General features: G+C 35.8%; 3 protein-coding genes and 1 non-coding gene across 6 annotated transcripts in view; 1 reads left to right on the forward strand and 3 right to left on the reverse strand.

The window, feature by feature from the left end:
• Positions 1-6,020: 6,020 nt before the first annotated feature.
• On the reverse strand, positions 6,021-19,540 carry LOC131168574 (uncharacterized). Of its 3 annotated transcripts, none has more exons than XM_058128106.1 (12): positions 19,293-19,540; positions 18,971-19,185; positions 18,324-18,614; positions 18,178-18,242; positions 17,327-17,470; positions 17,027-17,137; positions 15,543-15,747; positions 15,327-15,385; positions 7,538-7,590; positions 7,220-7,442; positions 6,538-6,646; positions 6,021-6,421 (listed from the first exon to the last, which is right to left on the reverse strand). In XM_058128106.1, exons 3-12 carry the CDS (start codon positions 18,532-18,534, stop codon positions 6,159-6,161), a joined length of 1,443 nt encoding a protein of 480 aa, XP_057984089.1. In that variant the 5' UTR covers positions 18,535-18,614; positions 18,971-19,185; positions 19,293-19,540; the 3' UTR covers positions 6,021-6,158. The 3 variants fall into 3 exon arrangements, with proteins under 3 accessions (XP_057984089.1, XP_057984087.1, XP_057984088.1); XM_058128104.1 differs by having other exon boundaries at positions 18,971-19,182; positions 19,293-19,516; XM_058128105.1 differs by having other exon boundaries at positions 18,971-19,540.
• Positions 19,541-22,956: 3,416 nt separating this feature from the next.
• On the reverse strand, positions 22,957-52,077 carry LOC131168575 (probable RNA 3'-terminal phosphate cyclase-like protein). The gene is made up of 6 exons (XM_058128107.1): positions 51,712-52,077; positions 51,348-51,497; positions 24,253-24,434; positions 24,001-24,176; positions 23,656-23,872; positions 22,957-23,404 (listed from the first exon to the last, which is right to left on the reverse strand). The coding sequence occupies exons 1-6, from the start codon at positions 51,914-51,916 to the stop codon at positions 23,195-23,197; spliced, it is 1,140 nt and encodes a 379-aa protein (XP_057984090.1). The 5' UTR covers positions 51,917-52,077; the 3' UTR covers positions 22,957-23,194.
• A 40,046-nt stretch (positions 52,078-92,123) lies between these two features.
• Positions 92,124-92,229, reverse strand: LOC131143564 (small nucleolar RNA R71). The gene has a single exon (XR_009133549.1). It is a non-coding gene; the product is annotated as a small nucleolar RNA R71 (small nucleolar RNA).
• Positions 92,230-130,032: 37,803 nt separating this feature from the next.
• The window catches only part of LOC131167577 (probable polygalacturonase At1g80170), a 16,941-nt gene continuing 2,794 nt past the window's right edge, over positions 130,033-144,179 (forward strand). Inside the window, exons 1-4 of the mRNA XM_058126376.1 lie at positions 130,033-130,137; positions 142,250-142,450; positions 142,608-142,745; positions 143,603-143,773. Coding sequence (XP_057982359.1) covers positions 130,033-130,137; positions 142,250-142,450; positions 142,608-142,745; positions 143,603-143,773 — 615 coding nt within the window. The remainder of the gene's footprint in view (positions 130,138-142,249; positions 142,451-142,607; positions 142,746-143,602; positions 143,774-144,179) is intronic.

Below are 144,179 nucleotides of genomic sequence, written 5' to 3' on the forward strand. Positions count from 1 at the left end.
TCCCTGCACTGAACACACACACACACACACATGCATGCGATTTCATTTTATTTTGTTTTATTTTTATTTATTTATCTTCTGAGTTTGGTCATTACATATCTAATATTTGGTTTTTTGTTTTGTTTTTGTTTTTTTTTTTTAGGCAGGTATGTGCAATATTTAATGACTTTTTTTTTTTTTTTCTGTACAGTTTTCATGTTTAGGCTGTTATTACATATATGTATATAAATATTAATATTATTGTTGGATTATTATATTTACTGTTAATAACTTATTACATGTCCATATTTATTATTGTATATTTGTTTAAAGTGCTTATATTATCGTTGTATTTTTTTTTAATCATTGTAATATACTTATTTTTATTGTTACATATTATTTAGGGTGTTTGTTTTATTGCGTAGACATTATTTAGGCTTTTTGATGTATTTAGGATATTTATCATATTTATTGTTTATTTGATATTTAGGGATTTTGTGTATTATTGTTTAGGATTGTAACATTTACGCATGTTCATGATTCTTGATTATTTACATTATTTTCATGATATTATCTTTTAAGGTTTTGGTTATTGTTTTAGTTTAGGGTTTTGAATAGTGTTTTATTTAATCTGTCTCCATATTGTTATTGTGTACTAATTTTAGGGATTCCATACCATTGAATATTGATCTTAAGGGTTTCCATAAAATATATATTACTTCTTTGGCTTTTCTACGGCTTGGAAGAATTTGATTATTTTCCATATTTATGTACAACATTTCCATATTAAGGTATATTAATATTTTAGAGTTTGTGTATATTTTATAATAGATCCATGATGTGAATTATTGTCCATAATCTCATTCTATCTCCTTACATGTTTATAAAAAGTACATAATTTTTAAGGTTTGATTATTTCCATTCTAGAATATATCATTAGGGTTTGATTATTAATATTTGAGGTTTTATCATTGAAAATTTGACTATTATGATATATAATATTTACGTGTTATGATTTATATTTTAAGTAGTACATTATTTTTTGTTATTAGCTATTTGAAATTTTTGTAAAATACAGAAAATAATAAAAAATAGAAAATTAGGAGAAAATTCTAAAAAATATTTTGACTTGACTTTCACTATTTTCTTTAATTGTTTTTTGGTTATTTCAAAATTTAGAAAAATGTGGAAAAATATAAAATATCATAAAAATAGAAAAAATTAAGAAAAATATTTTGAGACATGTAAATCATTTTTTGACACAATTTGTGTTCCAAAAACCTCCCATACTAGTATTTCCTTATAAAAATTTTATATACAATTTCAAAATTTGGGAGTGTATTTTCTTAAATAATTTCTTGATTTTTTATCCCTATGATTTTATTGCGGGGGTATGAACCTTTGGGCATCACGTACCCTAAGCTCTGAGGGAATACATGTATATATTTATTTATTTATTTATTTTCCCTATGTATTTATAAACTCATAAAAAGGAGTAATTTAAAGACTTATTAGATTAACTTAGGGATAATTTCAAATTAATTAGGTACCGTTCGTAAGAACGGGCGCGTAGGGGGTGCTCGTACCTTCCCCTCGCGTAACCGAACTCCCGAGCCTAACTCTGGTAATGTAGACCTATTATACCCCTAACGGGGTAGTTATCATGTGTTCTAACCACACTAAAGGTTAGTGGCGACTCCGACCTTTTCCATGATTTTTCCATGAAAATTTTAAAAAGATTTTAATTTCGCCGCCCGGGGTACACGCGCTCCTAGGACGTCGCGATATGTAGAATTCCTCATTGTTTATAATGATGAGAGGATAAATGTTGCTTATTATAAGACTAGCTGGGTGGTTGACAGTGGTGCCTCCATTTATGCTACATCTCGAAAGGATTTCTTTACATCCTATAGATCTGGTGACTTTCGAATAGTAAAGATGGGAAATGATGGCTTGGTTAAAGTCATTGGAATTGGGAATGTGTATCTAAAGATAAATAATGGCACAAGTTTAGTTCTTAAAGATGTGAAGCATATTCCTAACATTCGTTTGAATTTGATTTCTACAGGTAAACTTGATGACGAAGGGTACTGCAGTACTTTCGGTGATGGCCACTAGAAGCTCACAAAGGGTGCTATGGTTGTGGCTGGAGGCATTAAGCACTCTGCATTGTACGTTCTACAAGCAAAGATCTGCAATGACATAGTTAATGCAATGGAGGATAATGGTACAAAAAAGTTGTGGCAGAAGAAACTGGCTCACGTGAGTGAGAAAGGATTAGCTCTATTAGGGAAGAAAAGTCTACTATGTGGACTAAAAAGTACACTTTTTGAAAAGATCTACTCATTGTTTGTCAGGGAAGCAAAGCAAAGTTTCCTTCAAGAATTATCCTCATTCGAGAAAGTCAGAGATACTAGATTTGGTACATTCGGATGCGTGTGGCCCTATGAAGATGAGAACACTTGGTGGGTCCAAATATTTTGTGACCTTCATAGATGATCATTCAAGGAAGTTGCGGGTATATACCTTGAAGTCAAAAGATCAAGTGTTGGCTGAGTTCAAGAAATTTCAAGCCCTAGTAGAGAGACAGACTAGGAAGAAACTAAGGTGCATTTAGACTGATAACGGTGGAGAGTATTCTGGTCCATTTGATGATTATTGCAGACAGCAGGGTATTCGACATCAAAAGACTCCTCCGAAAACTCTTCAATTGAATGGCATAGTAGAAAGGATGAACGGAACACTGGTTGAGAGAGTGAGATGTTTTCTTTCACAAGCTCGGTTGCCAAAATCCTTTTAGGGGGAGGCTTTGAGCATTGTTGTTCATGTGTTAAATCTTACACCCTTTGTTCCTCTACAGTTTGATGTGCCAAACCGAGTTTGGATAGGTAAGGATGTTTCCTATAATCACCTGTGTGTTTTTGGGTGCAAAGCATTTGTGCATATTCCAAAAGATGAAAGGTCCAAACTTGATAAGAAAATGCGATAGTGTATATTCCTTGGCTACGGTCAAGATGAGTTTGGATACAAGCTTTATGATCCAGTTGAGAAGAAAATTGTGAGAAGCAGAGATGCCGTATTTGTAAAAGATCAGACGATTCAAGTTATTGAGAAGACAGAGAAATCTATGTCTTAGCAGGGTGACAGTTTGACTGATGTCGATCCAGTTCCTCTGAAGAATTTTTCATTTTAGGTTGAGAATGATATTTAGGATGACCACCAGGGTAGAGGTGATGTGGATGTTCCTTTACAGGCTCCAGGAGATGTTGAAACTAATGAGTAGTTGACAGTGCCAGAAGGTCAGCCAGAGACCGACATCCTTCCACTCGGTATTTAGCAGAACAGTATGTGTTATTGACTGACGGGGGAAAGCCCCGATGTTTTGCAGAAGCCATGGAAGATGAACACAAGATAGAGTGGGTTGAGGCTATGCAAGATGAGATGCAGTCATTGCATGATAACCACACCTTTGAGTTAGCGAAGCTACCTAAAGGAAAAAGAGCTTTGGAAAACAAGTGGATTTACAAGAAGAAGTCAAATGAGTTCTCTTCATAGCCACGATACAAAGCTAGATTGGTTGTAAAAGGATTCGGTCAGAAAAAAGGTATTGACTTTGATGAGATTTTCTCTCCAATTGTAAAGATATCATCGATTCGTACAGTACTCGGCTTAGCAACTAGTCTTGACTTGGAAGTTGAGCAGATGGATGTGAAAACTGTCTTCCTTCATGGTGATTTGGAGGAAGAGATTTATATAAAGCAACCAGAGGGTTTCAGAGTAAAGGGGAAAAAGGATTATGTGTGCAAGCTGAAGAAATGCCTATATGGTTTGAAACAAGCATCAAGATAGTGGTATAAGAAGTTTAAGTCTATTATGAGGGAGCAAGGTTACAAGAACACAACTTTTGATCACTGTGTATTTGTTGAGAAATTCTCTGATGATGATTTTATTTTCTTACAGCTTTATATGGATAACATGCTGATTGTTGGCAGGAATACTTCAAGGATTGACCAGTTGAAGAAGCAATTGAGTAAGTCATTTTCTATGAAAGATTTGGGGCCAACAAAGAAAATTCTTGGCATAAGAATCAATCGTGACAAGAGTGCCAAGAAGTTATATTTTTCACAGGAGGAGTACATTAAGAAAGTGATTTAGAGGTTCAATATGGACAAACTAAAGTGGTTAGCTCTCCTTTTGCTACCCACTTCAGACTAGCACAAAGAAATTTCCTTCTATAGATAAGGAAAATAAAGACATGGAAAGAGTTCTTTACGCCTCAGCAGTAGAAAGTTTGATGCATGCAATGGTTTGTCTAAAACCAGATATAGCCTATATAGTTGGTGTAGTTAGCTAATTCTGGTCAAATCCAGGAAGAGAGCACTGGAATGCAGTGAAGTGGATCATGAGCTATCTTCGAGGCACTTCCAATTTGAGACTTAGTTTGGGAAACGAATAACCATTGTTAGTTGGCTACACAGATGCAGATATGGTTGGGAATGTGAATACTCATAAGTCTACTTTGGGCTATTTGATAACTTTTGCAGATGGGGCTATAAATTGGCAATCGAGACTTCAGAAGTGTATTACTCTTTCTATGACAGAGGCAGAGTTCATTGCAGCAACGGAAGTGACTAAAGAGTTGCTTTGGGCAAAGAAGATCTTGAGAGAATTTGGTTTCAAACAGCAGAGGTATGTGTTGTTTTATGATAGACAAAGTTCTATTCATCTTGTTAAGAATTTCAGTTTCCATGCAAGATCAAAGCACATTGATGTACGATACCATTGAATCAAAGATGCGTTGAACAGTAAGTTACTAGAATTTGAGAAGGTTCACATTGATGATAATTGTTCTGATATGTTGACAAAGACACTACCAAGGGAGAAGTTTGAAATTTGTTGTTCGATCGCTAGGATGGTTATTCCCTTAACACAGTCAGAAAGGGGGAGATTTGTTAGGTTATTTCCTTCCATGTTGAGAAAAGCCCAAGTGGGCTTTATTAAAAGCCTAAAGTCCAACCTTTTAGTGTGAAAACCTTAAAAAAAGTTATAAGAAAGAGAGTGAAGAAGGGAGGAGCGATCACTTCTAAAAAGAAAGAGAGAAAAACGTGATTTTTCTCATGCTACCCAAATTTCTTCAAGACTCCGATCTCACTTCATCTGTGATCCGATCGAGCTGAAATTTGAAGGAGAGGTTCATGACTCCAGGAGCTACAATTTAAACGGTGGAGATTAGATTTTGAGCTTGAGAATTGGGATTTTTGCCCGTGAACAATAATCGCGAATTTGGTATATTCTCTCAAATTCTCTTTATATTTGACAAGATTGTTGATACCTTGATGAAATATATTTATAGTTTCTAATTGAGATTAAAGAAGATTTGGTGTACCAATTATTTGATTGACAATGGAGGTTTCAACTGGATTAGGTCCCATAGTTTTTCTTCCTCACACTGGGAAAGTTTTTCATGTTAAAAAATTGTTTGTGTTCTTGTCGTTTGGTATGATTGATTATTTTTCTTACTATTTTCAGCACGCATAAAAGTAGAGACACACTATATTTGCTTGCATATAGGGAGAAGAATAATTTTGCTGTGGTTGTTTGTTGATATCTTTCCTAACAAGGAATGCTCTTTAAAAACAAAGGAATTTGCAATTAACCTCGTTGATCCTTTTGAGATGTCCTTAAACCACCTCCAGGTCTAAAGGTGGTTGCCTTGCGAGATTGCTCAGAAAAATCAACCATTACAGTGAGAATGCAATGGCATGCGCACAAATTGAAGAATCCTAAAGTGTTTTAAGGAAAGAACTCAGTGAAATTTATAATAAAGAAGAAGAAGAAGAAGAAGAAGAAGAAAAAGAGGAAGAAAAGGACATTGATGAGAAGAGGACACTGAACTGCGTACAAGCATCGGTGCTGTGCAGCATACCATGATAGGGTGGGTTCCTGCCATCATAGTCCTTCTGTACACATTAAAACAGGTATTATCCTCATCCTCTCTCTCTTCCAACAGTGGTTACAATCGGTGTTGGACCATATCAAACTAAAATGAGAAGCCAAACATATTTATAAACAATTGATGAAGCAAAACATAAACTTGGGAGATGATATACTGGTAGTGCATAAATGATAAGTAATGTGCCCATGCCTAAAATATTTGGACTGAGAAACCCTCCTATAACTTATTCAAATGGAACTGGAACACCTTGCGCCTTGTTCACAATGGCCATTGCCAAATAACGCGTACCCATACCAATTGGCACCTGCTCATCAGGTCCCTCCCAAAATGGAGCTTCGCCTTCACCCACTAAGCGCCAATAGCCCATCTTGAGAGCCTCAGCTTGTTCATCTGTGCAGTTGCGTAATAATGCTTCAACCCTGAAATTTATCCCAAGGGAACCCAGAAACTGGGACTGTGTGATTGGGCCATGAACAGATACAATTTCTGTAAAAAAGTTAAGATACTGGGGATTAATCTTCAATTTACAACCATTTGTGTGTGCATGCGTGAGAGAGAGAGAGATTCTTCAAAATACACAAGCAATATAAGGATGTGTGTACCTGAAGCTTCCTCCGCAGAGTGCCTGATGGCAGCAAAATCAACATATGCACTTAAATCAGCTGAGCCAGGATTATCAAGTATGTTGACAAATTTATGTTTCCGAATTGCCTGGATAAATGCAACTTGCTTATTAAAATTTAAAAAGAAACATTTATCAAATTAATAGCTTCAGAGGGGTACATGATGACTAGTTTTTTGGACGCAAATTTAAGAATCTCATTCCATATTTCAGACAATCAAATCTGCTTAGGATACATGAGCAGTACAACAAGATGTGCTGCAAAAATCTTTGCAATGGAGATTTTGAAGTTGCGAAATTTAGAGAAAGGGTAGACGTCTCTTTTATTTATGGCAAAGAACTTCCTTGGCTAGAGGTGGCTAAACTAGGACGCTTGCCAAGCTAGACATGCATGATGCTAAATAAAGATATGGGAAATATGCATGTACCTGCTGTTGCAGGGAGGGGACTAGAGAGAGAAACAGTCTGGCTTACAAATGAAAAGTATATTACTCCAAAAACTTTATATTAGAAAAAAAAATACTTTTCTCATGCATGTAAAGTGAATTTCCAAATATTGTGTATGCACATTATTTTAATACATGGAATTTGTCCTAATCAATAAGCGTCAATGCATGATTAGGTTCTCAAATAGAACAGATTAACAAAGGTAACGCACAAACCTGCAGACTATCTGAAACTATTCCATTCTGGCCATAATCGATTATAAGAGCTCCACCTCCATCAGAACTTATTCTTCTAGCAATTGAATGAGTTAAATCTACTGCTTTGGGGCAAATCTCGACCTGATCAAATTGAGCAGTTTCTTCATTTGTGGCCCACTTGCAGCGGTTCACCAGATAAAGAGTTGCAGGTGTAGGATGTGGAGATAAAACAAAATGAAACCTAAAAAATTAGTTTGAAGAATAATTTTAAAAAAATTATTTTAAAATACATTCTTCAAAGAGAAAAATAATGTTAAGGGACTACTGAACCCTTACGATGAATCTTCAGCAACATCAACCATTTTTTCACACCATCCACGAGAAGTCCTCTGCATAACAAAAGGATAAGTGGAAATGAATAATGTATAGACCATAAATATGCATGTGCAAAAAATGATTACAAATAAATTGAGACAAAACTAGGAAAACATATGTATTGAGAAACAAATGGGGAGATTGATGACAATGTTGCTAACATCTCGATTAGGATCTAAAAATCTTACAATCATACAATTCAAATTTCATGAAACAATCTAATACCAGTAAAAATATTTTAATGGTTGGATGAATGGGATTGGGTTTCAAGTCATAATCATAGGATCTTTGTGATCATACAAACCTCCACATAGTAGAATCTTAGATCTAACTTAAATAAATTTCATGAAATTTTATTTAGGCGAATGTGATCAAACAAATCAATTAAGTGTGAGTGCATCTTATTTATTAAAAAAAATAAAATAAAAATAAAAAGGGCAGCCCAGTGCACAAAGCTCCCACGTATGCGGAGTCCGGAAAGGGGTGGACCACAATGGGTCTATAATTCAAAGCTCCAATTCAAGCCTCCCTTTATTTTATAGATTCACATCCTATTTCTCCTAATCTTAGTTTTTCTGCTAATCACCTAAATCTTAATTTTCTTCCTAATATAGTCCTCTTAGATTTCATGTTAAAATATTTTCCCTCCTAGTTGTTAAACATCACCAAGAGTAATTTTACATGATCATTTATTGAATCTAACTTCTACAACAACGATAATAAAGTCTTAATCCCACTATATGAAGTTAGCTGTTAGCCATATGACAATATGAATCCCCTTTCAGCTTTCTATTCAAGATATATTTTGGCCCAAGAAAATTTAGTAAAATTAAATAAAATCATAGAAGTAAATATATTTTCTTAGCCTTATTTCACCTCAGGATTTTTGCTCATTCCTCCAAATGTTAGATTGATGTCCTTTTTCTTTTTTTCTTTTTTCTTTTTTTGTAAGATTTCAATTTGTCTGGTTGGTAGAATTTTGATTTTCTATGAACTGATCCTGAAAACCTCCCAGACATTCAGTGTAACATCTTGATCTTTGACTTAACAACATTGGTTCAAAGAAAATTTTATAACTAAAAGATTCTAGTGTTATACGATGAGAATTCTATTTCATGCCTACCACTGCTCATATTCCCATATAATAAAACAACTTCCTGCATCAAAAACTTTTACCTCATCTAGGATGCGACAATGTGTACCTTTAATGAAATCTATTGAAAAAATCATTAGTGCAAATCTCTTGAACAGATTAGGTTTAGTTATTCATTTTTCTTTTTTGGGTATGTAAGAAAATATAAGGAGTGCCTAAAGTGGTGTAACATCTGTGCAAGAGATGAATAGAAAGCATTGAGCAACAAAGAAGGCCAAATACAAAAAGAACAAAAATTATAGTTTACAAATTTGTGCATCAAGGAAATCAATCAGTAACCCACACGAAGAGAATAGAGGGTGAATCAGCATCTAGCAAAGAAAAGTTCACCTGGAACTTCTATCCGCTCTCTATAACGAATTCTCCTTGTCACAAAATTACATTGGAGCCAAAGGATTTGCATTGATGCTTTAAAAGGTTAAGGAGCAAGGCAAGATGTTTTTCCCTTAACAAGACGAGTAAGCCTTAAAGAATTTAGGTAAGCTTTTTGAATTATTTTAAAAAGTATATATATAAATAAAAGCTACATATATTTTTCAAAAAAAAATTAAAGATTTGTACACTGACAATATGGTTGGGAAAAAAAATTAAAAATAAATATAATTTATAAACCATTTGCCTGCCATTCTAAGCTTTATTAAGCTTAAACAAAAGACCACGCCAAACGATAATTGTTTTCATGCATCAAACTATCAAAGAGCATATGTATAAGGGATTTGGCTTAAGGCCTTCTTGTGGAAAGGTGCTAATGCTAATTCTGTCAACTGCAATATATGCTGGAATAAGGTTTGCAAACCACACTCTGAGGGTGGCTTAGGCCTTAAAAGCTATGTGAGATGAGGGAGGCTTTTGTACTAAAGATCCATTGGTTTTCTCCTTTCTTACGGATTCAATGGCTAAAGGCCTATAAGATCAAAGACGAGCACCTGGGCTATCAAGCCTCCTCCAAATGACACTTGTACTAGGAAGAGGGTGTTAGGAATTTGAAGCAAACTTTCTCATGCCTTCAAATATAAAATTGGAGATGGCTGCAACACACCATCCTTATATTATAAATGGCATCTTGTTGGGTCCCTAGCTGTGGATTGAATATTCATAAGACCTTTTCCTCCCTTTAGAGGCACAGATCTCCAACATTTTAAAGAATGGAAAGTGGTACTGCTGACTGGCCTAGAGGAACTTTGGCTAATGTTGTTGCAATTAAGGAGGCTCTAAAATTTGACCCAAACCCATCAAAGCATGATTTCTGGTTTTGGTGGCAAATTCTTCCAATATGCTAAATTTCAATTCTGCTTGAGATCTTAGCAGGGAGATAGGGCTACTTCCTTGGTTGAAAGTTATTAAGTTGAGCTCACAGACATGCTATTATTCTGTGGCTTGCTACCTGGAATGGGCTAAAGACTTTGAATTGTTGTCAAAATGGAACAACCTTCAAGCAGTGTTTGGTTAGCAATATCTTTTAAAATTCTTGGGAAAGTGATGCCCATGCCAAGGGCATCTCATTCCTATGTTTGGGCACCAAAACCCTAGGTGGTAGGCATCTTAACATTTCTGGGAATGAAAGATTCCACAAAACATGAGTATCCCATTCCAGCCTCCTCCAAGAGTAAGTTTCAAAGAAATCCTACTTTTGAGACCAAATTGCGCTTGTTATTTGGGCAATTGCCCTTATAATATAGTATTATTTCACGCTATTATTAAATTTAAAATACTAAATTGCTGGTAAAATGAAAGTAATATTATTATCATGTTATAATAATAAAATATAATGCTTAATATTTAGAGAACATACTGGCTTTAGTTATTTCGATTAACTGGATTACTTAAGTGTTGAAATTTTAAATTTATGATTGTTGAAAATTTTAGGGCATGGATTTAATTATGTAATCTTGGTAGGTTTGTGTTGAAATCATATATTATTTATACACATGTCAAAGTATAATGATCAAGCATGATCCCCAGGTTGAACCAAACATTAACATAGGAATCCTGTGTAAATTCTAGAAATCTGACAACGTGAACCAAACAAAAATATTCTCATGAGGCAGGCATCCCATTCAATGAGATTCCTAGAAATGTGATTCCATGGGACTATTTTTTTCTGTCATGAACCAAGACTCCCTCAGTCTCTAGATTGCTTGTTCTGTCATAATGAGTCAAGAAATCACTTGTTTCTCTCTTGCTGGCATACAAATTTGATTTACAAAAAACAGCTGCTGCTGCTGCTGCTTAGAAAAATTCGAAGTCCAGCTCTTTCTTGGGAGGAAGAGATGGAAAGATTGACCAACCTAGACTATGGCTCTTCAGGTGATATTTGTAGACTCACCCCAGTTCTGCTTATCACATTTGAAGGGTTAAGAACAAAAATGGTATTTCAAAACTTGATTTTCAAAACTGATGAGGTTGTCCTTGGTATAGTGAAGGAAATTCAATGCTACATCGCTATTGTTTAGAGATTTAGCAAATTCTTTGTTTTTTGTTTTTTCCAATATCTTCTTCATTTTGTATCCCCTTTAAGCTAATATTTTTTTTTATCTTCTTCTTTTAAAAAATAAAAATTAAAGAACATCACTAAAATAATTTTTAAAAAAGTCCGAAATTTTTATTTAAAAAAAGGGCATGTACATATAACCTAAGCCTAAATAAAAAATAAAAAATAAAAAAAGATTAAAAATATGATATCTTATGATTTAAATGATTTTACTGCTAAGTTGAAAAAAACCATATAATGTTAGAATACCTCTGTATAATTTGATAAAAAGATAATATAATGTTAGAGCTTAGGATAAATAGTTCAAGAATAAGGGCTTTGTAAGGTGTATGCCACATAGGCATATGTTGCATACATGTTTGGGCTGTACATCTTTGAAAGAAAGTATATGCTTTACTTATATAGGTGTTGAAACTCTCAAGAATTAGATATTTCTAACTCAGCCTCAATGTAAAGAGGAGCCTAGGCGCAATGGTAAGGTTGTTGCTGTGTGACCTGGAGGTCACAAGCTCAAGGTGTGGAAACAACATCTTGCAAAAATGCAAGTTAAGGCTGCATACAATAGACCCATCGTGGTCCGTCCCTTCTCCGGACAATGCATATGCAGGAGCTTTGTGCACCCGGCTGCCCTTAACTCAGCCTCAATGTGTTTTGGGTATGTGTTGCCTTGAGCCAAAACTTGGTTGTGCATTTGAAAGCATAGGTCCACATCAAGTAACAAGGAACAACATGCCAAGCCATCTTCTTTCCCTTCTAAATTTCCCATGCTAATAACACATAAGACCCAACAAGTCTTTGGCATAACCCAATGTGGACCAAGCAGACAAAATACAAACTTCCACAACTCTAGCAATAGAATAGTGAAGACAATAATGGATCCACTGTCTCAACTACCTTCTTGCAACAAGAAGCACTAACTACCAATAATTCGACCTCCTTTTTGCAGATTATCTGCTGTCAAATTACACTTAAGTTGTCCAAGCCACACAGAAAAAAAGGCAACCTTCGCAGAACTTTCACATGTTAATGTTCTTCCAAGTAACAACTACCGAGTCCAAATTACATAAGCCAACTAAGATTGTAATAGCAGACCACCATTATTAGGCTTCCAACACATTGCATCTCCCCCTTCCCAATTCCCAACCATCATCTAAGATACAGAAAATAGCACCGAGACTCCAACTCCCAGTCTAGTGAAGAAAGTAAGTATAATAATACAAGATTATTAAAATTAGGGTCCTACATAGGATAGCTAGGATGGTTTGTGAGTGTGCAGGATCAAATTGTTGAATCTGATCAAGGATCATAAGATTCTACTAAATACATAAATAAATATGAAAAATGCATTTGTATGTTGTTTTTTCACAAACTTATAAACCAATAAAATTAGCTAGTAAGCATTGAAGACTCAAAATATTACAAGTATCCACGGTAGGGCACGTATTAAAAAAGAAGAAAAGATGATGTTGATTTTTTGAGTCTGATCCCTATTTTGATTATGACAAACCACAGCATCTCATTTGTGTGTTTAGTCTTTGAACAAATTTATGATGCAAAAGGCGCAACTGAGGGATGCAAAATGGAAGCCAAGGAGTACCTAATCGAGCACAAATTATGGCGTATTCCATGGAGTATTAAGGAGCAGAAGTATGAAGATTTTATTTATTCTTTAAGTTGTAATAGTAATTAGGTTTCAATTTGTGCATGCATAATCATATGATTTGGATTGAAGCTCTCACAAAATGACCAAGACCTTATATTGACCTCAAGGGCATAAACTTTTCATGAAAACATTTTTTCCAAAACAAGTTTTTTTTTTTCAAAAAGCCCCTTCATGTTTCTTCCGTCGCATTGATGAGCACATTTCTCTATCAATAACTCTTTATCTTAAAAAGTGTCCAACATAAAAGTTGTGGGATTTTCCCTTAATTTTCTGTTGATACCAAGTAAGTTCAATTTGGAGTTATATAATAAAATTTATGTGCAAAATACTGAAGGGTGTCCACAGAAGAAAATTTTCCTTCATGTTTCTTCCGTCTCATTGATGAGCGATTTTATCAATCAAAAAACTCCTTATCTTAAAAAGTATTCAACATGAAAGTTATGGGATTTTCTCTTAGCTTTCTGTTGATACCAAGAACGTCCAATTTGGAATTGTATATAAAAAGTTATGCCTAAAAAACTAAAGGGTGTCTGCGCAGAAAATGCCCCAATGGCCAAAAAATGGGCTAGTTTTCAAATTTATTCATATTTTAATACCCCAACGGCCATAAAATGGCTATATTTTCAATTTGCCTATAAATACCAAGTCTATACACTTGGAGAAGACAAGAGAGACACTTGGAAAGCCTTGTTGAAAATTATTTCATTCTTATTCATCTTTATACTCTCTTTGAATATCAAATCAATTTTCTCCTACTCTTTTCTTTTTGAAAATCTTTTCGGCCAAATTCTTTTAGGTTATACAAGCAAGGCTTGAGCAAATATTCTCTTCCATATATTTTGCTTGAGAGTCTTCTTACTATTTTCATTTAAAGGTCAATCTTGAAGAAATATTCTTCTCCTACTCTTCATTTTGAAAAATCCTTTGGAGAAAATATTTTGAGTTTTACAAGGTAGCTTTGAGCAAATCATTCCACTCTCTCATTTTTACTTGAAAAATATTTTTGAGAGGAATATCCTTACTCTACCAAGCTTTAAATTTTATAAATCATTTGAGAGTGCATTAAGGTTTTTACATTGTACAACTCAGCTTATTGAGAAGCATTTCATTATATGAAAAATTCATTCCTTATATCATTTTTATTTACGGTTTGGATTGTGAACTGTGGTGAGGTAGTTATGCCTCGTGTGGAAGCAGCGGATTGTAAAGAAGTAGCTACGCCTTGTGTAAGCAGCAGATTGTAAAGAGGTAGCTATGCCTCGTGTAAGCAGCGGATTGTAAAGGGAAGTTTCGCCTTGGTAAGAAACGGATTGTAACGGGAAGTTCCGTCCCAGTTTTAAAGAGCAGATAGTGGAATCCTTGCGTGGTTTGCCCAAGGCGAGGACGTAAGCGGGAGTTGCCGAACTTCGTTAAAAACTTTGTGTTTGCGCTCCCTCTTCCCTACTCTATTTAATTTCCGTACTTTACTTTCCGTACTTGTATGCTTATGTTCAATTTGCGCTGCATGTTATAATTATTTTAAATATTTGCATACATTATTATTTGTGGGATTCATGTTTGTTTAGAAAAACCCTTGGTTGTGTTATACTGATTGTAGAATTAAAATAAGGATAAATTGACATAGAAAGAATTTTTTAAATACCCAATTCACCCCCCCCCCCTTGGGAATGCACCATAACTCTCAAATAAAGTGTTTAAATTGTTGCATTCCTAACTTAATCAAATCGGCTTACAAATAAAATGAAATAATTACTTATATTTAAAAAAAAAAAATCAAGGAAATCATTAAAATCATCAATATCATTATCATTATTATCATTAGATGCATCAATGTGGTATTTATATATCTTCATTCTTAATGTTTAAAGTTTGCACCACTTAATAATTGCCAATGAACCAAAAGTAAATTTTTGAGTCAAAATGTTGTTAATATAAAATAAACAAAATCATTTTCTAAGTTGTCATTTCATGCATAAGTTATACATGACAAAAATCATGCCTGTATGATAAGTATTTTAGTAAAGATTTTAAAAATATGAAAGAATGTAGGATCTTGTAAGCCTACAGATCCCACCAATCCTACCAGGATCAAGATCGTTTTAGTAAAATACAATCATAGAATCGTAGAATCCTATGATCCAGATCGCAATTTTAACAAACATGTAATTATATAATATCAACCTAAGTTTAATAAGAAAAAAATATAAAGCCAAGGACATCCAAGTAGCAGCCCAAACACTTCTACACAGTGAATTCAAAAAACTAATATTAGAATAGTTAAACTAGCAAGCAGCGACATGAAGAATGGAAATTTTAAGAAAAACCTTGTATGCGTATGACCTCAGGCGAAGGAGGATTCTAGTAAATAAACAACCCATATAGTTATAACAAAACAAGAAGCAAAACATTTAATGATATATCTGCAGTTGGAAAACGGACAAACCTGAAATTGATGAACGGGTAAAGCATCATAAAACTCGTGAGCAATGATGATTGTTGGAACTAGAAGAAAAGTAATAATATCCCATCAGCCAAGGTAATCGTAGGTCATAATATAATCATTAAGAGTCTGAGACTTCACCCACATTTTAAAAGGATAAAAGCATAGAGATAAAAATGAATACATAAATTCAACTTAAAGCTGAACAAAATCTCATACCTCCGGATGGAACTTGCTCCAGTGTAGCATGCCATGATACTGGGATTCCTGCCAATGAACTTATAGTCCTTTTGTCTGCATTTAGACCTGTATTATCCTCACCCTCACACTTCAAGCAGTCATTCTGAAGTGTACGTAGTGTGGGACTACATTCAACCAAATGTATGTGCAAAGATTCTGTAAATTTTTTGAATTTTGATGCACCCTGCATGTATGAGCTAGACCATGTTATAAAATTTTGATTACTGTAGCACAAAAATTGTAATAATAATATTCAAGTAATAGTGGGACTTTTTTTCCCTTGACATCAATAAGGGAACCTATAAGGCCTGTGAATAATTGAGAAGTAGCTCTGGATAATGTGACACATTAGGATCGGTTATGGAAGAGAATGGGAAAGGAGTATTGCCAAGATAGTAGGAATGGCCAAAGGATATAACAGATTTTTATAAGGAATTCTATATTAAAGTCACGGAATTGATATATGAATAGTTTTGAAAGGATGTTGAGTGTAGAGATGAGAGTTTGATGGAGGAATTCCTTGATTATAAACAGTTCTAGAAGGAGAATTGGCATGCAGATAATAGTCTTAATAAGGAATTCCCTATCTTTATAAGATTGTGGTTGATAAAGATGCACATGTGGCGATTTGTTTTTAGGTTGGTAGTGTGATGTGTAGGGATGTGACATCTCTTAGGAATTTTCAAGATTAAAAGTTAGAAACTGTAATATCATTATTAACTTGGTAGAGACTTCCAAGAAGGAAGAAGACATGGAGACATGGATTAGAGGTGAAAATGATTCTTCTCAAATCATATCATACATAAAGAACTTAGAAAAATGGAACCATGAGATTTAGTGCTTAACAAGTGTGAAATTATGTAGTTCCTTCTAAAATCAGTTTCTTTGATGGACCACTACATTAGTAAGACATGGGAAATTCTTGATACATTTATTATGTGTAAGGAGGCAGCAAACAAATCCCCCTTTTTTCAGTTCCTTATAAGATTGATTTCTTTGATGGTAGGCCACTTGAAAGGTAAAAGATGACCCCTAACACATGTATTTTAAGTAAGTAAAACGAGTTTGTGTTCCTTCAATGTTGTCAGTTCCCTACAAACTTGCTCATGGACCAAAAGACAACATGAGGAGATAATGACAATTTTAAAAAAGGCAAATCTAGAGTCTCCATTCAGTTATACAAGAAAACAGTAGGAAACAAAAAAAATCACTATTATTCATTAGAATAAGGTTCTTCAAATAAAACTTCATCTATAGAAGGAGCTGGATGATGGAGTTGGCTCATCTTATATTTATTTTATTGACTTTTTAAAATCAAACACATTTTGTTGTTGTTCTCTCTCTTGTTGTTAGCTCCTACAAAGATGGACATGTTCTCCTCTTCCTTTTATTAACAAAAATTTGATATTCATGAGAAAAATACAACCAAATCTACTTAGATTATGAAAATTTAGCTCTAGTACCCGAAGAAGATCGGCCATAAGAGTTCCTCGCCCAGGACCCAGCTCAACAAGGTTCACTCTATTGGGTTGCCCCATTTGCTCCCACAAACACATGACCCAAACACCAACCATCTGAAATAATAGCAGCAAGACAAGAGAGGTCACTCTTTTCACATTAGCAAATTGAACTAATAAGTATCAAAACAACAGAAATTAAAATTAATGCTCTTTGGTGCAATTATATTTTCCCCTTATTTCTGAAACAATAGAAATAATTCCTAAGAGATGCGAGCAGCAGAAAGTTAAACAGAATCTAATTACCTCCCCAAACATCTGGCTTACTTCAGGAGAGGTGATAAAATCACCTCCTGCTCCAAACACATCGCGATTAATATAAAAGCCAGATTTAGGGTTTGTCAACACTTCTTCCATGTACTCAGCAACTGTGATCGGCCCTCCACGAAACTGGAAAACCAGCAGTAGTAAAACTATAGTAATATCAATTTTGCAATAAAGAAATTGCTTCCATAGTGTTTTACTGCTGAAGAGGCCCCATTCTTTGCAAAATAATTGGAAAAACCAATGACATGCCCCAAAAACCAAACATTTATTTCACAATATTGCAACTTTTCCCAGCATATAGTTTGCTTTAGAATTCAATCATGTTTTTACATCTTATCATTTGGTTCCATATCATTTTAAAATTCTTGGGATTGAGATATAATTTTATTTTTTGGAATTTCGTCTTCTGGACACTAATAAAACAAGCTAACAAAGTACATCGTAAACAGATATACTTTATTTTGCATAGAACATGAACCAAATTCATTTTCACTTTTCACAGCACATTAATGAGCCCTATGTACTTTTCATAAGATCAGTCTTAAAATATGTGAACTTTAGTTTTCAAGAGACCATCTCATGTCTACATTATTAAACCAGATGTTATAACAATTCCAAGTCACCCAAGGACCTCTGATCTGTGAAAGCTAACCCTAGCTCGATGAACCAATTTAATTTCAATAAATACTCATACACCAAAACCATTTAATGCTATGCAGCATTGTGTAGACATACACAAAGACATTTTCACGGCATGTCTACACTCTAGAAGCAACAGTTAAAGCAAAATGAAGTCAAAGAAAACAGAAAACGAAAAAACTGTAATCAACCTTGATGATGCTTTTTAGATGCTTAACCATCTCCGAGTCTGAAGATGGTTGTCCATGAGAATGCTCTGAAAAATCCAAAACCATAGTCAGGAATAACAAGCACGTGCAAACCTACAAACACGCAGAGAGAGAGAGAGAGAGAGGACCAGGAATGTTGTATAAGCCGGAGCGATCGATAGAGAGTTGAGCAGCTGGTTGAGCAGTGGCTGGGATTGATGGGTCCTCCAATTGTTCGACGAAAGAACTGGTCGGTATTTCTGAAGAAGAAGAAGACAAAAAACGTCGACGCAGAGAGCGAACGGAGGCATCGTAGAAACGACGCCGATACGAAACTGGCACAACTAATCTTCTCAGCATTTCGAGTTCTCCACAGAGCAACAAAGGCTGGTCGACAAGAAGCTAGGCCTGAATCTTCTAAGCAAGCACCTGGCCGTAGTCTGCGTGTGTTTATACATAAGTTTGCGAGAAATCACCAAGGAAATTTGGTATTTGTTCACTACAAATTCACTAAACCAAATTACCGAAATCGTGGCTCAGTTACATTTGTGCATACACTTTCTCATTTATTTCTACAACAAAACTCACCTTCAATCTGTAATGAAATATACCTCACATAAATATTTTTTTTCTTTGGGCCATTTTACCAAACAACCTCTAGGCATTGAATAAACACACTACTTTTCCTCAAAATATAACAAAATTCAAACTCAAATTCAGGAATTGACCTGTAACAAAGATTCTGAGCAGAGAGAGAGAGAGAGAGAGAGAGAGAGAGAGAGAGAGAGAGAGAGACCTGTTATGGGGTTGAAGCTTGCTTCGCTGGTGAAGAGCTGAAGAGGAGAATTTGAACGGCTCCCCTCTCCGCTGCTCTGCCAGTTTCCAATTTCAGCTGAATTGTGATTAATGGGTTTTGAGCAATTTGAAACTAGGAATTGAGATGGCGCCTTCTTTCAATCCTACTCCCTCTGTTGAAGCAGTAAAACCAGCTCCACTGTATAGTTTTACCTGCTGCAGTATTCAATACGTTAAATTCCCGCATAACCTATTGATATGTCTGTAGTCTGCTGCAATATGGATTTTGAGCTGATACAATTAATTCCTGTAATCCCACGTACGTGGGTTATCTGCAGTAGAACATGGAGGATCTGGTGGATCAGGCAGGTGGCGGGAGTGGCTACTCGCCTTAGCCAGTTAGCCGGCGGTGGTTGCAGACCTGCAGGAACCTGAAGGAGCCAGCAGCCGGCGAACTACTGAGTAATCGAGATTCGAGTCTGGAGTTGGAATGTAAGATGAAGGGAGGGGGAAGGGGAAAGTAGCCAACGGAAATACAAAATTTAGACTAATTAATTTTATAATAGCTTGTATGACGGCAAAATAAGTGCTTTGGAATTAAAGATGAGAAAATTTAGCCACTAACCCTTCGGACCCCTTGGTACGGCACCAAATTTACGGATCAGTATCCTCCACCCCCAGATCTTGCTAATTAGTATAAAATCCAGATGCCAACACATCTTCATTATCATTCATGGTCTTCACTGGCTCACATAGCGAACTCTCACCATTCACAGTATTGCTGGCTCTATAAGTGTATCTAATTAGAATTGAACCTCTAATACTCCTTCTTACCTGTCAATGTCTTTCCACCGCGCAATGCCCGTGGGGGAAAAGTTTTTAGTTTTTATACTTAATAAAGAATGAATATAATTTTTGTATATATTTGTTGGAGATGTTTCAAATTTTGAGTGTTCTTTTATTTATTTTCTAGTTAGTTGCAGTAGTTTTTCTAAGTGTTATTTCAATAGTTTTTATTTTTCAATTTCCTATAAAAGTTAGATGTTAATAAGTGGTGGTATTTGAACAATTAAATACCATTATTCTACTGCAATAATTAGAGCTTAAAATTACTCCTTATGCGGTCTATAAATAGACTACCTTCAACTCTTTCCAAAACACAATTAGCACACATCTATCTTATTTTCTTACATCCTCATTCTCTCTATCATCTAATAGTAGTCTGTGTCCTCTAGTAGTTAACTTAATATTTTTTCAACACTTGCTTTTTAATCTTCCTTCTTCTACTTTGGGTGACTTAATACTATAACTCCTAAAGTTTTAAGGTTTGTGACTACTTACAAACCCAAGTCTTGCTCAGTAATCTTGGAGATTGAATGCATTATGGCCATTTGCACCAAAAGACTTTCTCCGTAGACACGAAATTAATTTTAAGGACAATGGTTCTACCACGCCTCAACTTCTCTACAATAATATTTTTACTATTTTAATTTAATTATTATCTCATTACATCTTAATTTTTTACAATCTTAAAACCGAGATGGCAGTCTTAATCCTACACCAGAGAAACTAGTAGTTGATCTTATTTATATAGAATTTTTTTTTTTGTGGAACCAATTACAAGCATTGGAAAGCAAAAAAATTATTTTTTTTTCCTTAAAAACGTTGACAATGGTCTATGTTTTAGACTCCCCGACCTCAACCAGAAGAAAATAATAACTACGACACATTAAAGTAGGAGGAAGATAAGGAGAGATGCAAAAACTACGTTCTCAATACTCTCTTGAATGAATTTTGTAATGTTTATTATATGCATGACACTACCAAGGAAATATGAAAAAAATTCAACAAGAACTACATAACAGAAGATGTTGGAACTAAGAAATTCATCTATAGCAAATTCTTGCGTTATGAGATGTTAGATGAAAAATAGTAGATATCCAAATTTGGAAATTTCAAAAATTGTCGCATGATATGTTGGCAGAGAGAATAGAAATGAATGATGTGTTCTCAATAGCTTCCATGATTAATAAATTGCCACCATCTTGGAATGAGACTAGGAGAACTTTGATGCACACAAGAAGAATGATATGAATTTAGTACAACTTATCGTCTACCTGAGGATATAAGAAGCTAATAGAAAAATGGGGGTTCAAAATAGAAGTAACGGGAAAGGCAAAATTGTTAGAAGATGATCATATGAGATCTAAGGGAAACTTCAAAACTATGAAACAAGCTAGGGGAACTACAATAATAAAAGGTTCAATGCCAAAGGATACAACCAAACCAATACAACCAAATCAACAACTAGTGAGATGATCAAATTAGCAACTATTTTGACAATTTAGTGAGGTACAACTCCTCCGACATAAAGAAGACACGAGATAATTGTCATGTTTATGGTAAACAAAGACATCGTGCACCTCAGTGTAGGTTTTCGCCAAAGGGATGGTAATAGTAGTAGTAATAATAACAATTATGCCCGTTAAAGATGAATTTTTTTGTTTAAAAGAACTTTTAGGTATGAACTTCTATTTTCTTTTTGTTGCCTAGCTAGACCATTAAAGATGAATTCTCTTTCTGCTTTGTCTACCAGCAAGAAATTCCACTTCTGTGCTGGTATTGTTATGGTAATGCATGTTATTTGGATGGAGGATGTAAGTTTTTTATGCACAACATTTTTGTTTTGTTGATTGAAAATGATTATTGCTTAAATGGATTCTTCATTTGGTTGTCTCTATTATTATGTGCTTGAAATGCACTCAATCAAGTAGTACTTGAAATACTCTAGGGCTGTGTTTGGGAATATGGATTTCAAATTTTAGATTTGAATTTGAATTGATGTGGATAAACTTCAATATAATTTTATATTACATCTTTTTTTAAATCTAATTCAACTTAAAATCCAAAATCTCTCCAAACATAGGGTACATCCATTTAATCATAACGTAAGAATCATCTACCATTATGTCATGTGTGCACAAACATATTTATATTTGATTGTCTATATCTAAGTAGATACAGACCAACGAGGGCATGTCAAAAATTAATTCTCAACCATACCCTTCAATTTGTAAGTGGAACCAAAGTTTCAATTTGCTAAAAAATGGGAATTGAAACTAAATGATTTACAACAGTTAGCCAGCTTTTAAAACCGATATCCAATGGTTAGCTATACCAAACCATTAAATACAATTTAAAATTTAAACTTATTACAAATAATATTTTTTATTTCATAATAATTGACATGTAAATTTAAAACATTCATCATTAAAATTTAAGCATCAATATTACTGTAATACAACTTTTTTTAATTTAAATTCTTAAAATATTATATAATATTATATGTATTATATATATGTATATATACATATATATAATATGTATTTTTTTTATAAATTTTTAACATATTGGTTCAGTTTGGTTAATTAGGATTATTGAATGGGCTAAATGGAATTTGAACCAGTTATAAAAAAAAAAAAAAAAAACATCTAAACCAAACCAAACCAAAATAAAATGGTTAATTGATTTCTCGGTTCGATCTTGTGTTTTGATTTGAATTTTTTAATTTTTCTTGTCCACCCCTAACTATTAATACTTTAGACATGCTAGAGCACAACATGTGCGACAAACGACAAATGAACAAAAGAAAAATGTAATACAAAACTATATTATGTTTTGTTCAAATTTACACAAATTTAAATTCAAGATCGAAATATTATATAACTTTAATAAAAACTAATGTTGGACAAACCTTACTATGTTTAATTAATAAGCAAAAGCTGAACGGAGGCCTATTAGCATACAACTTGTTTTGGATCATTATTCTTTTATGTTTTCTAATTTGTTTTTTCTCCATAATAAAAAATATGCTTATTTATATTGTCAATTTTTAGCTTTTGTTGTCGATTTTCTGATGTTCGCGAAAATCATATTCTATGGCTGTCAATTGTTTTAGTAACATCATTCATTTTATACACTTCTAAATTAAAATGAAAATAAAGTGATTATATGAACTTAATATAGTTAAAATATAAATAAATTTTTGAAAAATAATAAAAATTAAAATAGAACCCTTCTTGGGGATCTTGATCCTCCTAGCTCACTAGCTGAAAGCAAAACTCTCATATTAACAGGAAGAAAATGCAGAAAAAGCTAAGAGGCATCCACATTTTCCTTGATGCATCATGCATGTCGAGCATCTCGCCAATTATATTGGTGGTGATCATGAAACTTTTCTGGAGAGATTCGTCAATCCGCATCCAACGCATTTGAGTATGACAGTCTCCGTAGCCGGTTCAGGCTTGATAACAAATTTAACGTCCAGAAAATCTCTGATGTGTCTTAGCGTTTCTATACCATATGGAGACAGCTTTCCAACTCGAACCTTTGAAACATCTGGTGGGCATAGAGCACAAAGAAGAAACAACAAACCCTACAAAAGAAAGCGATGCCTTCATCAGGAGAACCCATTTGCAGAAGGACCCATTTTGAGTCGGGAAAATGATGCCTTCATCAGGAGAACCCATTTGCAGAAGGACCCATTTTGAGTCGGGAAAATTATGCCAAACTAATAGACCACCCTAATGCTAGGCGCTCAGAGTTGAGCTGTCTGTAGGAACATAGATTATCTTCAACATGATCTGTAAATCCTTGAAAACATAGAATGGGGAATCAGGCATGTACCTGGTGTGTTGAATCCACCACTCCCCCTTGCTCTATCTCCCCAAGTAGAACCGATGCAACTTGCTCACCAATATCCTCGGGCAGCGACAGCTCTTTATTCCCTTCATCTTCCATGTCCTCTGCTTCTTCCCCTCGTGCGTAACAAACTGCAGTATCAGCTGAGATGAAACAACCAGATGTAGTCTCAGCAACCAGTGATATGCCATAACCAGGGGATCTGCCATCAAATGATTGACATTAATCAAAATTATATATATAACTTCATTAATGAAATAACTTCGTGCATGCATCTCTAGGGAGCAGCTACTTTTCTTGTTGAAATCTAATTGAAAACAACTAGCATACTTTCCAGCTTGAGGGCCACTTTTATGGTCCGTAAATATATGAACATCTGGAAGCAAGCGATTAAAGATTCCACGAGCAGCATGTAACATGATATTTTCAAACTGCACAGACACTTTAGTAGAAAAACTGACTCCTCTAATTCTTTTAACCATTCCTTCATCAATCCAAGTGACTGCCTGCGCCAGGAAAAGTACAACCATGTAAGAGCAAGAAAGCTGATAGATAAAGAAAACCATAGGAGATGGAGCTTACTGTCAAACTCTTCTGAACAATTGGAACTGTCAGAATAACTTCACCGCCACCATGAGGGGGAGCTCCCCGACTTTCAATTTTCAGCTCCAACCCTTCTGAAGGAACTCCAAAACGCTTTAACATGGGTAATGTAGTTGATCGGAAAGTATCAACACATGGATCCTTGGAGTCATTAGTTATTCCTGAGAAGTAAAACGATTCACTCATAGCGACCACAATTTTTTTTTCAGAATTCCAAACATACATTAACACCCACAATCCCACACTAGTACAAATTAATCCTCAAACATAAAACCCTCTAAAAATCAGGCAAGTTAATTATCAAGTGAAAAAAAGTATCACTATCATCAGACCAAAAATGATGGTATAATAAGCAACAATAAATGAGAAATAGAGAAAATATGGACACTAAATCCTCATCTGCCCCTGCACCAATCATCATACTCAAAGCATCAGCATGGACACAAAAATAAAATATGAGATGCAATTACACGGAACACAGATAAAAGGACAACAAATCTTAAAATAAAAGAACATGACCCCCCCCCCCCCCCCCCGCGGGAGGGAGGGATGCAGTAATTAATAAGAATATAATATCAAGCGTAAACATATTATATATGATAACACAATGCAATGAAAAAAATCCAACATAAATGCATACACATCCTTTTAAATGCACATACATGCACGCATGAGGTACATGCATAGCAGTGGACCTTCAAGTGTTCTCCCTTAGGAAATCTTTAGGAATCCAACTTCACGGGATAAAAGTTGCTCTTAAACAAAATTGTCCATTCTCGCTCACTAATAATAATAATAATAATAATAATAGTTTTCAATATTCTTATTATTATTTTGCCAATGTTTTAAAAGGCAAAGGCATAAGGCTAGCCATTTTAACCCTTAAGAGGTGAGACGTAAGCCTTAAGTCGTTAGGGCATAAGCTCTTAGAGAATTTTATTTAGATAAAAATATGTAAATAAATCGCATATTTTAAAAATAAGAAAAAATTAAGTAAATCATAAATATAGTGTAAAAAAAAAATCCAATATAATCTGCAAACTACTTGTTGAGCATTCAAAAATTGACTTACATCCACAACATAAATCCTGGCAAGAGATACAAATAACATTACAAATTTAAAATTATTTTCAAGATCTAAGATACAATCCTCAATTATTTTGGAAAGATTGAGTTCCAAGAGTTTTGACATCAACTCATAATATGACATTCCTTTTATATAAACATGGAGTTAAACTTTTCTAGCAAATCTAACATGAGAATCACACACCCAAAATGCATAAGCCTCAACTGAAAAGAAGAAAAGGTGTGCCTTTTTGGGGTTTGGTATTTTATATTAAGCCTCAAGGCCTTTTAGGCATATGTCATGCTCTGAGGCAAGCCTTGATTGAGCCTTTTAAAACATTGTTACTACTATAATTGTTATTATCATAAAAGTACAATTAAAAATTTTTATTACTATTGTTATTGTTATCATTTATTTATTTTTATTAAGAAAATTATTACTTAGGTATCCTCCAAGAAATAGGTAATTAAATAGAGCTGCCCTCCAAATCCTTTATATATCCGACACTAGTCTGTTCTATTGACTGTGTACTGTAGGCACATAATTTAACTTGGTTGCCTCCCTTTCATTTTTTATATTTTAATCATTTTTGTTTATACTTTTAATTTACTTTTTCTTCTTATTTTAGTAGTTCAAGTTTTAAAGAAATCTTGCATATTAAAAACGAAAATTTAATTATAAAACAAAATAAAGTTCAATTTTTTGTTGTTTTTGATGATATATTCTCTTAAAATAGTCTTAAAAACCAAAAGTCAGTTTTTATTAATATTTTCTTGATTCATTCTCATATTTTTTTTAAAGAATGCATACACATGAATATATATTGCTATAAATATATTACATCAGCAATCAACAATTCAACAATTAATAGAATATTATGATGGACTATTGAATTTTGTGATATTTTATGGTATTCAATTATTCATTATACTATTACAGAGAATATAGTCATCATAAATTTTTAATATAGTATTATATTATACTTCTTTAGTTGTTTCTTACTCTTTTGAATATGTTAGTCATTGTCTTTTTCCAGGAAATTGAAATTTGAATTGGAGAGTTTTTGCTTATTTGAGTGTTGGAGTGTGGGAAGATGGTTGCTAGTTAAAGTGCTAAACCTAGAAAAAAGAGTTCCAACACAAAGAGTGAAGATCCAGCATGAGATCATTGTTCCTAAATCAATGATAATAAGATGCACTTGAAGTGCAATTATTGTGGGCTTGAAAGATGGGGAGGCATAATGAGAATGAAGCATTATTTTGCAGGAGATCACGATAATGTTGCTCCTTGTAAGAAGTGTTCGGAAGAGGTGAGGGGAAAATTTGTGAATCTTTTGGAAGGAATAAAACAAACGAATGTTGACACTAGAAAAGAAATTTTTCAAGAAAAGATTGGAGAAGAGGTTCAACCGATAGGAGGACAAAGAAGAGGCACCATGAATGCTTTTGTAACCAAGGGCAAAGGAGTTAAGGGAAAAAGGTTTAAACAACAAACCTTGAATGTATTGGTGAAAAATAGGGAGCAGGTGGTTCAAAGCATTTTCCGGTTTTTATATGGACATGCTTTACCATTCAACTTGGTGGAGAGTCCATTATTTGCATCATGATGAAGATGATTGGGGAATAAGGAAAGGTATTGAAGCTTCCAAGTTATCACGAGGCTAGAGTGACCCTTACAAAGAAAAAAGTTTATAGTGTCAACAAAATTATGGAAAAATATAAGAATAGGTTAAGACCAGATGTGGACTGAACTGGCAATGCGGTATATATATGAAGTAAAGGGTAAAGCAAAAGAACAAATTTCCCAAAACTTTAATCATCAAAAGACCAAGTACGATTGTATTTGGAGCATCATTGCTATGAGATGGGATTTGCAACTCCATAGGCCACTTCATGCGACTGGAAAATTCCTTAGTCCTAGCGTAAGTTGCATTGTCCAAAAACTAAATAAATTTGGTAACATGTTATGTGAGCAGTGAGCCTACTAAATATTTATTTATCATTATCACTTCTTTTATTTGTAGGTTCCAATATAGTGATGGCTTTAATGCGGTCATGGAAATCAAAATTGATCTATATAACACTATAGAAAAAATGTATTCGAATGTTAAACAAGGATCAAGATTGATCAACAATTAGAGAAGTTCAAAAAGGTTGAAGGAATGTTTGGTTTAAGCATGGCTACTCTAACAAAAGACAAGAAACAACCTAGTATTATATCAATTCAATAGTTTCCTGCTTGCTTTTATGATAACTTTTCAATTTTTAGTGTTTCCTTTTTGGCTCATAACCATAAATATGATATGATGTTTATTCATTTGTTTTGATCATATATACATAGTTTTATGATAGGAGAGTTATGGAGAGGAGTGCAAGGAGCTTCAAAGATTTGGAATATGAGTCTTTAGCCTCACAAGTAGGGCCACAGAATGTGAGAGAAATTGGAGCACATTTGATCATGTCTACTCCAAAAAAATAATAATAATAATAATAATAATTGTTGGAACAAGAAAGACTAATGCCTTTGTTAAGTACAACATTCAACTGGAGCTAAGGCAAGTGAGGAAGCAACAAAGCAGTGAGACATATGATCCAATTTGTTTATCTAACATGGAATCAGATGATGAATGGATTACTGAAAAGGAAGGCCCTTGTCTACCAGAACAAATTTCATGGATGAATGTCAATGAGTGCTTTTAAGTTAATGGAGGAGTTGGACATAGCATGAAAAGGAAGAAATGTATGAATTGTATGACTTTATATTTGCTGCACTCTAAGTAATTAATTTATGAATGAAGGATAGAGCTTTAAAAATAAATGTCAATGACTCATATTTTAATAATTTTAAAATGTCATATGATAATGTAAGACCAAAAACCTTTGATGGTAGAAGAAAAGGGATAAATGTTGAAGATGACATTAAGATGATTGATGATGAGGAAGGAGATGAAGAAAAGGAACAAGATGAGATAATTGTGGTAGACAATGAAGATGATCAAATGACCTTCTATTAGGGGAATGGAATGATGAATGATGATGCACCATATTGCACATTAGTAGTCTATATTCTATAAATGTTTTAGAGTTTAGTTTATTTTGTTTTATGAATATGAGATGTGGGCTTATTGATATCTTTTTTGTATTTGAAGATAACATCTCATGGGCTTATAGTTTTGTGGCAAACTACAGTAATTTGATAGAGGTGGGATGGATAGATCATAGCATATTTTTTTGTATATGGCTAGTTTTTCCTTTATATAAATATATGAAAAGTTAAATAGATCATAGAAGTATTCAAACCTACAAAACTTGCTTCAAAGGCAAGCGTCATTCCAATTAACAACATGATTGGTCCATATTTTTAGAAATTTCAATGTGTTTTGTTGTTTTCTTTTGTTGTAAGATAAGTGCATGTCATTTGAAATCAATTTTTCAAAATTCGTATTGAATCTTATGATACAATTTCATTCTCAATTCATGATTCACTAAATTGGAATTTCGATTCGCAATTCAACTCCCAGTCTAACAACTATGGTCTAATTGAACTTGTGGCACAACATACATGTAGTTGCATTGATCCTTATAGGCCTCCTTGCGTGTAAGTAGTAACAAGTCATTCATATTAATCCTATAAGAGATACAGTCCAAGTAAAACCTCAAACCTTAAAAGAAATCCCTAGACCTATAAGGAACTTTAGCCTTCCAGATGACATGATACAAAGGAAAGGACAAGGGCTTGAAGTTCGCAAAAGATGAGAAAATAAAGATTTAGAAGAAAAGGAACCAAATGAATCCGCTAACCTCACACCTTGTGAAAGGCCATGCGGCACAAGTTATAGCACTTTTGCTTAACCAATCAGCCAAAAGTATACTACTATTTAACCACAAAATACATTCATAACCACCAAATGCAAAGTAAGTTGAAGCAATGAGCAATATGTAAGCAAATGAGAATCATGCGACAAATTCGTAGGCAACATCTGTTTAGCGATGGAAGCCAATGAACTAAACAAATTTACAAAAGCTAAAGAGGTTTACCCTGCCCTAGAGAACTTTCTATGCTATTCTAGCTTTGGCACTAGGAAATATAAAATGACAAAGGAGTCATGCTCCCATTTTGCACAAAGGCATTGACACAATGAATAAAACCTTCATTTCAATTTACATGATGGTTACCCATCCCATATACACAAAACAAGTAGTCACAAGCAAGCATAATGCCTTGAATGAGCTCAGCTCATGACATTCTCCCTCACTTGTGCGGTCGACACCCTCATAGGCTTTAACGCTAAGTACTCTTCAACTTTGTCCACAAATGGCTCCACGTCTTCAGCTAACATCTAGCTGATTTCTTCATCTCCAAGGCCTTTCCACTTCACTAAGAACTTGTGTCACTTCTTCTTTGATGATGTTAACTCTTTATCTACAAGGATGACTGCAACTTCTCCTCAGTCAAGCTGCACTATCTTCATTGGTGCTCTGGTTGACTAACTTTTGCTTGGATCTTCAGTATCGACAATGAATGGCTTGAGACAGCTAATGTGAAACACGGGTTGCACCCTCATCCAAGCCGAAGTATCAACCTTGTAAGAGATTTTCCCAACTTTAGCCAAGATGGAGATTGGTCTTTCGTATTTGCGAAGTAATCTCCTATCTTAACCTTGTTGTGGCTTGATTTGTTCTAGATGGAGCTTAACAAACACCAAGTCACCCAAATTGAAGTGTAACAGTCTTCTCCCTTGATTTGTCCACTTCTTAGTCTGCTTGGAAGCATTCTCCAACTAAGCTTGGGCTAATCCTTGGTTGTAAGGTTTCCATTTGTCTTTTGAGAGAAAACCAGGCTTGAGAAAACTACATGCTGCTCCTGTGTCAAAGAATGCAACGACTTTGATAGGCTTCAAGTATCACTTGAGTGTTCTCATATCCAACCCATCAGCAATGAGTGCCACTCAAACTCTCAAAGTCTCTACTCTTGATCTCAAAGCCAATTAGTTGAACAGTGGGATGGAAGTTTGGATTTGGAGTAGGGATGAGCACAACAAATTGCGCACTATGAAGTGCGAAACCTGGTCCTAGAGGGCCGGAGGTTGGCTGGTTGGCGTGGTCGCTGACTCACTGGAGGGCGGAGGCTGGCAAGTCAACGACCGGCATGGTTGTTGACTCGCTCGCTAGAATTGGATGGCTGGACACTGGAGGGTGGAGGCTCAAAGTCTCGAACTGGTTCTAGATTGTGGAAACTAGAAACCTCGAGTGGGAACCCTAATTCCTAAAATCCCAAAGGCAAAGAGTGAAAGAGATATCGGGTAACCAGGTAAGTTAACCGGGTTAACAATTTAACACTACATAGATTTTATATGCAATTATTAATTATTATATAATTCAGTTAAATTGGTTAACCAAAATTTAATTTACCCAAAACCAAACCAAAAACCCAAAAACCAATTTTACCCAAAAATTAAAACTAAACCGAACCAACCAAATTGGGTCAATTAATTCTGGTAATTCAGTTTTCACCAAATTGTGCTCACCCCTACTTGCATAGATTAGCAGTCTCCATTATTCATAAATGGACATATGTAAACAAGAACACATATCCTAGCAGGCAATCATAGTTCAAGAAATAATCCTAATTCCTTGTTAAAGAATCCAATAAACAAGGAGTTTTTGTTAGTCAAATGTGAATATATGCAAACAAATGATTAGGTACTCATAATTTGACTAAATGCTAGAAACAAATCCTTACTAGAGAACATGGTACATAGGAAGCACCTTCAAACTCCGCTTCTTTTTGTTGGAACTTGGAAGACCAAATATAGTATAATAACAACCACCACCACTACCATTGAATCAATTTGTGTTAATCCCAAACAATATGCCATGGACTCGAGTGGATCAAAAAGCATTTTCCCCACAATTTATCTCTCCATCTCCTTTTCTGCAATTTTTTTGTGTTTTTTTTTTTTACCTTTATTGTAGTTTGACGTGGTTAAAACAAGGTCTAGTGCACTCCAAGGCTCATTGCTCAAAAAATAGAAATATCCCAGTTTCATTGGGGTTTTTATTGTCAAATTTTTTTAGTGTCAGGATTTGTCTCGAATTTCAGCTACTTTCATATGCATAGGTAAATGTTTTTTTAAAAAAATTATTATTATTATTATTGTTACAAAAAATACAAAGCAAAAAATAAAAAAAGAGAAAAAGGTCTTCTTTTTAGGGTTTTCAAGAACAAAAGCCTATAAATAGGCTACACCCACACACAAGGGAGACGGGTGTAGATACCAAAAACCAAAAAGAAAAAACAAAAAAACATCTCACGCAGCCTCTCGTTTCTCTTCTCTCCATCTCCACGACCCTAAGCAGCACACCCCACCGGCTGCTCCATTCTCGCATCTCTCTCTCACACAACTCACCACACGGCCACCCCTGCTTGCACTCCTCACAGCCAGCTGCAGCACTGCTCTCACCCTCCATCTTCTCTCTCAGCAAACCATATTGCTGCCCATCACCTCACAGCACGCACCACGACAGCAGCGGCAGCCTCACGCACATAGCTCCCCGACCCCATCATCGGCGACCTCATTCTCCCCCCATCCTGACACCGTCGCCGCCACACCAATCTCCGGCCAGACCCACCACAGCCTTCACCATTCTCCCTCACAACCAGAATCTCCCAGCCCAGTCTCCCTCACATCTTCGGCAACTCACCGTCCACGCACCCACAGCAACCTGCAACTCACAGCAGCTGAAGCCCCAGCTCTCCGGTCATCTTCTCCAGCTCCGACGACGCCCACGGTAGCCTCCTGCAGGTAAACACACAGCATGCACACACTCCCTTACACCACCTAATACACATCCTAAACACACACCTATAACACACACTAACTCACGCACACAGCACACACTAACTCACACACTGAAACACACACCAGCACATATATGTAAAGATTTCTTTTTTTATTTGTTTATTTATTCATTTATTTATTTAGTTTTATATTATTATTATCTTGTTTCATTTTTTTTTTTGTAAATATTAACCGGTTTGCTCTCATTATTGTAGGATGTTTTCTGCGGAGGATTTTTGATGTCATAATATTCATGCATGTTAAAATTTTTTTTTTTTTTAAGCATATTAAATAATAAATATTATTATTTTCAATGTTATAATATTTGTTCTTATAGTTAATATTCATGTTCATATCTTTTATGTAGGATTTTCATTGTTGATGTATATCCAATTTTAATTACTTAAGGTTTTCTTTATTGTTGGTGTTATGTTTAATGTATGAATACTCATTAATATTTTAAGATATTTAGTTTTAGTATTCTAATATTTTATCATGTTTATATATAAAGGTATTAATCATTATAGCAAGTTTAGCATTTTGGTATATATTTAGTATTTTGCTATTATATTTAGTATGATAGTATATAGAATATTACAGTATTATTATTATGCTTATATTTAGTTTTACTTATTAAGGTATTTTTTTAATATATATGGTATTACTTTTCATAGTATTTTAGAATTTTAATATATATTATATCATGGTATTTTATTACTTATTTTGATATTTGTAATATTTTAGTAGATATGTGTTATTATTATTATTATTATTATTATGATTATTGTGGTAGTTTAATATCTTAACTTATTATCCTATTAACATATATTGAAACCTCCCAGAAATTTTGAAAATATCTTAAAATTATTAAGAAAATCCTACAAAATTTTGAAACAAATCTGGGAGTTATTTTCCTAAAATATTTTCTTGATTTTTATCCCTATGATTTCAAAAAAGGGTATAAGCTTTCGGACTTCACGTACCCCAGTTCTGAGGGAATATATATTATATATATTTTTGTGAGATTTATTTCTTTAAATGTGTAATTTTAAAGATCTATTAAATTAAATTTGGGATAATTCTTTATTAACTAAGTACCAATCGTAAAAACGGGCACATAAGGGGTGCTCGTACCTTCCCCTCGCGTAACTGAACTCCCGATCCCGGTTTTGGTAATGCAGACCAATTTTACCTTTAATTGGATAGTAATTAAGTATTCTAACCACACTAAAAGGTTAGTTGCGATTCCATTCCTACTTTTCCCAAAAATATTAAACTTACAATTTTTATTTCGCCGACCCCGGAGCACACGCGCTCCGGGACGTCGCGACAGCTTGGCAACTCCGCTGGGGATGCTGTAGAGAGTCAAGCCAGTAATTAATTAGAAATTATCTGCAGTTCAAATTTAATAAATCTTTTAGTTGCTCCTTATATTGTGAACATTAATTGTAAATATTTTATTTCCAATTTTTTTAAATAAGCATAGTAATTGCGAATATTTTTTTCCTAAATTTTTTGAATAAGCAAATTAATTTCAAATATTTTCTTTCCAAATTTTTTAGATAAACATTGTAATTGCAAATATTTTATTTCCAATTTTTTTTTTTAATTGCAAATATTTTCTTTCCAAATTTGTTTAGATAAGAATATTAATTGTAAATATTTTATTTCCAAATTTTTTTAAATAAGCATAGTAATTGGAAATATTTTATTTCCAAATTTTTTAGATAAGCATATTAATTGCAAATATTTTTTTTCCAAATTTTTTAGATAAGTTTAGTAATTGCAAATATTTTATTTCTAAATTTTTTTAGATAAGCATAGTAATTGTAAATATTTTATTCCCAAATATTTTAGATAAACAAATTTTAATTGCAAATATTTCATTTCCAAATTTTTTAAATAAAGCATTTTATTTGTACATATTTTGTTTCCAAATGTTAACTGCAAATATTTTGTTTCCAAATCTTTTTTATAAATTGTAAATACTTTGTTTCCAAATTTTTAGAATAAGCGTGTTAATTGTAAATATCTTGTTTCCACATTTTGAATAAGCATGTAATTGATGGTAAACACTATATTTCCTTTGTTGTTTGAATAAACATGCCATTAATTATGAATATTTTGTTTCCTTTGTTATTGAATAAGTATGTGATTACTAGTGAATATCTTGTTTAAATAAGCATGTAATAAAGATGGGGGTAGAGGGAATAGGCTAAAATGGATGAATTCACACACCTGCGCACGCCCTATACCCGAGTTTTCCTGATAAGAATAGATAGGGGTGTAATAGCATTTGTCCCTTCGTAGCTTAAGCTTGATGGGACCAGCGAACCACCCCACTCAGTGCGAGTTTTGTCCGAACCCCTATGGGGAATGATGGAATTTCAAACTAGGGACCTGTATTTATGAGGGTTAGAGTCTACCCACACATACTCGTCTATAGTTTTCCTTAACCACAGTAGAGCCATGAAGAAATCCTGTAAAATAGGTGTATCTACCTTGGGTTGGGATAAGATCCTCATCCTTCTCCATGTGACTTAATCCATGTCTTTTGTATATATGTTTTGTGTTGTGTTATGCATCTTGCATCCATTTTAGACATTCATACTACTTAACCATTATTGTGGAAAAGTCCAATAATGAGACCATGGCCCATCCTTTCAAAAAATAAAACACTTGGCCTAAGCATTTTAAAAGATGGGTCGGTCCAATCCTTTTCAGATAACTCAAATCTAACTCTTTTTAAAAACAAATCTAAGTCCGATCTTTTTCTAAACAAAAAAACCCGGCCCCGACATAATTTTCAAAAAGGGCCAAACCCATATTTCAAAAGGAGGCTTCGACCCCATTACTTAAAATTCAGGCCAACATTTTTAAAGCAATTCAAGCCCAAGTCTCTTTAAACTCGAGCTTCGACCCATCAGGAAATAGCTTGAAGCCCATATTTTGAAACACCCGAGGTCCAAGTGCACATCAAAGTCCACAAGCTTGCGTTGAACCAACCAAATGGGTTGACTCGCCCAAGTTAACCCCAAACCCAAATCATAACCCGATCCTTCGTAGGATTTAAGGTACATGGACCATCATCAAGGAAAGGAATGGTCGAGGAAAGAATTGAATTGAATCAGTGGTCCATCAATGGTCGACTTAATCATGAAACCTTTCATTAGTCGATAGGGATTTTTCCAAAATTCTGTAAAAATAGTTATTTAGGTTACATCGCATTCATGCATAATTTCACGCATAGTCATGCACGATGGGCTGCATGCATGTTCATATCTCTATTTGTATGCATGTTTGCACTAATTACATCCATGCATAAACACCCATTGCATCCCATGGCTATGCATTAAACACTCACGCATTCATGCATTACACAATCATGCATTCGTGGTTCTAAAAAAGGAAGTTTTGATTTGCAGCTCTCTTAAGGAAAGAAGCCGCCTGAGTAATCAAAAGTAATATTGAAACCACTACGCACCCGTACAATACCAGCCAAAAGGCAAGAGAAATGAGTAAACAACTGGAAAATAGAGTTACGGGTATGAAACAGGGACAAAAGGAAATAAACAATAAAATAAGTAAGGTACTGGAGTTGTTGATGAACAAAGCAAAAGCTGTACAGAATGATCCTGAGTCAGATATGAACCCCACTCATCTTCTGGGTTTCATCTCGGTTCATGGACAAACATCAGCTCCACCACCTGTCGCCATGAGGGGTCCAATGCCAAATATATCTCCATTCATCCGTCTACTGTGCCAGCACAAGGGGTCCCAATGGCAGGAACTCCCCCCTTAGTAGCTTCGGATATAGGGATAAATAGATCTGAGGCCGAGCATCGCTATGATGTACTGGAGGAGCGCTTGAAAGCAATTGAAGGGTCTAATACTTTCGACTCCGTTGATCCTAATGACCTTTGCCTGGTGCCAAAACTCACTCTGTCGCCAAAATTAAAAATCCTGGACTTTGAAAAATTCGACAGAACCCGGTGTTCTCGAACCCACTTAGTGATGTACTGTCGAGCGATGGAAGCTTACTTAGATGACAAAAAGCTAATGATGCACTGCTTTCAAAGCAGTTTGACCGGATCTATTATCCGTTGATACAATCAGCAAGATAAAGTTTAGGTCCGCACTTGGAAAGAGTTGGCCAACGCCTTTGTCACTCACTACCGCCATGTGACGGAGATAGCACCTGAACGAATGACTTTGCAAGAAATGGAGAAGAAATTCACTGAAACGTTTAGAGAGTATGCTTGTAGGTGGAGGGATATGTCAATCCAGGTGGACCCCCCGGTAAGTGACTGAGAGGCCATTTCTTTGTTCGTGAGCACACTAAAAGACCCCTACCGCACACATATTCGGGGAGCAACTCCCCACGATTTCATGGATATTTTGGCTGCAGGAGGGAGAATTGATGTCGACATCAAAGGCGGGTCTAGTTAGGGATGGTGGCATAGAAATCGGTCTGGGCAAAAAGTGGACCAATAGGAAGAGGCACAAATGATACAAGGGCAGTTTAATTGGAAGAATCAGTACACAAGAGGTGGGAACCAATGGCCAAAGAGAAACTTTGTTTTTGAACTTGCGGTAAATCAAACGATGCATACGGGCATGAGGCCCCAGTTCATGGCTCCTAGGCTTATGCCAACCCCTCAGAATCAGCAAGCACGAGACAAGAGCGTACCCAGAAACTTCCAAATGATGGACCCCATTCCCATGACACATGCTGAATTATTTCCTCAGCTGCGGGAAAGAGGAATGGTATCTGCAAGCCCTGGAATGCCCGTTAGGAACCCTCCTCCGCAATGGTATGATTCCGAGGCCCATTGTGAGTACCATGCTAACTCTCTCGGCCATACTATTGACCGATGATGGGCCTTTAAGCATGAAGTACAATTATTAAGAAATGCGGTATGGTTAGCTTTTGACGACAAACAACCAGAAGTCCAAGGGAATCCTATACCCAATCAGAGGGAAGGAAGTGATTAACATATCTGGAAGATTCCTGAATTAATGATTTTACTCGTCGACCGCAGAGGCTAAAATACTGGATTAGCAAGCTTTTGATTATCCAATCCTTTTCATATGATGTTCTTTTGTTTTCCTTATTGTTATTTTCCTTTTGTAATCCGTTGACGCCTTTGTCTCAGAAGATTTTCTTTCATCAATAAAATGAATTATGCATTTCATTATATCACTTGCATCATGAGTTCAGTTGTCAAATTTTGTTTACTTATGTTTCATACGGGAATTGGGAAAGTAATATTGTCAGTATTCACGAGCCGGAAAGAGATACTAATTTTGAAAATTTAATCCAAAAGGTGGAAGTAGAGAAGGATGAAACAATCGTCATCACCCTATTGAATTCAGATGTTATGAAGAAGTATTTTACTCTCCAAGGAATTCAACGAAGTGGCTGTGCTGTTCCGACAATTTCATGTCAGTTCATCACTCATGTTTTGATCAAATGATAGATGGTCATCTTTGCTCAACCAGTTATCCCTAAAAAAAATCAAATATTGATTTACTGTTTATTAACACATTTGAACCTTCTTACTCTTCAAAGCGTTAAAAGATGATGGATAGTCAAACGATTTCAAAATCACCGGTAGTTTCTATAAAGAAGATCCCTGTGGAATGGTCAGGACTTTCATTTGGGTCGTAACAAATGGTAAATCAATATTTGGTTCTTTTTAGAGATAACTAGTTGACCAAAGATGGTCATATATCATTTGATCAAAACATGAGTGATGAACTAACATGAAATTGTCAAAACAGCACAGCCACTTCATTGAATTCCTTGGAGAGTAAAATACTTCTTCATAACATTTCAATTCAATAGGATGAGGATGATTGTTTCATCCATCTCTACTTCCGCCTCTTGGATTAAATTTTCAAAATTAACATCTTTTTCTGGCTCGTGAATACTGGCAATGTTACTTTCCCAATTCCCGCATGAAACATAATCAAACAAAATTTAGCAACTGAACTCATGATGCAAGTGATATAATGAAATGCATAATTCATTTTATTGATGAAAGAAAATCTTCTGAGACAAAGGCGTCAATGGATTACAAAAGAAAAATAACAATAAGGAAAACAAAAAAACATCATATGAAAAGAATTGGATAATCAAAAGTTTGTTAATCCAGTATTTTAGCCTCTGCGGTCGATGAGTAAAATCATTGATTTAGGAATCTTCCAGATATCTTAACCACTTCCTTCCCCGTGATTGGGTAGAGGATTCCCTTGGACTTCTGGTTGTTTGTCGTCAAAAGCCAATCATCCCGCATCTCTTAATGATTGCACTTTATGCTTAAAGGTCCATCATCGGTCAATAGTATGGCCGGGAGAGTTAGCATAGTACTCACAATGGGCCTCGAGATCATACCACTACGGAGGAGGGTTCGTAACGGGCATTCTAAGGATTGCAAATACCATTCCTCTTTCCCGCAGCTGAGGAAATAACTCGACATATGTCATGGGAATGGGGTCCACCCTTCGGAAGTTTCTAGGTACGTTCTTGTCTCGTGCTTGCTGATTCTGAAAGGTTGGCATGAGTCTAGGAGCCATGAACTGGAGCCTCATGCCCGTATGCACCGTTTGATTTACCGTAGGTTCAAAAACAAAGTTTCTCTTTAGCCATTGGTTCCCACCTCTTGTGTACTGATACTTCCAATTAAACTATCCCTGTATCATTTGTGTCTCTTTCTCCTTCTTCCTATTGGTCCACTTTTTGCCTAGACCGATTTCTGTGCCACCATCCCTGACTAGACCCGCCTTGATGTTGACATCAATTCTCCCTTCTGTAGCCAAAATATCCATGAAATCGTGGGGAGTTGCTCCCCGAAGATGCGTGCGGTAGGGGTCTTTTAGTGTGCTCACGAATAAAGAAATGACCTCTCCGTCACTTACCGGGGGGTCTACCTGGATCGACATATCCCTCCACCTATAAGCATGCTCTCTGAACGTTTCAGTGGATTTCTTCTCCATTTCTTGCAAAGTCATTCGGTCAGGTGACATCTCCATCACATGGTAGTAGTGAGTGACAAAGGCATTGGCCAAGTCCTTCCAAGTGCGGACCCGGGCCTTATCTTGCTGAATGTACCAACAGATAGCAGACCCGGTCAAACTGCAATGAAAGCAGTGCATCATTAGCTTTTCGTTATCTGAGTAAGCTTCCATCGCTTGACAGTACATCACTAAGTGGGTTCGAGGACACCGGGTTTCATTGAACTTTTCAAAGTCCAGAATTTTTAATTTTGGCGGCAGAGTGACCTTTAGCACCAGGCAAAGGTCATTAGGATCGACAGAGTCGAAAGCATTAGACCCTTTAATTGCTTATAAGCGCTCCTCCAATACGTCACAGTGACGCTCGGCCTTAGATCTGTTTATCCCTATATCCGAAGCTACTAACGGGGGAGTTCTTGACACTAGGAACCCCTATACTGGCACAGTAAGGATGAATGGAGATATATTTGGCATTGGACCCCCCATGGCGACAGGCGGTGGAGCTGATATTTGTTCATGAACCGAAGTGAAACCTGGAGGATGAGTGGGGTTCGTATCTGACTCAGGATCATTTTGTACCGCTTTTACTTTGTTCATCAACAACTCCAGTACCTTATTTTATCATTTATTTCCTCTTGTCCCTGTTCTAGACCTGTAACTCTGTTTTCCAATTGTTCACTCATTTCTCTTGCCTTTCGCCTGGTGTTGTACGAGTGCGTAGTGGTCTCAATATTGCTTTTGATTACTCAGGCGGCTTCTTTCTTTAAGAGAGCTACGGATCAAAACTTCCTTTTTTAGAACAACGAATGCATAATTATATAATGCATGAATGCGTGAGTATTTAATGCATGACCATGGGATGCAATGTGTGTTTATGCATGGATGTAACTAGTGCAAACATACATACAAACAGAGATATGAACATGCATGCAGCCTATCGTGCATGGCTATGCGTGAAATTATGCATGAAATGCATGAATGCGATGTAACCTAAATAACTATTCTGCCAGAATTCTGGAAAAATCCTATCGACTAATGAAAGGTTTCATGATTAAGCCGATCATCGATGGACCACTAATTCAATTCAATTCCTCCCTCGACCATTCCTTTCCTTGATGATGGTCCATGTATCATAAATCCTACGATGGATCAGGTTATGATACGGGTTTGGGATTAACTCGAGCGAATCAACCCATTGGGTTGGTTTAACGCAGACTTGTGGACTTTAATGTGTACTTGGACCTCGGTTGTTTCAAAATATGGGCTTCAAGCTATTTTCTGATGGGTCGAGGCCCGAGTTTAAAGAGAGTTAGGCTTCGATTGCTTTAAAAATGTTGGCATGAATTTTAAGTAATGGGGTCGAAGCCCCCTTTTGAAATATGGGTTTGGCCCTTTTTTAAAATTAGGCCTAAGTCGGGTTTTATTGTTTAGAAAAAAGTCGGGCCTAGATTTGTTTTTAAAAAGAGTTGGGTCTGAGTTATTTGAAAATGATTGGACCGCCCCATCTTTTAAAATGCTTAGGCCAAGTGTTTTATTGGGCTTTTTCAGAATAATGGCTAAGTAGTGTGAATGTCTAAAATGGATGCAAGATACATAACACAACACAAAACATATATACAAAAGACACGGACTAAGTCACATGGAGAAGGATGAGAATTTTATCTCAACCCAAGGTAGATACACCTATTTTACAGGGTTTCTTCATGACACTATCCTAATTAGGGAAAACTATAGACAAGTATGTGTGGGTAGGCTCTAACCCTTATAAATACAGGTCCCCAGTTTGAAATTTCATCCTCCCCCATAGGGTTCCGGACAAAACTTGCACTGAGCGGGGTGGTTCGCTGGTCCCATCAAGCTTAAGCTACGAAGGGACAAACACTATTACACCCCTATCTATTCTTATCAGGAAAACTCGAGTATAAGGCGTGCGCAGGTGTGTGAATTCATCCATTTTAGCGTATACCCTCTACCCCCATCTTTATTACATGCTTATTCAAACAAAATATTCACAAGTAATCACATGCTTATTCAATAACAAAGGAAACAAAATATTCACAATTAATCACATGTTTATTCAAACAACAAAGGAAATAAAGTGTTTACCATTAATTACATGCTTATTCAAAATGTGGAAACAAGATATTTACAATTAACACGCTTCTTCTAAAAATTTGGAAACAAAATATTTACAATTTATAAAAAAGATTTGGAAACAAAATATTTGCAGTTAAAATTTGGAAACAAAATATGTACAAATAAAATGTTTTATTTAAAAAATTTGGAAACAAAATATTTGCAATTAATAAAATTTGGAAACAAAATATTTGCAATTAAAATTTGCTTATCTAAAAAATTTGGGAATAAAATATTTACAATTACTATGCTTATCTAAAAAAATTTGGAAAGAAAATATTAGCAAATTACTAAGCTCATCTAAAAAATTTGGAAAAAAAAATATTTGCAATTAATATGTTTATATAAAAAATTTGGAAATAAAATATTTACAATTACTATGCTTATTTAAAAATTTTGGAAATTTACAATTAATATTCTTATCTAAAAAAAATTGGAAAGAAAATATTTGCAATTAAAATAAAAATTGGAAATAAAATATTTGCAATTACTATGCTTATTTAAAAAAAAATTGAAAATAAAATATTTGCAATTACTATGCTTATCTAAAAAATTTGGAAAGAAAATATATGCAATTAATATGCTTATCTAAAAAAATTGGAAATAAAATATTTGCAATTACTACGCTTATTTAAAAAATTTGGAAATAAAGAACAAAAATAAAAGAGGGAGGGCCAAATGATGCCCGTCTTCTTCCTCCTGTTTCCAGCAAATACCCTCAAATCCCCATCATCCCCCACTGTCCCCTACAAACCATTTAAGGCCTTGTCACTCCCTCCCTTTTGGGCAATAAAAAGCTATGGCAGTATCCCTGCCCCATGAGCTCTCTCACAGAACCCTCACGGCCAGCTCACCTCTACTTTTGGGCAATGAAAAGCTACGGCAGTATCTCTAATCTCTATATCTCTCTATTCCATTCTCCCTCTCTCTAGCATCTCCCCTATTGTCCCTTCACACTATACCCTCACGACCTCCTCCCTCCTCTGCCCTCAGCTCTCCTATCTGTCTGTGCGCGTGTGAGAGAGAGAGGGTACGTGTTTGAGTGTGGTGTGTGCAAGGTGCAGCACACGCACACACGGTGGGGGGGGTGAGGGGAGCTTGAAGGCAAGAATCAGTGCCCTCCCCCTATTATTACCATGTTATTATTGATATCATCATCATTATTATTATGGTTATTATTATTAGTATTGCATAATCATCATCATTATTATTACATTGTCGTTACTATCATTGTTGTTATTAAAATTAATATTATTATTCCTAAAAATCCCAAAAAATATATATAGTTTCTCTTTTATAATCATTATTATCCCTTAAAAACACACAAAATAAAATTATACTACGTCATTATTCTTTTATTATCTTCACAAATTAAAAAAAAGGGTTTCATTTATGATTATTATTGTCATCATTAACCCCATTGGGTTTGCAAAATAGAATTTTTGCAAGTAATCAAGACAGAGGACTGGAGTCAAGGTAGAAATGGAATAAAAATTGGAATGTGATTATTGCAGTTAGTCACACAAAATGATTGTAAGAATGGCATTTTGAATTTCATTCCCGTGTTTGGTATTCTTGAATGGTAATTGGAATGGAACGGAAAACAAGTCAATTTCAGAAAATACTCCTGCAGACTTAATTATTACAATTACATGACTAAAGTTAACTTTAATTTAAAATCTTGCAATAAAATAAATGGTGGCCACAATGAAATTTTAAAATTTGATATGTCACCCATAACTTACACATTACATAATTTTTTTACATTAATTCAGAAATTATTTTTTGTTCAATAATTTTTTAATGTTAATTCTCTCCCTTTTCTGTTGTATGGGAACCATCAATGCTGGTTCATCAAAATGTAAACAAAACTAATGGACCAAAATGAAGTCCTATGTTAAAAGGACAGATGGAAGCTGAGTAAAAAAAAAAAAACAGAAAGAAATATAATCAGACCTGATCACTCAACACGGTAGAAATTCCAATCTCGTCCGTGAAACGGGTAAATCCTTCTCACCGTCTAATTCTCAAATTGTCAACACTTTATATGTAAGTCCATGTACCAACAATCTCTTTTATGTTTCTCAAAGGAACACTCTTGTTGCTGACCCATGAACTTGGATTCAACGAGACCTGAGGCCAAACTACTCCTAAACACAAACACAGCCATATGATTCAATTCTTTTGAATCCTTATGCATCCGAGTGAACCTTCTGCAAACACTGGGCTGGGCTGAATGAATCAGACCTGGCAAAGACATCAGATCTGGCAGGGCTGCCACAAGGGCGAGAAAGCTCATAAGATGGACAGCACACGGAGCTGATGAGAGAGATGAGAGGGAGAGAGAGCTCACTGGAGAAGGTGTCGCAGCAGTGGCCGAGAGGTTCTCCAAACTGAGATGAGTCTTTCAGCCTTTGATGAATCTATGATTTGTTCATTTGATTGGTGGATATTTTTTGTATTAAAATATTTATTTACGGTTATAATGGTCCTTTAAAATATAATTACAAGAATGGAACAGTAATTCCCATGGGATAGAAGCGGAATTACCATTACCTCAAATGGCATAATTAGAGAATACAATTTCACCCTGATTCAGCAAACCAAATGCAGTAGTTAGAATCAAAGTTTCAAATTTGATTCCAGTCTAGGTTGGATTTCACAAACCAAACCAGAGTTATAGTATGTTTATTATTAGTTATTTATGTACTTTGTTATCGATATCATTACTATTATATTTATTATTGGTTACTTTTGTACTTTGTTATCATTACCATTACTATTACTATCTGTGATAATTTTTTGTGTGCTTTCTTTATTATTATTAGTATTTAAAAATATAGAAAAATCATAGAAAATCAGAAAAAATCCTCCAAAATGCACAAAAATCATAAAAATTCAATAAAATGCTAAGGAATCTGAAAATTGGCATAAAGTTCTAGGAAAATTTGGGTAGCCTTTTGATAAGGTCTTGTGGTTTTTTTTTCTTTGATAACAAAAGAAAATATATTAAGAAAAAGAATATACAATCATAACAAGGATACTAAATCCTCAAAAAAAAAAGATAAAAAACAAACAAAAACTCAGAAAAAGAAAAAATAAAAGCAAAAATAAAAGCAAAACAAAAGAAACTGCTATTATCAGCCCAAGAATCCCCTTTTTAATCCCTTCCCATCATAGTTCACCTTCAAATTAGCTAGTTCCCTTTGACCCCCATCAAACCTAACTTCATTTTCTCCTTGATCAAACAATTTAAAGTCCAATCCATCCAACAAACGCCAAGTTTCATTGTCTTTCCCAAAGATTTCTTGGACTCGAGTAGGCAGAATTTCCTTATTAACCTTATGCTCAACTTTAGTAACCTCATCATCAAACATAGTAGCTCCATCTAAGCCTTCTAAAGGAGGAGCCTACACAAAAGAGAAATCCCCAAGGCAGTCAGTGGAAGAATCAAAGGAATATACATACTAATCCTAAATATGATCCAAAAGTAATCCTTTTTCGCATTCAAAGTCACTACTCCCCACACCATCCTTATCCATAACATCTCCCCATCTCTTACTATTACTGCATCATTTGGCCCTCTCACCAATTGGCTACTCCACTATACTTAGAACACCTTTGGAATCTCTCTTAATAATTTTATGTGTTTTTTCACCTAACAATCTCGCATATCTCCATTAAGTTTCCTCCCTTCAACACTAGTTTGCACTTCCTTACAACGAGCGTACACCTTTCCACTTCTCAAATTATCTGAATCCCAAACTGACTCCCTTACCATCAAGATTTCCAACACACACAAATATGAAGTCCCGATTTTCAAACTCCCAAGAATTAAGATTCTTAGAACCAGAATCCTCCCTTTCATCCCTAAAACTTCCCCTATTGTCATTCTCACCTTAATTTCCCACTTCCATCGCCTACTCTTTGTTGTTATCGAAACATCCCTCCAGATGCCCGCAAGTATAATGTTCAAAGAGGAGCACAACTTAGGATCTTTCTTATCATCATGTGCCTCGTTCGAATATGGATGCTGATCATCTTGCTTCTTCTCTAAAAAAACTCTAAACTCCGGTAGCCTCCCCAAATTTGGTTTGAAGGACTTCCTTTTGGCTTGGGACCTATGAGGGCTTATGGGCATGCTCATATAATAGACATATCTGCATTTTATCACTACCCAAGCCCAGTGTAAACCATAAGATTGCTCTTGGACCTCCTTAATCAATGAGCCCAGCAAAGAGTTTAAAAGAGATTTATTATTTTCTATTAGCTGGAAACCCTAACCGCCTCTAATCTCGATTGCTCAGCCAGAAGCGATGCCCTTGCCACTGTTGATTGGTCATGCAAAGCTGGCAAAATGAACTTGTCATGCAATCTTCCCCCACAACAAATGCAAACCCCCCTCCTGCACACTCTTAGGGATCAAATGACCTCCATCATCATTTGCGCTGCTTCAAACAATCTAACTTCATGAATGATTATCATTCTTCTTGTTATCTAGAACATTAGATCTTGATCGACAAGAACTCTCCAAAGCAACAAAAGCATCCCCAAATCAAGACAATCCCTCCCCTTTTAGCCTTTTGAGAACAAAAATGGAATACCTTTTACCCCTCCATCCATGCTCTATTTCCATGTACTTCCCTGCCCTAGTGACATGAATCCTCATTCAATAATCGACATATCCCACTCAGAATCTTCGAAAACCCTTGCATAGCCTACCTACGTGAGACGAGAATCCCTAAGAAAACCATGAAGTCGTAGTTGAAGAGAGACGTACCTACCAATTGCACTTATGGTTCTTCTTAAGGACAAACAGAACTCTAACCTTCCCTATATTATCCAATCTCAGATTGAAGGGCTTCTCTTCGATCCGTATTGAACAAACCCCCACCATTAGTTTGTACTAGCAACATGATTTCAAGCAACAGAGAGATGTGAGAACAGAGGGTTTTTCGCAAGAGGGCAAAACCATCACAAGAACTTGACTACAAGTTCGTACCCACTAAAATTATTAACCATCTTCAACCTATCCTACACCAAGTTCTTGTGGGTTTTTTCTTGGCTTATGAACTTTTTGCGTGATCAACATATTTTGTATTGTGTATTTTTGTACTGCACCTATCCTAGACAAAGATTTAGCTTAGAGAACAACAAACTAGGTGTAATTAGGTGATCTAACTGCACCTAGGTAAACAACGGATTAGTAATGACTCTGTTAATTTTATTTGTACTGAGCCATTATGATGCAGGGGCAGCATCAAGGTCCTGCTGCCATGGAGGAATCCAATGAGAAGAAGGGGAAGGGAGGAGAGAGGAGATACCAAGGAGGAAACAACGTTCAATTCAATTCAAATTCATCAACAACTGCCTACAACGTGGCTTTCATACACTATTTATAAGAAAGCCTCTATACACGAAATTACACATAAAGCCCTAAAACTACATGAATTACAAACAAACCCATACTTTTATATAAATTTTACAAACAACCCTCAAATACACACAATCCTATAAATACTAAACACGCATAATAAACTAGTAACTTAACCCCACAATTCCTTAATCCAACTCTTCTTAATTATTTTCCAGCAAGGATCTTCCTTAGGTCTTACTTATTGTCCTAAATCAACTCTTCCTCAGTTAGAAAAAATTCAGCCTCGAATTTTGAAATGTTGGAGAATCAAAAGGGAGAAGCAAACTTGGATTCTTTGAAAGCTAGCGCTTGAGTGATACAAGAAACCACAATCCTTTGGCAACATCATAGACTTAAATTGAGAGGTGGCATCAATAAACACGTTGAGAATGACAAACTCAACAATTGGAATGTCTGAAGGACTTTGGATGTCTTCAAACACATTCATTTCCTTCCTTGTATTGTCTTCAAGCTGAGTAATTATTATTGATTCTTTGTCTTGGTTCATTTGTAAAGCAAGCTTCAAAATGATTTTCTTCCCATTATAGTGAAAGACATGTGTTCTCATGTTCTTGAGTCACACCTAAATCATCCAACCAAAGAACCAAGTACATGGCCAATCTTCACAGGTAGGATATCACACCAAACATTAGCCAAATATTCACCCATTTGGATGGGAACCAAACATCTTCCATAAACATGAACAATAGAGTTATCAACTCAAGATATCACACAAGGCTTTGGGCGAGGTTCCGGATGAAGCTGCATACGAATGACTCCATTTATGGAAACCACATTCATTGGACATCTTCCATCAACGATGATTTTGCAAATCTTTTCTCTGCATTTGAGAGAGGTGTTGAAAAGCTTGAAATTGCGCCCAAAGTTTGGCAAATGACATTCTTTTTTCCTACAATTTGTCACCATGTTGCTGAATTATGCATATACATATGCTGCAGCTATATATCACAACTCTTAAACAAAATTTCCCACAAGCTTTACTCCCAATTTCTCAAAAAAAAAAAAAAAAAAACTATCTTTAGTTCACCTTGATATTGATTGTCCTGCTGAAATGAAACAAATCATGAAGACAACTCACAAATTAGAGCAACAAAACCTGATTTTTTATGCTGGCAGTGACAATTTCTAGGGTTTCGTGCCAAATTATCGCACTTTCTTACAATATATTTTGTCCGTGATCAAAATATCGAGCTGCAGATCAAATTATCATGGAGAAACTCAAAATATCGTGGCTGCAGGCAATTTCTCACGAGACAGGAAATTGCAGAAGACTCTAGGTGACTTTCTCACTCCCTTTGCCGGCGCATGGGGCGCATGTCACCAGCGGCAAGATTTCCAGTGATGAAACTTCAGGCGACTGCAGATCAGTGGATGGGGAGCACAGTGGTGGTCGTGTTGTGATGAGAAAAAGACAAGACACTAGTGATTCTTGAAGGCCGACGGCTGGACTATGTTTGGCCGGCACGTGGGGGTTCCTCCGGTGGTCGGACAGCAATGAAATTTTGAGGGGAAGGGTTTCAGGGCATTCTATTTTTGGTTGTGTGGGTGGTGTTGCAAGATAATCGCTGGAAAGTGGTGTCTGGGATTTGAGGACATGACTGGAATTTCTGGAAAGTTCAGAAACTACAGAACTGCTTCTCAATTTTTTTTTTTAAACTCAAATGCTGAAATATATATACATATATATATATATATTGAGAGAGAGAGAGAGAGAGAGAATTGAAAAAATTGAAGGAGAGAAAAGAAGAAGGTGGAAGGTTTAGAGGAGTTGCCGGACAGAAACTGCCAAGAGACAGCCACAAAATTCAAAAATGAGAGGGAGTTGAGAGTTATGGGAGAGAATTAGATAAAAGAGGAAGATGAGAAGGAGAAGAGAAACAAAAAAGAAGCAAGGGGGCAAAAGGCTGCTGGGCAACAAAGGATTAGGGGCAAAGCAGGAGATCAGAACAAAAAACCGGAGAACAAAAAGAGAAGAAAAAAGAAGTAGTAGCAGAGAGGGAGCAGAAGTTACAGAACAAAGGAGAGATGGAAAGAAGAAGAAGAGGAGGAGGAGAAGCAACAGCAGGGAGGGAGGGAGAAGTTATAGAACAAAGGTGGAGAAAGAAAGAAGAAATTGTAGCCGAGGGAAATAGAAGTTGCAGAAGAGGAGAAGCAACAGCAGGGAGGGAGGGAGAAGTTATAGAACATAGGTGGAGAAAGAAAGAAGAAATTGTAGCTGAGGGAAATAGAAGTTGCAGAAGAGGAGAAGTAACAGCAGGGAGGGAGGGAGAAGTTATAGAACAAAGGTGGAGAAAGAAAGAAGAAATTGTAGCTGAGGGAAATAGAAGTTGCAGAACAGTGGGGGAAGGAAGAAGAGAACAAGAGGGGGGAAGAAGAAGATTGAAAAGAAAAGATGGGGAAATTGAAATGGAAGAAAGAGATCGTGGTTGAGCTCTAATACCAAAAGATGCAGGGGCAGCATCAAGGTCCTGCAACCATTGAGGAATTAGAAGAGGAGGAGAAGAGAAAGGGAAGAGAAAGGAGATACCAAGGGGGAAAACTCAAGTTCAATTCAATTTAAATTGATCAACTGCCTACAACATGGTTTTCATACACTATTTATAAGAAAGCCTCTTTACATGAATTTACACATAAACCCCTAAAACTACATGAATTACAAACAAACCCATACTTTTATATATATATTACAAACAACCCCCAAATACACATAATCCTATACTCATTAATACAAAACACACATAATAAACGACTAACTTAACCCCACAATTCCTTAACCCAACTCTTCTTAATTATTTTCCAGCAAGGATCGTCCTTAGGTCTTATTTCTTGTCCTACATCACATGAGCTCATCCCTTACTTGCACCATCACCACCCGAGTTGAGCAACAACAACAACAAGAATAATAATAATATTTTTAAAATAAAGCCGAGTTTTTAAATCTTTTTAATAAATTAGTCTGTCCTTAAGGGGTCAGTTTGTGGGGACCTTCTTGAGTTATTCCGTGGTGGTGCTTGATATAATAAATGATATGTTAGCAAAGGGTGGGGGTTTATGCTAAAGCATAAAGCTGAAGGTCTCAAACATTTAATGCAGAAGGGCAAAGGCTAAGATTGAGAACAAGATCAAGTGACTTATAAGCTAGAAATGATAATGATTTGGAATTTTGCTCTTTGTAGTTAAATTCTTTAGCAAAAATGAGGGTGTTGTCTAACAATGAAAGGCTAGAAGCATGACACAACAAAATGGAGTGGCAATGAAAAAGGCCAAGCCTATGGGTGCTCCAATAGCAACACATTTTAGACATTTACCATTTCAATGCTCTTAGTTAGTCAAAGAAAAAGACTATATGTACTATGTCACATGGGCCATTACTCCTATAGTCCTATGTATTTAGCAAAATTATGCATGTCATGGTTTGCTATTGCCCCAACATTTAAATGCAACAAGTGTAGGGAGTTGATATATGGCCAATCAAGGGAAGGAACACTGAGAGGAGATGAAATGGATTCTCTATATTTGCAAGGCGTTTCATATGTTTCTCTACAATTTGGGAGGAATATTGGTAGTGTTTTTGTTGACTTGGATTTTGTAGATCTTGCTAAAAGTGCAACAAAAATTATATATTTATAGTTAGTAGTTCAAACGTTAGTTGAAAAGCATCTTTGAAGCCTATGGTTGCATTGTTTACTATTGAGGCAAAGTAAATGGCAGTGCAGTGACAAACACAATGAATGAAGCTTTTTGGTTGATAGGCACATTCAAGTATATTGTTTAAATCATAGGGTGATGTCCATTGACTCATATGTAGAATGTTATTCATCTAACTAAGGATCAAATATTCCATGAGAGGATGAAGTGCATGGATGTCCGATGCCATTTTGTTGACGGTGACGGTGTTGCTTTTGGGAGATCATTGAGAAAGAAGATTGGTATTGAAGACAATCTAGCTAGCGTGTTAACATATCCCTCACTTGGATCAAGTTCAAGCATTGCTTGAATTTGAGTGTTCTTTGCAGTTTTGCAGTTTTGGCTGATGGCTCTTAGCGGCGTTGGAGTCACAACATTGCTTTAGTCCTATTTTATGAAGAGTTGAGCAGCAAATCACTACAGTAGAGATTAGTTAAGAGGTGACTCAATTCTACCTCAAATTGTCTTCGAATTCTAGTCCTTCTAATTTGGCCCATAATTGGGAAACTTAAGCAAAGTTTACAAAAAAATCAGATAGCATTGATCGCATCTTTTAGCAAAAGCACTTATTTTAAGTGATAAGTGTCATAAGCACTTTTTTTTAAGTGCTGCCAAATGGTGTCTAAGTCAATTAGGATGAGAAGGCTCTCCTCATAGTGATGAGCATAATGTATACAATATTAATGACTTAAAATTTTTGTGCATTCCTACATACTTGACGGTTCCAGAATTTCAGAAAAACTATTCAAGCAGAACATTTAATGATTATTTCAATCCAACAAGACATTAACAAACAAAATATAATCAATAACTGGAAATGAATGACCATAGCAAAATACTTAGTTAAATATGATAATCAATAACTAACAAAAAGCAAATGAATGGTGTACCTTTGAGCCTTATTGAAAGAGGTTTCTTCGCAAACAAAGCAAGCACAATTAATGGCTCCAGAAAATATCCCATGGATCGACTAACTCCACAATCATGCACGAGATGTTTTCCACCCATAACAATTCCCGGTTTGTACTTCAATTTTGTGCCTATCGCGTACAACCCAAATAGAAATAAACAATAACAAAAAAAAATAATGAAAGAAAAACCAAAAAATCAAATCTGTTTGCTGCCAAGAAACCGTGCAAAAGGAAACTAAAAACAAAAAGACTGTTTTTCCTCTTTTCTTTCCCTCTGTTTTCTCCGCAGCCAAACAACAAAACACATTTTTTTGATTCCTATAACTCTGGGTTTCGAGGATACCCGTTTCGTTGATTTCGACAACGCAATCGTCACAAATTTTCTCGATCAAGCGAAGAAGGGAGACTTCGTGCGGACGGAGGCCCGGCCAGATATCGTCGGGTCGAATGTTCTCGATGATAATCGGTGTTGAAGAGAGGGTCGAGAGCATCAAAGGGAGCCTTAGGCTCTGGCTTCCTTGCAGCCTCATGTAGGTTGTCTTCCCCATTGTTCTGCAACTCCAAACTTGCGACTTCCTTCTCCAGTCTCCTGTGAAACGATGTTGTGAAAGCTTATATTAAGATAGGGTTTTTCTTGGGTTTTGAACGTCATATGAGAATGAAATAGGCAGTCCATAGTTATGTGCACAACTGCAGCATTTAGAAGGTTGATTTGTGAAATATTTACTCTTACAAATAAATTAGTTATAATAAATTAATTATATAAAAAAACTATATTAATATTATAAAATAAAAAGTAACGTAAAATAATTTCTACATTTATAATAAATAATAAACACTGAGTAATTATTCTCAGAGAATCGTTATAAACATATTTATTTTTTATTTCTGAAAAAAAATAACTATTACTTATTTCAAATTTTTTATTATATTTTTATTATTTTAAAAATAATTATTTTACAAACTAAATACCTTTAAATTTTGAAGGAAATATATTTTTAGGTAAAATTTAACAATAAGGGTCGTCTGGTATTACCATAAAAAATTATTTTAAAAAATTAAAAATCAAAATCAAAAACAAAATATAAACTTAAAATAAAAACAAGCAACAAAAATTAATACTTATAAAATTAAAACAAACTAAAAACTTAATTAAAAACATATTCATTTTCATCTTAAATAAAATAATATTACAAAAATATGATTAAAATAATAAAATTACAAAATAATACGCATTAAAAATACAATAATAATTACAAAAAGAATATGTTTTTTTTAGTATAATACTCCACCTCTTGAGTTTCTGAAAATTACTAAAAAAACAAAACTTAAGATTTAATTTTAATGACAAAAAGAATCGTTCACTATCAATAAATATTCGATAGTTAAAAGTTTTTATCAAAAAATAAAAAAATTATAGGTTAATAAAAATGATAATTTTATCCTTTTTTATTTTAATGAGATTTACTTTCAATTCAAATATTTAATCACCATAGTTTAAAAAATATAAACTAAAATTCTAATGTTTATTCATTTGCTATGTAAATATGATATTCAACTGGTTTGAAAGAGCGAAGTTAACTAACAATTTAACTAACTGGTTTTTCAAGCCAATTTTAAAACTATATTCTTATTTTTTTAGAAGATATATTTAATGCATAAAAATTGTATATAACACATATTTTGGAACATCAAAAATTTTCTGAGTCTTTTTTTGAATTATTAGTATTACTATTTTTACAATTTTAAAATTTTAACGAAATAATTTGATTAATAGTCGTCCATACTTATAAATCCTTTGACTTAACCTAGTCGGATCAGTTATAATAATAGTCACTCGCTACTTGGTTCTAATTTTTCCTTATAAGTTTCGAATTTCACAAAAGATAATGTTACTAATTTACTTAAAAATGTTCATTTTACTTAAATTATTTTATCATGAATTAAATAAAAGATAAAATTATCCTTTTATTAACCAGCAAATAATTTTTTTTTTTTTTCCCAGATAAAACTTAACTATCAATCATCGTTGACTAATGAAAATTTTCTTTTTCACATAAACTTAACGCTTATGGGTTGTTTCTTTGCAATTTTGAGAACTCAATAAGTGAAATATTGTCTAAAAAAAAGCCACAAGGCCTATCCGGTATTTTTGTGATTAATTTTTTTTTTTGTTTTCTATTTTGCATGATGATAAATTATATTAAAAAAGATTATTTATCATGTTGTCATTTTTATTTGTATCAGCGATTTTTTAATTGTTTGTAAAAAATTGAAAATCACATTTTTAAGTTTTTTAGTTATTTTGGCACCGATTTTCAAAATTTTAATATCCAAAAATATTCTTTGGGATTAAATCAACCATGTTATACACTTTAAATAAAATAAAAATAAAATAATCATATGAATTTACATTAGTTAAAATAAAATGCAAACTAATTTATTTTTAAAAGCCAATAATAGAAGTCAACTACAAAGAATTAGTCACTCATAATCAAGATAAAGAAAACCAGTGTTTGAAGTGGGAAGGTTGGCTACAGAAAATTAGGCAATACTCACAGAGAAATCCAAAACAAAGTCGAACCCATTAAACCGATTTAGTAGAAATGTGGTTCTGAAATCTCAATGCATTTTGGGAAAGGTAAAACATATTATCAGTTTACCTTATGAAAATGGGTTTTTTTTAGAAAGAATATTCGAACGAAGACTAGACCATCAAATTCTATAAGGGAATCTTAGATTGCTTGTAAAAAATATTTAGCATCTAGTTGAATCAAAAACCTAATAAGGATCAAAATTTCTATGGAATTTGTTTCTTCTTTTATGTCCAAAAGGCGTCAGAACATTAAAGAGAGCTCCTAGGTTAGCAAACAATTACAAACCCCTAAACAAAGCGTTAAGATGGATAAGAATCAGTAAAACTGGTTTGTAATGTCAAAGTATTCTCCATCTCCCAATTTAAAATGAATAAATTTCGGCAAATCCAATTGTCCAAGAGAACAATATAAACTACTTTACAGTTCCCTTTGGACAATATATGAATTTTACGCCTTTCTGTCCCTAAATGCCCAGTGAGTTTTCCAAAATACCTGAATGACATATTTTTTATATATTTATGCAACTTCATAATTGTCTCATGTTTAATGTCTTAATCTTACGCAAATTTAACAAACATTTTAAACATTTAAATATCTCTTAAAAAATTTTCAACAACAAATGGTGTAGTAGTCGCAGATTATCATTATTTTTTAGTTTATTTTGTGTCATAATAATTTAAGTTGTACTCTAAAACTTACGATTTTTTTGTGTTTTAACTTTTCTAGTAACTCTATCAACCGTTTCTACTAATAAACAACTCATAATTTCTGTAAGTAAAAAAATATAAGCAATTAAATATAATAAATTAGCCTCATTGAATTCACATTGACCTGAGACAACTTTTGTTTTTTCTAATACTCCATATGTAATAACTAAAAAATAGAGAAATGAGAAATCAATGCAACATTGTTACTAACCAACAATGAAACAAATAAATTAATAATGAACAAATAAGATTAGAATTATTCTAATTGTCTAACCATGTTATGAATTGAAAATTGAAACTTTATTTAAATACTTAAACAATTCTAGCTACAATTTTAAACAAGGGCCCAATTTAATTGTAACCTAAAATTAATATATATTTTTTTATGCAACAACAAAAATCTTTTTGCTTCAATATTTATTTCAATACAAATTTTTTTTCTAATATCAATCAAATTTAGTACTCCTTTAAAAAAATACGTATTGTTAAACACATAAGCAATCCCCAAATCTTGTTTTCTTCTTTCCATAAGATTTAAGAAGGGTTATGAACTTGCATAGATTTCTTTTAAAAAATCTGGAAAGGGAGGCAATGGGGTGGTTTCAATTCCCAACCAAACATGAATTCTAGTGTAGTAAACCTGAATCGGGAAAATAGGAAATAAATAAGAAAAAAATAAAGGAACATTTAAAAGGGTAACCAGCAGTGTTCGTCAACGAATACCCTACTTTCAGCGATGAATGTACTTCTGCAGTTTGGGGTGGCGTCAACAACATTCAGGCAACTCGTCGACGAAGAGATACCGAGAGGAATTTCAAGCATACATTTGGTCGACAAAACCCCTTCCTTTCGTCAACGAACATCCTTCCTAACAGTTCGTCGACTAGTCCCATTCAAACAGCGTCGTCGACGAGAGATACCGAGAGAATTTTCCGCATACATTGGTCAAAACGAAACCCCTTCTTTCGTCAACGAACGTCCTTCCCGTCCGTTGACTAAGGTCCCATGTTCGTCAACGATTGTGGGCCGAGTAAGGAGTTTATAAATAGAATTTTGTTTGCTTCTTATTAGAAACATCATTTCTCTCTCGCTCCCTCCTCCTCGTCTCTCCCTCTCACGTCTCCCTCCGTCCCTCCTCTCCATCCTCCGCGTCTGTCTCGTCTCTTCCGATCTCTTCTCTCTCTCGTCCCTCTCCCCTCCCTCAAATGTAACTTAATACCCTATCATCTCCAACACCTCTACCGCGCTCTCTCCCTTCACTCCTGTGATCGCGTGCCACTCCATCATCACCATCTCACATCCACCGAGGGACGTCAAACCTCAACTCCAGCCACGTCAATCAAAGACTCATCACAATCTCTCTCCAAGCACTCCCTCCTTCAAACCACTCCCTCTCCTAGCTACCGCACAACCCCTCGCGTCGCCGCGTCTCTCTCTCTCTCCCTCATCACGGATCCTCCTCTACGCGCTCCGCAAACATCCACTCTACACCCCCTCACCAGGACTCAGGGTCAGTCCGCCGAACGCCTCAACAGGGATCAAAAAACCCTAATCCAACCCCAACAACCTCAGTACATGCGTCAGCGTAGCCGCGACACATCAAAGATCTCAGCGTATCACATCCCCCATCTCTCCGAGCTGACACTCCGATCGTTAAACAGAAATCAGACCTGCACTCCAAAGTCGATCTTTCGAGTGTTCAAGAGCAACAGAGAGAACCCCACATCCTCCCGCCTCCAATCACGAACAAACTCTCCTACCCATCCCTACAAAAGAGAAAAAGAATAGGAAAGGAAGAAAAAAAAATAGAATCTCACTGAGCAAATATTCTCTCTCAAATTCTTCCAAAGAAGGCACCGAGCTACAAAACACGGGACTACTACGATCTCGAAACAATCAAAAATACCCAAGGGAGAGGAAAAATCACCAAAGGAGAGAATACGAAACACTGACAGAAACCCAGGAGCAATGAAAACTCTCTCTAATCTCTCATCGCTCTCTCTCTCTCTCAATCGAAAACCCGCCCCTCACACTTCTTCTCTCGTTGATTTCTTGTGCCGTTCGTCGCCCGAATCGACAATCGGAAGCCGCCACGAGGATCTGGGAGCGATTCTCTACAATCTGTGGAGTGGATTTTTGATCGGGGCTTTCAGACACCACCTCCAAATTAGGGTAAGTAGGGTATTTTAAGATTTTATTGTTGTTTGGAGTATATGAGGCGTAGGAAATTGCTTAATAAGAAATATGTTTGAGTTGAGTTGCATCAGTTGCACTATTCACCACCGAGGATTGACATTTTTGGAAGCACTTGATGAGGTAATGGAACAATTGAGCTAATCATTAAAAAATTTGAAACTGAAATCAATTAAAATCGAAATGTAATTTCGTGTTGGGAATGACCAACCTATCTATACAAGTTTTCCGTAATCGACTCTTTCCATAAAGGTTTTGTCCATGGCCCCCCCCTTTTAAATCTCACACGATGCAGGGCCGGGGGCCGCATCAAGGTCTGCGCAACCCTGTGACGGACTTAGCAGAGGAGGCAAGCGAGCCCGGCAAGGGGGAGGACTTAAAGAGCAAGGCGGTTATATCCCAGGGGGCCCCCTCACGGTTTCCCTTTCCCTTCCCTTGATCCACTGCCCCCCCCTGGTGTTCCTCCCTATTTATGAAGCCCGCCCATCTTTCCATGAATTACCACACATACCCCCCTGAAACTCCCATGAATTCCCCCACACCCCCTAGATTATACTTTTAATATATATATCAACCCACCCCCAGAAGCCCCCATCTTACCCTATACACTATTAATACAACCACACCTCTAATAAACGACTAACTTAACCCACAAATTCCTGACACTCCAACCTCTTCTTCTTATTTTCCGCACGGATCGTCCTTAGGTCTTATTTCGTGTCCGCACACATTCCCATGCGCAGTCATCCCTTACTTGCACCCTCACACCCGAGTTGAGCCACAACAACAACAAGACTAGATATAAAATAAATTTTCAACTCCCGCCGCGTTTTTAGTTTTCATATCTTTTTCCTCCTTAGTCTGTCCTTCAGGGGGTCAGTTTTGTGGGGCACCTTCTTGCGTTATTCCGTGGTGTGCTTGCTCGTCAGAACTGCTATGTTAGCCCAGGGTGGGGGTTTCTGCTACGCATCCAGCTTATGCAGGTCTCCCCCTTTAAGCCGCCGGCACCGGCTAGCTTGTGTGAACCAACTCACGTGCCTTATCCGCTAGCACCTGATCTAGCTTGGCATTTTGCATGTCTTTGTCGTTTACTTCTTTACTGCCCCCCGCTGGGTTATGTTGTCTTAACAATGAAAGTGGCTAGTACGCAATGACCCAAACACACAATGGTTAGTGGCCACTGAAAAAAGGCCCGCCTATGGTGCTCCCCTCTGCAAGAACACCTTTAGCGCCTTTACACATTACCTGCTCTTAGTTAGTACACCGAGAAAACGACTATATGTACTATGTCACATGGGCCATATACTTCCTAAGTCCTAGGTATTTAGCCACCTTATGCATGTCATGGTAGTTTGCTATTGCCCCCAACCATTACCGCCACAAGTGTCGGGAGTTGATATATGGCCAATACGGGCAGGAAACACTGAACAGAGGAGATGCCATGGATTCTCTATATTTGCACGAGCGTTTCCATAGTGTCTACAATTTGGGAAGGACCTATTGGTAGTCGTGTTTTTGTTGACTGGGATTTGTAGATCTTCTAAAGTGCAACACACAAATTTATTATATTTTATAGTTAGTAGTTCAAACGTTAGTGAAAGGAGCATGTTTGTGCAAGCCTATGTTGCACAATTGGTTTACTATTGAGGCAAAAGTAAATGGCATGATGCGAGTGACAACACAATGAATGAAGCTTGTTGGGTGTAGGCACATTCAAGGATATTGTAAATATAGGGTGATTCCATTGATCATATTTAGACTGTTTTCATCGAAATAAGGATCAAATATGCCATGAGAGGAGGAAAGTGCATGGATGTCGAGTGCATTTTGTTGACGGTGGACGGTGTGCTTTTGGGCGATCATTGAGACGAGATTGGTTATGAGACAATCTAGCTAGGTGATTAGCACATCACTCAATTGGAACAAGTTCAAGCATTGCAGGGAATTGGGTGTCTTTGCAGTTTTGCGGATTTTGGCTGAAGGCGCTTGAGCGGCGTTCTGTTGGACGCAGTCACAAAACCTGCTTATAGAAACAAAAATCCTTTGTATGAAGAGTTGAAGCAGCAAGCACTGACTTACAGTACGAGATTAGTAAGAGGTGACTCAATTCTACCTCACAAAATGGTGCAGCACGAATTCTAGTCCTCTCTAATTTGGCCCAATAATTGGGAAACTTAAGCAAAGTTTACAAAAAAATCAGATAGCATGATCGCATCTTTTAGCAAAAGCACTTATTTTAAGTGATAAGTGTCATAAGGCACTTTTTTTTAAGTGCTGCCAAATGGTGTCTAAGTCAATTAGGATGAGAAGGCTCTCCTCATAGTGATGAGCATAATGTATACAATATTAATGACTTAAAATTTTTGTGCATTCCTACATACTTGACGGTTCCAGAATTTCAGAAAAACTATTCAAGCAGAACATTTAATGATTATTTCAATCCAACAAGACATTAACAAACAAAATATAATCAATACTGGAAATGAATGACCATAGCAAAATACTTAGTTAAATATGATAATCAATAACTAACAAAAAGCAAATGAATGGTGTACCTTGAGCCTTATTGAAAGAGGGTTCTTCGCAAACAAAGCAAGCACAATTAATGGCTCCAGAAAATATCCCATGGATCGACTAACTCCACAATCATGCACGAGATGTTTTCCACCCATAACAATTCCCGGTTTGTACTTCAATTTTGTGCTTATCGCGTACAACCCAAATAGAAATAAACAATAACAAAAAAAATAATGAAAGAAAAACCAAAAAATCAAATCTGTTTGCTGCCAAGAAACCGTTGCAAAAGGAAACTAAAAAACAAAAAGACTGTTTTTCCTCTTTTCTTTCCCTCTGTTTTCTCCGCAGCCAAACAACAAAACACATTTTTTTGATTCCTATAACTCTGGGTTTCGAGGATACCCGTTTCGTTGATTTCGGACAACGCAATCGTCACAAATTTTCTCGATCAAGCGAGAGGGAGACTTCGTGCGGACGGAGGCCCGGCCAGATATCGTCGGGTCGAATGTTCTCGATGATAATCGGTGTTGAAGAGAGGGTCGAGAGCATCAAAGGGAGCCTTAGGCTCTGGCTTCCTTGCAGCCTCATGTAGGTTGTCTTCCCCATTGTTCTGCAACTCCAAACTTGCGACTTCCTTCTCCAGTCTCCTGTGAAACGATGTTGTGAAAGCTTATATTAAGATAGGGTTTTTCTTGGGTTTGAACGTCATATGAGAATGAAATAGGCAGTCCATAGTTATGTGCACAACTGCAGCATTTAGAAGGTTGATTTGTGAAATATTTACTCTTACAAATAAATTAGTTATAATAAATTAATTATATAAAAAAACTATATTAATATTATAAAATAAAAAGTAACGTAAAATAATTTCTACATTTATAATAAATAATAAACACTGAGTAATTATTCTCAGAGAATCGTTATAAACATATTTATTTTTTATTTCTGAAAAAAAATAACTATTACTTATTTCAAATTTTTTATTATATTTTTATTATTTTAAAAATAATTATTTTACAAACTAAATACCTTTAAATTTTGAAGGAAATATATTTTTAGGTAAAATTTAACAATAAGGGTCGTCTGGTATTACCATAAAAAATTATTTTAAAAAATTAAAAATCAAAATCAAAAACAAAAATATAAACTTAAAATAAAAACAAGCAACAAAATTAATACTTATAAAATTAAAACAAACTAAAAACTTAATTAAAAACATATTCATTTTCATCTTTAAATAAAATAATATTACAAAAATATGATTAAAATAATAAAATTACAAAATAATACGCATTAAAAAATACAATAATAATTACAAAAAGAATATGTTTTTTTAGTATAATACTCCACCTCTTGAGTTTCTGAAAATTACTAAAAAAACAAAAACTTAAGATTTAATTTTATGGACAAAAAGAATCGTTCACTAGTCAATAAATATTCGATAGTTAAGTTTTTATCAGAAAAATAAAAAATTATTGTTAATAAAATGATAATTTTATCCTTTTTATTTAATAGATTTACTTTCAAATTCAAATAATTTATCAACCATAGTATTAAAAAAATATAAACTAAAATTCTAATTTTATCCATTTGCTATGTAAATATGATATTCAACTAGGTTTGAAAAGCGAACTACAATTTAACTAACTGGTTGTTTCAAGCCAATTTATAAAACTATATTCTATTTTTGAAGATATATTTAATGAATATAAATTGTATATAACAAATATTTTGGAACATCAAAATTTTCTGAGTATTTTTTGAATTATTAGTATTATCTATTTTTACATATTTTTAAAATTTTAACGAAATAATTTGATTATATCGTCATACTTATATCAATTTGACTTAAACTAGTCGGATCAGTTAGAATATAGTCAACTCGATAATTGGGTGTCTAATTCACTTATAAGTTCAATTTTCACAGCATATGTTACTAATTTATTAAAAATGTCATTTTATAAATTTATTTTATCATGATTAAATAAAAAGATAAAATTATCATTTTACCAGCAATAATTTTTTTATTTTTCCCATATAAACTTAACTATCAAATCATCGTTGACTAATGAAAATTCTTTTTTTCCATAAAATTAAACCTTAAGGGTTTTTTCTTTGCAATTTTGAGAAACTCAAGAAGTGAAATATTGTACTAAAAAAGCCACAAGGCCTATCCGGTATTGTTGTTATTATTTTTTTTTTGTTTCTATTTTTGCATGATGATAAAATATATTATAAAAAATTATTTATCATGTTGTCAGTTTTTTATTTTTATCATCGATTTTTAATTGTTTGTAAAAAAATTGAAAATCACATTTTATGTTTTTTAGTTATTTTGGCACCTATTGTCAAAAATTTTAATATCCAAAAATAATTCTTTGGGATTAAATCATCCATTTTATACACCTTTAAATTAAAATAAAAATAAAATTATCATATGAATTTAAATATAGTTAAAATAAAAGCAAACATAATTTATTTTTAAAAGACAATAATAAAGTCAACTACAAAAGAATTAGTCATCATAATCAAAGATAAAGAAAACCAAGTGTTGAAGGGGGAAGTTGGCTACAAGAAAATTAGGCAAATACTCACAGAGAAATCCAAAACAAAGTCGAACCCATTAAGACCGAATTTAGTAAGGAAATGTGTTCTGAAATCTCAAATGCATTTTGGGAAAGGTAAAAACATATTATAAGTTTACCTTATGAAAATGGTTTTTTAGAAAGAATATTCGAACGAAGACTAGACCAATTCAAATGTCTAAGGGAATCTTAGATTGCTGTAAAAAAATATTTAGCATCTAGTTGACAAAAAACTCTAATAAGATCAAAATTTCTATGGAATTGTTCTGCCTTTTATGTCCAAAAGGCGTCAGAACATGAAAGAGGAGCTCCTAGGTTAGCAAACAATTACAAACCCCTAAACAAAGCGTTAAGATGGATAAGATATCAGTAAAACGGGTTTTGTAATGTCAAAGTATTCTCCAAATTTAAAATGAAATTAAATTTCTGGCAAATCCAAATTGTCAAAGAGAACAAATATAAAACTACTTTTACAGTTCCCTTTGGACAATATAAATGAAATGTTACGCCTTTCTGTCTAAAAAATGCACCAAGTGAGTTCCAAAATATCATGAATGACATATTTTATATTTATGCAAACTTCATAATTGTCTATGTTGATGATGTCTTAATCTTCACGAAAAATTTAGACAAACATTTTAAACATTTAAATATCTACTTAAAAATTTTCAAAACAAATGGTCTAGTAGTCTCAGATTATCATTATTTTTTTAGTTTATTTTGTGTCATAATAATTTAAGTTGTATACGAAAACTTACGATTTGTTTGTGTATTAACTTTTCTAGTAACTCTATCAACCGTTTCTACTAATAAACAACTCATAATTCATGTAAGTAAAAATATAAGCATTAAAATATAAGAAATTAGCCTCAATTGAATTCACAATTGACTGAGACATTTTTTTTTTTCTAATCCATGTAATGAACTAAAAAAATAGAGAAATGAGAAATCAAATGCAACCATTGTTACTAACCAAACAATGAAACAAATAAAGTAAGAATGAACAAATAAGATTAGAAGTATTCTAAGTTAGTATAACCATGTTATGAATTGAAAATTTGAACTTTATTTAAAATAATTAAACAATGCTAGCTACAATTTTAAACACCAATTTTAATTGTACCTAAAATTAATATATATTTTTTTATGCAACAAAAAAAATCTTTTTGCTTCAATATTTATTCAATACAAGATTTTTTTTTATTAATATCAATCAAATTTAGTACTCCTTTAAAATAAATACTTATTGTTAAACAACATAAGCAATCCCCAAATCTTGTTCTTGCATAAGATTTAAGAAGGTTATGACTTGCATAGAATTTCTTTTAAAAAATCTGGAAAGGGAGGCAATGGGGGTGTTTTCAAATTCCCAACCAAACATGAGATTCTAGTTGTAGAAACCTGAATCGGGAAAATAAGGAAATAAATAAAGAAAAAGAAGAAAGGAAAATTTAAAAAGGGTAACCAGCAGGGTTCGTCAACGAATACCCTACTTTCATCGATGAATGTACTTCTGCAGTTCGTCAACAAAATTCAGGCATCGTCGACGAAGAGATACCGAGAGGAATTTCAAGCATACAGTTGGTCGACAAACCCCTTCTTTCGTCAACGAACGTCCTTCTACAGTTCGTCGACTAAGGTCCCATTCAAGCGTCGTCGACGAAGAGATACCGAGAGGAATTTCAAGCATACAGTTGGTCAACGAACCCCTTCTTTCGTCAACGAACGTCCTTCCACAGTTCGTTGACTAAGGTCCCATTTCGTCAACGAATTGTGCCGAGTCAAAGGAGTTATAAATAGAATTTTGTTTGCTTCTTTATTAAGAAAACATCATTTCTCTCTCTCTCTCTCTCTCTCTCTCTCTCTCTCTCTCTCTCTCTCTCTCTCTCTCTCTCTCTCTCTCTCTCAATCGAACCCGCCCCCACACTTCTTCTCTCTTTGATTTCTTGCCGTTCGTCGCCCGAATCGACAATCGGAAGCCGCCACGAGGATCTGGGAGCGATTCTCTACAAGTCTAGTGGAGTGGATTTTTGATCGGGGCTTTCCAGACACCACTCCAAAATTAGGGTAAGTAGGGTATTTTAGAGTTTTATTGTTGATTTGGAGTATATGAGGCTTAGGAAATGCTAAATAAGAAATATGTTGTGAGTTGAGTTGATCAGTTTGCACTATTCACCAACCGAGGATTGACATTTTTGAAGCACTTGATGAGGTAATGGAACAATTTTGAGCTATCATTAAGTAAAATTTGAAACTGAAATTCAAATTTAAAATCGAAATGTAATTTCGTGTTGGGAATGACCAACCTGAGCTATACAAGTTTTCCTGTAATCGACTCTTTCATAAAGAGTTTTGGTCCAATGGCCCTTTTAAATATTTTTTATTGTAGTTGATTCTACTAAAAACTGGCGGGCTCATTATCTATTATGGACCTTTGGGTCAACATTCACACAAGGTCATTGAATATTTTGAGGTTCGCAGCTGCTTTTATCACTTCATTCTCTACTAGATGTATTACTCGCAGTGTAATTTGCATTCATTGGATTCATCCATATACATCTACCATTTCTTCTATTTGGCATCTCTGGGATCCCGAAGATCATAAATAACTACAATCAAACAACATAGATGATGTTAGAAGTCACTTCTACATCTGCAGAAGCTGAACTTGGCGTTGATTTTTCCCAAATTTATAGAAATTCTGCTTTACACCAGTGAGTTCTACTGCTTGTATATAAAAGTGAATGAAGTGTTGGTATACCTTTAGTGCAACTGTAGTGAAGAGGAATCTTCATCATGGATTGACTTCAACAAAATCAGCATTATTGGAAGACCATCTCACTTTCTCCCTTGGGAAAAAGAAGTGGTGAAATTGGGATTTTGTGTTGCATTATAATGCGCTGATGATTTTATACTGCTAATGACATGCATCTTTTAAAAATAAAAACTGTGGGTTCCTTATAGAATATATGTTGGTATATAACATCTGATCTTGGCATCTATATAATTTAATTTTTTTTGAACTGATTCTTGCTATCATACTCTGTTTGTAGGAACAACGGAGAACTGGTAAAGCACTTAATACCCCACCACCAGGTTCAACAGATTTACATTTTCAGACCCGCTTTTCACAAAATAGTTGGGAACAATTCAAATCATGCTTGTGAAAGCTGAATTTTTCTTATTGGAGAAGCCCTCCATACAACTTGATGAGCATCATGCACACATTTATCTCATCTTTGATATTTGGGATATTATTTTGGAAGCAAGGGAAGAAAATGTAAGTTACTGAACCAAACTAGATAGATGGACTTCCTTACAGGAGAATTGCTTGATATTAATTAACTGTTTCAAATTTCAATTAGATCTGAAAGGCAAACTCTGCATCTATTGTTTCCTACTTTTATTACTTCATATTTTAATTATTTTGGTAGAGAAATAAATTTATTAAAGAGCGAAAAGGAATATACATAGAAGATGTAGAGACCCGGAAATTTATAGCCATTAAATAATAAAGAGAGAGAAAATAGGTGGGAGGAAAAGAAATTCAAAAAGGGGGACAAAGTAGGGTTCGTCGACAAACCCTCTGGTCTCGTCGACAAACTCCTTCACTGGTTCGTCGTATGCCACGTGTCTCATCGGTGAAAATGTACCGAGAGTGGTGAAGTCGGGCCTGAAATTCATTGCCGAAAGTTATGAGCTTGTCCACGAACTCCCTTCCTAGCCTCGTCAACGAGGTGACGTGTCTCATCGATGAATCCAGGTGTATAAATATGCCAAACTTGGGATTTCAGTAGGGAATTTTGAATGGAAACCCTCTCTCTCTAGAAGTTCGTCCCCTCTACCTTCTCTCTTCGATTCAGACTTCGTTCTTCGCCAGTTCGACGATCGGAAACCGTCACCTTACTCCTAGGAAGATTATCTTCAAGTTTTCCGGAGTAGATCGTTGGTTAGGCTAACTTGGGTACCATCCCAAAATCTGGGTAAGTTTGTTATTTTGAGCTTTAGAAGGTATTTGGTATTTCTGAACTGAGGAAAATGCTTTAGATAGAATAATATTGAAGTTTTGTTGGGAAAAATATAATTTCAGGGTGTTGAGCTGGGGAAGACACACGTGTAGGTTTAGTTTAAATTGTGGGCTTCTCAGTAAGTCAGGTAAGGGGATAAATTATGTCAGCCATTTTCATGAAATTATTTATTATTATACAACATTTATTTTCAGGAAAATATGTATGATATAGAACTATGTTTTGGAATATTGTTGTTGAATAGGAAAATGATTTTAACACATTTTATATGGAAATATGATTTCAGCATAAATTATGAGTTTATAAGGCTATGTATATTTCTGTGGCATGAGTATAACATTTCCATGAAAATTATGTTATATTGAAATATTATGACTTTTCCAAGATAAGCATGTTATAGCAGTTTTCAAAGAAACCATAAAAACAGCACAAGAACTATGATTTTAAGAATATTATATAAACAAGTGCAAGATTTTCATGTACAAGTACGTCATGTTATTTCGGTGCTGGTGTCATGATTTTTACGTTATGATATGACGGCATAAAATGTCGTAATTATGCATGTTATGTCAAGAATTAAGAAAATATTACCATGTCATGTTTTACTCTGAAATATGAAACTATTATGTTCAGTATCATGAAATGTATTATATGTTATTATAACTTGGATAGCTTAGTTTAGTTTCACGAAGCAAGGTACCATAACTGTATGTTTACATTTACGTTTATGTTAGTGCTACCACACATCTTATGTAGAGTGTGGGAGGTGACAGTCGATGTGGCTTTATGGGAGTGTCGTAATTCCTCTGGTAGTCCGGCACAGGTGGAACAGACCCATCGTACTTACATTGTAACCAATATTTGACTTAGCATGGTCGGCCAGACATTGCTAGGTCCCGCCTTTGGGCCACACAACCCTATCATGTGGGGGATAGGACATGACGATAGCTAACTATCTGTCTATCTTAGGTAATAATTCAAGTATGATATGTTTATATAAGATGATTTTTCAGTACAGGAATTTAGTATGTTAAACTATGTTATGTTAAATCATGTTTTATTCAAATATGATACAACTGTTTATACCTACTATGAATTATGTATTGTTTATATGTATATCACAAAAAATACTCATGTTGCCATACACTGATATTAATTTGTCTTCCTTACTAAGAGGTGTCTCACTCCAGCATACAAATATTTTAGGAAATCCAGGTAGGAGGGCGGATAGAGCCCCACAGTAGTAGAAGAGGACTAAGCTACCCTGTCAGTAGGGTATGTGGGTGAGCTAGGGTCAGATGGATTTTTGGGTTATAACCCTAGGATACTTTTTGGTCTTTTTGTGGATAAATGTGTGTGTATATATATATATATGACAGATTCAGTAGAACTCTAGTATGGTTTTTGGTGTTTTGTGGCATGTATGTGATTTTATGTTTTCCGCTGCTTAGGTATCAAAGTTTTATGATAGATATATTCCTGGTACCCATGGGTCCAGGTTGATCATGACTATGACAACTTAGGAGAGTTATTATGTATGTTATTATGTGGAATAGGCAGGTAATTACAGTTTGGTATTAGAGCCTAGGTTGCTAGGTTCTATAGACTCTAGAGTGCAGCGAAAACAATACTAGAGTATGGGAGAAAGGATTTGAGATTTTGTTCTACAATTTGGAGGCAGGACTTCTGTGGTGGTTTTTGTATCTTTCCTGGGGTGACGATTTCAGGAAAGCCATAGTAAACTATTGCCGGATTGTATTTCTAAAGTGTAAGACTAAATCTTGAATTAAGATAGGGATGTTAAGGTAGAGGGATATTAAGAGTTTTGGTTAGATACGCAAATTATAGGGATAGGGTCTTTAAGTCATATTTATTATCCTTTCAAGATGGACCCTGGAGGTGGCTATGCTCTTGTGAGTGGTAGTGAGGGTGCAGGGCCCTCGGGTGCAGGTGGGGCTAATTTAGATGTAGTACTATGCAGTGTAGCTCAGCAGATCATGGCTAAGATCACACGGAGCACCAGGGAGTAGGGAGGTCCGTCTGCAGGCCATGGGTGTACGATAGAGAAATTCACCAACATGAATCCTCTGACATTTTCAGGAGGAGCTGATCCTATACTTGTTGAAAATTGGATGCAGGAAATAGAGAAAGTATTGGCGGTACTGTAGTGCACTGAAATGCAGAGGGTCTTATTTTCCAGCTATAAATTGACAAGAGAGGCTGAAAGATGGTGGACTGCGATAACATTATTGGAGGAACAGAGAGCGGTGCCTATAGCTATGACTTGGTGCCGATTTAAAGATTTATTCTTTGACAGACACTTTCCAGCCACTACTAAAGAGGCCAAAGTTGAGGAGTTTCTTAATTTGAAGCAGGGACAGTAAACAGTCCAACGGTACGCAGCGAGGTTCATAGAGTTGTCCCGCTTCGCCCCTTATATTGTTCCCAATGAAGTAAAGAAAGCAAGACAGTTTGAAAGGGGCTTGAGGCAAGAAATTCATAAGCAAGTAGCAGTGTTGAAAGTGCAGGACTTTGCTGAATTGGTAGATAGAGTAGCTGTGGTAAAGGCTAGTGAGCGTATGGGTGTTGAGAAGCAAGGACAGAAGAAGAGGTCCACGCCATTAGGTTTTCAACAGGGATCTAGTCGAGGCCAGTGGAGGAGAGGTAATTATGATAGGGGATAAAGGCAAGAGACAAGAGGTTGTGAGACTCAGGGTATGCAGATCTACCTAGTTTGTCAGATATATGGGAAGAGACGCTTGGGAGAGTGTCGAGCAGGGAAAGGCATCTACTATTGCTGTGGTGTACTAGGACATTTAGTACGAGATTGCCCTACACCACCGGGTACCGCACCTACTCCCAAACCACACCGAGGAGACTATCAGGTGCCTCGTGGAGGCCAATAGAGGAATGTAGCCCTGGCGAGGGTTTATGCTTTGACGCCAGGAGACGCGGAGGCCGCAAATGGCATCATGACAGGTACCTTTATTGCTTTATCATATCAAACTATTGTTTTATTTGATACAGGTGCCACCCACTCTTTGGTGTCTGCGGGGTATGTTAAATTGGAAGGTGTTGAGACACAGTTACTAGATGTTAAGTTGTCAGTAGTAACACCGGAAGGGTCAGTGGTGAGATGTTGTAGGGTGTTCAGGGGCTATCTAGTAGAAATTCAGAAGAGAGTATTACCAGCTGACCTAATTGTGCTAAATTTGCATGGATTCGATGTAATACTAGGCATGGACTGGCTGGCTACTAACAATGCTAGTATCAATTGTCATATGAAAGAGGTGATTTTCATACCACCAAGAAAGCCAGAATTTAGATTTGTGGGGTCACAGGTGCATTCCCCATCTCAGTTAGTGTCAGCCATGCAGGCGAGAAGACTACTTCTGGACAGATGTTAGGGGTTTATGGCTTATGTAAAGGAGGTGACAGAAAATGAATTGAAGCTTGTCAGTATACTAGTGGTTAAGGAGTTTCTAGACGTTTTTCCAGAAGAACTCCCTGGATTGCCTATGGACCGTGAGATAGATTTTGCTATTGACTTACTTCCAGGGACAGCGCCGATTTCTAAAGCTCCTTACTGAATGGTTCCAGCAGAATTGGGAAAATTAAAGGATCAGTTGCAGGATTTATTGAATAAAGGGTTGGTCAAACCTAGTGTATAGCTCTGGGGAGCTCCAATGTTATTTGTGAAAAAGAATGACAGGTCTATGGAGATGTGCATAGACTATAGGGAAATAAACAAGGTAACAATTAAGAACATGTATCCTTTACCCCGTATAGATGACTTATTTGATCAGTTTCAGGGTACACATGTCTATTCCAAGATTGACCTTAAGTCAAGTTATCACCAGGTGAAAGTTAAAACTGAGGACATCTTAAAGATAACTTTCAGGACCAGGTATAGGCATTATGAATTTCTAGTTATACCATTTGGTCTGAAAAATGCTCATGCTATATTTATGGATTTGATGAATTGAATCTTTCACTAGTATTTAAACCAGTTTGTTGTGGTTTTCATTGATGACATATTGGTTTACTCGAGGAGTTTTGAGGAGCATGAGATGCACCTAAGGCTAGTTGTAGTGTCCTGGAGGAATTATGGTATTTAAATAATAAAAGAGGGAGGAAAATGGAAATTGGCTATTTCACAGCTCTGAATTTCGTCGACAAGGAACAAGTGTTCGTCGATGAACTTCCTTTGTGATCTCGTCGACGAAGGCCAGTGTATAAATAGCCCTAAACTCGATTTTCAACATATTTTCACCCAAAATACCCTCCTCTCTCTCTCTCTCTCTCTCTCTCTCTCTCTCTCTCTCTCTCTCTCTCTCTCTCCTTTCAATTTTCCCTCCTTCTCTCTAGGATTTCGAGCCGATCTTTTGCCGATTCGACAATCTGAGGCCACCACGACACTCCTGGGAAAGTTCTCTTCAACTCTACTGGAGTGGATCGTTGGTGGGGCTAAGTTGATTTCCATCTCAAATTCAAGGTAAGACTTTTTATTCAGTATTTAACTTTCCTGCAGTTATAGGAATTGTAGTAGTCAAGAAAATACTGAAGTTTTGTTCTGGGGGATATCATTTTCAGGGTGTTGAACAGGGAACCTTGCGGGTGCAAGACTGTTTATCTTAGGGGCTTTTCAGGAATCAGGTAAGGGGATAAATTAAGTTAGTTGTTTTTATAAAAATGTATGTATAATCTTATAGCATTTAATTTTCGGAGAATAAATAAATAAATATATATATACATTATGTTGGGAAAATACTGTTGTAAATGATGATATGTTTTAAATATGCATAATACCCATTTTGTGTGGTATGGGTAAAATTTATTATGAATTACTTTTTTCTGGGAAAATGTTAAATGATACAAAGTTTTAAATGATATATCAGCGTACGGACCAAGATTTTTATAATGATATACCGGCGTATGGGCTGACAGTTTTTAAATAATATACTGGCGTATGGGCCGAGAGTTTTATGTGATTTACCGGCATATAGGCCGAGAGTTTTTATATGATATACCAATGTAGAGGCTGAGGATGTTCTCACATGATATGCCGGCAAACGGGTCGAGCCTTTTATATGATATATCGGTATACGGGCCAAGCCTCTTATTTGATATGTGATACGGTGTACGGGCTGTGATTGATAAAATACAAAATGTCGGTATAAGTGCCGATGATTTTCATGTAATGTATGAAATGTGATATGATGATATTGATTTGACAATTATTATTATGGAATAGCAATGTATCACAATTTGAAAATATGTTATATGCTATCAGAACCTGTTTGGCTTGGTTTAGGCTTACACGAGCACGGTACCGTAGCTATGTGATCATGATCATTATGATGTTAGTGTTATCGCTATCGTACAGGGCAGTGTGAGGATGGATAGTCGATGTGGTTTATGGTAGTGTTGGTGCCCTTGGTGTATGGATCACGTCTGCCAGACCCATCGTACTTACAGACATTTGCTTTGGCTTGGCAATGGTCAGCCAGCCATTATCAGGTCCCGCTTTCGGGCCACACGACCCAGTCATATGGGGGTAAGACATGACACCAGTCAGCTAACCTTCCAAGGTTGTTTTTGTATTATTATTATATAAGATGAATTATGCTAATGGAAATCCAGTATGTTCTGTCATGCTATGATTATATATGTTTTCCTAAATATGATACAGACAATTTCATTGAATATGTTTATGTATGGTTATATGTATAACATGGAAATACTCATGTTGCCACACACTAGTATTAGTTTATTTCCCTTACTGAGAGGTGTCTCGTCCCAAATTATATGAACATTTCAGGAGCCCTAGATAGGAGAGCGGATAAAGCTCCGCAGCATTAGAGTTTAGTTGTTTAGCCTATTTGAAGGGTAAGTCTTTCGCTAGGATCAGATGGCTTTTTGGGTGATGACCCTAGGGCTAGTTTTTATTGTTTTGGGATATATATATTGAATATAGTAAACTCTGTTATTGTGTTGAATGGTACTATGAGATGTATATGATTTTATGTTTCCTACTACTTAGGCTTCCGTATTGTATATCAGATGTATCCCTGGTACCCACGGGTTCAGGTTGATTATGATCTACTAGGTTTACTATAACGGTTTTTATTATCATGGAAAAAATGGTAAAATAAGCAGGTCGTTACACTAGTACTTCAAATGCTCAAGGAAAAGAAATTGTATGCCAAGATTAGCAAATGTGAATTCTGGTTAGAGAAAGTTGAGTTTATGGGGCATGTTATATCAGAGGATGAAATTTCAGCAGATCCCGGTAAGATAGAGGCAGTAATGAATTGGGCCAGGCCAAGGAATGTACAGGAAGTCAGGTGTTTCTTGGGATTGACGGGATATTATCGTTGGTTTGTAGAGGGATTCTCAGCATTATTAGGGCTTCTGACATGACTAACCAGAAAAAAATGTCAGGTTTGTATGGGACGACAGTTGTGAGTAGAGCTTCGAAGAATTGAAATAAAGGCTCGTCACAGCACCAATAATGATTATTCCATCAGGAGGTGATGGTTACGTGATCTACTGTGATGCGTATTTGAAGGGGCTCGGATGTGTATGGATGTAGTAGGGCATAGTAGTAGCATATGCCTTTAGACAATTAAAAGAATATGAAAAGAATTATCCCACTCATGATCTAGAATTGGATGCAGTGGTTTATGCACCGAAGATTTGGAGGCATTGTTTATACGACGAAAGATGTGAATTATTTTCAGACCATAAAAGTCTAAAGTACTTCTTCACGCAGAAGGAGTTGAATATGCGGCAAAGAAGATGGTTAGAGCTTATCAAGGATTATGAGTGCATCATCAGTTACCATCTAGGTAAAGCAAATGTGGTGGCTGATGCGCTGAGCTGAAAGTCCATGATAGCAGTATTGTCAGCAGCAAAAATTCAACACCCTATCTAGATGGACTTAAAGAGGCTTGGCGTGGAGTTAGTGGAAAGTGCTCCCCAAGCATTAATTGCCAACCTGTTGGTGCATCCTACGCTATATGAAAAGATTAAGGCAGCCTAGAAAAATGACGTAGAGTTGATGATAGAGAAGGTACAAGGCGGACAGATGGAGGAGTTTAGTATTTTAGATGACGGAGCTCTGCAGTTTCGTATCAGATTGTGCGTACCTGCAGATAAGGATATTAGAAAGGCGATCCTTGAGGAGGCTCATAGGTCTCTATACACGGTACATCCCGGTAGCACTAAAATGTATAGGGATCTGGGAGAGTATTTCTGGTGGAGCGGCATGAAGAGAGAAATTACTAAGTTTGTACTGCAATGCTTGACATGCAAGCAGGTTAAGGCCGAATACTAGAGATCAGTGGGATAGTTGCAGCCACTTTACATCCCAGTGTGGAAGTGAGATCACATTTCTATGGATTGCGTGACGAGTTTACTACCGGCGCAGCAGGGATAGAATGCTATTTGGGTGGTCGTAGATCGACTGATGAAACCGCTCACTGTATTCCTATTAAAATCAACTACTCCATGGATAGACTGGCAGAAATATATATTCAAGAGATAGTACGATCGCATGGTGTATCAGTATCTATAATATTAGACCGAGACCCACGTTTCACGTCACGGTTTTGGAGGAGTCTATAAAAGGCTCTGGGGTCTCAGTTGTCATTTGGCATGGCATTTCATCCTCAGACGAACGGGTAGTTAAAGAGGACTATTCAGATATTAGAGGATATGTTATGGGCATATGTGTTGGATTTTGGGGGTAGTTGGACCCAGTATATACCGCTGGCAGAGTTTGCATACAATAATAGCTACCAAGCCAGTATCGACATGGCACCTTACGAGGCACTGTAAGGTAGGAGATGTTGTTCTCCTCTATACTGGGATAAGATAGGTGAGATGTAAGTTTTGGGACTAGAAATAGTACAATAGGCGTCCCATAAAGTCCGACTTATTAGAGATAGAATCAGTACAGCTCAGAGTCGACAAAAAAGCTACACTGATAATCACCGCTGGAAGTTGGAATTTGAAGTGGGAGACCATGTATTTCTAAAAATAGCACCATTGAAAGGTACCATGAGGTTTGGGAGGAAGGGTACGCTGATCCCTAGGTTTATTGGCCCTTTCGAGATACTTGAAAGGGTGGGGTCGGTTTCCTATCGGCTAACTTTACCACTAGTTTTATCCAGAATACATGATGTATTTCATATTTCTATGATGAAAAAATACGTCCCACATCCCTACCATGTGGTCAGTTATGCAGGGATAGAACTCAGAGAATCACTGGCTTATGAGGAGATACTAGTGCAGATCTTAGACAGGAAGGAACAGGAACTACGTAATAAGAGAATTCAATTAGTAAAAGTCATGTGGAGGAATCATGTAGTGGAAGAAGTTTCATGGGAACTTGAGGAAGAAATACATTAGAAGTACCCACATCTGTTCAGTGGGGACCAATAGTAGATAGTGGGAAAAAACAGTAATAATCCAAGTAAAGTAGATAAGATTTGAGTTATTTTATGCTAAGCAGGATAATGTATGTATAAATGTTATTGTAGGTTATAGGATAGGTAGTGTTTTGGTTTTGGGAGAATTATTCTTTTATATATTTGTAATCTCCTAGAACCCTAATATAACCACAGTATTTCTCTGCCACAAGTGAAGGTAAGTAGTAAAATAAGTAACCCATTTACCTTAAATGATGGTGTTCAATACAGATAGTAAATTTCAAGGACGAAATTTAATGTAGAGACTCATAAATTTATAGCCATTAAATAATAAAGAGAGAGAAAATAGGTGGGAGGAAAAGAAATTCAAAAAGGGGGACAAAGCAGGGTTCGTCGACGAACCTTTTGGTCTCGTCGACGAACTCCTTCACTGGTTCGTTGTACACCACGTGTCTCGTCGACAAAAATTTACCGAGAGTGGTGAAGTCGGGCCTGAAGTTCATCGCCGAAGGTTATGAGCTTGTTGACGAACTCCTTTCTCTCTTCGATTTCGGCTTCGTTCTTTGCCAGTTCGACGATCGGAAACCGCCACCTTACTCTTGGGAAGATTCTCTTCAAGTTTGCTGGAGTAGATCTTTGGTTAGGCCAACTTAGGCACCATCCCAAAATCTGCGTAAGTTGGTTATTTTGAATTTTATAAGGTATTTGGTGTTTCTGAACTGAGGAAAATGCTTTAGATAGAATAATACTGAAGTTTTGTTGGGAAAAATGTAATTTCAGGGTGTTGAGCTGGGGAACACACAGGTGTAGGTTTGGTTTAAATTGTGGGCTTCTCAGTAAGCCAGGTAAGGGGATAAATTAAGTTAGCTATTTTCATGAAATTATTTATTATTATACAAAATTTATTTTTAGGAAAATATGTATGATATAGAACTATGTTTGGGAATACTGTTGTTGAATAGGAAAATGATTTTAACACATTTTATATGGAAATATGATTTCAACATAAATTATGAGTTTATAAGGCTATGTATATTTCTGTGGCATGAGTATAACATTTCCATGAAAATTATGTTATATTGAAATATTATGATTTTTCCAAGATAAGCTTGTTATAGCAGTTTTCAGGGAAACTATAAAAACAACACAAGAACTATGATTTTAAGAATATTGTATTAACAAGTGCAAAATTTTCATGTACAAGTACGTCATGTTATTTCGGTGCTGGTGTCATGATTTTTACGTTATGATATGACGGCTTGAAATGCCGTAATTATGCATGTTATGTCAAGAATCAAGAAAATATTACCATGCCATGTTTTACTCTGAAATATGAAACTATTATGTTCAATATTATGAAATGTATTATATATTATCATAACCCGGATAGCTTAGTTTAGTTTCACGAAGCAAGGTACCATAACTATATGTTTACATTTACGTTTATGTTAGTGCTACCACACATCTTATATAGAGTATGGGAGGTGACAATCGATGTGGCTTTATGGGAGTGTCATAATTCCTCTGGTAGTCCGGCACAGGTGGAACAGACCCATCGTACTTACATTGTAACCAATATTTGACTTAGCATGGTCAGCCAGACATTGCTAGGTCCCGCCTTTGGGCCACACAACCCTATCATGTGGGGGGTAAGACATGACGATAGCTAACTATCTATCTATCTTGGGTAATAATTCAAGTATGATATGTTTATATAAGATGATTTTTCAGTACATGAATTTAGTATGTTAAACTATGTTATGTTAAATCATGTTTTATTCAAATATGATATAACTGTTTATACCTGATATGAATTATGTACTGTTTATATGTATATCACGAAAAATACTCATGTTGCCACACACTGATATTAATTTGTCTCCCTTACTGAGAGGTGTCTCACCTCAGCATACAAACATTTCAGGAAATCTAGGTAGGAGGGCGGATAGAGCCCCGCAACAGTAGAAGAGGACTAAGCTACCCTGTCTGTAGGGTTAGTGGGTGTACTAGGGTCAGATGGATTTTTGGGTTATGACCTTAGGATACTTTTTGGTCTTTTTGTGGATAACTGTATATATATATATATATATATATGATAGATTCAGTAGAACTTTGGTATGGTTTTTGGTGTTTTGTGGCATGTTTGTGATTTATGTTTTCTGCTGCTTAGGTATCAGGTTGATCATGACTATGACAACTTAGCAGGGTTATTATGTATATTATTATGTAGAATATATATGGTAAAATAGGCAGGTCGTTATAGAAGAGGATAAGAAATTGAGAAGAAATAAAATACAGTAACAATAAAGCCTTCCAATCCCACTTAAAATCCTCAAAACATGTAAACCTTAAAACATCATGCACTAAAAGCCCAAAGGGATGTACAAGATAAAAAAAATTTAGTTACAAAACAATAGTATTTAAATAATAAGCCTAAAATTATGAAAAGTTAAAAATCATTATCGTAGCTTACTAGTTTTTGTTTTAATATATTTTAGTTACTAATATCTGTTAATAACTATAATATACTGATTGTTGTTGGTAGAAATATATATTTAAACACAAAATAGTAAGCTATTATAAACCTATGGAATCTAGCTAGTGTTATGGCCAATCAGCTTTAGGTTACAGCTATGACAGTGGAGAATAAGATTTGGACTTGGAGGGGCATTTGTTCAAACATGGGAGAAGAAAAGAAAATGTCATGACCCTGATCCCTTTCACAATTCTGGTTTGATGGATGGTATTATGTTATATGAATTGTAGATTGAACTACTAGAATACATGCTTGTGTTGAACGCCAACTGCATGGCTGATGCAGTATATTGTGAATTGCATGCTGGTAGTGGATTTAAGTTGTTGCATGGTTGAAATTATTTATTTGTTGAAAACAACTAGGTTTCAAGTACAAGTTTTATGGAAAAATGTCCAATTTACAGAGGCATTCTGCCAAAATTTTGTTAAAATTTTTCCAAAATAAAACCATGTACAAAGATAATTATGATAAAATGAATATTAAAATATTTTTGAAAGGATGAGTGAAAGTTAAATAAATATTAAATTTCATCCTTTATTGAACAGCATTGCAGATTACTATCCATAATGCACCAAATGACTAAATCTTTTTTATGGATGGTATTATATTATATGAATTGTAGATTGAACTACTAGAATACATGCTTGTATTGAACGCCAACTGTTTATTTCCAACTTATCTCCTCCTTCATTAGTAAAGCCTCAAAATCATTCTTAAAATAAAATCCACCACTAAATAAATCCTTTGAGATGTTTACCCAAGTCTTTTGCATGATTATCATGACATCCTGGACCCACCAATCACATTGGCATGGGTGCGGCTGCGAACTAGGAAAAATGGGGTGTGAATTTTGAAAAGAAAATTTTCGTGAAAAACATGGTGTGATGGAGTCACCACTAACCTTTTGAAGTGTGGTTAGAACACTTGATTAATACCTAATTAAGGGTAGAATCGGTCTGTGTCACCAGAGTCGGGTTCGAGAGTATGGTTATGTAAGGGGAAGGTGTAAGCACCCCCTACACCCCCGTTCTTAAGAACGGTACCAGATTAATTGAAAACTATTCCAAAATAAATTTAATAAGCCTTTAAGATTACTCCTTTCCAAAAATCGAAAAAATTAAGATACTATATAGGTATTCCCTCAAAACCCGGGCATATCGTACTCCAAAGAATTCATGCCTCCCTTTGAAATCATCGGAGTGGAAAATCGAGAAAATAGTTTACCATAATACATTCTCGGGATTTTGAAATCTTTATAAAATTTTCTAAGTGAAAAGTAATATTTCGAAAGGTTTTCAGACTCCTTCGGGACGACACATACCTCAAAAATATTTTTTGTGGTTTTTCTAAGACTTTTTTAGATTTTAGTGATTTTTTCAAGTGCAAAGAAATTTTTGAAAATTTATGATTTTTTGTGATTTTTCAATATTTTTCCAGAAGTAATTAAATAATAAAAAGAGAATTAAGGAAAAATTCACGAAAATTGAAAAAAAGATGGGAAATAAAATGGAAGGCTAAACTGGTTTCATACCAGTTTAGAAGACCCTAACCGGTTCGAGAAAGATCCAGTCCAAGAAGGGTTGACCAGTTTTAGGCCCAGTCAAGGCCATTGTCAACACGTGGTACCTTCCACATGGGGGGTGAGTGTATGGAATGCGTGAGTTCGTGTGTGTTAGTGTGTATTTTGTGCTTGCATGAGTGCGTGTTTTGGTGTGTATTATGTACGTGTGTGAGTGAGTGTGTGTACATGTGCATGGGTTGTGTACGTGCGTGAGTGTGTGTGCACGTGCATGGGTGGGTATGTGCATGGGTGAGTTGGTGTGTGTGTTGTGTGCATGGGTGTATACAAGTGTGAGTAGGTGTTTTAATGTTTTAGTGGTGTGCAGGTGGGTGTGTGGGTTAAAGTGAACTTTATTGTGTGTAATAGTGTGTGTGCAGCTGGGTGTGTGGGTTAAAGTGAACTTTATTGTGTGTAATAGTGTGTGCGCAGGTGGGTGTATCAGTGCGTGTACCAGTGTGTATACATATGTGTATGGCAGTAGGTGTTAGGGTGCGTGTTGTGTAAATAGTGTGTTAATATGTTTGTGGCTATGAGTGTGTGTGAGTGGTGAGGGAGGAGAGATAAGGTAGGAGAGCTTGAGAGAAGGAGGTTGAGAGAGCGGAGCGAGAGATCTGCAGAGTGTCAGAGAGACCAGAGAGAGAGAGAGAATCTGAGGGTGATGTGAGAAGAAGGAGAGGGGGAGCCTGGGAAGATGACCAAAAAGTGAATGGTGAAGAATCCCCCCCTCTACATGGAACAGGTGAGGGCGTGTTCTTATAGGGAGCTGAGGTGGAGAGATTTGGCGTGCAAAAGCACGCAGGAAGCAGAGAAATCCCAACAAAAAAAATATTCTCTCCCCCTGCTGCGCGTGAACAGTGTGCCCACAACCCTTGAGTGATTTTTTTTTTTTCTCTTTTTGCATGTACCCCTAGGTTGTATTGGGTGACCCATTGTTTGTACTATGACACTTTCCTTTTAAATACTTATATATACCTAACCTATATACATTGGTACTCTTATTTTTTGTATATATATATATATATATATTATGTATTTTTCTATGCTTTTTGTTGTCCAATTTTTGTCTTGCAAAAGGAAAGACTCGGATTTGAAAACTCGATCCTCGGAAGATGGAGAACCCGAACTTGACTACTTTTAAAACAACATGGGACTCAATTAAAATTCAACGGGTCTTAATTAAAATACCGAGACTCAATTTAAAATACCATGACTCAATTAAAAATGTCGGGACTCGATTTAAAATACCGGGACTCAATTTAAAACACTAGGACTCAACTTAAGACATCGAGACTCAATTAAAAATACCAAGACTCAAAAAAAAATATTGGGACTCGATTAAAGACATCGGGACTCAATTTAAAACACTGAAACTCAATTTAAAACACTTGGACTTAGTTAAAAACATTGGGACTCAATTTAAAATACCAGGACTCAATTTAAATTACCGAGACTTGGTTAAAAACATCGGGCTTTTCAAATAGGGTCCTCTAATTTTTGGGATTTGAAGTCAACTTTTATTACACTGGGTCTCGTCAGGGTAGCCTGGTTAAAATTGGGGTATTGACAATAATCAATATCATCAAGTCTCCCTTAGAGTATTAAACTTTCAAATGTACACATCACCAAAGGAATCCCTATTCCATCTTTTCAAGGCCAACTTTAAAGATGCCAACCTCTTCATAAACCTAAAGCTCTCCCACCCCTCACACAAACAATTATTCCAAGATCTGTATATAAAGGACAAAAAAAGAAAGACAAGAAACACAAAAATCATAGAAGAATCCAAAATAAGAGGACAATTATCAGAGACTAGCCTAACATAGAAATTTTGTCATAAACTAAGAAAAACAATTATCCCTATTCTCCTACCCTTCTCAACCGTATAATTAATGGATGAATTCATCTTTGGCAAGCCCTTTCAATTTTCTTTTTTCCTCTTTTTTGTCATCATACCTAGAATAGACCTTCACACTATCCACTTGACCAAACACATAACTAATTTTTCCCCTCATCTTTCCTTCGTTGGCTCTCAAATTTGGTTTTCTGTTTGGTTAATTGAGAGTTGTTAAGGAACACTCTTCCTCTCAGTTAGGCTATGCAGCATCCTTAGTTGTATGTTATGTGTGTTTTTCATTATCTGCTAATATGAACCTCTTATGCCCTCATAAATTTCATTATTGTTTGGATTATTGTAAACTGTTTATTGTAAACAACCAAGTTTAGAGCATATATCTATGGAAAGTGTCCTATTTGCGGACGAAATACTGCCAAAATTTTTCTAAACTTCTATAATTTTGGAAAACGTAATCCTATGGACTTCCATGCATATCATTGTCTTTATTTTTGAGTCCTAAGGTTGTCATAAGCACATTGAGCTTCTATATGATGCAAAAATCTTGTGAATTGCATGCTTTTGTGGCTTGCAGAGTTGGGAAATGTTCTACTTACAGACGGCATGCTGCCGAAAATTTGTTAATTTTTTTCCAAAATAATCAAAGCCATATACTATGTTTGTGAGAATGATTATAGTGTGCTGAATGTTAAAACATTTTTGAAAGGATGAGTGAAGTTCAAATGAATTTTGAACTTCATCTCTAAATTTACTTTTGCATATGCTAAGTGAAAATTTTATCAATCATGGTCTCATTTGCATTATTTGATTATTATAGTTGTTTTGAGTTCTAAGTAAGCCATGTAAATCATGAACATCACATTCTATTTTTTTATAGAACTATATTCTGATATAGATTGTTTGTGGGATGCATGAACACATTACATTATTTAATGCTTATTATATGAAACTCTTGTGTACTCATAAAATTCATTGCTAGTTGGATTATTGTGAACTGTTTATTGTAAACATTTAGGTTCAAAGCATATCTTTATGGAAAATGTCCTATTTATAGACGAAATGCTGCCAAAATTTTTCTAAACTAAGAAAACTTAGCTATTTAAAATTGTATTATTTTTTTAACTATGTTCGAATGTCTGATTATTTTACTATCAAATCATTGATACTTATAGTACGTATACATATATGTTAAAAAATCGTATACTAATTTTTTTTGTTATAATTCTTAATTTGTAAGGTTTGCAGTTGTTACAACATCAGCATGATGCCATGCACTACGGTCGGATGCAACTTTTGATTATTTTTTTTGTTATCTAAACAAATGGAATTTATGTATTTTAATTTGAATTTGTATAATGTATTTGCATTTGAATTTGAATTTGAATTTGAATTTTGAATTTTTTTGTATTTTTTTTGTTATCTGAACGGTTGGAATTTTTGTATTTTATTGAATTTGTATAATGTATAATGTATTTGTATTTGAATTAGAATTAGAATTTTGAATAATTTATGAATTTTTAAGTAATTATGGTTTAATGTTATGTATGCGAAAATGTAATTACAGATTTTTACTGGAATTAATGATTAAAAAAATTATTAATTTTAAATTATTAGTGATAATTTTAAAATCGTTACTAATAATTGTCCATTTTTTAAGTATCAGTGAAGGTTTCAAAACCATCACTAATAGTAGAGTATTAATGACGAATTTTAAAATCGTCACTAAAGCTCAAGTATTAGTGACAATTTTAAATTTGTCACTAATAGTATATTATTAGTGACTATTTTGAAATTTGTCTCTAATACTCTACTATTAGTGATGATTTTGAAATTCGTCACTAATACTTTACTATTAGTGACAATTTTGAAATTCATCACTACTACTCTACTATTAGTCATGATTTTGAGCCGAGCCAATGTATAATTTACAGTGATGGGATTAAGATTTTAGTGACGGTTATAATCTGTCACTAATACTCTATTATTAGTGATACTTTTAAAATTCTTCACTAATAATTATTAGTAATCGCAGTTATGATGACTAATTCAAAACCGTCATTCATACTTATTAAACCGTCACTAATACTATTAGTGACGATTTTGTGATTATTAGTGACGGTTTTTATCCTTCACTAATAACCTTATTTTTTTGTAGTGAACCCAAGAGGTTTGGTCGACCAGGGGCTTCGCCAGTTGGTTGGACTTAAGCCAAAATTCAAAATTTTGGAGAGGTCTGATTGACTGAGGAAGAGATAGGTTGCTTGGCCTTTAGTGAATTTCCAAACCATGAGAAACAACATGTCGACCTAAAGAATTGATCGGCTTGGTGAACAGTATTGGTCGGCTGGGGCTTCAAAATTGGCCAAAATGAATAGGCCGGTTAGCTGAGGCTTTTATGTTTCAAATTGGGCTGGTCGGCTGAGCTTTGAAAATCAGGCCAAAATCTTAAGGTTGGTCAGTTGGGGCTTTGAAGCTTTAAATATGGCCGGTCGACTGAGGCTTTATAAAATAGGCCAAAACATGGTCGGTCAGCTGAGGGGTTTAAAACAAAAAAGGGCTGGTCGACTAAGGTCAATAAAAATTTAAGTTTTAGCCCCGTTTTTAACCTCAAATTCATTTTAAAACCTTTGTAAGATTTTATCATTTTAGAAAATGATTTTTCATGAAAGTGGTGGTCCCTAAGGTTAGTCTATGGTCCTGTTTGAGCATTTATCCACATCATGCAAGATATGCATTATTATAGACAAATCTAAATGCAATTACAAATAAAACAAATGTCTTCTTCTTCTTTTGCTTTTCGATCTTCTATGGAATATGCCAGCTTGTATGAGCTTTAAGTCCTTTCTGGCTTTCATTTCTCCTTTACCTTGTGTGTGATCTGAATTATAAACCTGTTCACATGCTAAGTACACACATAAGATACTTGTGCTTTGTCAGCATCAAAGCAGGAATCAGACTAAAAAAGTCAACAATTTAATTTTAGAGTATGGAATGAAACCCGAAAAAATTATTCCATAGGCAAAAAGGAAATATTGGTAATAGTCTTATGCATCACAAAATTCCAAGATGACCTATTGAACAAAGAATTCTTGTTAAGAGTAGATTGCAAATAAGCTAAATATGTCTTGACGAACGATGTTAAAAATTTAGCATAAAAACAAATACTTGTTAGGTGGCAAGCGTTGTTATCCATATTTGAATTTGATATAGAAAACATAAAAAGAGAGAAAAATTATTTGCCTAATTTCCTAACTCACAAATTTTTGTAAGGGAAGAAATGATGAAAAGACCAAAGTCAAAGGCAAATTGTAAGGACAAATATGCTATGACAACTCCCCAAGGCGCACAAATATTGTGACAAATTATTCTCGACCAATTTAGCCCTAGGGCTGACTCCCTATACTAACCTTCTCTCTCCTTTCTTCTGCCTCTCCCTTAAGACCAACTATCCCTCTAACAAAAAAATTCTCGGCCCTAGAAAAGTCAAGACCAATATTTACCTCTTCTCTAGTTTAAAATAAGTTTATGTAAAGATAAAGCCCCTGAAGCACTGACAAAAGGCATTGCAACGTCATCCACCTCCCTAGTTATATCCTCTAATTGTGACCATTCTCTTAATTTCACAAAACTATATTTTGACAAATTCTTCACCATTGAACTCGAGTTTCTCACCTCTGAATTCCTTGAAAATCCTATGAAAATTTTAGAAAAAATTATTAATAAGGAATTCCATCGAATTCTTGAAGGTATTGAAAAGGAACAAAATTTTTATGAATTTATCTTGGTTGATAAAAAATCAATCGAGATCTTTGAAGTCTCGACAAACATTATCTGACAAAATTAGTCTTTATTAAAACAAAAATTAATCATATTTTATGTAACGACCCGAAGAATAATGATATTTAAATAATAAAGAGGGAGGGAAATGGAAATAGAAATAGAAGGAGGCAGCCGACTTCATCGACGAATGCTTCGCGTTCATCGACGATGTTGCACTTTGCATGTAATAACCCAAGAATTTTCCTAGGGCCTCGTCGACAAACACATGGGATTCGTTGACGAGGGTACATGAGGACCTCATTGACGAGGAAGCATTTCGTTGACGAGAAAGTACTGAGCGGCTGTTTTTGAATTCTGAATTTCGTCGACGAGGAGGTGGTATTCGTCGATGAGGAGGTGGTATTCGTCGAAGAACCTCCTTTTGGACCTCGTCAACGAGATGACGTGGCTCGTCGACGAAGGTCACAGTATAAATAGTGTAAAATGCAGTTTTTACGCAGAAAACTCACTAGGAACTCTCTCTCTCTCTCTCTCTCTTCTACGGTATCTTCTCCATATCTCTTCGATTTCGGCCCCGCCAGTTGCCGGATCGATGATCTGAGGCCACCACGACGCTCCTAGCGAAGTTCTCTTCAAGTTTACCGGGGCGGATCGTTGGTGGGATCTAGTTGAATTTCTTCCCAGAATCAGGGTAAGACCTTTTATTCAGTTTTTGGCATTCTGACAGTTGTAGGAAATGATGGAGACTAAGAAATAATGATATTCTATTATGGTGAATGTATTTTTTAAAGTGTTGAGTAGGAAGCCCTGCTGGTGTTGGGCTAGTATACCATAGGGGCTTTCCAGTAGTCAGGTAAGGGAAACATGCTATGCTAGGATACTTCATTATGATCTCAGTACAAAATATAGGTTGTTATCAAGTTATTATTCAAATTATACATACGGTTTTCAGAGCCTGATTATAATAATATTTATTAGTGTGACTTGAGTTGATTAGAGTACAGTACCATATTTATACAAACCATGAATACCATGTTTACAGTTTATGAACTGAAATACCATGATATTTACATGCTTGTAAAATAAAGGACTTTCAGTATACAATATACTCAGAAAAATGTATTTCCAGTAATTTCAGAATAATCAGTTATACAGAAATCAGATTTTCAGTCAATTAATTTAGAATTTCAGATAAATTCTATGGGGTTATGGTTATTTCAAAAATCATGGTAAAAACAGTATGTTAAAGATATCAGCTACCTATATAGTATTAAACCCTGATGGATCAGACAGCAAAGCATGATACCGTAGCTACAGACATTCAGTTCAGAGTGCAACCACTTTACTCAGATAATAAGTGGGATGAGGTCGATCGTGCCCACGTCGAGACAGACTCTCCATTAGATATGGATTGAGAGAGCCGATCAGACTGTCGGAGTTCAGTTGACTTACCCTGGTCGGCCAGCTAGGATAGGTCCCACCTTTGGGCCTCGCAACCCTGTCATGAGGGGTTAAATCATGACATACAACCATCCAGGGAAAGTTTCTCAGATATTATAAGTATAAGTAGATTTCTAGAAATAGTAGTAGTATTATGAAAAGTAAATTTATATAGTTTTAATATATGTTCCTTATACCAGCATTTATAGTTCAAATTATCCATGATATTATTTTTAAATCAGATTATTTATATAGAAATGTAACTTAGTAGCCACACACTAGTAATAGCATGTTTCGTCTTACTGAACATTGGCTCATCCCAGTGTTGAATTTTTTTTCAGGTGAACCAGTTAGGTGAGCAGAGCAGGCTCGCAGGTAGAGGGGCTGTAGTATTGTCTTTTTTTTTTAGAGTGAGTATTTTTGGGTGGCATGTTTTTGTAAACCCTTGGTATCAGTAAGGGTAGTTTCGAGAGAACAGTGATGATTGTATATCATGGGTCGATTTGACACTCTGGTATTGTATTATGTATAGTTTTCTTTTATATGATTGGCCTTCCGCTGCTTAAGTTAATGATTGGATTTAAAACTAGGGAAAAAGAATTTTATTTTATTTTCAGGGTGTTACATTTTATCTTTAAAACAATGGGGATACAATTCCAATCCAAAAAAGAAGTTTTCTTGACCATTCTCCACCCAAGAGTTCAACTATTGGGATTATAGATATGCTTGGACCAAAAAACGTTATCGATAAAATAAGGGACATTCCCTTTCCTAGTTTGTTTTGACAAAAATATGACAATTGAAGTTCCCCACTAATTCCATTAGTGGTAGGATAATTTCAGACCATCTACAAATTTCTTTCTTTGGTAGCTACAAAAAACCTTCAAATTCTTAAGTGACAATATTAATCTCCCTAACCATTAGCTTGAATTCCCCTTGTTATTTATATTTTACAGATCCTTTGGTTTAACTTGGACAATTATGCTTGAATACACTATCCAAGACAAAATAATTGAACAACACAAAGTTCCATATTTTGGAAGATAAGATAAATCAAATGGTGGAATGGAATGAATTTAAGCAATTTGACAAAATCCTTCATGACAAAGTGTTTTGAGCAAAACCCCTAGTTAAATTAATCTCATGACTAATTAGAGTTTTTAATGACAAAAGCCCAGATGCAAGTGAGACTAGCTGCTACCAAGACTAAGGAAGAACTACTCCAGATTCTGAATGAGACAATATCTATCAACACCAGTAATGACAACGCCTCCGAGTCAAATTTACTACAAGACAACGAAGATGATTGTTATGGGGATCAATTTCTATTATGAATAATTCCATTGACACCATAAGATAATCAACTAGTTGTAAAGTTAAATTATTAATGCTTGACAACTAATAAAGTAAAAGATTCCTTGACAAAGATTAAAAGTTGTTGTCTTACAAGAAATAGAGTAAACTTAAAGGAGCAACTAAGATTAAAAACTAAAATGTTATGGTTAACGATGAAGATTTCTTGAAGGACAAAGAACCCGCCTATAAATTGGGAAGTTCCAGACCATTGAAGACAAAGTGATTTTGGAGAATCCCAACTGTAGAGACTTGGTGAATTATATTAATTAAATAATAGGAGGAGGAGAGAAAAGGAAATTGTGCTTTTGGAATTCAACAGGGTCTGTGTTCGTCGACGAACATGCTTGATGGGATCATTAACATAGACATGCGTTTCGTCGATGAGAAGTTATCGAGGGGCTATTTTTAGTTCTAAATTTCATCGATGAGGAATAATCGTTCATTGACGAACTCCCTTTGTGGCCTTGTCAACGAGGTGACGTGTCTCGTTGACAAGTGCAGGTGTATAAGTAGCCTGAACTCGGTTTTCACTTTAAAATTCACGCAAAGAAATTCTCTCTCTCTCACTCTCTCTCTCTCTCTCTCTCTCTCTCTCTCTCTCTCTCTCTCTCTTCTTCGGTTCTCCTTCCTTCTCTCTAAGATTTTGGGTCCATTCCTTTCTGGATCGACGATCTGAAGCCGCCACGCTACTCCTGGGGAAGTTCTCTTCAAGTTTGCTGGAGTAGATCGCTGGTAGGGCTAACTTGGACTCCATCCCAGGTTAAGGGTAAGACTTTTTATTGAGTATTTGACTTTCCTACAATTGTAGAAAAGGTAGCATTTGGAGAAATACTGAAGTTTTGTTTAGGGAAATGTTATTTTTAGGGTGTTGAGCTAAGAACCTAGCGGCTGCAGGGCTAGTTATTTTTGGGGCTTTCCAATAGTCAGGTAAGGGAGTAAACTAAAGCAGTAATTTTCCATGAAAATTATTATTATTTAATAGCAGATTAATTTTTAGAAAGCATGTATTATGTATGAGTATATTTGGTAAAATACTGCTATTACACAGGAATATATTTTTTTAGTGTAAAATGTCAAAAAATGTAATTTCAGAACAGAATTCATGATTTTATAAAAGGTCACAAGCTGTAGACTCCATGGTTCAAGACTGAAAGTGAATTGCTGCAAGGTTCAACCAAGTGCTCAACTAAGTGATCATAAGGAGTGACCAGGTCGAGATACTGAAGCCTACTGAGCTAGAGATACTAAGAGTCTCGACCATGTGTTCGGCCAAGAGACCTTGAAGGGTGACCAAGTTGAGATATTGAGCTGAACTAAAGACTGAGATCCTACAAGTCTTGACCAATAGCTTGACCAACAAGACCCAAGGGTGTGACTAAGTCGAGGATGCTGAAGTTTGAATCCTTGAATTCCCAAAAGCCTCAACCAGGGTGCGACCAGGGGAACCTATGGGTTCGACCAGGTTGACAGTGATGATTTTTTATGCGAGATTTTTTGTTTTGAATTTTAAACCTTGTAAACCCTTTTGGGTATAAAAAATAGCTTCATCTATGTTCTTAGGGTTCCTTTTTGGTAACTTTTAGTTTAGTTGCAGACCTAGAAAGCCATTGAGAGTCACTTATAGTATAATTTACTACTTTTCCTTTCAATTCTTGTACTAGTTTGTGCATGGAATCGTTGAAGGCCTGTGACAATGTTCATGTTCCTTGTGCTGCCGCTTAGAGTAGATGGTTCTTGGTTGTAATCCCGATCATTAGTGACATACTTTTGAGTTGCAATTGAAGACGATTTTACATGCTTTCTTTACCTACTTTCTTTAATGCTTTCATTTAAATACATGCACTTTCAATACTTGCACTTTACTTTCCATGCAATTTTACATTTTGATTGTGTTGAAACCCTAGGGTAAAGGATAGCCTAGCTAGGGATTCATTAACTTATACAGACTAGGCTACGATTCATGTACAGGGTGATCTCGTGATTGTTGTGATAGAGTATACCCTAGTTCCCGATCGTGCTCTGGACGATTGGAGCACCTTCGCTACTCTATGCCATCAAATGGTTCACTTAGCCATTAGCCTAGGATGGATAATTGATTGGATATAGTTTGCACGATAGTCTAGGCTTGATTCATAATCTAAAATCTGCTTTGTAGGAGTAATGATAATGTAGCGACCTGAATATTTTGCTCTGATACCGCAATTGTAGTGCCTCGAACTCAGTGGGGCTCAGAGTGCTATTCTACAAACATATATTTCTAATACCATCATTATAACAACCCGAACTCGAAGTGGGGTATCAGGTACACCTATCTATAACTCAATTTAAAACATACAACGGAAATATTTCAAACATCAAAAACTATACCAGAGTTCTAAACCTTCTCATTTACATAAGTATCTCCCCAAAAACAATAATACAACCCAAGGTAAACAAAGAAATATCTATATACATTTTAGTGTCTAAAAATTCTTACTCTAAGCTATAGTATCTAAGCCCCCTCTCCCGAAACTCGCTAAGCTCGGCTCCCTAAATTTCTTGAAATGTTACAATTATTGGGGTGAGACACTTCTCAGTAAGACGGAATCAATTATTATTAGTGTGTGGAAAATGAGTTTTTAAGTAAGCAAAATAGAACCATTAATTTAACTTTTAATGAAATAACATTTAAAATCTGTACTCACACCTATATAATTGAAAATACTCATTTTCTTCTCAAAACATACTTTGGCTCAATAAATAGCTCTGTTTACATAAATCTACATATATGCATAGAAGAATCTCCCTGACTGGAAAATCATATAACATCATGTGTAAACCGCTATGATTGGGTTGTGCGGTCCAAAGACTGGACTTATCCATGATTGGCCTACCACGAGGCTAAGTCAACATACTCTTCTGTAAGTTCGATTTGCCTTCCTAGCCTGGTTCGGACTCTAGGGGGTACTCTACTCTTCTCAAGCCAAATCAACTATCCAATTGCCAACACTCTCAGAATAGTGTGGTTGCACTTACACATCTCACTAGTTACGGTACCGAGCTTCCTTTACATATATGGTCCATCAAGGTTCTTAAACCATATAATGCAATTTATAAAATAAAATAGTAATATGATCTCATTTTCACAATTCGGTATAAAATCGTCATATTCAAAAATCCGTATAAAATCTGTCATGTTCATAAATCGGTATAAAACCGTCATATCATAACTCAGTATAAAACTGTCATATCATAACTCGATTTAAAATTGTCATATCATAACTTGGTATAAAACCATCATATCATAAATCCACATCATTCTCAACATTTTATGAGATCAGTATAAAATCATATCTTTCACTGTATAATACCATAAAAACCAACATATTAAATTATGCAATAATAGTCATTCTCATGACACATGATTTGAGTGCTAGTTCATAATATTATTAACTGCACAGGGAAAATATTTTGCTCAAAACAAGGGTATGATCATCTCCATAATTTTATTTAACTCGTAATATAGGTTTTACAAAAAAAAAGGAGATGATTACCCTACTCACTTTAGTTTTCCCCAAATACATATATAATAAACAAAATTTTCATTTTCATATGCTTGATTCATTCACAAAATCATATATAACATTTTTGTATGCAAATACCCTAGTTTAATCGGTTTATATTTCAAAATAATTGACATAATCTATTTCCTTTACCTATTCCCAAAAATTTGCCTATATTGTTCAAGGGAAAACCCTAGCTTTTCCTTAAACTTGCCGTGGAGAGAGAGAAGCTGGCAAGCCGATAGGAGGGAGTGAAGTGATCAGAGAGCAAAAGAGAGCTTGGGAGGGCTTTAGAGAGGAAGAAACATGAGAAAGTGTATAGAGAGAGAGAAATTTTTGTAAAAAAAATATGAGCTGCTCACTTACTTATAGGTTGCTGGCCTGCATGAAGCCGTCGACGATTTGGTCTACACCAAACCAAATTTCTCGTGTTCTTTTCATACTGGCTCTTGGTTGTTTGTAACCATTGATAGTTTTCCTGAGATTTTCGAAATCATCGTTGGTTTGGTCTCATACAAAACCATGCTCACCCAAAATCGTCGACGGTTTTTATAAGATTCCTTAAACCATCGACGATTTGGTCTTTGTTTCAAACCATTCCCTTTATTTTCTTTTCCTTTCACTTTTCTTTTCTTTTTCTTTTCTTTTCTTTTTATTTACTTGATTCAGATTCTTACAGACAACATAAATTTACATGCTTTAAGTAGTCATTAGAAAAAAAAAATGAAAAATCTCTCTTTTTTCTCTTTTACACAAAGTGTAGTAAATTAGGTTAGAAGTGGTTAACAACTACACACCAGTCCCTGTGGATCAACACCCAACTTACTCATTGTTCTACTGAACTTTGTATAGTTAGGTTTATAAATATTATCTTTGGTAGTTAAGGACCCAAGTCTTGGTGAGCCTACCAAATTTTGGCGCCGTTTTTCGGGGATTGTGTTACGGTTGTAAGCCAATTTCTAGTTCAGAGTACTACACTTTGTTTTTCTTTGTTTTCTTTTGTTTTTATTTTTGTTTTACACTCTGAAGTCTTGATTGTGTGTTGCAAGTGTATATGCTGGGTTTGTGCTCTTTGGATCCTGAGTTAGTGCCTATAAACCCTAAGATTGAAAGATCCCGTAGGTCCATTAGGAAATCTACCTTGAGTCCTGAGTTAGCCGAGTTGTCTGAACCTAAAGCCATGGCTAAACGTCCTTTGGTTCTCGCCTTTCAAATCCCGGAACCTCAGGCTTCCCACCAATCTATGGTGGAGGAGCAACCTCTTCGGCCCCTTAGAGACTACTTTACACCCAACATGTACACTTTGCCATCTTGCATCCAATTTGTGGAGGTCAAGGTTGTGCAATTTGAGATTAAGACTTCCATTATCTTGATGCTTCTAAACTTCTATAGGAATTCGATTGAAAATCCTTACAAGCATCTAGATGAATTTCTCCAAATTTGTTCCACCATGCACATATCTAATTTTGGTGAAGATGCCCTTCGATTGAGGCTTTTCCCATTCTTTCTATAGGACAAGGCCAAATATTGGCTGAATTCCTTAGAGCTGAACTTGGTGACCAAATGGCTGGGCCACCATGCAACATAAGTTCTTAAAAAAGCACTTCCCAATTGGGAAGACTAACCAACTGAGGAAGGCCATCACTAGTTTCTCACAAGTGGATGTAGAACTATTTTTCAAGACTTGGGAGCGCTTTAGGGACCTCTTGCACAAATGCCCACATCACTAGGTCCCTAAGTGGCAATTGGTTCAGACTTTCTACGAAGGATTAGCTTAGCGAGATCGGTTCATGGTAATTGCATCTTGTGGAGGTACTTTCCTAATGAAACACGAGAATGAGGCCTGGGCTCCCTTCAAGAACCTCGTCGAAAATTCTCAGCAACATGCTGTTGTTGCTCATAAACTATCCTAGCCTTCCACTTCCAATCCTAAGGGAGTTTATGAGTTAGCCGCGGGCCATGACCTAGTCCCCACATTGCACACCATAGTGAAAAAGTTAGATCAGTTCTTGTCCTTAGGACAGCAACCTCAACCTATGGCGTGTGTAAAGGTGTGTGCCATTTGTTCTAATCCTTCACACACTTGTTATAATTTCCCCCATGCGCCTCCCCTGCCAGAGTTTGTGCAAGAGGAAGTTAAGGCTATCATAATTGATATGATAGACCGTCCAATGACCCCTATTCGAACACGTACAATCCTAGGTGGAATAAGCATCCTAATTTCTCCTAGAGGCGCTAGCTTCAGGTTTTCAAGCTCAAAGACCTCAACAATCGGCCACTGTTCCACCTTCTCGCCCATTCCAAAACTCTCAAAGTCCCCGTGTTTCTACCCTTAGACCTCCATGTTATTGGCTAGGAAGGCTTTAACTAAGGCTAATCAGTTGGGAACTCTATTGAAAAGTTTTGACATGAATGTTTTAGGTACTACCAAGAAGGATCTTGGTTTGAAGATTCGCATAGATAGAGCTGCAGGGAGGTTAGTGTTATCTCAAGGTGGCTTTGTGAACAAAGTTCCAGGGAGATTGGTGTTATCTAAAGGTGGCTTTGTGGATAGAACCACATGGAGATTTTGTTTGCCGTATTAGGGGGTTTTGTGGAGAATCAATGTGAAATATCTATTGCTCGATACTCAAGGACATACTGTGATGTCCAGGATATGTCAAAATTCCCCCATGATGGTGCAATGGAGTGTTTCGGCAGGCAACATAATGGTTTGTCAGTTGTGAGATTTGTAGAAGACTATACAGGGGGCTTTGGTGATAGAAGACTTACAATAGGTTTTGTGTTTACTGTTGTGAGAAGACCTTGTTGGTCTAGAGTGAAGTCTTCATGTTGTTACTTCTACAACTAAATCAGGGTTGATGGTAAAAGTCGAAGCTGCCATGGGCATGTTCAAGCATTGCTTGGACTTGGTGTTTGTCTCAAGTTGTTAGACGGGAGGCGGTCCCAACCTAACGTCCCAAGATCAAGGGGGATAAACTAGTTCATGTTTTCAATTTCTTTTAAGGGGCGTATGTTCGCCAAAGTGGAGATTGTTGTGAAATGTGGCTCACATACTGAGTTGAAAGCATGCACAAAGGGAAAGCATGAAAGAAATCAAGCAGCACCAGGGGAAACCGTCAACGGTAAGGCTCTAACTATCTACTATTTGGAGCAGTATTTTAGAAATTTTGATTCTGTTTGAAACAGTTGACAGTTTGGTCCAATCCATTGACGATTTGGCTCGAGATAATATGGTTGGGGTTTGGAGGGAAAACCTCTGGGAACTCTATTTATATATCTTCTTGGACATATTTATAGTTAAGAGGATGGTTGAGAGTCTTGTTGAGAGGATCGATATATTGTTCTTATAATTTGGACAAGAAGATAGTGAATCCTTGCCGTTTGCTCCCATGGTTGTAGGCATTACCGAACCACGTAATTCCTTGTGTTATTTGTTATTATTGCTTTTTTTTATACTTGCTGTGGTTGTGGATTATTTTGTATATTCATCATTTACTGCGTTGTATGTTTGATCCTACACAAATATATTTCGCTGTGCAATTTGGGTTTTTTTTTTTTTTCAAAACAATTTTGTTCATGATATGACTTTGAGTGAATTTTTTTTTTAAAAGTCACTCTTTTCTGGAAAAAAAAAAATAAAATTAGCATCTTCAAGGTATCCATGTTTTGTAGGTTTTATGATTTTTCTTCCCCCCCAAAAAAAAAAAATCGACTTTTCAGAAAAAAAAAAAATAACTTTTTAGTGTACTATATGATGCGATTTTTGAATAAAATAAAATGAACTTTTTTTTTTCTTTTCTAAAAGTCAACATTTTCAAGGATGTTGTAGCATTTTCAAGGATATATTTTTAGAAAATTAGAATTCAAATATTTTTCTTTAAAATTGTGTGTGTGTGTGTGTGTGTGTTTTTTTTTTTTTTTTTTTCAAAATTCAAGTTTCTTCTTCTAAAATGTCCAAAACAAATATTTTAAAAATAATTTAAAAATATTTTTGGTAATTACAATGGCTTGATCCTATTGTAGAGTATGTAGGCAGTCATTTGTCTAGGTCCAGCCAAATTTCCAAAAAGAAAGAAAGAAAGAAAAGAACTCAAAATAGTTCCCTTTCTTTTGTGTTTGTTTTGTCTGCATAACAAAAAATAAAAGGAAAAATAAAAGTAACAAAATAGTGGGGGTCTTGATCAGAGATTCGGATCCTTGCCCCTAATTTCCTCTGCCATTCCTCTGTTCCTCTCTTATTTGTTTGGCACGTACATAATTTTTAGGCCCAATAATAGAGCCAAAAGTTCATACGCTCCGTCAATTTACATAAAATGGTTTATTAAGCATCAATGGTTGAGTTTAAATTTTGACTAATGCTACATTAAATTTTATTTTCTTCGATCATTATTGCTTTTATATTCAATGTTAATGATGGATATATGACAAACTTTAGTTTGTCAATCAATATGTTGAATGTGTAGGAAAAAGCAATAGTTACATAGGTAGAAAAGGCGATGGTTGTATTAGATGTGGAGAACCAAACTACACAATTGTTTCAATACTATTATGTGTAGGGAAAATGAGTTAATTTGTAGTTTTTAATATTTATTAATAGTGGAAAAAAAAATTATATTTAAATTATTTTTTCCAACACTTGTAGTAGTAGAAAAAAAAGTGACACCTAACAAGTCAACATTAGTTTTTCCCAATAGATAGAGTATTTGTAACATTTCAATGGACATAATGGATGTTGAAGATTTCCCTCAACAATATTTTTTCCAACATTTGTCAAAGGCTTCTTTAGATGTTGAAAAACCTTCTTCAAAACTTGCCTTACTTTTATTAATATTATTAACCACTAAAACGAGTCAAGTTTCATGTATCAAATAATATTAATGACGTGTCTCATTTTCATTATACATGTCACAACCACACTCACATTTAATAAGATAGTCCTTCAACGTGGGAGGTACCACTGCAAACCATACTCCTTCTACTGCCACATCACAGTGAGGTTGTTATACAGATGATTATAGAGCATTACCACTGATGTTGTGCAAAGTATACACCAATGTACAACAGAAACAAAAATTGAATCGAAACGTGCAATGCAACAATTAACGATGAACAATATGAAACCAATCAATCACAGAAAGAATAAATGAAAGCAATAAAAACACACAATACAAGAATTTACCTGGTTCGGCAATGTGCCTACATCCACGGCAGCAAACGGCCGATTTTCACTATCGTATCAAACAAGGGTTACAAATTAATGTTAATACACTAACCCTATATGTACATAATGCTTAGAAATGATCTAAAATACTTGAAATCGTCAACGATTATCTTTTTGAGAGCAAACCGTCGATCAAACTGTCGACTTAACTATCTACAGTTTCTTCTTACAGCTCAGTTTCCTTGTTCTCGCTTCACCTTACTTTCCTTGAGCATATATTCCACTCAATATGAGCCACGTACTCCAACAATCTCCACCTTGGAGAATATTCACCCCTTAGGAGAGATACGAAAGCATAACATGTAGCTCCACTTGAGATAGTAGATTGGGATGCCTCCCATTTAGCACCTGAAGACGTTAATCAAGTCCAAGCAATGCTTGAACTTGTTCGTTATAACAGACTTTGTCAACATATTAGTTGCATTCTTAGACGTGTGAACTTTCTTAAATAGTAGTTCACTAGAAGCAAACAGTTCCTTGATAATGTAAAACCACACATCTCTATGCTTTGTCCTCGCATGATGCAACTGTGTTGGGGATGTGGCTTATATTCTGAGTGGAATGCATGTTCTGCAAAAAGCCTCGTGAAGCAAAGGGCCAAGAGAGAGATACAGGATGGTAGCCTTGAGGGAAAATTGTCAATGGTTATGCTCACGGACATCATGAAATTTTTGATTCATAGATGAGTATATTGGGAGCTTTTGGAGGAATTTCCTCCAGGAGATCGCTACAAAAGTGTTTTAGATTAGCTAGAGGTCTTCTGTACATATTAGATTAATATTTGTTAACGCGCAGCGATTTTAATCTTCTGATCAACAAAATAAATCACACAAAAAACATTCACATAAAAATGGAGATGAGAGATTTTACGTGATTCGGCAAGGTTGCCTATGTCCATGAAGCATGCACTTAGAGAAAAATCCACTATGAAACGATTACAGTACAAGATCTGACCAGTCTCTCCCCGATCCACCCCTTTACCTTCAACCTGTTGAAGAAAAGTTCTTCCTAGAGAGAACCCCCTTCTAGCTCTCCTTGCACAAAATGACAAGCAATCCCTATATTTTCCCATGGCATACAAACATATATATATGACACCACACAACCGTTGGATTTAGAGACAATCCAACGACTGTGATAAAAGCCACAATAAATAAATAAAAATAGACATATTTTTTTTAACAATCTCCACCTTGGCTTTTAATCACAGCCAAGCACAACATTCCATCCCCATGCTTTGGGATGCTCTGTCAACAATCAACAAGAGACTACATTAACTAAGTCTAGATAGCGCTTGAACTTAGCTAATGTAATAGGATTTGTGAGTATATCTGCAACATTTCCATCTGTGTGGATCTTTAATAACTGGAACTTACCACTTTCAACCCAACCTCTTACTGCATGGTACTGCATGTCAATATACTTCGTGCGAGAGTGGTAGACCTGATTCCTTGCCAAGTGAATCGCACTTTGACTATCATAGAATATGTGTAAGCTATCCTGCATAACACCAAGTTCCTGAATTAGTCCAGTTAACCACAAAGCCTCCTTATCTGCCTCTGCCAAAGCTATGTAGTCAGCTTTTGTAGTAGACAAAGCTGTAGTAGGTTGCAACATTTCCTTCCAACTAATGGAACCACTAGCCATGGTAAAAATGAAGCCAGAAGTAGACCTCCTCTTATCCAAATCACCTGCATAATCGGAGTCTACATAACCTTGAACATTACAATCATCAGTACTTTCAAACAGGATACTATAATCAGAAGTGCCACGCATATATATGAAAATCCATTTCATCACATTCCAATGCATTCTACCTGGATTAGGCACATATTTGCTTACCAAACTAACTGCATATGACAAGTTTGGTCTACTACATACCATAGCATACATCAGACTCCCTATTACACTAGCATAAGGCACACTAGCCATATCCAACTTATCCTCATCAGTAGAAGGACACAATTTAGCAGACAACTGAAAATGAGTAGTTAGAGGTGTACTTACCGGTTTAGCCTTATCCATGTTAAACCTTTCCAACACCTTCTCAATATACTTACCCTGTGACAACCATAGCTCTTTCTGTTGTTTGTCCCTCTTAATTTCCATGCGAAGGATCTTTTTTAGCTACACTAAGATCCTTCATCTCAAACTCATCCTGTAACCTGGCTTTCAACACATTCAACTCATTCAACTCATTAGTATTGTTAGAGGCAATTAACATGTCATCCACATATAGCATAAGGATTGGATATACACCATTGTTAAGCAATCTGAAGTAAACACAACTATCTTAACTACTTCTAACATACCCAATCCTCAACATATAAGAATCAAACCTCTTATTCCATTGCCTAGGAGATTGCTTTAAACCATAAAGAGACCTATTCAACTTACATACCAGGTGCTCTTTATCTTGTTCCACAAAACCCTCCGATTGCTTCATAAAGATATCTTCCTCCAACTCACCATGAAGGAAAGCTGTATTTATATCCATCTATTCCAGATCTAAATTATGCATGACAACCAATGCTAACAAGGATCTAATGGAAGCATGCTTAACAACAGGAGAAAAGATTTCATTATAATCTATACCTTCTTCCTGTTTGTATCCTTTTGCTACTAACCTGGCCTTATATTTTATCCCTTCTAATTCTAAAGTAGGTTCTTTCTTTCCGAAAACCCATTTACAATTAATCAGCTTCCCATCCTTTGGCTTTTGAACCAACACCCAAGTGCCATTCTTATGAAGAGGCTCCATCTCCTCAACCATGGCTCTAAGACAACTATCTTATTCAGAACTCTGAACTACTTCCTGAAAATCAGAAGGATCTTCACTACTAGTAATTAGAGCAATTGCAACTAAGTCCTCAAACTTATACCTGATCGGAGGCTTAACATTCCTCCTTTCTCTGCCGGTGGCTAGCCCTGTAGGCTAATGTATATCACTTTTCTGAGGAATTTCCTTAGGAACTATAGCTTGTCTCACTGTATCCCGTGCAACAGAATCAACAAAAGTAGTCTAAGTATTACCCATACTTGAATTCTGAATACTGTCCAGATCCACCTAAATAAGTACTCATGCTGAATCAAACTCCACCTTCTTATCAGTATTCTCTTTCAACATGACTTCCTCATCAAAGACCACATCCTTGCTAATGACCACCTTCCGTGCTATAGGGTCCCATAATCGGTATTCCTTCACTCATTCTTGAAAACCAAGAAATAAGCATGGTTTGGACTTAAAGTCCAACTTTGATCTATCCTATTCCTGCACATGCACATACGATGGACAACCAAATATTCTAAACATAGAGTAATCTACTAGCTTACCTGTCCATACCTCCTCAGGAACCTTTGCATTAATAGCTGTAGAAGGAGAGTTGTTTACCAGGTAGTATGCCATACTCACTACTTCTACCCAGAATGACTTAGGCAGATTAGCCTGAATCCTCATACACCTTTCCTTTTCTAGTAATGTTTTGTTTATCCTTTCAGCCACCCCATTCTGTTGTGGCCCATGTGGAACTGTATAGTGCCTAGTGATCCCCTTTTCTTTATAGAAGTCAATGAACTGACTGTTTTTGTACTCCGGTCCATTGTCAGATCTCAGAACCTTCACCTGTTTGCTTCTCTAGCTAAGCTTTCCATTCCATAAACTTACTGAATACCTCACTCCTGTGCTTCAGAAAATACACCTAGACTTTCTTCAAAAAGTCATCAATAAATGAGACAAAATAATTAGCACTAGTGTGAGACTATACCTGTACTAGACCCCATACATCTGAATGAATGTACTCTAGCACCTCTTTTCTCATGTGTTTTCCTGTTCTGAAACTCACCTTGCATTGTTTACCAAACAAACAGTATTTACAGAACTTAAGCTTACAACAAGAATTACCTCCCAGTAAGTTTTGCCTGTGCAGCTCCTGCAAACCAAGCTCACTCATGTGACCCAACCTCATATGCCGTAGAGTAGTATCATCTATATCTTTATATGAGGAGGTACCAGCTACAGCTCCACCTCTCACTGTGCTACCTACCAAAGTGTACAAATTGTTCCTCAGATAACCTTTCATTACTACCAGTGAACCTCTAGCCACTTTCAGCACACCATCCCTAGTTGAAAAAGAGAAACCATTACTATCCAAAGAGCCTAAGAAAATCAGTTTCTTTTTTAGATCTTGACCATGCCTCACATCCTTAATGGTTCTAACCACACCATCAAATATCCTGATTCTAACCGTTCCAATACCAAGAATACTACAGGAAGCATCATTACCCATCAACACCATCCCTCTAGAGATTGGTTTATAGGAGTCAAATCAGTCCCTGTATGGACACATATGATATGAGCACGCCGAATCCAAAGTATAGGTATTAGCTATGTAATTGGAACCTATAGTAATAGCCAAAAGATCCCCATTAAAAACTGATGAACTGCTCTCCACTACAGTAGGCTATTTAGTCTTCTTCTTGTTCTTTTCCTCTAAATCTCGTTCCCTCCTTAGATAGTCTTTCTTCATATGCCCTTCTTTCCTATGATAAAAACAACCACTCTTCCAGTTCCCACTCTTACCCCTGGACTTGGATTGAGATTTCCATTGATTCCAATTACCTCTGCTAGAACTCTTGCCCCGCTGTTGGCTAGACTCACCCTTAGCCACCAACCCTTCTTGATGTCCTGGATAATCTAGTTTGTGAAAATTCTCACTCTTTAGAATGGCAGTAGTCACCTTATCAACTGTAAGAGTCTCCTTACCTAGCAGTAGTGTGGTTTTCAAAGTATCAAGTGAATTGGGAAGCGAATACAATAGAAATAGTGCTTTGTCTTCCTTCTCAAATTTTGCCTCAATACTCAGCAACTGTGTGATTATCTTATTGAAATAATTGAGGTGGTCTTTGACTTTTGTGCCCTCAGTCATCCTCAACTGATACAATTGTTTCTTCAAATACATTCTATTAACTAGAGACTTGAACATATAAATATTCTCCAATTTTTTCCAAAGCTCAGCTGATGATGTTTCATTCAACACACTATATTTAATTTTTGGAGCTAAACTTAAGCGAATGGTACTTACCACTTTCATTTCTAACTCCTCTCACTAATCATCCGACATGGTCTCTGGCTTCTTATATTTCCCATACAGTGCCTTAATCAGTCCCTGTTGGACCAACACATCCTTTACAGTGCTCTGCTATAGACTGAAATTATTTTCCCATTAAGGGCTCCACCTCGAACTTGGCCGTTGAAGTACTTGCCATTAATTTTTTTTCTTTCTCTCCTCTGACGTCAGTAGTGACATCAGCACCTATCAGGATGACGTTAGCAATGGCGCCTGCGTTAGCTTCTGCGTCAGCATGACATCAGTGCTCCAAAGGGAGGATCTACGCCTCAACCCACGCTCTGACTTGACCTGATTCTGAATTCGAGTCTGTCACCCAATTCTGGCACTATTCATCATGTTCTTCATCCGCGAAATTTTTTTTCCTTCCAATTTTTTTTTCACACCTTCAATTGAAAAATGATCCTTTTTCAATTGAAAAATTTTGGAATAATTTTTCGGTACTTGATCTGAATCTTTGCATACCTCAATCCGATCTTTGATCTTGAGTGCTCTCGTAGAAAAACTTCAGATCCAAAAAAATTTCTTTCGATATGACCTGATCTATCAGATCTGCACCCAATCAAAATCGTGCTCTGATACCACTTGTTGATGCGCAACGATTTTAATCTTTTGATAAAAAAAATAAATCACGCAAAGAACATTCAAAGAAAAATGGAGATGATAGATTTTATGTGGTTCTGCAATGTTGCCTACATCCACGGAGCGTGCACCTAGAGAAAAATCCACTATGAAATGATAGCAGTACAATATCTGATCAGTCTCTCCCCGATCCCAGTTCCCATGTACACTCCTTTACCTTCAACTCATTGAAGAAAATTTCTTCCTAGAGAGAACCCCCCTCTACCTCTCCGTGCACAAAATGACAAGCGGTCCCTATATTTTCCCATGGCTTACAAACATATATATGACACCACACAACCGTTGGATTTAGAGACGATCCAATGGCTGTGATAAAAGCCACAATAAATAAAAAAAAAGAAACACATTTTTTTTAACAGTATTTAATCATTATTATTTAATCCTAGAATGATTAAGCTTGGTGTAAGCTTCAAGGGCTTTGTTAGTGAAAATAGCAGTTGCTTTCATGGACATAGGCAAATTGCCGAACCATGTAAATTATTGTATCTTTGGTTATTACTTTCATTGATTCTCATTGTTGAGTGATTTCTTGTTTAATATAGTTCATCATCGAGTGCTTGCTTGCTTTTTCCATTGATTGTTTCGTGAGAGTTTGTGTGAGGTCTTTCGCTACACACTCAACATAGACAATTGGTTTCCAAGTGCTGATTTTTTTGGAATAATGATTGGTATTAGACCCGGGTGATTGTTGGTGTGTTGAAAAATGATTGGAATCAGAGTTACTGGTTATCAATGGCTGGGATTTCTTTTGCAGGATTTGAGGTTGATAAGTTCGATGGAACGGGGAATTTTAGGCTTTGACAGAGGAGGGTGAAGGACTTGCTAGTGTAGCAAAGGGTGGTAAAGGGTCTATACGGAAAGAAGCTGGAAGGCATGAACGACGCAAGTTGGAAGGAGTTGAAAGCAAGAGCTGTGTCCACTATCAGGTTATGTTTGGCTAATGATGTGTTGTATCACATCGTGGATAAGGAATTGCCAGTAGTGGCTTGGTTAAAATTGGAGCGCCTATACATGTCCAAGTCATTGGCGAACAAGTTGTATCTTAAACAAAAAATTATATTGTCTTGAGATGACAGAGGGTTTGGACTTGACTCAGCACATCAATATATTTAATTAGATCATTAGTGATCTGTGATGAGTTGATGTGAAGTTCGAGGAAAAGGAAAACACATTGATGCTGCTGAATGTCCTACCTACGTCACCTACGTATGAGAATATGGTTACGACGCTGACTTGGAGGAAAGAAACCCTGGAGTTAGAGGACATCACGAGTGCATTTTTGGGGTTCCATCAGAGGAAGAAGGCTAGCGATGAGGGTTCACATAGTGAAGGGCTCGTGATGAAGGATAATCAGAATTGGGGTAGAGGCAAGTCCTAAAGCATATTGAGTGATAATAAAATTCAATCGTAGTACAGGAGGAGAAAGGACGTTCGCTATTTTAAGTGTGGGAAACTAGGGCACATAAAATCACAATCTCTAGAGTGGGAAAAGGGAAAGGCAAAAGCTCAAGAGGGTTTGTCAAAATTTGCGAATGTAAGGAAAGAAGGGGACTCGGGGAGGAGTGATTTTGAAATGCTTTCTGTTTTATTAGGTTCAGAATGCCTCACGGATTCTTGGATCCGCTACTCGGGACGTTCTTTTCATATGATGCCCAAAAAAGCCTAGTTCACTTCTTACAAATTGATGAGTTATGGTTCCATTCTGATAGGAAAAGATGCGGTCTGCAAAGTTGTCGGAATGGGGGATATCAAGATCAAGATGTATGTTGGTATGGTAAGGACGTTGTGTGGTGTAAGACATCTACCTGATCTAAGGAAGAATGTGATATCATTGGGCACTTTGGATTGTAATGGATATAGTTACCTGTCTGAAGGTGGGACGATGATGGCGTGTAAAGGCGCCTTGATGGTGATTAAGGGATAGAGGATAACAAGCAATCTCTATACACTACAGAGTAACACAATTGTAGGTGAAGCTATAGCTAAGAGTTCCGAGTCAGATAATGCCATTTTGTGTAATACAACCACACACAAAATGGTGAGTATTCTTAACTACATTGTTTTGGATGTTTGGGGACCGATGAGGGCAGCATCACAGGTTGGACATGGGTATTTCGTGAGGTTATCACAAAAGGTTTGGGGGTATCTCATGCAGCACAAGTTGGAGATGTTTGCCAGGTGTAGCTTGTGGCTAAGATGGAGCACTATATTGGGAGAGAGTTCCTCAGGTGAGATAGTGGTGCTGAGTATGTTGGTGTTTAAGGAGTTTTGTGAGCAAAGCATGGTGTATGCAGGGCTTGCAAGGAACTACTTGGTAAAGTTAGCGAGTATGACGTGTTTCTCTATTAATAGATCGCCAAAGGTATCACTAGATAGGAAAGTTGTAGGAGAGTCTTGGACAAGTTATACGATAGACTTCTTTGGTTTGAGAGAGTTTGAAGGTCCAGCCATGCACGTTTCTAGTAAGGTGGGATCTAAGCTTGGTTTGATGCCCAGATAGTGCATCTTTCCGGTATATAAAAAATATGGGTTCAAACTAGCTAATCTAATGGCAAACAGAGTGGCGATTGGTGGAGAAATGTATTTAGGTGTTGAAGCCATGGGACAACGTACTCACGTAGATGAAGAAAAAGGGGTTCTAGAAAGCTACAATAGTATAAATGAGCATGTTTTGTAGGTGGAGTTAGAGACTCAAGGCAGAAGTGTAGGGAGTTCTAATTTAGGAGACTTGCAGTATCTCAGGATAAATTGGAGTAGAAAAGATATTACAATACAAGTGGAGTTACAGACTCATGACAGAGATAACATTGGTTATGATGTAGGGAGTTCAAGCTCAGGAGACTAGTAGGATCACAACCACTGCCCAGGTATGATTTGATGTCTTATGCATCCATTACTACCAGGAAGGATCCTACTACCTTTCAAGAGGTAGTGCACTGCCAAAAGAAGGGTAGATGTAGGTGGATAGGCGCCATGGTGGAGGAGATGGAGTTACTGTATAAGAATCAGATGTGGGGTTTGGTGGAGCCCCTAAAGGGGGAGAGGGAGATAGGGTGCAAGTAGGTAAATATTCTGTTGTTTTATCTAAGTGACATGTATATTGCTGGGAAGGTTTCTACTAAGGTAAATCAATCTGGGACTCTATTGAGAAATGAAGTTGACATGAAGCTTTTGAGTGCTACCAAGAGTGTTCTTGGGTTGGGGATTCGCAAGTATAAAGTGATAGAGAGATTGAGATTGTCTTAGGGTGACTTAATGGTCATAACTGTAGGGTGATTGAGATTATCTTAGGGTAACTATGTGGACAAAACTACAGGGAGGTTTTGGTTATCTCAGGGTGATTTTGTGGATCAGGTGTTCGAGAGGTTTAGTATGGTTGATGTTAAATCAATCACTAGAACACCATTGGCGAATCTAAGTAAACATTTTACCACTTAGTATTTGAGGAAAATTGGTCACTGTTACACCGTTGGTGAATCTAAGTAAACATTCTATAAGTGCAGTGGGGTACTTCAGCGGGTAACAGAGTGATCTGTCAGTTGTGAGGTTTGTGGATGGAGACTAAACATGGGACTTGGACAACATGAGACTTACAATGGGGTAATTTGTGGGAAGGCCTAATTATTGGAAGTCTAGGGGGTGCAATCTTAGGTCACACTAGTTACAACTAGATCAGAGTACTTGGTAGTGGTTGAGGCTACCAAGGTAGCATCATGGTTCAAATGATCATTCAAGGAGCTGGGTGTTTAGTTAAGTGGAGTTCCTATTACCACGGTCAAGTTTAAGCATAACTTGGAATTGGTTTACGTCCATAGGTGTTAGACGGAAGGTGGGTCCCAATCTGTTGGCCCTAGTAGAGCAGCAAGTTTATGTTTTCATGATTTCTCTTAATTGGTGAATATTCGCCAATGTGGAGATTGTTTGGGATTGTGGCTCATATTTTGAGTGGAATGCATATACCAGGGAAAGTATCATGAAGCAAGGGAGAAAAAGAGAGATGCAGGATGGTAGTCTTGAGGGCAAACTGTCGACAGATTGGATATAACTGTCGATGGTTTTAGGCAGTGCTGCAGGGGTATTATTATTGGCTTCAAACTGTTGACGGTTTGGCCTAAACCATTGATGGTTATGCTCGTGGATGTCATGAAGTTTTGATTTGGAGATCAGTAGATTGGGAGTTTTTGGAGAAATTTCCTCGGGGGGATCGCTACAAAAGAGTTTTATATTAACTAGAGGTCTTCTGTACACATTAGATTAATATTTAATCATTATTATGTAGCCCTAAATTGATTAAACCTAGTGTAAGCTTCATTGGGATAATGAAAATAGCCGCTACTCTCGTGGATGTAGGCGAATTGCTCAACCACGTAAATTCTTGTGTCTTTGGTTATTGCTTTCATTTATTCTCATTATTGAGTGATTGCTTGTTTAGTATAGTTCATCATCGAGTGTTTGCTTTCTTGCTCCATTGGTTGTTTTTTGAGAGTTCATGTGATCTTTTCCATTGTGCACACTCGGCACCGATAATTTGTTTCTGAGTGCTGATTGTTTGGGAACAATTGTAACACCTCGGACTCGCCATGTGGGGCCTGGAGTGTTGTGAGACCAACACGCGTCTTTGATACCATTCACACAATGGAAATAATAAAATAACCTCGAACATAAAACCAGAGTTCCATATTTACATCAACAAACTTATATAATACAACCACATTCTCCATATTACAAAACCTAAATGAAATATATTAAACATAAAACTAAATACATAACCATTCTGATAACCACCCACAAAACTACCCCACCCTAGAGCTTTCTAAGCTCGATCTCCTAGAAAACTTGAAAAAATTGATAATTTGATGGGGTGAGACACCTCTCAGTAAGAAAGAAATAATTTACAACAGTGTGTGGCTACAATGTTTAATATATAATAAAAATATCCATGCAAACACATTTATAATCCAATAGCAATCAAGATAACGCGTTCATAATCACAACATGGTCAATTCCTCTGTTATCTAGTCATAGGACCACATACATAAATATTTTTATTGATAATTCCCGAGAATAGGGAATTCTACCCACCCATACAAGTAGATTCCCTTTGCTCTAGTAGTAACACCAGGGCACTCACCTTTCTTAATAAGTGATTACGCGTCAAAACTGCGTAATTGGATGTTTAACCCGGGCTTTACGGTTTATATTTTTAATTAAATGTCCAAAATTGTCCAATATTTTAATAAAGTGCCAAAATCATCATTCTTGAACTTTATTGCACTATTTATGAAGTTTTGGTAATTTTTTGTCGTAGGAAAAATTCCCAGGAACCAAAACCGACACCTGTTCGTATTTCGTGCATAACAGCTCCGATCGAGACAATTCAAATTTCTGGAGAAAGAGAAAAGGATTATCTACAACTTTCATGTTTTGAGTTTTGTGAGATACGGGCTCTAGAAGAGTCAAATTTGTGATGAACAGAGAATGAAAAAAATGAAAAAAATCAAGTTGCCGGGTCAACCCTTTCCCATCCGGGTCAATCCTTTCTATTCGGGTCTAGGGCACCCAATGCCTCCTTTAAATCTCCTTCTCTTCCTCTCCTTGCGCAAGCAATCCCGTGGGGGTTCTCCTCTCCTCTCTTCTTCTTCTTCTTCTTCTTCTTTAGTTTGCTTTGTTTTTTTTTGCTCTCTTCTCTTCCCTTTACTTTCTCTCCCTCAAACTCTCTTCTCTTCCCTTTACTTTCTCTCCCTCAAACTCTCCTCTCTTCCTCTGCTCTTCCTCTCCCTCCGGTTCTCTGTTTAGCCACCAGCCCTCTGCACAGCCAGCTCCAACACCAACATAGCAGTCCTCCTCAGCCCTCTGCACAGCAGCCACCACAGTAGAGCATAGCAGTCCTTCTCGGCAATTTCCAGCAGGCTTCTCGGCTCATTTACAGTCGCTGCAATAGCCCACGAAGCAGAATACCAGCAAGCAGCAGTAGGTCCTCTGCAACTTGCTGCAATTTTCTAGCTGCCACGCCAAAACTAGCAGACCCGAGAGCCTCCACCAACTGTTCCTCCAAACAGCAGCCCCCTGCTGCAACTCCATCACAGCACGGCTAGGACTCCACCCGAGGCTCCCTCTGTTTTCTTTTCTCTCTCTCTTTCTTTCTCTCTCTCTTTCTTCTTTTCTTTTCATCCGTTTAATTTCAATTGCAACTGAATGTTTTGTTTTTTTTATTTAGTTAGTTATTAAATTCTTGAAGAGTTTATTTGAATATTTGTTCAAGTGGTTTTAATTTCTTTTGAAGTTTAATTCTCTTTTTATTTACTTATCTTGTTTTTAATTCGAGTTATTATTATATTTAAATTAGTGGCTTTTTATCGTTCTTTCAATTTAAATTCCGTTTTACTTCTTGAAAAATAGTAATAAAGAAAAAGAAAAGAAAAAAAGTGTTCTTGCTTTGAAGTTTTTCCAAAAATCTAGTCTTTTTATTGAAACTCGATTTAGTTAGGTTCTGTCTTGTTAAAGTTCGTGTTTTCATATTGTCTCAATATTGTTTAAGCGTTTAAAATACTAAATTTTGGTTTAAGTTCTTGAATTGTTAAAACTCCGATTTTTAGTGTGTGCTTGAAATTGATTGAGTTTCCATTGCATGTGTTAATTCCTTATTTGTAGTTGCCATATTTAATAATGCATGTTTAGGTATTTCCTTAAGTAGACTAGGATTTCCATACTTGTTTTTTTTTAATTTAGTGAATGTTAGTTTTAGGGTTTTTAAATTATGTGCCATTTAATTCATCAAAAGTGAAATTGAACAATCTTGAAAAACCCGAATCTGAACTGAGTTCAGTACAATTTTGTTTTCGATTGGACGAACGTTGAATTGAGATTAAAACGCATTCCCTGAGGAGACAATCTAGCCCTTGGGCTTAATATTACACGACGTAACTCCTATACTTGGGATAGCTTTCGAGCTGCTCATTTTTCGAGTGAGTCAAGTTTTTGGCGCCGTTGCCGGGGAATGTCGTTCTTAGTCTCAATTTTGCGTTTTTCCCGTCATTTTTATTAGTTTTAAGAAAAAGGAAAAAAAAGCAGAAAACAAAAAAGAAAAAAAAAATCGAGTTTTGAAAAATGGCTGCACATGCACCGCGCACGATAATGGACTTTTTGCAGCTTGAATATGCCACTGCATCCTCTTCCACTATTTTGCCTTATGACGAGCTTAATTTCATGATGCAATGTGGGAGGATATCATTGCTACCCGAGTTTTACGGGACGAAATCAGAGTGCCCTTATCAGCACCTAGCAGAGTTTGAATTAACCTGCAATATGTTTTTCTCTCATGCTAAAACTGATGAATCTATTCGACTAAATTTATTTCTTGCTACTTTGCAGGACAGGGTACTGATCTGGTTTCATTCCTTGAGACCTCACTCTATCATTAATTGGGTTGATATGGAGCATGAATTCCTGCATGCATTTTGTCCCTCACAGAAAACTCAATTTCTGCAGGAACAGATTCTTAATTTTGTGCAGCAAGATGGCGAGACATTTCGGGCTTGCTGGGAGCGATTCAAGGATTTACTAAGCACTTGTCCACATCACGGGTTTCACTCATGGAGGTTAGCTGATTGTTTTTATACTGCTCTTACCCCTGATTGCAAGTGTTTTGTCCAGACTATGTCTAATGGAGAGCCCGTCAGCGAGAATCCAGATCAGGTATTATCATTCTTTGATTACTTAACTGATAATGTCCCACAGTGGAACACACGATGCACTCAGGCACCCATGACTGCACACCCTATCAGCACAATTAGTGGTGGTGATGCATATGAACCACCAAAATGCCCAAACAACCCTCCGCCTCAATATCAGCCACAACAGATCTCTCCGAGCTGTACGTCGTCAGACCTTTTCGAGGATAGCATAACACAGATGGCGAACATGCTCTAACAATTCATGCAAACTCAAGTCGATCATAATAATGAATTGCGGGATACCATTAATGTGATAAGTACGCAGTTGGACATCTTAGAAAACGATGAATTGCCCGTGGAACCTCAGCCTAGTCCTCAAGAGTACCAGCAACCACACCAACAAATACACGATGTTTCTCTTAAGACAGTAGCGGCCACCACTACTTCGAGAAGCGAGAAAGAATTTCCCCAACCTGAGATGCTCATCGTCGGACAACCAGTTGTCCCAGAACTAGAAGTCACGGCTGAACCAGAAGAGGTCAAAGACAAATCAGAGGAAACGGGCCAGAAATGGAGCAGTTAGTTGATGAGGAGATTGATACTCATACGGAGTACCAACTTGTGGATCCTCATACTCCGAGCTCAGAAACCGTGGAACTGTCACTCCCACCTGAATCAGATGTTAAGGAGCCTAATGTGGAGGCTGACTCTTGCAGTGGTATAATGATATATACACCCGATAAAGAGGGTGATCAGTCTGGTGAGCATATAATTTTCAAAGAACCAGGTAAAACACTGGAGCTTTCTAAGCTCGATCACCTAGAAAACCTAAAAAAATTGATAATTTGATGGGGGTGAGACACCTCTCAGTAAGAAAGAAATAATTTACAACAGTGTGTGGCTACAATGTTTAATATATAATAAAAATATCCATGCAAACACATTTATAATCCAATAGCAATCATGATAACGCGTTCATAATCACAACATGGTCAATTCCTCTATTATCTAGTCACAGGACCACATACATAAATATTTTTACTGATAATTCCCGAGAATAGGGAATTCTACCCACCCATACAAGTAGATTCCCTCTGCTCTAGTAGTAACACCAGGGCACTCACCTTTCTTAGTAAGCCCTCGGGTTATGTGTCTAGGTAAAGTCTCCGAGAATAAGGAAGGTCACCCACCCATACAAGTGGCTTTCCTCTACTCTGCTATCAAAAAATAATTACCAGAGTACTCGCCTTCCTTAGCAAGATCTCGGGTAGAGTAATCTACTTTACAATAAATACTTAGTTAATTAAAGTCACACACAACCAACAATAATCGTTCCAAAGAACTCCACACATATATACATACCACAATCAATCCATACAGTGTTCAATCATACCTACACAGGGTTTATATTCATACAAAATGTAATTGTCCCCATAGGACTCTAGCACACACAACATAAATGTCCACATAGGACTACCAACCATACGACATACATGTCCACACAGGACTGGTCCACATAGAACTGTTAATCATACAACATACATGTCCATATAGGATTGGTCCATACAGTACTAACCAAACACACATATTACATGGTCAACACCGCACAAACCATCACATAGATTACACGGTCCACACAGGACAAACCATCACACATATTACAGCACAAACCACCCTATTCATGGAAAATAGGTAAACAACCTCCTCATACCACTGCCAATGTTTGCCTCCTAATATAAACACCCATATAACGACCTCCTTATACCACTGCCAACGTTATATGACGGTTATACTAGGTACAATATAACGACCTTCTCATACCACTACCAACACTATAGCGCAATTTATATGAACCACAACACAAATAAATAACAAATCCGACCATTCAAACATATCCACACAATTACCACAGTATACACAATCAACCAATATCTACAACCCAACAATATTAGCAATCACAATGATTCATCATTCCATAGTACTCACAACCATTTAAATTTTCAAAGCTATTTTCATGCCACACAATTTTTCTTAATATATTATATATTTAAAAACAATATTTTTCAACACCAACATGGTTTAGAAAATTATACCTAAATATGTAGAAATTATACCCAAAATTAGTCAGTTTAAAATTAATAAAAATACTATTATAAAGTATTTCCTCTTACATGTTCCTCGAAATTTTTGCCTAAAATAAAAAAAACGAGACCTTGTATTCCAAAAATTCCAACTTACTCAAATCTTAGAAAAATACCCATTTAATACTTCCTAGGCTCCAAATACCTCAAAATAATAATAAAACCTTAAATTATCTCACTTACCCTAGTTTTGAGATGTTTCGTAAGCTTCTTAAATCGAAAATCCACTCCTCCTATATTGTATAGAATCTTCCCAGGAGTCTCGTGGTAGCTTCTGATTAGTGAACCAAGCTAAATCTGGTTCGGAATCGAAGAGAGAAGGTAGAGGAGCCATTGTTAGAGAGAGAAACAGAAGAAAAATAAAATCCTCCTATGAAAATATGATTTTTCCCTATTTATAAGAAACTTTCCACGTGGCCTCATCAACGAGACATCTAGACTCGTTGGCGAGTCCAAGAACACCACTTGTAGATGAGACCAGGAGCTCGTCGATGAAATTCAGAAATGTAAGATCCTCTCTCGGTAAACCCTCGTCGATAAGACATGCATACTCGACGACGAGGCTTAGAAGATTGCTCATCGATGAGAAAATTCTAGGTCGTCGATGAGCGCCTACTCATTACCCTTTACAATTTCTTTTCTCCTTTTTTCTATTTTCCCTTTTTCCCTTTTATTATATTCCTTATTATTTTAAATAGTTAAAAATTTTTGGGTCGTTACATTCTCCCCTTCTTAAAAGAATTTCATCCTTGATATTCGTTAATCACCCATTTCTCACATTTGCTAAGCTAGCTAACCACACTCACTAATTTCAAATAATTTAAACATATGCAGTATCAAATCATGCAAAGTAAAAAAACATTAACACAATACTAACATAAACATATTACCTGGGCTTTTAGTATTGCCCTCCTCAAGTGTACCCAACATATAGACATGTGCCAGGGCATCGCCGCCATGAGACACCGGGTTGTTCCTCTAGTTCTGATTCAGAGCTAGTGCATTATTCAGTGGTTCTCGACATTCCCGAGCTATGTGACCATGTTTGCTACATCTAAACTTTCAAATTCAAATTCCAAATTTTAGTTTCTCCACTTATAAACATCATCATCAATGGATTTTCCGTGGTTTTCTGAAATCGTCACCTGATTCAGAAAATCATAGAAGTCCATCAAGGGATTTCTGCCTCCAAGTTGCGAAACAAAATCAAACTTCTATCAACACCGTAATCTCCCTATTCCTACCCTCATTCAACTTAACCTATACTCTGGTATTAATCCTCCTTAAGTATGCAAGACCGTTATGCTCTGATACCAATTGTAACGCCTCGGACTTGCCATGTGGGGCCTAGAGTGTTGTGAGACCAACACGCATCTCTGATACCATTCATGCAGTGGAAATAATAAAATAACCTTGAACATAATACCAGAGTTCTATATTTACATCAACAAACTCATATAATACAACCACATTCTCTATATTACAAAACCTGAATGAAATATATTAAATATAAAACTAAATATATAACCGTTTTGATAACCACTCACAAAAATACCTCGCCCTAAAGCTTTCTAAGCTCGATCACTTGGAAAACCTAAAAAGATTGATAATTCGATGGGGTGAGACACCTCTTAGTAAGGAAGAAATAATTTACAATAGTGTGTCGCTGAAGTGTTTAATATTTTATTAAAATATCCATGCAAAAGCATTTATAATCCAATAGTAATCAAGATAGCGCATTCATAATCACAACATGGTCAATTTAGTTGGCCTTACAAGGCTTAATATCCTATTTTGATGCTAAAAAACAAGTGGAACTTAACATATTTGATTGAGTGATGATATTTCAGATCTCACATATGAAAGCAAGGTCAAGTACTCACAAGAATCAATTGAAGCTTATATTTCATAGGAACATGATCATATGAAGCTTAAAGAATACTTAAAGGAATGGATGATATATTAAAGCTTGACGACTATGAGAGGATGAACTTGATATGAAAGCTTGAAAAAATGATGGACTCAAAGTATGGACATGCATGAAGACTTCAAGAGATGAAGGATTTAGAATCTTAAGGAAATTTCATGTAAGTACTTCAACTAAATTCAATATGGATGCATGAAACTCTTAGGATTAATTAATTGGACCTAAATACCTTTTAACATACTTGGAAAATATTTTTATAAGGTCATAAGTTGTTTAAAAAGGGTTAAAATTGTTTTTGGAATGAAAAGCACTAAAATGGGATTTTTCCAAATTCTGTTAATTTTCTACATCTGTATTAATGAGCATTTTTTATTTATAAAAAACGCATTATTTTAAAAAGTGTTCATCATGAAAGTTGTGGGATGTTCTCTTAGCTTTCTTTTGACACCAAGAACATTAAATTTGGAGTTATATAAAAAAAGTTATGACCAAAATAAAAAAGGGTGGTCAAAGCTGTCTACAACACAGTAAAGTTGTCTAGTCAGTCGGCTGACCAAAATGAATTGTGTTCAATCAGCTGGCTGACTAGTTAACAGAACTGATTTTTGAGAGACAGAAAGCACCTAGTTGCTTGTCCAGTTGCTGACCCTGTATAAACAACCTCCCAGTAGCCTGGTCAGCCAATTAACCCTACGAAAATTTAAATTTTGACCTCCAACGGGAAAATTCTAAAAATTAGTTTTTTAGATCTAAAAGTTATGAAAACTTGGGGAATACTCCAAGTCACTTGGGAATCAAGTAACATACTTTTTCAAGTCTATAAATAAGCCTCAAAGATCATTGAATGAACAAAGAACTAAGAACAAAATCAACACTAAATACTTACTCAATTGTTCTCATCATTCAAAGGCTCTCAAGCTTACATATTGTGCATGAATTCAACTGAGTTTTAGCTGATCTTTTTGCACCAGAATTGTGCTACAAATTCTAAATATTTCAATCATTGAAAGAATTAATCGGTGATATACTTCCTTGAACTTCAAGTTAAAATTCCATATTGTTATTTACTTTGAAGTATACTAGTATATAAATTGTACTAATCGGCTCTTTGTGTGAGCACTCTTTGTACACATATATTGGTTGTATCTTTTGTAGTTCTTGGATGGTTTGAGGTGTTCAGATCGTTGGCTAAGCAAGGGGATATTGCTTAGAGAGGCGGCCTCTAGCCTAATTAAGGAGTGACCGAATAAGGGGACATCGTTTGGAGAGGCGAGCTCTAGCCTACTGAAGGAGTGTGTAAAGGTTTTGTTCCGCTTGGTAAAGGAACTATGATAGTGGAAACCTTTGGTGGTTTGCCAAGGGCAAGGACGTAGGCTGTGTTGAAGCCAAACCTCATAAAATCTTGTGTTCCTCTCTCTTTCCCTTACTCTTTACTTTTAGTACATATACAATTGCGTGGATGGTTTAATTGATAAACATACAAACTATGTAATTTGGAAGTTAAATAAACTTAAGGTTCAATTTTGATTTGGGATTGTGAAAATCGAAAGGGAGTACGTTGGTTAAACCTTACTTTGCAAAAACCATACAAGAGTACGTTACTTGGTTAAACACCCAAAGATAAATTTATCAAGAGTTTATTTGAATTCTAAATATTTGGAAATAGTGATTGGATTTTATATTGAACATCATATTGAAGAAGCAAATTCATTAATACAGGGTTTGATTCAAATTCACTACAGGGCTGCAAACCAAACAAAAACTGATAGTTAAATTGTTTAAAGTTTGATATTGATTGGAGTGTGTTTATATTCCAAGAGTATTGAATTTTGAACTTGAATGCTTTCATCAATCTAAATAGTGATGCAGTTATCTTAATCTTGACTTGGTTGTTTTGCTTTCCAATTGTGTTTGATTGGTTTGGATAGTGTGGTGGAAGGTTGGATGTTTAATTAGTTGTGTTGTTGATTGTATAAAAGAAACCAAGTTATTGTGTGTTTGACAAATTAAACAAACAAGTCAAAGAATTGGTTAAACAATAAAAGAAGTCAAGTATTCTTAAAAAATTTAAAAGAAAGTTTTTAAAATCCCAATTCACCCCCCTCTTGGGAAGCTATCCTAATTTCAAATTCCTCTATCATTTAATCACATGCCCACATACATAAATATTTTTACTAATAATTTTCAAGAATAGGAAAGTCTACCCGCCTATACAAGTAGATTCCCTCTGCTCTAGTAGTAATATCAGGGCACTCACCTTTCTCAATAAGCCCTCGGGTTATGTATCCAGGTAAAGTCTCTGAGAATAGGGAAGGTCACCTGCCCATACAAGTTGCTTCCCTCTACTCTGGTATATCCAAATAATTATTAGGGTACTCGCCTTCCTCAACAAGCCCTCAGGTGGAGTAATCTACTTTACCATAAATACTTAGTTAATTAAAGTCACACGCAACTAACAATAATCATTCCACAGAACTCCACGCATATATACATACCACAATCAATCCATACAGTCTTCAATCATACCCACACATGGTCTATATTCACACAAAATGTAATTGTCCACACATGACTCTAGCACACATAACATACACGTCCACACATGACTATCAACCATACGACATACACGTCCACATAGGACTGGTCCACACAGGACTGTCAACCATACAACATACATGTCCACACAAGACTGGTCCACACAAGACTAACCAAACACACAAATTACACGGTCCACACAGGATAAACCATCACATAGATTACAGCACAAATCACCCTGTTTAAGGAAAATAGATAAACAACCTCCTCATACCACTGCCAATGTTTATCTCTCAATATAAACGCCCATATAATGACCTCCTCATACCACTACCAACGTTATATGACGGTTATACTTGGTACGATATAATGACCTCCTCATTCCATTGCCAACGCTATATCGCAATTTACATGAACCACAACACAAATCAATAACAAATTTGACCATTCAAATATATCCACATAATTATCACAGTATACATAATCAACAAGTATTTGTAACCCAACAATATTCGCAATCACAATGATTCATCATTCCACAGTACTCACAACCATTTAAATTTTCAAAGTTATTTTCATGCCACACAATTTTTCTCAATATATTATATATTTAAAAACAATTTTTTTCAATACCAGCATGGTTCATAAAATTATACCTGAATATGTAAAAACTATATCCAAAATTAGTCAGTTTAAAATTAATAAAAATACTATTATAAAGTATTTCTTCTTACACGCTCCTCGAAATTTTTGCCTAAAATCAACAAACCAAGACCCTGTATTCCAAAAATTCCAACTTACTCAAATCTTAGAAAAATACCCATGTAATATTTCCTAGGCTCCAAATACCTCAAAATAATAATAAAACCTTAAATTATCTCCTTTACCCTAGTTTTGGGATGTTTCCCAAACTTCTTAAATCAAAAATCTGCTCTGCCTATATGGTAGAGAATCTTCCCAAGAGTCTCGTGGTAGCTTTTGATCGTCGAACCGAGCTAAATCCGGCTTGAAATCGAAGAGAGAAGGTAGAGGAGCCGTGGTTAGAGAGAGAAATAGAAGAAAAATAAAAACGTCCGCTGAAAATTTGATTTTTCCCTATTTATAAGCAACTTGCTACGTGACCTCATCGACGAGACATCTAGACTCATCGATGAGCCCAAGAACACCACTCGTAGACGAGACCGGGAGCTCTTCGACAAAATTTAGAAATGTAAGAACCTCTCTTAGTAAACCCTCATCAACAAAACATGCATACTCGACTACGAGGCTCAGAATATTGCTCGTCGACGAGAAAATTCTAGCTCGTTGACGAGCACCTGCTTATTACCCTTTAGAATTTATTTTTCCCTTTCTTCTATTTTCCCTTTTTCCTTTTATTATCTTCCTTATTACTTTAAAAAGTTAAAAATTTCTAGGTCATTACAACAACGATTGGTATCAAACCCGGGTAATTGTTAGTGTGGTGAACAACAACCTGGTTCTTCGCCAAATAGATGGTACTTTGACTATCACACTACAACTAAACTTCCCCTTGCTAGATACCTAACTCCTTGACCAGTCCTGTAAGCCATAATGCTTCCTTGGTAGCCTCAGCCACTGCCATGTACTCCGATTTAGTAGTAGATAAAGCAAGTGGTGACTGTACCATGAATCTCTAACAAATAGACCCTTCCATAAGGGTGAACACGTACCCTATGGTAGACCTCCTATCACCCAAGTCTTCTACATAGTTTGCATCCACATAACCTACCAATGAAGGATCACTCAGTTGTCTGTTGAACATAATGCCATAGCCTGTTGTACCCCTAAAGTATCTGAGAATCCACTTGAATGCACCCCAATGTTGTTCCCTATTTATAATGAGAGTAAGGGATAGAAAAACACATGGAAAAATGAGGGTGAAAAAGGAAAAAAAGAAGGGCTTTTATACCTAGGCTAAAGTGGGACATGTGTCACCACCCGAGTGGTGACACGTGGCATAATCTGGGCCAAGTCTCATTCAAACGATGCAGATGGATTTGGACCAGTCGATCTTTGTATTCTTTGGACTTCCAAATTTCTACCACGTCAGCAATTCTGGGTGAATTTTTAGGACTAATCGTGGGTTGACACGTGGTAGGGGATGTTATGTTGACATTACCTTGCCACAGTAAATAAATTAAAAAAAAAAAAAAAATCACCAGGTGCTGCCACATAACTGGTGATGTCATGCTGATGTCACCTTTGACATATGGCAAGTGACGTCATGTTGACGTGTGTTGACCTTATAGGTCACACCCAGTTTTGATAATGATAAATACTTAGGTATTTGATGGTTGTCAAGTGTTTGTGCAAACTTAAATGAGCATCTCAAGGAATGACGCTTGAAGCAACATGGAAACCCTGAAGATTTTAATTTGTATTGTCAATTAAATTATTGTAATATGGGTCTGTAATAGTAACCTAGAATATGGTCTGTATTTTATTACCTGCATATCATGCATATAGGATATATGGTAAGCTCAGTAAGACCATAGTATGACTCTAGGTTCCAACACTCTCACATATATCATACTAAATACAAGAGTGTTAAGAATGTACTTAAATTGAATATCATTAGGGAAATTGAGAGAGCTTGGGCAACCGAACCCCAAGAGTTCAAAACTCCCCGGGCGCCCAAACTGTTGAGAAGTCAACAGTTGACTTAGCCTCTCGGGCGATCAAACATATTTATGCATACTGTCCTCAGGCACCCAAACCCTTCGAAAGGGACATTCCACCAGCTTGGGCCACTGAGCTATATAGTTCAAACTACGCCTCGGGTGACTGAACATGAGTTTAGGCTACCAAACATATGACCGGGCACCCAAAGTTACGAAGAAAACTTTCTAACTTTGACTCGGGCCACCGAAGCTCAACTCAGGTTGCCGAACTGATTTTAATAGTTTTTATTACTTTGTCTATTCGGGCGACCGAACCCTGGTTCAGCCACCCAAACCTCGGCGAGTTAAAATTATTTTAATTGCGGTAAAACTAGGTTAAGTTGGGTTAATGGTGTTTTAACTATTTGAAACTTTTTTAATAATTCCCAACAAGTCCCAAACGGTTATATTTTTTACCTTGCCTATAAATATAGGCTTATTTGTGAGGATTAGAAAGCATTAGCAATTTGATTTGCCAAAAAATCCTCTCTTTTCATAATACACTCTTTGTCCAAATACTCTTAAATCTTCACTTCCTTGATATATTCTGAGATTGTGAGAACATTTTTAGAGTGCTTGTGATTGCTAGAAATTCCCATTTGATTGCTTGAGTGTGATATTATTTTTGGGGAGTTTAGCTTAGGTTTATCCCATAGATTTTGATGTTATAAATATGGTGTTGGGATAAACTAAGTGAGCTTAGGATATTTGCATTATTATTGCAAGTGTCCAATAGTTTGGATTTTTATTGTGCAAAGATTTTTTCAAACACGCAAAATATTTTCAAATGAGTATTACGCTTATTTCATTAAGGAAAATATTCTTGAACTAGTTTGGTTATCTAATTCATATCATTGGAATATTAATTTGTTACTGAACTATGCTTTTCTTAAATTCCAAGATATTGCTTGTATTGAACATTCTTGAGCATTTCACTGATTATACCATATTGAGTGTTGATAGCACAACTATTTGCATCACTGAGCTTACACTATTTCCCTATCTTTGATGTGTATGTGACTGCGCGTATTGGGTACATATCTGCTTTACATGAGAGCATAATCATTGTACCATTTAATTGAAAGAATAATGTTGTATTTCTAGGTGTGGCTTGAGGGGGTGGTAATCCAGCTTGGTAAGGATTGTGTAAAGGTTGAGGTTAGCCCTGTGCTAATTGACCTTATTGTTTAGGTGCCGCTCCACCCATTTAAGTGAGCATTATAGTGGAAATCCTTGTGCTTGTTAGTAAAGGTGGGGATGTAGGCAATTTGCTGAATCTCGATAACACTTCTACGCGTCACTTCTCTTTACTACTTTCTGATGCATGCTTAGTTAATTAAATTGCATTATTTCATTTTTGGTACATATTACAATTGCTTTAATTTACTTGCACTAGATTGACCATAGGGTTGTGAATATACTGCTGTTAGAATTTGACCTAGGGCATTAATTTTAAAAATACCAATTCACCCCCTCTTAGGATCACGGTAAAGCTAACAATTGGTATCAGAGCTGTAATGACTCGAAGAAAAATGGTATTTAAATAATAAAGAGGGAGGAAAATGGACACAAAAATAGAAGGAGGCAGTAGGCTTCGTCAATGATGTTGCACTTTGATGCAATAACCCAGAAGATTTAGACAGGGCCTCGTCGACGAAGATGGGGAGTTCGTCGAAGAGCACATAAGGAGACCTCATCGATGACACCATGTCTCGTCGACGAAAAGATACAAAGAGGGGTTTTTGGCAGTCTGAAATTCGTCAATAAGGAAGTAAAGTTTGTTGACGAAATCACTTAAGAACTCATTGACGAGATGACGGGTCTCGTCGATGAATCCGGGCCTATAAATAGTAAAAACCTGGGTTAATTTAAAAAAAGTGGCGTAAATCTTCCTCTCTCTCTCTCTCTTTCTAAATGCCTCTCCTTCCGTCTCTCTTCGATTTCGGCCCCGTTTCTCATCAGATCAAAAATCCGAGGCCATCACGATGCTCCTGGTAAAGTTCTTTGCAAGACTGTTGGAGCTGATTGTTGGTGGAAGTGGTTTGAAATTCATCCTAAATTTAGGGTGATGTGTTTTATTCAGAATATGCTTTCCCTGCAGTTATAAGAAATGTTGTATGCAGGAAAATACTGATGTTTTGTTCTAGGGGATGTCGTTTTTAGGGTGTTGAGTGGAGAACCCTGCAGGTGTAGGGGTAGAGTTTGGTGAGGGATTTTTAGAAATTAGGTAAGGGAAATATGCTATGCTAGGAGATTTGTTTATATTAAAAGGAATTTTACATATGTGCATGTATACCTGTTATTATGTAGCTTTTACAAAATATGAGATTCTAAAGTATGTGTGGCCTGAGTAGATATTATTTAATATAGAATTTTATACAGTTTTTCCAGTATATGATGTTATACAGAATATGCAGATATAAGTACATATACAATTTTTATTTACATAGCTTCATATATATATATATATATATATATATGTACACAAATATTTGTTCAGATCAGTATACATAGTATTTATAGAATGTTATGTTTTCCTAAATGCAATAACACTCAAAGTATACAGACAGATTACACAGATAGAAAGTACAGACATATTATATAGTTATAGCATCAAGATGCTACAGATATTATAGTATTTACAGTACATATTAATTGTGTTATGGTTATTTTGGAAACATAATGAAAACAGTAAAAAGATTATAGTATATATGTATATAGTATCAGATTCTCATGGAAAGATTATAGACAGATATAGTTACAGAGTACAGTACCGTTGCTATATACATAATAGAGTGCAACCACATATCTCAGATAATGTGTGGGTATTGTCAAACTGTGCTCGGAGAGGATGCAGCTCCCCAGTTCACTGGGTTGAGGGGGCTAGTTTGACGAGGTAGCAGCCAGTATCGTGCTTAAGAGTGGATGCAGTTTGGCTAGCCTGAGGTAGTGTAGAGTATGACGACTTACCTGGAAGGTCGATCAGAGTTAAGTCCCGCCTACAGGCTGCACAACCCTATCATGAGGGGTCAAATCATGACATACAGAGTCGTAGGGAAAGAGCACAGTTATGTATATGTATATGTATATAGTTTTACAGCTTTTGTTGTATATGGTATGATATAGCAGTATGAATGATAGAAAGTTCAAATGATACAAATGTTTTAAGCTACTATACATGTGTTTTACAAATTTTCCAGATTATGTAGTTTTAAATACTATTATTATAGTTTTACGACTCGGTCGCCACACACTTGTAATAGCATATTTCCACTTACTGAGCGTCGTCCACGCCATTACTTTATTACTTTTCAGGTGAGCCAATTATGTGAGCAGATCAGGCTCTCGGATAGAGAGTTGACTTGGTTACCCTGATTGTAGGGTAAGTTTGTGACAGGGTTTTGTATTTTTGGGATAGATGATATTGGAGGGAGTTATTGTATATGGCTATGGTATGAATATATTGAAGTCTGATATTGTTTAGTATATATGGTTGTATGACTTATATATCCGTTGGGTAGATATGGTTATATATATATATATATATAAACTGGTGAGAATTTTGAGGACGTTACATTTTGGTATCATAGCCTAGGTTGCTAGGTTCTGTAGACTCTAGAATGCAGCGGGAAACTATATCAAAATATAGGAAAAATAATTTGAAGTTTTGTTCTGTGATCTGGATACAGGATTTCGTGGTGGGTTCTGTGTTTTTCCTGAAGTGGCGATTTCAAGAAAGCAATAGTAAACTATCAATGAGTCGTGTTTTTGGGTTGCAGGATTGGATTTTGGGATTAGGATCAGGAGGGATGGTTAAAAGATTTGAAGTTTTAGTTGAATAAGTTAGGTCTGTATGGGAACTAGGATTCTGAAACGGTGTTCTATATAATTGTAGGATGGACCCAGGAGGCAGTAGCGCTAATGCTAGTGGGGATGATGGTGCTGGACCTTCTGATGTAGGAGGTGCGGATTCAGATGCTGTGCTACGTAGTGTGGTTCAGCAAGTTATGACTGAGATAGTGTGGAGCTCTAAAGAGCAGGGAGGTCTATCTCCAATTTAGGGATGTACCATAGAGAAATTTATGAAGATGAATCCGCTAGCCATTTCTGGAGCGGCTAACCCTACAGTTGCTGAGAACTGGGTGTAGGAGCTAGAAAAGATCCTGACAGTACTTCATTGCACCGATGAGCAGAGGGTCTTATATACTACATATAGAATGGAGGAGGAGGCTGAGAGATGGTGGACACATACTAGGCTATTGGAGGAGCAGAGAGCTATACCATTGCCGATGACTTGGGTCGATTCAGGGACGTGTTCTTTGATAGATACTATCTTGCCTCAGCCAAAGAGGCTCGAGTACAAGAGTTTCTGAGTCAGTCCTAGGGGTCAATGACAGTCCAGGAATACGTGGCGAGATTTATCGAGCTTTTGCGTTTCTGTCAATATATTGTCCCTAATGAAGTTAAGAAGGCCAGAATATTCGAGAGAAACTTGAGGCGAGATATTTATAGGCAGGTGGTGGTATTGAGGATTTAGGATTTTGCAGAGTTGGTTGACAGGGCTAATATAGCAGAGGAGAGTCTACCTAGGGAGACTGAGACTTAGAGTCAGAAGAAGAGGATTGCGTCCTTGAGTTTTCAGGGGGGTCCCAGTCGAGGCCCTTGGAGAGGAGGTAGATCTGACGGAGGCCAGAGACAGATGGTAGAGCATGGGGGATTTCAGAGTGGACAGTTTCCTGCCATATGTCTTAGATGTGGACGGCGACACCTTGGTGAGTGTTAGCTGGGGGGAGAATGTCTGTTATCGTTGTGGAAGGTTTGATCATATGGCTCGATCTTGTCAGATGCCACTAGGTTATGTACTAGCTCCTAGGCCATTTCAGGGAGGATACCAGGCGCCCCGCGGAGGTCAGTAGAGAAATACAGTGCCAACTAGGGTTTATGCGTTGATGCCGGGAGATGTCGAGACAATTGGAGACGTGGTCATAGGTACCCATACTACTTTACCATATAAAATTATTGTTTTGTTTGATACAGGTGCCACTCACTCTTTTATATCGGCGGGGTATGTCAGAATAAATAAGGTAAGGACATAGCTATTAGATGTAGAATTATCTGTGGGTACGCCGATGGGATCCGTGGTAAAATGCAGGAAAGTGCTTCAGAATTTTCTAGTAAGTATTCAGGAGAGAGTGCTGTTAGCTGATCTTGTGGTCCTAGATATGCAGGGGTTTGATGTGATACTAGGCATGGAATGGCTAGCTACTTTTTACGCTAGCATAGATTGCCACCAGAAAGAAGTGATTTTCAGACCCCTGAATGAGTAAGAATACAAATTCGTGGGTCCATGTGTAGTGCCTCACCACAGCTGGTGTTAGCTATTCAGGTGAGGAGATTGCTACAGGGTGGTTGTTAGGGGTATGTTGTATACATAAAAGAATTGCCAAAAGAAGAATTGAGACAAGCTAACATACTAGTAGTGAGGGAATTCCCAGATGTCTTTCCAGAAGAATTGCCTAGTTTGCCGCCTGACCATGAAATTGAGTTTACTATAGATCTATTGCCGGGATCTACACCAACATCTAAAACACCGTACCGTATGGCTCCAGTCAAGTTGAAAGAATTGAAAGATCAGTTACAGGAATTGCTGGACAAGAGTTTTATCAGGCCTAGTGTGTCACTTTGAGGAGAGCCAATTTTTTTCATGAAAAAGAAAGATGAAACCATGAAATTGTGCATCGATTATAGGGAGATAAATAAACTGACAGTCAAGAATAAATATCCTCTCCCTAGGATCGAAGATTTATTTGATCAACTCCAGGGGACCCGAGTTTATTCTAAAATTGATATATGATCGGGTTACCATCAGGTGAAGGTTAGAGCAGAAGATATATTAAAGACCACATTTCATACCAGATATGGGCATTACGAGTTTTTAGTGATACAACTTGGGTTGACTAATGCACTAGCAGTATTTATGAACTTAATGAATCGAGTGTTCCATCAATATTTGGACCAGTTCGTGGTTGTATTTATTGATGATATACTGGTTTATTCGAGGAGTTTTGAGGAGCACAAACATCATTTGAGGCTGGTGTTGCAGATGTTGAAAGAGAGAAAATTGTAAGCAAAACTAAAGAAATGTGAGTTCTGGTTAAAGCAAGTTACCTTTCTCGGTCATGTGATCTCTGAGGTAGGTATATTAGTCGATCCATGTAAAATATAAGTAGTATTGAATTGGGAAAGGCCGGGAAATGTTTAGTAAGTCAAGAGTTTTCTGGGATTGGCAGGCTATTACCGATGCTTTGTAGATGGTTTCTCCAGGCTATCAGGTCCACTAACATGGCTTACGAGGAAAAATGTAAAGTTTGATTGGACTGATAATTGCGAACAGAGTTTTCAAGAATTAAAGCAACGGTTAGTTTCAGCTCCGATATTATCTATTCCATTAGGGGAGGACGAATTTGTAATATATAGTGATGCGTCATTAAAAGGTCTGGGGTGTGTATTGATGTAGCATGGCAGGGTTATTGCATATGTGTCTAGATAGCTTAAAGAATATAAGAAAAATTATCCTGTCCAGGATTTAGAACTAGTTGCAGTGGTGTACGCTCTCAATATCTGGAGGCATTACCTATATGGTGGAAAGTGCGAGATTTTTACAGATCACAAGAGCCTGAAATATTTCTTCACCCAGAAAGAGCTGAATATGAGGCAAAGAAGGTGGTTAGAGCTTATTAAAGACTATGATTGCATGATTAGTTACCATCCAAGGAAGGCAAATGTAGTGGCAGATGCTCTGAGCAGGAAATTAGGGGGACCCGTACTGGCAGTTATGAAGATTCAGCACTCAATTCTGATAGATTTGGAGAGGCTCAGCATAGAATTGATAGAGAAGAGTCCTCAGGCAGTAATTACAAGTCTAGTAATTCAGCCTGCGCTATACGAGAGGATTAAAGCAGCCTAGGGTGATGATGCAGAGTTGGCAGAGGTAATGGCTAGGGTGCAAGATGGTCAGGGTGAGGAATTCAACATATCAGATGATGGAGCCCTGCAGTTCCGTACTAGGCTCTGTGTTCCTGCAGATACCGAGATCAAAAGAACTATATTAGAGGAGGCTCATAGATCCCTATACACTGTACATCCAGGTAGCACTAAAATGTATTGGGATCTACGGGAGTACTTCTGGTGGAGTGGAATGAAGAGAGAGATAGCTGAATTTGTACAACAGTGCTTGACATGTCAGAAGGTTAAAGCTGAGCACCAAAGACCATCAGGGTAGTTGCAACCATTGTTTATTCCCGAGTGGAAATGGGATCACGTTTCCATGAATTTTGTTACGAGATTACTACCAGCGCGACAGGGGTTGAATGCGATTTTGGTGGTTGTTGATTGTTTGACAAAGACCGATCATTTCATTCCGATTAAAGTCAGTTATTCCATGGACAGATAAGCAGAAATATATATATTTGGGAGATAGTTCGCGTTCATGGTGTGTTGATATCCATAGTCTTCGACCGAGAACCTCGGTTTACTTCATAATTTTGGACGAGTATTCAGGAGGCTATGGGTACACAATTAGCATTCAACTTGCTTTCCATCCCCAGACAGATGGACAGATCGAAAGGACAATTTAGATACTAGAAGATATGCTTCGTGCTTGTGTGCTTGATTTTGGAAGCAGTTGGATTCAATTTATGCTGTTAGTCGAATTTGCTTATAATAATAGCTATCAGGCTAGTATTGACATGAAACCTTATAAAGCACTATATGGTAGGAGGTGTCGATCTCCTCTTTTCTGGAATGAAGTAGGTGAAAGGCAAGTTTTAGCTCTAGAGATAATACAGCAGGTGTCCGACAAGGTCTGACTAATTAAAGAAAGAAAGAATCAGTATAGTGCAGAGTTGGTAGAAAATTTACGCATATACTCGCCGCCGGAAACTAGAATTTGATGTGGGGAATCGGGTATTCTTGAGGATAGCTCCTTTGAAAGGAATCATGAGATTTGGAAAAAAGGGCAAGTTGAGCCCTAGGTATATTAGTCCTTTTGAGATACTAGAGAAAGTAGGACTAGTTGCCTATAGGCTATCTTTGCTGCCAGCTCTGTCTAGAATACATGACGTATTTCATGTCGCTATGTTAAGGAAATACGTTCCTGAACCATCCCACATAATCAATTATGCAGAGATAAAGCTTAAAGATTCACTAGCTTATGAAGAAGCACCGGTACAGATTTTAGATAGAAAGACACATGAACTGCGCACGAAAGAGATCCAGCTAATGAAAATTTTGTGGAGGAACCATGCTGTAGAAGAAGTTTTATGGGAACTCGAGGATGAAATCAAACAGAAATATCCACGATTATTTCAAGAGGTTTAGTGGTAAACAGGTAAAGTATGAGTAGGTAGGTAATAGTAATTTTATTTTGTTAGCATAGTGAAATTGTAATGTAATATATAGGATTAGTAGTATTTTAGTTTTGGGGGAATTTTATTTTATAGTTGTAATCTCCCAGAACTACCTATGTAACCACAATATTCCTCCGCCATAAGTGAGGGTGGGTAATAAAATAAGTAGACCGTTTTGTCTTTAAAGAGTAATGAGTCATATGAATAGAAAATTTCGAGGATGAGATTTTATAAGGAGGGGAGAATGTAATGATCCGAAGAATAATGGTATTTAAATAATAAAGAGGGAGGGAAATGGAAATAGAAACAGAAGGAGCCAGCAGGCTTCGTCGACGATGTTGCACTTTGGATGTAATAACCCAAAAGATTTACACAGGGCCTCGTCGACGAACACAGGGAGTTCGTCAACGAGCGCATAAGGAGACCTCATCGATGAAACCATGTCTCGTCGACGAGAAGATATCGAGAGGAGTTTTGGGCAGTCTAAAATTCGTTGACAAGGAAGTAAGGTTCGTCAACAAAATCACTTAAGAACTCGTCGACGAGATGATGCGTCTCGTCGACAAATCTGGGCCTATAAATAGTAAAAACTCGGGTTAATTTACAAAAAAATGGCATAAATCTTCCTCTCTCTCTCTCTCTCTCTCTCTAAATGCCTCTCCTTCCTTCTCTCTTCGATTTCAGCCCTGTTTCTCGCTAGATCGAATATTCGAGGCCACCACGACGCTCCTGGTGAAGTTTTATGTAAGACTATTGGAGCTGATCATTGGTGGAAGTGGTTTTAAATTCATCCTAAATTGAGGGTAAGGTGTTTTATTCAGAATATGCTTTCCCTAAAGTTATAAGAAATGTTATATACAAGAAAATACTGATGTTTTGTTCTGGGGGATGTCGTTTTCAAGGTGTTAAGTGGAGAACCCTGCGGGTGTAAGGCCAGAGTTCAGTGAGGGCTTTTCAAAAACTAGGTAAGGGAAATATGCTATGCTAGGAGATTTGATTATATTAACAGGAATTTTACATATGTGCATGTATACCGGTTATTATGTGGCTTTTACAAAATATGAGATTCTAAAGTATGTGTGACCTGAGTAGATATTATTTAATGTAGAATTTTATACAGTTTTCCAGTATATGATGTTATACAAAATATGCAGATATAAGTACATATACAATTTTTATTCAGATAGCTTCACAGATATATATATATATATATATATATATATGTACACAGATATTTATTCAGATCAGTATACATAATATTTATAGAATGTTATGTTTTCGTAAATGTCATAACACTCAAAGTATACAAACAGATTACACAGATAGAAAGTACAGACAGATTATACAGTTATAGCATCAAGATGTTATAGATATTACAGTATGTACAGTACATATTAATTGTGTTATGATTATTTTGGAAACATAATGAAAACAGTAAAAAGATTATAATATATATGTATATAGTATCAGATTCCTGTGGAAAGATTATAGACAGATATAGTTACAGAGCACGGTACCGTTGCTATATATAGAATAAAGTGTAACCACATATCTCAGATAGTGTGTGGGTACCATCAAACTATGCTCGGAGAGGATGAAGCTCCTTAGTTCACTGGGCTAAGGGGGCCAATTTGACGAGGTAGCAGCCAATCTCGAGCTTAGGAGTGGATGCAGTTTGGCTAGGCTGAGGTAGTGTAGAGTATGACAACTTAACTAGAGGGCCGACCATAGTTAAGTCTCGCCTACAGGCTATACAACCCTATCATGAGGGGTCAAATCATGACATACAAAGTCCTAGGGAAAGAGCACAGTTATGTGTATGTATATGTATATAGTTTTACAACTTTTGTCGTATATAGTATGATATAGCAGTATGAATGATAGAAAGTTTAGATGATACAAATGTTTTACGCTATTCAGGCGAGCCAGCTAGGTGAACATATGAGGCTCTCACATAGAGAGTTGACTTGGTTACCCTAGTTGTAGGGTAAGTTTGTGATAGGGTTTTGTATTTTTGGGATAGATGATACTGGAAGGAGTTATTGTATATGACTATGGTCTAAATGTACTAAATTCTGATATTGTTTAGTATATATGGTTGTATGTTTTGTATGTTCGCTGCGTAGATATGGTTATATATATATATATATAAAGAGGTGAGAATTTTAAGGACGTTACAAGAGCCACGTAGCATAGGCTAATAGTTATTTTGAAAAAGATCTTATATGGCTCATAGCTCCATGACCCCTTTCCCTGAGGGACCATATTCCACACGACTGGTGTTAATTACATCTTCTGGAAACAGAGGATGCATATCCACCTTCAAAATACTGATTGGAAGGTGTGGAGGATCGTCTCTAAGGGAAATTATGTTCCCATGAAAATAGAGGGTACAACTAAAATTCCTAAAGCTGAGGAAGAATATGATGATGATGATATGAAAGCTGTTAGTTTAAATGCCAATGCTATGAATATTCTGTATTGTAGTCTTGATGTAAATGATTTTAATAGAATAATGACATGTGCTACTACAAAAGAAATATGAGATAAGTTAGAAGTCATATATGAGGGTACTAGGGATGTGAAAGATAGTAGGATAGATATGTTGACTAGTGAATATGAGGCCTTTAGGATGAATATAGGTGAGTCCATTTAGAGCATGTATACTAGATTCACATACATTATAAACTCACTGCATGCATTAGGTAAGAACTATCCCACATGTGAGATGATTAGGAAGATCCTTAGAGGCTTACCTCCTGTTTGGGAAGCTAAGGCTACGATCATTTTTTAGGGTAGAGACCATAAGGCCATGACTCTAGATGAATTGATAGGTTCCCTGATCACCTATGAATTAGCCATAAATGGGAGAGTCAATGAACATAATGAGGCAAATAAAGTGACTACATTAAAAACCTCCACTAACACTTCTAGTGAATGCAGAAAACCTGACACTGATGATGATATAACCATGCTAACTAGAAAATTTAACAGATTCTTCAGGAAGAATAGAAAGCCATACAAAAGATATAGGGAGTCTGCATCTAAGAAGAGAGAGTCTAGAAAAAGAAAAAAATAAAAATAAAATGCTCTCACGTGTTACAATTGAAACAAAGTTGGGCACATTAAGCCGGACTGTCCACTACTGAAAAAGGAGGGTAAGAAAAAGAAGAAAGCCATGAGGGCAGGCACCTCATTGGATAAATTAAGCAACAGTGACTCAGAATTAGATTACAGCAACTCAAAGGTTGCTAATTTGTGCTTGATGGCACATGGTGGTGAGGTATCGTCCTCTTTCGTTTTACCTTCATATTATTCATCTGATGATTGTGATTCTGATTGCATGCTTATGTTTAGAGAATTACAATTTGAATATATTCGTGATCTAAACTATTGAATAAAATGAACAAAGAAAATGATTATTTGAAAAATAAATGTGAAAATTGGTCAAAATTGTTTGGAATTGCAAAAACCTCTCATGTTTCTATTTTGAAAGAAAAGGATGTGACTATTACTAAACTTGAGAGGAAATTGGAGGATAGCTCCAAAATTGTTTTTAAATTCACCGAGGGCAAACGCAATTTTGAAAAACTATTTGGTGCCCAAAGAAATTCTCTAAATAAAAAGAGTCTAGGTTTTAATGGTATTGAAAATGTTAGATGACCTAATCTTTACTTGGGACATTTTACGCATGAATCAAAATCTTAAGTCCCTCCTAAAGATCCTAAGTGTAGAATGAAGTGTTTTAAATGCAAATAAATTGGCCATATTCAATTCGATTGTCCACTTAGGAATAAGCATATGAAAATTAGAAAAATATGGGTAGTTAAGGGTGATCCAGCTACGAACCCCCGTGGACCGAACAAAATTTAGGGACTAGCATTAATTACTTAGTATATTTTGCAGGTATGTTTGAGATCGTCCTTCTCCAAGGATAGGTGGTACCTGGATAGCGGGTGCTCATGGCAATGACCAGTGATAAGGAAAAATTCGCGTCAATCATTCCTAAGGATGGATGATATGTGACGTTTGGCAACAATGCAAAGGGATGCATCATCGGCGTAGGTAAGGTTGGTAAATATCTTTCCCTTGTAATTGATAATGTTTTATTAGTTAATGGGCTTAAGTATAATTTGTTGAGCATAAGTCAATTGTGTGATAAAGGATATAAGATATCATTTGAAAATGATAAATGCATAGTTGAAAGTAAAACAAATAATAAAGTGCTCTTTACTGCAGATCGTCATGAAAATGTTTATACTACCACTTTTGATAACTTAGCTTCACAACAAGTAATTTGTTTTTCTGCAATAAATGAAACTAGTTGGTTGTGGCATAGGCGCTTAGGACATGCTAGCATGGACTTATTGTCAAAACTAGTAAGAAAAGAATTAGTAAAATGCTTGCCTAAAATATCATTTGTAAAAGATAAAATTTGTGATGCATGTCAAATGGGCAAGCAAACAATAATGCTTACAAGCTTTGTAGGAGAATTTATATCTACCACTAAACCACTTGAAATGCTTCACTTGGATTTGTTTGGTCCTAATTCAGTGCAAAATCTTGGTGGTAAATCATATGCTTTTGTCATTGTTGATGACTTTTCTAGGTTCACATGAGTGTTATTTATTTTACATAAAAATGAATCATGTGAACAGTTTTCAAGCTTTGTAGGAGAATTTAAAATGAAAAGGGCTATAAGATAACTCATATAAGAAGTGATAGAGGCACGGAATTTCAAAATGATGGCATAGAAAATTATTGTGACCTAGAGGGCATATCACATAACTTTTCTGCACTTAGGACCCCTCAACAAAATAGTGTAGTAGAAATAAAGAATAGGTAATTACAAGAAATGGGTAGAACTATGTTGAATGAACATAGCTTACTTAAATATTTTTGGGTTGAGGCCATATTTGATGTTTTGGGAAATTGGAAAGAGAAGCATTTGTTTGCCTTGCGTTTTTTTCTATTAATTTGCATATTTGATGTTTTAATCTTTGTCTTGATTTGTGCGTGTGATAACTAGAATTTTTGCAAATTGGGTGTCTTTAATTGCTCTATTGGAATTCATTTTAGACATTTATGTGTCTCAATGAATTAATTAGTTTGATATTCATCACATGGGGGAGGGAGAGAATTCCATCATATGATGCCTTTCTCTTTTCCCTTACTAGGCATGGAGTGAGTACTCTCCCTTAAGCCTATTTGGGTGAATGAGAATCAATGCTTGCATGATGGACTTGAGACACGAAGGGCAAACTCGGAATTCTTCTTTTATTGATCAAAATGTAATCTTTTGAAAAAGACTTTTTGATTGTTTCCTTTTATGGCCAATAATGAAACTCTATTAGCATTTTCAAAATTTCTCATATTTAGAAAACATCCCCATTTTTGGATCCCATATCCAATCAAATATCATTTAAAAAAAAAAAAAAACTCATCTTCTTGATTAATTGCAAACCAAAAGTCTTTCTAATCACCATTAAATAACATATTTCAATCATCAGATTCCCTTTCAATCACCATTAAATCCCTGATTTCATTCCGTAGATTTTCCACCCAATTACCATTTAATCTCTGATTTTAATCTTAGCTTTTAAATCTCCATCATCATAAATTTTCAATATCAATCAAGGTATTTTTCTCTCAATCACCATTTAATCTTTGATTTCAATTTTGGATTTTAAATCTCCATCACTTGACAAAACCCCTTATTAATTGTGGAACAACCATAAACCTAATATCTCTTATTTTCATGTTTTTGATTGTAAATGCTTTGTTCTTAGGGATAATGAACATCTAAGGAAATTTGACTCTAAATCTGAAGAAAACATTTTCCTAGGCTATGCTCTTAATAGTAAAGCATACAGGGTTTTCAATAAAAGAACGTTGACTGTCATTGAATCTATCCATGTTGTGTTTGATGAATCTAATCTTTTTTCTAAGAAAGATAATGAATATGATATTGACATTAGAAAATGCTTATATAAGTTATCTATTGAAAACAATGCAAGAGAAAATTCAGAAGTAAATGATAAATCATCTGAAGATAATGACAATGAAAATGAAATTCAGTAGTTTCCTAGAGATTGTAAATTTATTAGGAACCATAATATAAATCAAATCATAGGTGAACCATCCTGTGGTGTACAAGATCCTCCTTGAAAAACCTAGTGAGTCATTCTGCTTTCTTGTCCCAAGAAGAACCTAAAAATATTAAAGAAGCTATAGAGGATGAGTCTTGGGTGATGTCCATCCAAGAAGAACTTAAATCAATTGAAAGAAGTAGAGTGTGGATGACCCTAGTTCCTAGGCCTAATGATCATACCATTATAGGAACTAAATGGGTATATAGAAATAAGAAAGATGAGAATGGGGTAGTAACTATGAATAAGGTTAGAATAGTTGCCCAAGGTTATAATCAGGAAGAGGGGATAGACTTTGATGAACCATATGCTCTTGTTGTTAGGTTAGAGGCCATTCATATGCTACATGCTTATGCCACTTTTAAAAATTTGAAATTGTTTCAAATGGATGTTAAAAATGCTTTTCTAAATGACTCTATTAATGAAGAAGTTTATGTACAACAACCACCTGATTTTGAAAATCATAAATATCCAGATCATGTTTATCGGTTGTCTAAGGCATTGTATAGATTGAAACAAGCTTCTAGAGTTTGGTATGAGAGGCTTAATGGCTTTTTGCTAGAAAATGGTTTTACCTGTGGCAAGATTGACACTATAGTCTTCATCAAATCCAAAAATGATGATATGCTCCTCGTTCAAATTTATGTTGACGATATTATTTTTGGAGCAATTAATGATGAGTTGTGTAATGAGTTTTCCAAATGCATGCAAAGTGAATTTGAAATGAGCATGATAGGTGAGCTTAGTTTCTTTTTAGGGCTGGAAATCAAACAAGCTGAATATGGAAATTTTATATGTCAATCTAAATATGTCAGAGACTTACTAAAGAAATTTAATATGAAAGATTGTAAAATTCTTGGTATTCCTATGAGTTCTTCCATTAAAATTGATAAAGATGAGCAAGGGATCCCTGTTGACGTGAAATTGTATCGTGGCATGATTAGGAGTCTTCTATATCTCACTGCTAGTAGGCCTGATATTATGTTTAGTGTGTGTATGTGTGCTAGGTTTCAGGCTGCTCCTAAGGAATCTCTTCTAATAGTGGTTAAACAAATTCTTAGGTATCTAGTTGGAACTATAGAGTTAGGACTATGGTACCCTAAGCATACTACCTTTGAGATTGTGAGTTATACTAATGCTGACTTTACCGATAGTAAGGTTGATAAAAAGAGTACCAACGACACTTGTCACTATTTAGGACAATCTCTTGTTTCTTGGTTCTCCAAGAAACAACACTCAGTTGCCTTATCCACAGCCGAAGCAGAATATACTGTGGCTGGAAGTTGTTGTGCTCAAACTCTTTACACGAAATAACAACTTATGGATTTTGGATTGCACTATGATACACTACCGATTAAATATGATAATACTAGCGTAATCAACATCTCTAAAATCCTATCTCACATTGACAAACTAAAAACATTGAAATTAGACATCACTTCCTTCATGATCATGTGCAGAAAGGGGATGTGACTTTTGAGTTTGTATGCACTAATGAGCAGTGGGTGGACATTTTCACTAAACCACTTCTAGAAGATAAGTTCATACAAATTAGATGTGAATTAGGTCTAATGCATAGCAGAGATGCTTCCTAGACATTTCATAGTTTGCATAAATTTAGGGGGAGCTTTCAAAAAATTTTAAAAGTCTAACAACTAATATAACTGTTGATATCTTTATTGGATTAGACTCTGTGATATTGATTATGTTTTGCAGTGCATAATTCTTATATTTACTGCATGATGATGATTGCACTTATGTTTTATATCTTGATCATACTGAAACTGTTTGAGTTGCTTAGTTGTGGATAAGCTGTTAGGTTTTTATAAATACAAAACAGGTCATTTTTATATAGGAATTTTTGGGAAATGCCGTATTTTCAAACGGCATATTGCCGAAATTTTTTAAAATTCCCAAACTTCTCTTGTATACAAATGAATCTTACCCATTGCCTAAAGTTATAAGTTTTATAGCCCTTTTTGCTGTTGCCAAAAGGGGGAGATGGATAAGAGAGGGCAAAAATTAGGTTAAGGGTTAACTTGAAAATTGGATTAAATTGAGCTTTAAAGGAAAAATTATTTAGAGTTCTACATGATGTACATTGTTAGGGGGAGCCTTCTAAGGCTTTACCAATTTTTTGCATGATGTATTTGTCATAATCAAAAAGGGGGAGAATGTTGACCTTATAGGTTACACTCGATCTTGATAATGACAAATATTATATATTTGATGGTTGTCAAGTGTTTGTGCAGGCTTAAATGAGCATCTCAAGAAACGACTCTTGAAGCAACATGAAAAGCCTAAAAATTTTAATTTGTATTGTCAATTAAATTGTTGTAATATGGGTCTGTAATAGTAACCTAGGATATGATTGTATTTTATTACCTGCATATCATGCATATAAGATATATGGTAAGCTCAGTAAGACCATCGTATGACTCTAGGTCCCAATACTCTCACATATATCATACTAAATACAAGAGTGTTAAGAATGTACTTAAATTGAACATCATTAGGGAAATTGAGAGAGCTCGAGTGACTGAACCCCAGGAGTTCAAAACTTCTCGGGTGCCTGAACTGTTAAGAAGTCAACAATTGACTTAGGCTCTTGGGCGACCAAACATATTTATGCATACTGTCCTCGGGCACCCGAGCCCTTCAAAAGGGACATTCCACCAACTCGAGCGACTGAGCTATATAGTTCGAACCAAGCCTTGGGCAACCAAACACACGAGTTCAGGCTATCGAACATATGATCGGGCACCCGAAGTTACGAAGCAAACTTTCTGACTTTGATTCAGGCCACTGAACCTCAACTCAGGTTGTTGAATTGATTTTAATAGTTTTTATTACTATGTCTGTTCGGGCGACCGAACCCTGGTTTAGCCACCCAAACCTCGGTGAGTTAAAATTATTTTAACTGCAGTAAAACTGGGTTAAGTTAGGTTAATGGTGTTTTAACTATTTGAAACTTTTTTAATAATTCCTAACAAGTCCCAAACGGTTATATTTTTTACCTTACCTATAAATATAGGCTCATTTGTGAGGATTAGAAAGCATTAGAAATATGATTAGCCAAAAAATCCTCTCTTTTCAAAATACACTCTTTGTCTAAATACTCTCAAATCTTCACTTCCTTGATATATTCTGAGATTGTGAGAACATTTTTAGAGTGCTTGTGATTACTAGAAACTCCCATTTGATTGATTGAGTGTGATAATATTTTTGGGGAGTTTAACTTAGGTTTATCCTATAGATTTTGATATTATAAATCTTGTGCTGGGATAAACTAAGTAAGCTTTAGGACATTTGCATTATTATTGCAAGTGTCCAATAGTTTGGATTTTTGTTGTGCAAAGATTTTTTCAAACAAACAAAATATTTTCAAACCAGTATTGTGCTTATTTCATTGAGGAAAATCTTCTTGAACTAGTTTGATTATCTGATTCATATCCTTGAAATATTGATTTGCTACTGAACTGTGTTTTGCTTAAATTCTAAGATATTGCATGTACTTAACACTTTTGAGCATTTCACTGATTATATCATATTAAGTGTTGATAGCACAACTATTTGCATCACTGAGCTTACACTATCCATATCTTTGATGTGCATGAAACTGCGCGTATTGGGTATATATCTGCTTTATATGAAAGCATAATCACTGTACCATTTGATTGAGAGAATATTGTTGTATTTCTAGGCGTGGCCTGAGTGGGCGGTAATCCAGCCTGGTAAGGATTGTGTAAAGGTTGAGGTCAGCCCTGTGCTAATTGACCTGGTTGTTTAGGTGCTGCTCCACCCATTTAAGTGAGTATTATAGTAATAATCCTTATGCTTGTTAGTCAAGGCGAGGATGTAGGCAATTTGTCGAACCTCGATAACACTTCTGCGTGTCACTTCTCTTTACTGCTTTCTGGTGCATGCTCAGTTAATTAAATTGCATTATTTAATTTTTAGTACATATTACAATTGCTTTACTTTACTTGCACTAGATTGACCATAGGGTTGTGAATATACTACTGTTAGAATTTGACCTAGAGCATTAATTTTAAAAATACCAATTCACCCCCCCTCTTGGGATCACGGTAAAGTTAACAACGTGTCACCCTTTCAAAAAGAATAAGAAAATGTGGCTGCCATGTGGTCCCCACTGTGGTGGACACATGGCCCACCCAAATTAAACCGGTCCAGACCGGTTCAACTAGTATAACCTTTTCAAATTTTTATTTTATTTTCTATAAATTCAATTTTACTTGGATTTTAAATGAAAACAAAATGGGAAAAGTAAGAGAAAAATTACAAAAAATAAGGAAAAATAAAAAAATAGGAAAAATATTTTTAGGCTATTTTGCGTCGAAATAAATGAGGAAAAGGTCTTTAAACCCAAAAATTTTATAAAAATTTTGAAAAATCCCAAAAAAATTTAATAAACTTTTAGAAAAATCTTGGGATATTTTTAATACTCCTTTGTTTCAAAATTTAACAAATTTTCCCGATTTTTCTTCCTTCTGTGTCCCTGTGATTTTAAAAAAGGTAATGGGGTATTTCAAATGTCACTTGTATTAGCTATGAAGGGGTTTATCTAACAAGATTCCCTAGTTTGTAGGTCTTATTAAACATTTGTAATTCACACCTTAATTTCCATTCCCCTTTTAAACTTTTACTTATTTATTTATTTATTTATTTTTATTTTTAAAGGAGTTGATAAAGACCATCAAATTCAATTTATGGATAATTCATAATTAATTAGGTACTGTACATCGAACGGGTGCATAGGGGGCGTTGATACCTTCCCCTCGTATAACTGAACTCCTGATCCCAACTCTGATAAAACCAAACCGAGACCACTGGTTTCTTAACCTATGATTAGTTTAGAGACCAATCAAATGAGTAGTAATTAGGTGTGATAGCTACACCTAAGTAAATAATAGGCCAGTGGTGACTCCATTTCAAATTTTCAACATTTATAACCCCTCGCCAGTCTTGGAGCACTCTTTGCCCGCTCGGGGCACGTTGCAACAAAAGCTTAAAAAAATGATTTCCTAACATCAATCATGGATACTCTGCCATATGTAGAGATCGAATATAGGCAAGGGCGGGTTAATTGCCTAGAGCCAACAACTACATTTTCAAAAAGAAGAGAGGTTTGTTGACCACTTGGTGTTGCTATTCAACCACCTAAAGAAGAACTTCAATTCATACAAGAAATTTTGACATCTTATCATGTTTATTCCTATGCAGACATGAAAAAAATACATGTATTGTGATCCCTAACATGCAATTCAGATAGAAAAGTAGAGAAATCATGAAGCACAAATTATAATGTTTTAAGAAACACATGCATGCTCCCACATTCCAAAATCAATGCAACGTATGGAAATGAAATGAGGTATATGGTTTAACATTGACCTTTTTGAAGAAGAACTTTCTGTAGATCGAGTAGAAGACCTTTCACTTCAAATGACACCTCCTAAAGTCTCTTTTATGAGAAGGGAAGTGTGATTTCTTTTATTTTTCTCCTTCAAATGAAGATCCTCTTGAAACTCACATATTTCTCTTTAAAATTCTCACTTAGCCATCTTTTCGATTTGCACAAAAGTCTCCTCAAAATTTTCCTTTTGTATACCTTCAAAGGAGAGAGTGAAAATATTTTTTGAATTTGAATTTTAAAATTCAAATTCAAAAAAAACTACCAATGTCAAAGGTTGACATATGGCTTTAATGGGACATGTGGTTGGCCCTAAAATCTCCAGCCAATCATGCAGAGACAATTCAAAAAATTTGAATTTGATGTAGGCTAGTACCTTGAGGGACTGGTCAATTGTCTGTATGTTCTAACTAACGACTAGTTTTTTTTTTGTTTGATCAAATGGTAAATGTATATTGATCAAAATGCATATTCACAAGTACTCTGGGCATCCCCAGGTTGTTTGGAACCTTGTTCCCATCCAATTACATTCAAAAGAAATACATTAGAACTTGGGCATGCCCAGGGGCTATATATAGCCATTCAGATACCTATCAAATACTCCAAGGATCCAAATATCATGAGATACAATAATCCGAGACTTAATCAATGGAATACAAATTAAATTTTTCAAAGACCCCCATGTATGTGAATTTTTGTATTACATTAATCATTTCAGGAGAGAATATGTAGTGACCCTCAAATCTAGCTCTATTTCTGAAGTGCCACAGGAAGTACACTGAGACAGTTAGTCCAATTCTCCTTCCTGCAGCTTGGAAATTCTTTCCTTTTTCTTCTTTGAACAGCCATTTCACTGCAGCTTTAATTGTAGACATTTCCCTTTTCAATCCCAACCATCTTCTAATTCCCTTCCATACCTCCGCTGAATAATTGCATTTAAAGAATAGGTGGTCAAAGCTCTTGGGTTCCACCTTGCAGAAAACACGCATTGGATCCATGCCATCTGCCACCACATTTTCACAAATGGGTAATTTTCCTTTCACACCCAGCCATAAACAAAAAGCATGTTTGGGGAGGATGTCTCCAGACTAAACAACTTTAACCCACGGGACTCTGTTTTTTTTAATCCTCCAATATTCATAACACTGATGAGAAGGCTAATTGACTGCCTTAGGGAGCCTGTTGACCACCTAGTGAAAAATTTGACCTTTCTCTTTATTTTTTTCCTAATTTTTGCAACTTCATTTGGAATAAATGTGTTAAGTCAAAAATTGAGTATCGACAATGTTGAAATACTGGTTGCCATTCCAAACATAAAATCTCAAATCATAATCACGTGAGCCCAAAATACAGAAAGTTCAAGGATACATTCCTTCCACCATCCCTTGTTTAGAGACTTGATAGTGCATGTGCAAAGAGTGGACTGCCCTTTCCCTTTTCTTCTACTTGTAATTTGATGGGGAGCCACAACATACTAGGGTTAGCGTGGGGACTTCTCCTTGTATTTATATAGGACTTTAGGAAAATTTTTTCCAAATTGTCAAAAAATTTAGCAAGAAATCTTAAACTTAAAAAAAAAATAAAAAATCATTGAGACTAAGATGAAAATAACCCGAAACACAACAAAAATGAGATTGAGTCCAAACGTGTTAATTCATGATTTATAATATTGGCATAAACAAGAATTGTATTAGTCTCAAACCATAATCTCAAGAATAGTATAATTTTCAAGCAAAGTTGTGAACAATATAATATATAATACGCCCCCACAATATTTACATGTTCTTAAGAAATTTAGGAGTTCCCGCTTAGTCAATGGATTTGCAACCATGCACTTATGTGCTTAATGTGGGTTCACGAGCTTAGAATAATCTCTTTAGCTAGCACATAAGAATTTAATGTTTATAATGCATCGAGCCAAAAGAGGATTATCTCTACTTAGTACAAATTGTATAAGCTATATTAAGACGAGTATTGGTAATTCAGTGCATTAAGCTACCAATTATCTTAGTGTTTAAGTTTGAGATGCACTGTAAATTCTACTATTTTTTAAATGTGAATTTGCATGATAACGTGGAAACTAGTTTCTAGTCAAAATGACTGAATTTTTTAACTATTTTTTTTTGGTAATGTTCTTAGACAACAAAATCTCATTATTTTTTCTCGTAATATTTTATTTCCAATAAAAAATTAGCTCAATGTCTTTCATGTCACACGGTGAGGCTAGAAAACACTTACTTGTGTCCACTATTTCCAAGTTACTCGCATATATTAATTTGTCATCAACAAAAATATTAATCATAACACCAATTCCATTTTTAGTTTTAGTATATACACATTTATCCACATCAAGAGAAGATAAAACATTGCACTCAAGTACTTTGTTAATTTTTTCTTGCCATTGCTTAGGTGTTTGTTTTGGATCATAAAAAGATTTTAATAATTTGTTGACTTTTTACACACTCTTTGACTGTGGTTTATGTGTTTCTTAATCACGGTTAACATTGATAAAAATAGTTTTTACATCCACTTGTTGAATTATGGGTTCATGAAGCAAATTCTAGTCACCAATTCGGAAGTATGAAAATAGCCCATGACTTTCTTTTGTGTGTAGCCTTTAGCGATTGAACTTGCTTTAAAATTTGACCCATTAGGTTTAAATTTTTTCTCGAATATCCACTTACACCCTGTAGATTTAAAATGTAATATTAATGATATTGCCACAAATATTAATATTATTAATTATAAATACAAAATAAATTTAATAATATCGTCATATAGAAAAAAATATAATATTACTGTATAAGAAAAAAAAAATGCTAGTACCGTGGCATGTACTGTTTTACAGTATTATCATTTAAAATTAAATAATAAACTATATTATAATAATATAGTCAATATCTTATATTGTGTGGTATTCAGTAAGTTACTTAACAATAAAAACACAATAATCCTAAAATATAAGATAAAATGCAATATTGCTGATATTCTTATGGAAAAATATAACGATAACAAGAAATATAATAAATATAATAAATATAATTGCAAAGTATGATAAAGTGATGATCAAAAATATTTGGATGGATTTCTGAACATGTTGAAAAAAAGTGATGATTGAAAGTATTTTCTCTTCCCTCGACAAATAGTAGATATTTAAATACGATATTAAAATCAAATACGATTATTATTGTAGAAATTATATACAAAAAAAAAATTTAATTTTTTTCTTAAGTGGATCAATGAATTTGAACTTGATCATACTAATGGATCAAAATATTAACACCCAATATTAATATTCCAATAAAAACCTAACCCATTAATGGTCTACCACCAACCCTAAATTCCAAAGCAAAACACAATCTAAGTACATATCACCAAGTAGGGGGGAAGCCACCAAAGGAATCCAATTAATCTAATAACCACAAGTCACAAATGGCTGGTCTGCCGTCCCATTTCTAATACAATTGGGTGTTGCAATAAGTGGGAAGAGTTGACTATGCGAACTTTTTCAATAGATAATTTATTCACATTTTTTTCATAAAAATTAAGATACAATCATAAAGTTCAAAATTAAAAGTTAGCTAAAAAAAAGCAGAGATAAAAATGAATTGATGAAGAGATAAAGAGTTAGTTAAATTTCAACCAGCCTACAGCCTGATCTTTAGAGAGTTTAAACTTCAAAAATTTTCAATGTATTTGATTCTAATTACTTTTGAAGATATCTATAAAAGCATAACACTTCTCCTTCTCATTTCAACTAGCGAGGAAGTAATAAATCCTTCATCACAATGTCACGTTCTCTATTTTTCTGTCAGCTTGCTCTGATCAGTCTTCATTTTTTATTGGTCAATTCTCGCTTCATCACCGTCGGAGACGGCCTCAGAGACCGCTTCATCACCGTCGGAGATGGCCTTAGAGACCGCTTCATCACCGTCGGAGACGGCCTCAGAGACGACGCTGTTTTTGACGTCACTCATTATGGAGCCGCCGGAGATGGATTTACCGACGACACCCAGGTCTAAAAATCAAATTTTGATCTTTTTTTTTTTTTTTCCTTGTATGTATTGTTTCCAGTTGTTTGAATTAATTATGATTAAAAAAAAAAAAACATATGATCAGGGAGCTGTGTAATTAATTGTTTGTGTGAATTACTGCACGCATATGCATGGGCAGGCTTTTAGGCATGCATGGGAGGATACGTGCAATTCTATGGGCTCGCCAACGATGCTTGTTCCCCTTGGGAGGACATTTCTGCTTCACTCGGTGGTCTTCGATGGAAAAAATTGCAACTCTAATCACATCACCGTCTTGGTAATTATATATATATATATATATATATATATATACATATATATATATATATGCATATGTTTTTTCACCAATATTAATGTTTTTTTCTTTTAAGAAAAGTAGATTCTTTTGAAATTTTATCCGAAATTTTCTCTGAAAATCATGGGTGGATCCTATGAATGCGGACAGTACAAGTGAATCCCACCTCTTCTATCTTCTCAAGAGAGATTGCCATATATATATATATATATAATCTTTTTTTTTAAAATGTATACATATATATATATATATATATATATAATCTTTTTTTTTTTTAAATGTACAATGCTGTCATGGGCTAGGGTACTGACTAAATATCTAAGTAACTGATACGGCAGAATTCGGGGTCTCCGAACAAAATTTGGCATCGACAAGATATAATCTCAATTTGAAAATAAAGTTGCACCCAAGACTTAAATATTGAGATTCAAGTAAAGCCTTGATTTTAGTAATAGAATGATGATTCATATTTGATTTACAGAATATAATATTGGTATGGAAATGGAAGGATGAAACCAAAAATAAAAGGAGGGGCATGAATAAGTTGAGTAATAAATTCAATTTTATTCTATTGGGTTCTTTTGAAGGTAATTAGGTAGTCGATAGACTAATTAATCAAAATCATCCTTTAACGTAAAGAGAGAAGATTCAAATTCTTATGTATCAACAATAGATAACATAGGCGTCTTTATTTGTCGAGTAGCCTTAAGCACTAATTTTAATGTGTTGGCAGATTAGGCTTATGGATTATTAACTTTCTTCTACTTAAAGATAGGCTTTTTCATCTATTTGTGGGTACTGTAATTAAAAATAAAATGTGGGTATTAATTAATTTGCAGATAAATGGTAATTTAATTGCCCCAAGTGAACCTTCAAAATGGAAATGCACAAAGAAGAAGTGCCCTCAGTGGATTGCGTTTGCACACATGAACGGCCTATACCTCCAAGGCTCTGGTATAATCAATGGCCAGGGTGCCAAATGGTGGGCTCTCTCCTGCAACCTCAAGCATGTAAGGCATACAATATACATATGGTAAATTTTAAACTCATGAATTTCAGCTATTTAATTAGGTATTTGCTTAATGACGACACGTTGATCGATGCTAATATGGGAATAATGTTTTATATATTCGCAGGGTTGCGGCAGAAAACCTACGGTGAGTGCTACTTTTAACTTAATTATTTGATTAGTTAATTAGCATGATGCATATAAATCAACATACTCATTATGTCTGCAGTTAGTTCAATGAAAGCAAAGATTAAAGTAAAAAGGCTTATTGTATTATGGCTACTTTTTGCATTAGTTGGACTTTGGAGTGTATAGCTACTTAATTAACAAACCTACCCATTATGCACTAGGGCATGCACCCACACATGAATGGGTAATCATCTTGCCCTAAAAATATTTATGTTACC

This window comes from Malania oleifera, chromosome 11, assembly GCF_029873635.1.
Source record: "Malania oleifera isolate guangnan ecotype guangnan chromosome 11, ASM2987363v1, whole genome shotgun sequence".
NCBI classification, from domain to species: Eukaryota; Viridiplantae; Streptophyta; class Magnoliopsida; order Santalales; family Ximeniaceae; genus Malania; species Malania oleifera.

Bases quoted from the DNA above. Each gene is read 5' to 3' on its own strand.
- LOC131168575 (XM_058128107.1), bottom strand. From the start codon at position 51,916: ATGGGGAAGACAACCTACATGAGGCTGCAAGGAAGCCAGAGCCTAAGG. The intron at 24,435-51,347 runs GTACACCATTCA...TTTACTTCTCAG, and splicing joins TCTTTCAATAAGGCTCAAAG to GAATAACTAATGACTCCAAG. The intron at 23,405-23,655 runs GTACATGCCTGA...TTTCTTTTGTAG, and splicing joins TGGTGGATTCAACACACCAG to GGTTTGTTGTTTCTTCTTTG.
- LOC131168574 (XM_058128106.1), bottom strand. From the start codon at position 18,534: ATGCTGAGAAGATTAGTTGTGCCAGTTTCGTATCGGCGTCGTTTCTAC. The intron at 15,748-17,026 runs GTACTAGAGCTA...TCATACATGCAG, and splicing joins TTATGGCCGATCTTCTTCGG to GGTGCATCAAAATTCAAAAA. The intron at 7,443-7,537 runs GTAAGGGTTCAG...CTAATTTTTTAG, and splicing joins GATGTTGCTGAAGATTCATC to GTTTCATTTTGTTTTATCTC.